We start from the raw sequence: 111,570 nt of genomic DNA on the forward strand, positions 1-111,570 counted from the left end.
ATATATATATATATATATATCGTCATGGGAACCAAAACCTATATAATTCAAAGGAAGTGAGGACATTTTGTCTGATCCTCACAACTTTAAAGGGCTTTTTTGGAGTCAAGCCTGGTTTTAGGGTTAGATATGTGTTAAGGGTTAAGAGTTAAGGGTTAGATTTAGTTGTGATGGTTAAGATAAGGGAATACATTATGTCTCTGAGTTTCCTCAGAACACTAGAGAATGCATGTTTGGTCTTGTATGTGTTACCTCTTCAGGACATCGTCTGTCACAAATACGGACCTTGTCAGGACCAGTCGTCCTCATGGAGACCAGAACCTGGTCCTAACGAGGTAGAACCTCTTTTTGAGGGAACTAGTTACATTTAAGCATTTCTTTGTGATGGTTAAGGTTAGGAAATACATTCTGTCTATGAATAATGTGTGTTCCTGTATTTGTTACCTATTCAGGACCAGTCGTCCACATGGAGACCAAAACCTGGTCCTAAAGAGGCACAACCTCATTTCTAAAGGAACTGGTTAAATTTGGAGCTTATTATAGTTGAGGTTAGGTTTAGTCATTAACTGGTTATGGTTAAGGTTAGTGATAAGGCTTTGTCCAAATGAATGGGAGTCAATGCAGAGTCCTGAGAAAAACAGCTGTGTAAACATGTGTGTGTGTGTGTTTATCTTAAGTAGAAGGCGAGACACACACACACACACACACTCTTCATATAGAACATAGGTGCAGCAGCAGATTAAAGGTGGATTGAAGAAGATTCCATTGAGGCTCAGGTTTGATCGACGGTTCTAGATTCAAAAGAACCAAACACCGTCCTCACAGATGTGTGTGTGTGTGTGTGTGTGTGTCATGTCTTACCTCTGCTGGTTCTGATGCTGTCTGTCGCTCTCTCTCTCTCTCTCTCTCTCTCTCTGCTGTGCACCTGACGGTCACAGCTCCTTCAGTGTTCAGTGTCTCTTCAGAAAAACCTACAAAAAAAATCAGCAGTCAAATGAATAAATCCTCAAATGTTTCCTCAGAGGCAACAATGACGCGGCTCCGCTTTCATACACCGCCGGTTTGGTTTGGTTCGGTTCGGATGATCCGGATCTGCTGCTGCCGCGTCGTCGTTCGCACTGGCGGAAAAATGCTTCAGAAATGAGGTGAAACGTCTGCGTTCCGCGGCGGCGCGCGGAGAACGTCTTTACGCAGATACGGTGAAGGTGGAGCGATGTTTGCACAGGCGTCTGCTGCCTGTCACCTTCTCCTCCTCCTCCTCCCAAAATAAGCTCCACCAGTTTCTCTGTAAATCTACAGCTTCTCATCCGTTTTTACTCTTTACTTATCTATTTATTTTTCAGGCTGCAGCTCCTGTTCCGCCCTCTCACGCGGCAGATCGCTGCAACGGCAGAGACGGCAGGAGCGGCAGAGGCGGCAGGAGCGGCAGGAGCGGCAGTCAATTGCTCTATGACTCATAACTGAAGCAGTGAGGCGTGTAATTGCTTCAGCATCAGAAGACACAGAGACAGAGACATACACATACACAGAGACGGAGAAAGAGACAGACACATACACAGAGACGGAGACAGAGACAGACATACACAGAGACAGACACATACACAGAGACGGAGACAGAGACAGACACATACACAGAGGCGGAGACAGAGACAGACATACACAGAGACAGACACATACACAGAGACAGACACAGATACAGAGACAGACACATACACAGAGGGAGACAGACACAGAGACGGAGACAGACATACACAGAGACAGATACAGACAAAGGGACAGAGACAGACACATACACAGAGACAGATACACATACATATACACAGACACAGAGGCAGACAGACACATACACAGAGGCGGAGACAGACACAGAGGCGGGAGACAGACATACACAGAGACAGAGACAGATACAGACAGAGACAGACACATACACAGAGACAGATACACATACATATACATACACAGAGACGAAGACAGACACATACACAGAGACGGAGACAGACACAGAGACGGAGACAGACATACACAGAGACAGATACAGAGACAGACACATACACAGAGACAGATACACATACATATACACATATACAGACACAGAGACAAAGACAGACATACACAGAGTCGGAGACAGAGATGGAGACAGACACATACACAGAGACGGAGACAAACACAGAGACGGAGACAGACATACACAGAGACGGAGACAGACATACACAGAGACAGATACAGACACAGAGACAGATACATATACACATACACATACACATACATATACACATACACATACACAGACACAGACACAGACACAGAGACGGAGACAGAGATGGAGACAGATACAGAGACAGACACAGAGACGGAGACAGACACATACACAGAGACAGACACTTTTAATCCTAACCCTAAACTGAGCCTGGTAAAACCTCATTAGGACCAAGTTTTGGTCTCCATTGTTTGGGTTTGAGTGTTGCGTGACATCATCTACCAGAGCTCCTCCTCTCCCTAAAATACATTTAAGGACATGTATTCTATAATCTATGATTTGATAATATTTACAGTAGATAATCTATGATTAGATAATATTTATAGTAGATAATCTATGATTAGATAATATTTTAACGCCCTCTGAATTATCATATTCTGTATCCAGGCCTCAGAAATACACAACATGTAGTGTCTGGTTTTGTCCAGAAGATGGTGCTGTAATTCCACGATTGTCCCTACCAACTTCCATGTCTTTTAATATTCATGTCCTGTACTTACTTATATTTATATTTATAGATATGTGTGCCAGTAGAACGGCTTAACATCACAGTATGTTGAAGTAAAAAGACAGTTTTGTACTTCAACTGTATGACAGTCAAACATGGACTTTTACTACTCACACTCTCAGAGTGTGCGAAAGACATCATGGTCGCAATGCTCGCAAGCTCGACTCCACCCCTGGCTGATTGTACTCACTCCATTGTAAGTCGCTTTGGATAAAAGCGTCTGCTAAATGACATGTAATGTAATAAGGAAAACTGAGGATGCTGAGTCATGATTATGAGATGCTGAGTCATGATTATGAGGTGTTAAGATACTCATAAATCATGGTTACAATAACTATTACAAAATGTGTTTTTTTTTTACATAAAATACAATTTATTCATATTTTTGGGAGACTTAGTAACAAAGGGTTACAAAGGGAAGCAGGTGGTGAAGCAGTTTGGAGGTGGGGTCGTGGAGGTAGCAGCTGCGTCGGTGAGCCACGGGTGCCGCTTCATTTGCTCCAGAGTCGCTCGATTCTCCGGCTCCAGAGTCAAACACATCTCCAGGAATTCCTGGCAGTGTCTGGACAGACAATAGCTGACTCTGATTTCCTGGTGAATGAAAGCTTCTGTGCTGAAGTTTGAGAATCCTTCCAGCGTTTCATAGAGCAACGCCGCCAACTGCCACACGGTGGTGGGTCCAGCCTTGTATGTCCCATCTCTGAAGAACTCAGGAGGAGCATATGCAGGAGTTCCTGAGAAGCCGCTGTAAGAGGATTTTACATCTCTGAAAATGCGAGCACATCCAAAATCGATGACTCTCACTCGGGGGCCATGGCTGCGATTTTCGATGAGGATGTTTTCGGCCTTGATGTCGCGGTGGAAGACTCGCGCTGCATGCATCTGGATGGCTGCGTCCACCAGCTGCTTCATGATGATCTTCGCCATGTCCTCACCCAGTGGACCATTGCTCTTGAGATACTGTAACAGGTCCACAGCGGTGACTGGTCTCTCCATGACCAGAACAACCTCATGTTCCAGATCATACCAGTTTAATATGGACACAGCTGCAGACTGACCCACCAACTCTGGTCCACCACCCGCTTTCACCATCATCAGCACCTCGAGGGGGATCCTGTACCTCCTTTCATTTAAAATCACTGGGTGCATCTTCACGCATGATTGTGGGATGCGTTTGATCGCCACTGGAAGTTTGTCAGCAAGTCTTCTCCCAGCAAAGACAGAACCAAAACCTCCTTGTCCAAGCATGTAAAATGACTTGTATTTGGTCACAAAGTCCACGTAGCTGGTTCTGAAAAAGATGGAGGTTGTCCCTTCATCCTGCGTGGAAGTCCTCTTCGTCCTGGGTTCCTCAGTTCCTGGCAGGACTTCAACCTCCTTCGACCTTTCAGTCTTTGTGAGATTTGGCTCGTTTCCACGCGTTGGCCATTTTTTCGTTATCTTCTGGATTGTGGAGGTCATTATCTCCATGGTGTCATTGTGTCTGAACCAGTGAAACTGTTGGTGTCCAGACTGAAGAACTTGTGTCTTCTGTCCAAATGACTGGCTCTGAAATATGTATAGTCCCTGGCCTTTGATCCTTTAATGTCCTTTATTGCCCAAACGGCACAGATGACTTTGACTTTGATGCCAGGTGACACGGCTTTGATGACAGGCGTTTTCTTCGACGCACAGAAAAATGAGAAAGATATAAAAGGACGAGTGCTGCACTGAAGAACATTGACCTGTGGAGGGCAGCATTACCTTTCTCACTGTACAGTGTCGCCCATGACCACGTTTACATGAGCAGTGATTAGTTTTCCACAGACGTGTTGGTCAAGTTCAGAGTCAGTGCCAGCACGTAAGCCTTCAAGCTATGTTTAAGTTTATGAAGCAGTGATTTATACATGACGACCTGCCAGGGATTAGAAGAAGGAGAAGAATTAAGATGGTTTAATCCAGACAAAATGACCTATAAATAATTATGTTGTCTAATAAATTTGGAATATAGAATATTTGTAAATATTCTATATGTTCTAGACATTTAATGTGCCAAAGCATTCAAGCGAGCGGACGTTAATCGCTAACGTTATTAGCATACATGACTAGAGTTTAATGAAGTGAAAATTATCGTATTGGCTAACTGACGTTATCTGCAGTTAACTGCAAGCTAGAAGCTAATTTAACGCGTAGAAGTGCACAGCATATTAGCTTTACAAACCATCAACACACACACACACACAGTGGAATTTTTCATTTGCATCTTAGCTAACAGCAGTAATTGACACTAACCACAACATAAAGTCAGATTTTAACATTGTCATGACAGTTTAAACAGCACTTGTAAGCATTTAAGATAATGGACTTTAACCCGCTAATGTTATTAGCATGCACTGTTAGAGTGTTATAAAACAAATATTAATAATATGACATTATCATCTCGGCTAACAGTTAACTGTGAGCTTGAAGCCAATTTAACATTAGCATGACAAACCATCTTAGCTAGCACACAAACACAAACAGAACAAAAAGCCACAATTTCAGCAGGAGAATTTTTATCGCTAATGTTATGAGCAAACATCATGGTCTTGATGTTCCGTCCACATGACTGTGTTTGAATGAAGGACATGAAGGACATGAAGGACATGAAGGACAACGGGACTAAAGGACCAAAGGATCTAAGAATATTAATGTGCATGTATGTGGAAATGCCTGTTAATTGTGTTAAATTGTAAACGCTACAAGTGTTTTTATTTGTGTATTCATTTACAGTGAATATGAAGAAATGAAGTGTCAACTGTAGTGCGTCATTTTTTCTGTAAAAACTGTTTAATAAACTTTGTTTGACTTTAGCTCCAAAATCAATGGCTCCTCCTCCTTTAGATCAATAAAAACATAATAAAAATATAAAACATAAAAGAGTGTGAACTTCACCCTTTTATTCCACACATTCTCTTTTAAAATAAGTCTTTTTATCGTTGTGTTGTTCCATGTTTGCTACTCTGCCAGAACTGAAGTGAACAATGATTTTATTATCACTGCCATAAACTACAGTGTCTCTACTGCCACCATGTGGCCAACAGTGACACCTGCAGTCACAACGCCGTCTCTGTCAAGTCTTTTCGAGGAAAATCCTCAGAATAAAAAACAAAGTGACACGAGAGTTTTTACGAGGACGCGCCTGTTTTTATACAACATTATAAAAGTGAGCGTTCTTAAGAAAAGACTTTGGAAGAAAGTGATAAAACCTCAAAACCTCGTAAAACCTCAGCGAGGTGAGTGGACTCAGCTCTGCTGTGGATTTATGCTGTCATCAACGTGTGTGTGTGTGCGTTTCTGAGTGTGTGTGTGTGTGTGCGTGCGTGTGTGTGTGTGTGTGCGGCTCTCCTCGACACATCTGGATGAATAATTCACCAAACTGCAGCACAGAATAGATGATTAACCTCAAATATACAGCACAGCACGGCACTATCATCCAGAGTGAGTGGGTGAATGAGTGAATGAGTGAATGACTGTCACTGTTTTTATGAAACATTTTATTAAATAGTGACATCAGTTAGTCAGCTGCCAAGTTTGAGGAGTGATTAACAGATTAACAGATTAACAGACAAACAAGCTCAAAAGTTAGAGTTGCCTCTGCACAGACCGGTGCCTGTGGAAGCTTCATTACATTCACTTGCATTCATGATAACAAAACAAACAAGGAAAAAATGACGTCATTTGTTCAGAAAAACATATTTGAAAAAACAAAAATCATGACGAAAGGACTTCATTAAGTCACAAAAACTGAGCTAGAAAAAGCAATCTGGAAAAAATATTTTTCCATCTTTTTAATCCTATAAACTTGACTTTTAGTCATAATTATAGCTTTGTATCTCATTATCTTGCCTTTTCGTGTCTTAATTGTGTCCATCATCTCACAATATCAACCTTTTATCTTATAATTTCGACTTTTTGTTGCATTAAAATGACTTTTGTCACATAATCTTCTATGATTTATGATTTTCTTAATCCAATAAATTGCAATTTATTTTTATACTTCACAGTTATTACATTCTATAACAACCTCTCTCACAACTTTGACTTTTTATCGTTATTATGAATTTATACATTTTACAACCGTATATCTATCTAATGAATTCTACTCTTTATCTCACATTAGTTATATATATATATATATCTTTCTCTCTCTATATATACAGATATATAGATATTTATATGTATGTATAGATTTATCTACATCATCACTACCTTTTGACTTGTTATCTCACACTTAAATACTTCAAAATAATGACTTTTTATCTCCCATTTATTCCATGTTATCTCATAAATTTGACGTTTTATCCCATAATTTTCACTTTCCATGAGAATCTGGATGTTTTAGTTGTGCCGGTGTTTGCCTTCCACGCAGTTCAGAGCAAATATAATGAGCTTATATTAATGAGAGCGCGACTGTTTTTGCCAAATCAGGATTTTGCTCTTGAAAGAATGCAGCGTTCCAGTGACGCAGCCTGCAGATCTGCTCTGATGTGGTCAGGTACTGGTCAAGTTAATGGTCAAGTTAATGGTCAGATCTGGTCCAAACTGTGTGTGTGTGTGTGGATGTGAAAGGTGCAGCAGGTCACGGTGAACAGAAACAGACTGTGCTGTGGTGTCTGAGGCTGAACAAACACTTTACAGTCTCCATGGTGTGAGGCGGCGCTGGCCTCGCGCACACACTTTTATTCTTCCTTTTGTTTTTTTCCTTGCTTTAAAGAGAGAGGACAGGATGTCTCAGGTGTGTCCTTCTGCTTAACCATTAAACCCAGACATGATCCAGTGACGTTCCTCAGCTGACGGCCTCCAACGAGACTTTTTTTCACTTTGATCATTTTGCTTCTTTTTCCTCACTGCAAAAATGTTAGAAAAGATCTTTTTGCTGCTTTGTTTTTCCTCCGCGTTGGCAAACCAACTGTGTAAACCAGGTAAGAATTGTCTTTTATATCACAAACAGTGTCAGTATAAAAGAATGCACTTTGTAATCTCTGAGTCTGGCACAAACACAGACACATGACTCGCATGTTGTTTGCTTTTCATGAAGTGATGTTTTTGTTGGATTTAAGTCTTTGGCAGCAGATTATTGAAGACAGACGGGAGATTTAAACATAATTGTGTCCTTACAGACGCTTCAGACGGATATAAAGTTCGAATCAGCCTCAAAACTGCTCTGGGAGACGACGCTGTACGTACATGTGTCAACTTCATTCTCATAAATGCACATTTTTGATGGCTTTACTTGAACCTGTTGCCCATGTGTGTGTGAGTGTGTGTGTTTGTGTGTGTTTGTGTGAGCTGGTTAATGTGGTGATAAATTAACCCGTGCTCCGTCCACTCCTGCAGTACGTCTGGAATGAAAATGAAATGTTCTTTTTCCGATCCACTCTGGCGTTCGCCATGAGGACTCATGTCAGCGGACAGAGATTTGAGTGCGTAAACGTCTATTTTTATTACTATTATTAGTATTCTTTTTATTATTATTATTAGAATAATAATAACAAATCAATCATTTCAACATTATCACACAGCGTGTGAATCATGTGAAGCTGTGAACACAGAGGAATCAGTGGCTCGTCTTTGTTTGTTTGTCACCAGAGTGTCGAACATTGTCGTGTGTAACGAGACGCCCAGAGTTTCCTTCTGGTTTGTGGTGACGTCGCCGCAGAATCTGTCGCAACTCATCGATAAAGAACACGTGGAGGAGGCCATCAGGTGATCACATGACACAAGAACAATAAAAAAACTCTATTAAATAAAATAAATACATGTTTTTCAAGGTTATTGAAGAATTAAAAAGTGATATGACACTGAGTTAACTTAAGTTTAAATCAACCTGTGGATATTAAACTCTGTTTTAAATGCGTCATTTGTTACATGCGTTTATCTAATATTCTGCTTTTTGGTGACGTCTATAGATCTGTCACTGTTATTGATTCCATACGAGCAGTTACAATAAAAATAAAAAAAATAAAAAGTTTTTCATTATTTCTCCTGAAAATGTGTCATTCTGCTAACGTTAGCCAAACATTAGCTGTCACGGTTTTGTCATATAAAAAGAGTTTAGCAGCAAAACATCGTGATTTCATTGTGATTTAATTTAAGGATGTTTTTGTTAGGAATTTTTCATAAAGACAAAATTTGTTATAATGCTACAGTGCTGCGATGATGCTAACAGCTGTAGCAGTTTAATGTGAATGTGTTCCTTCTGCTAATGTTAGCTTCATTTAGCCACCATAGCTCCCACTAGAACAAATAAAGCCAAATATCTTAGAAGCAAAACATATTAATGTAGGCAAGGATGCGTATTTTAGACAATAATTTAAATTTTATGAACAAAAGATATGCTCATATGCTATGTAACTGTGGTGTTTGGATGACAAGTTGATGCTAACAGCTGTAGCTCTAGGCTTTTTTGTACTGTTAGCTACAGTTAGCCACCATAGCTCATACTAGAACAAATAAAGTTACATTTTTAGCAGCAAACATGGTCATGTGGGCAGGGATGAGGTTTTTTTTAGCTATTAATTAAAATGTTTTGGATGACGTATTAATGCTAACAGTTGTTGTTTTGTTTCTGTGAGCTAATTTTAGCCACCAAAATAAATAAAGCAATGTTTTAGCATTAGCACATGTTAATGTAGGCAAGGATGTCATTTTAAGACATTAATTTAAACGTCTTCTTATGAAAACTATTCATGGGGAAAAACTGAGCAGAAATGTTAAATAAAAAATAAGAAAATGTGTTTTTTCTTTGTGTCTTTGCTCATTAGAAAGTCCAGGAGTCGGATCAACAGCGCTTTCCTACTCACGGATAACACGCTGGAGTTTATCGGGATCCATCCCACGCTGGCCGCTCCAGTCGAGCCGGTCACGCCTCCGTGGCTCATCGTGTTCGGGGTGGTGATGGGCGCTATCGCCGCCGGGATCGTCGTCTACATGGTGTCCACTGTGGTCAGAAAGAAACGGTACAGAAAACCTGATCTTTATTTTTGTATCTATGTCGTAACCGAACCTTGTGCTTCTGGCTTTTTTAAATTATAATTGTTAATATTTTTATTCCAGTAAGAAGAACGAGAAAACAAACGGCGACGACACAGACGGCGAGACGCGAGTGAAGACGATAGAAAGCGGCAGAGCAGCTGACGGCGTTTATAACCTGTCCTTCGCTGATGACGAGAGATTGTAAACTTTTATCTAAAAAACCCACTCCCATATGAACAATAAATCTTAGAATGGAAACATTAGGGTTATTTTATTCAAGGTTTTTAAGTGTGATTGTATGAGGTAATGACATAGCTGTGAGCGCCCCCTGCTGCTGAGAACCAGCCCATCAGGACACAATGAAACACAGATTTTAGCCACTGAGCAAAAGGTTCACCAAATAAAACTAAATCTACGTGGGTTTCTTAAATAATTACAAATAGTCACTCTGACTCACCAGACACTTCATTAGGTGCTGATTCTTCTTCTTCTTTAACGACCTCTCCTGTCCATGATGTTTCATTACTGCCATCTCCTGGAATTAAAAGACTCCTACACTCCACTTTCTTTCTTCTTCTTCTTCTATGAATGCCTCATTTACACAGCTTTGAATGATCCTCGGTAACAAACGGAGCACCGGAACAAGGAAGAAAAGCTGATTTATTTATCAGAGGTCAAGGGTCAGAGGTCAGAGGTCAGAGGGAAATGACCAGACTGGTTCACGATATTAAAAAACTAATGGACTAAAATAACATCAACAACAAAGATCATTTCTGAACAAACAAACATGAGGTTTCCTGTGTTCCCAATAAAGTGAGCAGTCAGCACTCAACTGTAATACACATATGTACCGCTAGGTGGCAGCATTGCACTGTGTTTACAGCGTGTGTATGCGGCTCACTTTAAAGGGTGTTTGGGGGTTAAGACCTGGTTTAAGGGTTAGTGTGAGACATTTATAAGTGAGGCAACAAATACAAGAACTTGTCAGGAACAGTTGTCCTCATAGAGACCAAAACCTGGTCCTAATGAGGCAGAGCTTTGACTCCGTCTTCACCCAAACATCCTGGAATGAACGTGTGACTCGTGTGATAACATGAAGACAACAACTCGTATACAGTTTTATAAAATCAAACAATATATGAAAATATGAACTGAAGTTTGTTGCATTTGAGAAATTTAAGAACGATGAAAAATGATGTGGATCCAAATAAGTTCTTCCTTCTTGTCCATGACCGTATTGAAGATTTTTCACATCTGAAGTGACGCCGATTTTTACTGGACGAAATATTAAAACTAACATTTAAATACAATATTTTTCTTTTCTTTTCAATTAAAATTTGTGTGAAAATAATTAAAGCTGTTAGTGTTTTTGTTTTTTTTGACCCGACAGCAAGTTTTTCATGTACATGAATTAAATATTCATATTAAATATTAAACGTCCTTTTATGAATACATTCTTAAAGTTTAATAATAACAAATAATAATAAAAATTCTCCAATTATATTTAATTGAATGGAGGAAACATTGAAGTGGGAAGCCCATGGACAAGTGGAAGGGAATTGGGCTTGTAACAGAGGGGTTGCTGGTTCAACTCCCTAGAGAGGGAGAAGCTGAAAGAACACAAGAGAAAATCCTCCGCCCTGGTTTATAAAATTAGCCAAAGAAAAACAACCTCTAATGTATAATATATGCAACAGTGACCCCCTGTGTTTAAACCGAGTACTGCAACTCAAAAACAAGGATTCCACTCAAACCCGGTGTCACACTGTGTTCATGTACTTCCTGTCTGCAGGGGTCCCAAACCTTGGTTGACATCAAATTCAAGGACTTTTCAAGGACTTTCCAGGACCTGTTGTCTCAAATTCATGGACTGAATGTACAGACACAGCTTAAAGGTAGATGCCTTGGACATTTTAGAACCGCACGTGGTCTGTGGCTGAAGTCGCTCTGAAAGCACGAGGACTCTTTGTGCGGCTGTTGAATTATCAATAATAAACATCACAATTCCAGTCCATTTTTAATGAGCCCTATTTTTCTAACAATGCAGCTTTCAGGGCTCAGAATCAATATTTCACAGGGAGGGGAAAAAAAAGTTAATTTTTCATCACTTTTGTGTTGAAAGTCCAAATAAATCATTTATATCAGTTACACGAGGGTGAAAAGTCACAGATTCCATATGAAATTTTATATATACTGTATATATATATATATATGTGTATACACATATATTTATATGTATATACATATACATATATACGCGCTGACCGTGCTGAGAGCGCCCCCTGCAGTGCGGGACAAGAGGACAAAGTGATTTCAGCTGCAGATTGACTGCTGCCTCGTGTGGTGAATCTTGGTACTTTTTCATGACACAGTCTTTAGTGTGGTAGAGTGAGCGGTTTACAAAGTCTGTGTAACAGTGAGATAAAGACGTGTCTCAGCAGTAGGGGGCGCTCACAGCACATTTCACATTTCTCTTCTGTTCTGTCTAAAAATCCCATCTCTGCACTTCTTTGTCTTTGTCCTTCATATGTGTATGAGTCCCGCTGGGCGTGGCCTGTTTAGCCCCTCCTCCCTGGCCCGCCTTCCCCCTCTCCCGCTCTCGTACGACCTCCATCAGCCTCTGAAACCTCTGGTTCAGCTCATCCATGTCTCCCCCCCCTCCCCCCTCTCCCTCCTCTCGCCCCTCGTCCTTCTCTCGCTCGCTCTCCAGCGAGCTCAGAGACTCCGCCCTCGAGTCACGGCCCTCAAACTCGTACGTCTGCAGCGAGTCGTACGGCGGCTGGGACAGGTCAAAGGTCACCTGATCCAGGCGGATCTTTAGGAGGTCTTCCATGTGGAGAGGCCGCGGTGGGTTAGAGGTCGTCGCTGCCGCAGGCCCCGCCCTCAGCGGCGTCCAGCCTCTGCTCATGTCATTGTTGTCCATTTTCTGTAGTCTGCACATGCTCAGTAGCTGCGATGGTGCCTGGTACAACCCGCCGTTCACACCTGAGCCTCTGCCGCGATTGAGCGAGCCCACGACGCTGTACGTGTCTCTGCTCAGGTAAACGGGAGGAAAACTTCTCTCTGAAACAGACGGGAAGAAGGAGGAGGAGTCAGTGTCGACGTCGTCCAGCGTGCAGCTGGTGGCGCTGGTGCTGATGTGAGTCTGCGACGACTCCGGCCGTGGCTCGAGCCGGTTCGACAGCGACTCGCTCTGGTCAGCGTACGACGGAGCCACGGAGACGTTGTCGCCGTTCGCCGGTTCAGTCTGAAGAAAAGTGTGGACACAAAGATTTCAATAGAGCGAAAGAAGAAGAAGAAAACAGGAAACGCTGAGTCAGCATTCTCAACCAATCAAGAGAAAGTGTGTGTGTCACAGGTATGTACGTGTGTGTGTGTCACAGGTGTTTCTGACCTTGACCTCCTCCTGACGTTCTTTGACCTCAGCTGTATTTGCTGAGTCACTGTTTTCTTGTCTCTGGGTCAGTGTGTGTGTGTTTGTGTGTTCGGCTCCAGTCGAGCGCAGCATGGACTGGACGATGTGAGCCGGTCCACTGATCCCCCCGGTGGTCAGCTGCGTTAACTGCACACCGGCCTCCAGAGGCCCAGCCGCGAGGTCTGCGAGGACGGGCAGCGCGTGGACGCCATAGTAGAGGCGTCCGTAGAGAGGGGCGGAGCCTGGCCGCTGCTGAGGGTTACGGCTCCAGCTGTACGTCCTGACCCTGTGAGGATTCTGCTGTGTGTACCATCTGTGACGCGCACACACACACACGCACATTTCATTTAAATTATATAAATTACAATAAATTATTTATTCAATTCATAACATATGAATAAAGTTCATATTGTTCTTTTTCAGATTGTAAAATGTGGAGTTTATAGAATTTATTTAATCTATTTGTTTGATTATATGTTTTTAATTTGAAATATGAATTTATATGTAATATTTGTATGTGTTTATTTGCACTGAAGTACTTAAAAACCTACTTTTGAAGTCGACCAGCACTTACAATTCAATCATTTGTATTTATTGTCAAATTATACATATTTAATAGTATTAATAGTCTTTATTTCCTTATCTTGTTTCTACTTTTCAACACTGTTGTGATTGTATGCTGCTGTAAATGTCTCCATGTGAGACGAATAAAGGATTATTTTATTTTATTTCAGGATTAAAATAATCATCTGGACCACTGGTCCTTATTTAATCCCTTCTTAAATTTCTAAATTCTTAATTGGAGAATTAAATACAAAAAAAGAAACCTAATTTCACTTCACATATTTAACTGTAACATAAGCAGTTCACACATTAATCCTAATTTCACCCGAGCACAGGAAAACGAGTCTCTGCCTCATTAGGACCAGGTTTTGGGTCTTACATGTTTCTGTGGTTGGTGTGCTGAATCCTGTGCATGCTCTGCAGCGCCGTGATGTCAAAGGCGCTGGTGTCCGCCTCCCCTCCCCCCTCGTCGTCGTAGGATATGATGTTCTCCCGGACGTCGTCCTCCTCCGAGGCGCAGTGGGCGTCTCGCTTCTGGTGACGCAGCGACAGCGAGAGCGCGCACACCACTAGAGGGCGAAGACGAGACACGTGATCAGACGACAGGAGCTTCACCTGACCCGAGCGCTCACACACACACACACACACACACACACACACGTACCCAGCAGGGTGGTGATGCAGGCCAGCATGGCCAGCAACGTGACCAGGCTGAATATGACCGAGGGCGTGGAAGACGGCACGGGCAGACACACGGCGTGTCTCTCCCACTTCCTGTCCCTCTGTCGCCCCCTGTCCTCCGTCCGCATGCCGCCACGCACGCACGGACAAACGGTCAGGGTGACCGTGCCGGTGTTGGTCAGACCCGAGGCGACGTCGCGGAGCACGACCGGCACCAAGAGCGTGAGCGAGGACGAGGAGAAGCCGGGCACAGGCTCCAGCGCTGACTGTAGCACCAGGTTAGCCGTCGCGCCGGATGACGTCGCTAAAATGAAAACATGCCACAAATGAAACGAGGTCACTGCACAACACGCAGGCCCCAGTTTCAGCCTGTGTTGTGTATTAAAGCTGCAGTAGGCACAAACAGCTGATTATAGAGTTTCTACAGGTTTGTTTACGCCGCCATGTTGGCAGGAAAAGCTTCACTTCACACTTTAAATCCATGGAGAATGAGATACGACCATTATTGCGCCCCCTGGTGTTTGCAAACAAGTGGAAATATAAACATAAATCATTATCTGACACCAAATCCACAGCTAACACTGGCGTGGTCTAACAAAGCCAATGGTAAAATTTGAATGCAGTAGCTGGTGTTTGTCCAGAGAGGGCAGTAGATACAACGATTTATATCACAACATGTATCATTTCAGTACTTTACCCAAATACACCTGAAAAAGGTGAAAGGTTATTTTGGCATCAATGTTTACAACCACACATTTGAAGAACAACAACAGCAACAATCAGAAGAAGAACATAAAGAAGAACAAAGTTACCTCCAGTGTCCCTGATGGTGAGATTGAGTCCAGAGCTGGACTCTGGGGGGACGCTGAAGTGGATCAGAGAGTCCTGACCTCCCTGGTCCCTGTCGATGGCTCGCAGAACCTGAACCACCTGCACGACAGGAAGTTCTCTTTTAACTCTCCATTTATACAAAATAATGAAAATACTCGACTCTGCTTCAGTGAAATCACTGCCATTCACAACATCTTTGAAAGAAATCAGAATAAATGTCTCTGTTTGTTTGTAGAAACACGATTTTAATTGAATCCAACCTCGTTTTCTTTTATTATTGTTGTGGCTTTGTTTCCATCATAACCATTCACAGTTATTTTCATTCTATAATTACCTCAGTGCAGTGGTGATGAAGTCCACCACAGGGGATTTAAAGGGAAACAATGAAACGTGAAATCCAGTTTTGCTGCGGTTTAATTTCACTGTTTACGCTTCACTCTCCTCACACTGCATCACAGCTGCTGCTGCTGCTGCTGATGATGCTACTGCTGATGATGCTGCTGCTGCTGCTGCTGCAGTAAAAGCACCCAGCTGGCAGGAACAGCGGGTGGCAGCACAGAGAAATAACGTGACACATGTGTCACAAAAACACTGACTGCATTTTTAGCTGCATTTGTTGTTTCCAAGGAAAAGAAATGATCCACAAATGAACCCTTTCAATACAGTGATGGTTATAATACAGTGCAGGGACTTGGTTTCTATGGACCGCCATGTTGGCAGGCAAAGATGGAGCAAAAATGAACAGGACCGGTGCTGGATTCAACCTGTCAGAGTTGACTGCCACTTTAAATCCATATAGATCGACCGATATATCGCAAAACTTGACAGACTGACTTCATCCGATCGCCCCAGATGAGTTAGTTAACATTTAGACATCATTGCAGACCTGTAGTAAATGTATATGTAACTCTGGAGTCTACGGGCTGAAGATAGTGTTGGTATCAATGGAAGAGTTAATGTTTCTTTAGCATAACGTCAGCATTAGCAATGAGCAGTGTAATGCAAATGTGTTAACCTCGCTACGCAGACTAGCTCTCGGTAAATCTAGTCTGACTCCATGATTTACCAACAGTTAACCATGAAATAACCGCATTGCTGGTGGGTTCCCATCGCTCTGTTTCTCTGGATCAGTGCAAATCCAGTAAGATGTTCTCTTATGTTTTGTCTAGTGTATACGTCTACAGAGGTGAACAGTTATCTTCATTGTGTAACATCGGCTCAATTTAGAGACGGGGTCTCAAAGTCTCAAATGAGCTTCATGTCTGGTAAGGAGGAGCCAATCAAGTGACGAAAAGTCTAACAATGTGGGTAAAAAGTAGTGACGGGGCGATATTAGCTTAAAATATATCATGTTATTCCCTCATTATATAGCAATAACAACATTTGTGACAATACTGTCCATAATTTTAAAATAAAGGTGCTTGTTTTGATCAATATTGATATATACACAGGCCGCAGGTTTGAGACCTCTGATTTAGAGGTCTCATTGTGAGAGCAACACGGCTAGCCCAGTGGTCCGCCGTGTGGCAATTTAATATCAGGTAAAAAAAGAAAAGAAAGAAAGCTGGAGAGACAGACAGAGTATATAACGGACCTGACCGGGAGCGCTGGAGTCGCACACAGATGTCGAGTACTGCCTGTCCAACTCTGGAGCGTTGTCATTCTGGTCCAGTGTCTCTATGGCAACCACGACCCTAGACACCAGGTTTGGATTGTCTGAAAGAAACAGGAAGTGACACTAATGTGGAGTTTCTATCATTAATGATGATGTGTGTGCATGTGTGTAGCCCCAGGGCGTGCGAGCTGTGACACACCTCTCTGCGTGGCCATGACAGTGATGTTGTGCCACTGCTCCTGCTCACGGTCCAACTCCATCACCGAGCTGATGAAACCCGCGTCTGAGGAGATACGGAAGAGAGCCTGAGGGTCGGACTGAGGGTCGATGGAGAATCTGCAGACCGAGAGAAATTAGTGAGCCGGAGACAGAGACTGAGACAGGGAGGGAGGGAGAGAGAGAGAGAGAGAGAGAGAGGGAGAGAGAGAAACCTTTCAACGCAACTTTTATTTTTACCACTACATGAAATGGGAGCTGCTAGTTTCTTAGCTTCTTAAAAACGAGCAGTCGGCTTATTGTGCTGCGTTCTCTCAACATCAGAAGTGGGAACTGGGAGTGACATCATGTCACATCTTTGCCATTAGTAACTGTAGCATCCACTTTCATTAGAATATTTGGCCAAGAAGTCTGTTGTTGTTTTTGCCAAAGTTAAAGCAACTTTATACAAGTCAAAAACGATGGTTCTAACATTAGCCCTCGGGTTCTGCGTCTAACTGTGTCAGTAATTACAAAAACAAGCCGGCTGTTTAAAAATTACTCCTATTCTTTCTGTTCTAACCTGAAAAGAATAGGATTCTCTGGTCATTTATGAAATACCTCCACAGTATTTGAAGGTTTGCAGTGATAAATGTGGCACATTCTAATTCTAAAAATATATTAGACGGATATAGTAACGGCCACCTGATGAGGGAGCTTTGTCCAGTGTCCGGGTCGACGGCGTGGACTCGTCCCACGGCGCAGACTGGTGGACAGTTCTCCGAAACATTCAGATGGTAGCGTTTCTGTGAGAACTGTGGCGGCTCGTCAGCGTTCAGCACCATGACCCGGACCGTGGCCTGGTCCTTGAAGGGCCCTTTCCTCAGGAACCGGGAGTCCACGACAGGGTTGGCCACTTCCACAGAGAAAGTGTAAGAGCTGCGTGTCTCATAATCCAGGAGCTGAACAACAAACAGATGCAGCTTCAGCCCCTTTATGCTCCAGGCTACACTTTACACACGGCCTTTCATTTATCATTCATTCATATAGGCTTTATATTTCTATATTTCCTCACTCACATGGTGCAGTGCTTCATAATTTATAAACAAGAACGTGCTTTACCTTCCGCTCACCATATAGCTCACATCATCCCCGCTGGACTTACTTTATATCACTAACTTACAGTATTTCTGTGTAGTTAAAGCTAGGCTTTTTCTCTTAAAAAGAAATGTAAAATGAAGCTTTCAACAACATGACTGTGATTTCTTTTATTTTTAATCTGAGGTAAGATTTAGCGCAACAATCAAACATGATGAAATTTACTGGATTTGTTTGTGAGTTTTTTGTGTTAAAGTAGCTCTGATAACGTAAATGTCTCCTATAAAAGATTACCTTTTTTTCATTCATTCTGGGTTTTCACAAAACATTTACTACAGTAAAAGTAAACCAGACACTAAACTAAACTCTCATATTCATGTCCTTCCTTTGAGGAGGCTTCGCAGGAGCTAGCTGCTACTAGTAGTTGCTGTTGCCAGATAACATGGCAGCAGTGTTTGACGTTAGCAGCTAAAACAGAGCCACTAGCTGCTGTTTTGGCAGTAGCTAGCTTGTCGCTTTGGGAGTAGCTAGCTTGCTGTTTTGGCAGTAGCTAGCTTGTTGTTTTGGCAGTAGCTAGCTTGCTGCTTTGGCAGTAGCTAGCTTGCTGTTTTGGCAGTAGCTAGCTCGCTGTTTTGGCAGTAGCTAGCTCGCTGTTTTGGCAGTAGCTAGCTTGCTGTTAAAGCAGCTGTAATTTATCTGCTAGCTGCTAACGTAGCAGCTAGTTGCTGTGGCCAGATGTCATGTCATCAGCTACAGTAGCAGCATGGACATATAATATATGAGTTAAATGCTGTTTTCAGTGAGATAAAACTCATGCGAACATCTACTATAAATAGAAGAATAAACTTTCTGGTTCAACTTTCACTCTCCTTTTCTGTCCTCTGGCTAAAAGCGTAATACAACTATTTTTTTCAAGCAAATTTAGTGGAATATCAAGTTTGTTTGTCTGTAAATCTTGCCTTGAATAAAACATATTTAGTGTTGAGTGTCCTTTGTTTATACTGTATTTTATTGTCAATTATAAAAATGTAATTGAAGCAGTTAAATTACCTGAACCAGTACTTTGTTATACAGGTAACTGTACAAATAAATCCACATAATAGATAAAACCAAACTAAGTTTGAAACTACACTAAATAACAGATACGTAATATAGTTATATTGGAATGAACTTGAAACTTAAGCAGTATTGTTGAATTTTACAGTGTGTTCAGTGACAACACACATTCAAATTAAAAGGCACCTAGCAGAGCGTAAAGTCTCTTTCTTTATTTGCAGTGACCCAGTGATCTGGATTCAATCAAATAAAGACAAGGACATCTACATGCACCACTTGGCAGTAGTGGAGCTTTGTAAGCTTGTGGAAAGACACACATTTCTGTGGGATTTGGCACAGAGCTGCAAAGTGAACAAAGTTTGACTTGTGATACAGTCGAGCAGACACCACTCGTATTGGAACTGGGGTCAATATTTGGTTGCTCAACCCAAGTCACCAATGTTCAGCACTTCAAGTCCACTTTACAAGTAAAAAGGCTAATTACATCAACTGTGCTCAACTGAAACACTGTTGATGATACAGCGAATCATGTTTCAGTCCACAACGTAATCTCTCAGTTCAAGGTTCAACCGCTCTGATCCAGGGTTCCCACACCTTGACTGACATCAAATTAAAGGACATGTCAAGGACCAATTACCTCAAATTCAAGGACTGAATGTGCTTCAGACGTCCACTTTTATTGATGTGCAGCAGCTTTGCATCTGGACAAGTGATTGTCCTCAAAGTCAGTCTTTGTCTTTTGTCGTCATTTTTTCTCTTTCTTAACTTTACTCGCTCATTGTTCTACACAGAATCTCACGTCAGAGAGAGAGACAGTGGACAGTGAGTAATGATGTCTCCTAAATATTAACTTCACTTCTTTCTTGCACAAAATTCAAGTACTTTCAATGACCCATGTCTATTTATGGCGATTTCCAAAAACTTTCAAGGCTTTTAAAGACCCGTGGGAACCCTGATCATAGACTTCAAATAAAAGATTGCAGCGGTGTGTCACTCGCCTTGTTGAGCTCTATGACGCCCTCTTGGTCTCTCCCTGTTATGTTGAATATTTCGGCCTCCTCCGCGTCCAAGATCGTAAACTCCAGCTGTGCGTTTTCTCCCAGGTCGGGATCAGTGGCAGTGAGACGGCCCACTTCCACACCTGGAGCTGCCAGCTCCGACACGGAGAACGACCACGCGCCTGCAGGGATTTCATGTTACAGCAGTGTGAGCAGTGCTTTGATAAAACACACAGGCTCTCAAACTGACATCACAATAGTCCACAACTATATCACACTAATGGTTCCTGTTACAATATTAAATAGGATTGTTTTGATATGGAACAATATATATGTCCACGATCAATGTGTTTGTGATGTAAACGAAACAATCTGACAGAAATAAGTCATTATAACATGATAATTGACTGGAGGGGCTGTATGTGGCCCACGGGCCGCGAGTTTGACACCAGAGATCAAAAGACTTATAATGAAAAAGTAAAAAGAAAACCTCACGCTCTATTACTATAATATTACTATAATATTACTTTACTGTTACTATACTGCGCCGTCTTTTTTTTTCTTCGTTGATGCTGGGGGCGTCTGACTTTCAAAATAAAAGTAATTTTAGCGTGATAAGAGTGATTAATTTTATTATAATACCATGTGCCCTAAAACCCGTGAATGTATTCCGTCTATTTTTTCACCTGCTACAGCAGACTCACACTTAATGGTGAGTGAAGGATTTTAATTTGCTAATAAAATGAAGTAAGGTGCCGAGCAGTGGAAATAAATGAAGGTTCGTCGCTAACAACGTGGGAGATGAAAGCGCGTCTTAATGACAGAATTTGCACGATGAAGCAGACAAAGAAGAAATGAGTGTGTGTTGCCATTACTCTACAGAACAAGAGTGAATAGAACTCTGTGACAGTCCCTAATTAATTCATCTGTGTTTGTCCTGTTCACTTATTTATGAACGAGTGTGTGAGATCGGTGTCACTGTAACGTTGCGTCAGTGCAGCAGGCGTGAAAACCATCCGTGACAGATCACATCATCGTCCACCTGAGGAACAGAAATGACCTCCGCGTGCACGCGCGGTGCACGCTCGCCAACGAGCGGAGAAACACTTTCCCCTCTTCATCAGCGCAGCTCCATCTCACTGATGGTTAATTATTCAGCTGCTGTGTGAGATCACACCCGTCACACATTCAAAGAGCATCCAATATGAGGCTTTTTACTTAAAGTCGAGCATTATTCTCCACATAAGAATAAAGACTGAGGGGGAAAAATGGTATTAGTTGAGATGGAATTGCTTCTATGAAACAATGCGTCATGCTAAGCTTTATTGGCTGACGTCAAATCAAATTTAATTATAAAGCTCATTCAAGAGCAACCAGAGTCGGACAAAGTGCAAACAGAAACATATTTAAAAGAAAAATGGAAATAAAGAGTAAAACAAAGGAGGAAAATAATTCATCGACATGAGCATATTTAAATAATGTAGATTAAACGCACTCAAATGAATACAACGTGACTAAAATGCTAATTAACAAAAAGACAAATAAAATCTACGTCACGTTAAGAACATGATCACGTCTTTATCTCACTGTTAGACAGGAAACTGAAGTTTGTAAAACACTCACTCTCACAAACCAAAGTCCACAGAGAAAATCAGTGATTTTAGCTGCAGGGACAAAGCAGCTGCTGGTCCTCTGCTGCCTCGTGTGGTCACTTTGTGTCACTGAGGTCAATCTGAACAAAGGAGTTCAAAAGACATTAGAACTTAGTGATGGAGGCAGCAGTGGATCAACAACTGAGTGGTTTACAAACGTCCGTTTCCTCACCTGGGCTGAGGTTATGGAAGTAAATACATGTGATTAATGACTGACGCATCATTTAAAACATTTTAAATAGAACTTTTGCTGTGGAGCTTTTGGAGAACACTGGAGAAGGACCTACATGTTTTTGGCCGGAGGCAAAATCAAGACAAGCATGTACACCAACTCTGAAGATCAGTCCTCAAGATGCCACAAATAATCGTCCTTCAACACGTTCCCTTAGAATCAGGAAAACACAAACTCTCTCTGGAATAATCTGCACTCAGCTCCATCACTATCACATGTTTTGGACTCTGATCGGATTAAATGAACACACTTGCTTCTTCTCGCATGGAGCCAACCTTAAAACCATCTCAGTCTATCCAAAATCACGTCCTCCATGTTTAAAATAAACTCCACTCAATAATGTGACTGAGTGCTGATGCATTTCCTTCACAAACAGAGAAGACAGAGAGTGTTGGACACACTCTGCAGTGATTTCAGCCTCTGCTGAGGTGGAAAGCACTGAACTTTAACTGAAATATTAATGGAATGAAACGGAGGGGAACGCTCGCTAGAGAAAGAGCAGCAGACATAATCTGTCGCTCTTCTGCAGCCACAGTCCATTAATGAATGTTAATGCTGCTCGACCCCTTCACTGACAGGCTGCTTAGTGATGAAACATACTTCCATTGTGTTGAGCTATCGATACAGATACTTGTCCACATGCTGATTAACACCAGCAGCCAATAACCATTATTTACATCATCGAGAAGTCGCTTGATCTCAAATGTCTACAAAATAATTCAGTTTGAATGATTTCTGTGTTAATATGAAGCAAACAAAGCAAAAATATTGACTTTCAAGAAGAGGAAGAATCAGTGATTTTAATGACAAAACAACATTCAGGTCACGCTCTTTCTTTCAACTGAATGACTGAACTTTATTGTCATTATACACAGATACAATTACACTGTGTGCGTCCGTGTACACACAATAAACAAGAAAAAGAAAAATATCATATGTGACATGTCACATGTCATTTATGTTCAGCCTTGAATGCCAGAGAAATGTTAGCTAGGCTAAGGCAGTCAAACATGCTAAGCTTGGGCGCGGCGTTCAGCTAACAGTCCTCAGTGCAGGCAGCGCTGGTTCGAATCCCACATCGAGCAGCCCTTTCCTGCATGTCGTTCCCCCTCTCTGCCTCCTCATTTCCTGTCTCTCTCTCCACTGTATTATCGATTAAAGTTTTAAATGAGAGAACAACATGCTGAGCTTGTGTTTATTTTACTTGCTTATTTACTTATTTTACTTTTGCAAAGTGAGCCCTAATTTCAAGCACTGATCCAATGTTACGTCACCTTCACTTGACCTTCACCTGTTTGTCCAAATGCTTATTGATATTTTAACATTGACTGATATCAATTTAAAACCATATTTAAAGCCATAGCCACCGTTAGCCCCTGTACCGTGAAAACATCGATTTTTACCACTTAACAAAATCAACATTAACTTAAGTTTGCAGTATGTTAACAACATGTTCACGTCTTTATTTCACTGTGAGACACACTTTGTAAAGCACTCACTCTCCCACACCAAAGTCCATAGAGAAACTCAGTGATTTTAGCTGCTGGTCCTCTGCTGCCTCGTGTGGTCACTTTGTGAAACTGAGATTAATCTGAATGAAGGATTACCAACACAGAATTTTACTAAATAAGACATTGGAGCAGCAGTGGTTCAACTCCTTCTGTGTGTGTGTGTGTGTGATGTTAAAATCACTGATTTTCTCTATGGACTTTGGTGTGGGAGAGTGAGTGCTTTACAAACAGTCTGTGTAACAGTGAGATATAAAGAATAAAGATAATGATTTTATTATGCGAGTCGTTTGCCATGATTTTATTAAAGGGCCCGTCTGTCTTGTTTCATTTGTATGCGTCAGTGCTTCACACACTCACACTTCAAAAAAACCCTTAACTATCGCTTTAAACCTTATTCTTAAGATGTTGTAGAAGAAAGGAAATCATATATGATTCAGTCTGCCGCCACACATGCACTTTCAGCACGTTTCATCACTTTACTCTTCACTCACACACACACATATCAGCAGCAGCTGACAGTTAAAAGCAGCAGCACTTACTGCGTCTGAAGTGAGGAGGATTGTCGTTGACGTCGCTCAGCTTCACGGTGACGGTCGTCGTCCCCGATAATCCGCCCACATGTCCCCCCATGTCTTTGGCCTGGAGGACGACCAGATACTCGTCCCGCGTCTCTCTGTCCATGTCGGGCACGACTGTCCGCAGGACGCCTGGTGGACAGGATTTTCATCAAAGTCGATGAAATGTCACAAACAAACATAATCTTAAACACTTTATATAGAAAATCAACTTTGTTTCTTTGTTCCATAAAAGAAAGAAATCATTAAAATGGCAATGACAAAAATAAGACATTTGAGAACATCATCATTTCCAGGTTTAACAAACACTGATCAATATTATTCTACATTTTATCAACCAAACGATGACTCGATTAATCGAGAAAATACTCGACAGATGAATGGATTATGAAAGCAAAGGTCAGCTGCAGCTCTGTTTGACCAATTGCATTAATCCCATTTACCCCTAATCCCAAAGAAATTCAATTTAGTACAATTTAAGTCAGAATACATGTGTTTAAAAGTCCAGCTTTAGTCAAACTTATTCAATAATTCATGTGGTAAACAAATGAAGGAGTCAGGACGCTGTGGTGGCAAAGACGCAGCATACGATGTCTGTGTGAGGTTATTATGGGCTGCAGAGCAGATGTGTGTGTGCGCAGACCTGTCTGCGCGTCCACAGAGAAGAAGTCCTGTCCCTGCATGACGGCGTACACCAGCCGCGCGCTGTTCCCGTACGTAGGGTCGTCGGCATCCCTGGCCGTCACCTGGATGATGGAGGTTCCTGTGGGAGGAGCATGGAAGCACTTACACCACGTTCATGAGCTACCCACCTATCTATCTATCTATCTATCTATCTATCTATCTATCTATCTATCTACCTACCTACCTCTCTACCTATCTATCTATCTATCTATCTATCTACTATCTATCTATCTATCTATCTACCTACACTCATCTATCTATCTATCTATCTATCTATCTATATCTATCTATCTATCTATCTATCTACCTATCTATGTATCTATCTATCTATCTATGCTATCTATCATCTATCCTATCTATCTACCTACCTATCTATCTATCTATCTATCTATCTATCTATCTATCTATCTATCTATCTATCTACCCACCTATCTATCTACCCACCTATCTATCTATCTATCTATCTATCTATCTATCTACCCACCTATCTATCTATCTATCTATCTATCTATCTATCTATCTATCTATCTATCTACCTATCTATCTATCTATTTATCTATGTGTGTTGATGAATTTTCTTCAGGAGAAATACTAAATCCTGGAAATAATCTCATGTGGGGACAACAAGAAAAATTGATTTAGTCTATTTATCTCAAGTCTACAATATCTTCATATCTTTATTTCAATGTTACACAGACTTTTCCAACAGGAAACTGAAGTCTGTTAACCACTCACGCCCCCACACCAAAGTCCAGAGAGAAAATGAGTGATTTTACATCACAGCTCACAGGAGTTATTTCATTTCCTGCTGCCTTCATCATTCGGCTTTTGAAATCCTTTGTTCAGATTGACCTCAGTGACACAAAGTGACCACACGAGGCAGCAGAGGACCAGCAGCTAAAATCTTTCTCTCTGGACTTTGGTGTGGGATGATGAAGTTGTTTTTCAGGACCGACATTTTACACCTGTCCCTTTTATTGTACCGATGTTGGCCATCTCTGGCACCGTGGCGACGTAGACTTCCTTGGGGAAGACGGGCGGGTTGTCGTTGATGTCCTGCACTCGGATGATGAACGCGGACGACGGCTCCAGGGCTCGGCCCGTCTGGCGGTCAGTTGCAGTCGCGATGAGACGGTACTGGTCCTTCTCCTCGCGGTCCAGAGACTTGGTGACGTGAATGTTTCCCGTGTTGCTGTCGATGACGAACACGGAGCCCACGCCCTCGCCCTCCAGCGTGTACTTAGTGTGACCGTCTCCTCGGTCCATGTCTGTGTGCAGCTGCAGACACAAAGACAAGGAAAGATTATTTATTATACTTTTTTCAAATAGAATTTGAGTTGCGAATACATAGGTGGCTGTCAGTCATTTTCAGTCATAGGAGTCTGGTGACCTCTGACCTCTTGTTTTCATGATGAAAGGACGTTCAGTTTAGAAACTAAAACACAAACAATGACACAAATCTTTTCAGAACAAAGTTGCTTTTAAAGGCAAAAGTCAGTGATCTTCACTGAACCATCATCATTACTATTATTATCATTATTATTATTATCATTATTAATAAACCATCATCATTACTATTATTATTATTATTATTGTTATAATGAATTATTCAGTCACTCTGGAGCTCCACGGACGCGAGGAGTCACTGTGTTGCTGAAGTGACGGAATATTGACGACTCTAATCATGCGCTGCAATCCTGCGTCCTCCACCGCGACATAAGGCTGCACGTCTGTCACTAGAAACACCCACCCTCCACTTTACTTATGACCTTTGACCTGTCGGACTTTCTCATGCTGCAATGCTTTTTATGTCTCCAATAAAGTTCATTTGACTTGATTATAATGTTGTTACTGTAATTTCCATCTTATCTCAGATCACAGTGTTCAACCAGAACAGAAGCTTTTATTCAAAAACACATTTCACTCGACAACCAACGACAATTATGCATTTAAATCATTACAAAACAAAACAAGGACGTGTTTACATATAAAAATAATATATATATATCTATATATAGATATATATATGCTTTAAAGTGCTTTGGTGATAATATTTGTAACTGTACAGTGTGTAGTGTAGTTATAATCTGAGTGTGTGTATATTACATTATATATGAGAGTGTGTTTGTGTGTGTATAATTATATAAGGGTGTGTGTGTGTGTGTGTGAGCGCTTCACAGTATTTACATATTAAGAGGTAAAATATGGCAACAACATATGTTAACGCTCGAGTGGATCACCGCACGGACATAATATGAGATTAGCACACACACATCAGGAGGATGAAGTTAGGGATTATAGAAACTCCTGGTAGTATGTATATATACACACACACACACACACACATATATATATGTACACCCTACAAATTGCAAGATAAGGGACTCAGGGTTTTATTCATCTCAACACCCACTCACTCTTTTTTTCCTTGATGCTAACACACACACACACACACACTCTTAATGAGGACGTTCATAGACAGAACAACTAAACTAAATGACTAACCCTTATTCGGCTGCAACGATTCATTGATTAGTTGATTATTAATCAATTCCTAATAAATAAAAACAGGTTTCTGTGATTTTGTGTCGTTTGAAAACATGGACACAAATGTAATTCCTCTAATATGTGAGTCAGTAGAGTTTGTGTTGAGAACAGAACATTGACTTGGTTGTTGAGGTGTGGGCGGAGCCCGATGACCAGGTAACGACGACACCAAGAACATCGAACACACCGCGACAGAGAAACAGGAGGACGTCCAGCTGCTTGGTTTGTGGCTGTTTGTCACAGTTCCAGCTCAGTTTGGTTAAGTACAGAACCTTTTTTTAGCATTTCCATTCGTAATAGAACCAAAATAACCAGCATCAACCGTTCTTTATATTCTGATAACCAGAGATGCCACGACTTAAGATAATAAGAAACTAACTCGGCACATTTTTAAGGTTGATTGTCTACAATAAAAAAATGTTCATCGTAGCACTTCAGACACTGAAAGTAAAAAGGTACAGTCTCAGAAGTCGAGCGACAGAAAAACGTCTAAAAGCCTCAAACTGAGCTGCTGGACAGCTGCACACACCTGTGTGACGACACCATCGGGCACCGCCCACACCTCGCAAGCCTGACCCAGGACTTTACCATTCCAGACTGAACCATGATGGAAACACAGCATTAGTCTCAACAAGATGTGCAGATGTTTGTTTGCCTCGACTTCCGTGGGATATTTACACCAATCGCTAGCTCCGCCCTGAGGGTCCCGTACCATTTTACTCTGGTACCCCAAAAGAATGGAATGGTTAGAGGTGGTTATTTTTGCTTCTATTCCTAATGGAAGCACTAAAAACTACACTCACAGGAAACACGGCTTAAGCTTTATAGAGAAAACAAAATCCAGATCCCTGTGTTTGTGTAAAGTGTAAAGAAGGAAACACACACACACACACACACACACACACACACATCTAATTGCTGCCTCAGTCCTGCTGTGCTTCAGTCACCATGGAAAAACAATCTCGCGGTGGGAAAGAAATGTATTCACCCGCACAAACAGAAGCCGTTCCTTTGTCAGTGTGCCGTGAACGTTCCCTCCTCTCATGTTCACGTACGTTCACCTACAGCTTTTCATCTGCTCGTCCTCGGCAGCCAAAACTCTTCCCCCTCTCGTGATCCAGGTTTGAAGCAGCTGGGATTTCAACAGTTGATGGTTTGCCCTCAAACCTCGCGCAGTTAATGGGTTTCATCTCGCCTCTCTCTCTATTTCTGCTCCTGCTCAGAGGAAACATTGTGTTTCTAACCCGCTTTAGCGATAGATTTAAGCTTTTATTATAAGAATCAAAGCTTCAGAAAACCATGGATTTACATTTGAAACCTCGCAGATGAGAAAAAGCTTGTAAATAAATAACACAACAAAGCAAAGGTAAAATAAAACTGCTTTACTATTATATACAACCAGCAGGAGGAGCTCTACTAGAGACAAGCTTACTGTTAATGTTTTTAAACTCTTAAAATTAAATGATACTGGGGGAAAAACAAGTTTGCAATTATTGTTAGGAAAGTACGTCATCTGCATAGAAAAGAACACAAATGCTAAGGTGGTAAAAAGAGTGTAAACCATCCTTCTGTTGACCTATAGGGGGCAGCAGAGCATTAAACTAAATAGTCTTAAATATCCAGTCTGTAACATTGAAGAGGGTTTACTCCATAAATTATGTTATATTCCACATATTACTGTGTCGTGTCTGTAATAGACGACATGACATTTGGAACATTTTATTCTGACCAAAAATGGATTTTTCCAAACACACAGTATATTCTACAGGAGACCAGTGAAGCCTACAGTGAGTTTAGATAAGTGGATTTTATTGAACCTAAACCAGGGATTTTATACTAGCTTAGTTTTTAAATATAAGAAACTATGAGAAAAAGGCAAAAATAAAAACATAAAGTAAAATAAACTAAAGCTAAAATTGTAAAAACTAAGTATCAGAATGTAAATTAATAAATCATTACAACTTCCAGCAATTATACTTTTTTCCAAATAGGTGAAGCTACTGAACACATACAATTTATTTATCTTTTATACCAAATACAATAACTTTTTTTCAAAATCTGTAATTATGAATTCAGAACCATGACCTGTGTGTGTAGATGATAAAGATCGGGACTAATGATGATTAAAAACAAGGTTGTAGCTGATTGTCGACGTCACAAACAGTAAAATATAACAGTGGCGTTATTCCTGCGTCTCTGTAGAAAACAACAAATGCTCCACGAGGAACATGATGGACGTCTGCTTTCACGACCTCCGCTCACTGTGTCAATAACAACGGGGCAGATGAAGCATTTATGAGGTGCACGCTGCACTGGCACCATTCCAATCAACACTGTCAAGTGTAAAGTATGACACGAGCTATAAAGCGGCAGGAAACACTCAGAGTAATCCTGCGCTGAGTGGAGCCGAGCTGCTGCATTAGTGCCCAGCGTCTGACTGTGAAATGTTAGAGGGTTTAATCAGCACAAACGCGTCTTCGTGGTGCGACAGGACGACGTAACTGCGGTTCACTCGCGTTCACGTCTCCTTCCTCAGGGCAGGACGACAAATGAGTCTTCTATCCAAGATCAGCTCGAGCAGAGAGACACAGACTTGTCCTTCCCTGGACACGTCGTCCTACTCTGACTGGAGATATAATCTCTCCACCTGGACCCTGGTCTGTCTGAGGTGTCCTCCCTGTTGGACGTACCAGGAACAGGAACACCTCCCTAGAGAGGAGACCTGGTGTCACCCTTACCAGGTGTCCCTCCCTCATGAGCTCTAACGCTGAGTTCAAGATCATTTTGTACATTTTTGTGCATCTCTCAATTCTGTAAGTCAGCGCCTTTTGACCGTAAACAAAGACAGAAGTAACGAGCATTTCTTTTCACCAATGACCACAGGATGATTACACTGTGACAGTGTAATCATCCTAAAACTGTTCAAACCAGTTCCTCAAAAATGTTGTTTTGCCTGATTAGGACCAGGTTTTGGTCTCCATGAGGACTAGAGATGTCCAGATACAACTTTTTCACTTCCGATACGATACCAATATTGCAGCCTTGAGAATTGGCCAATACCGATATATATCTGATACGATATCAGCACGAATCATACATACTTTATTGACTTATTTGTGGAATGATAGAATAGGCTTGATATTGAGAAGTGATATTACTTAAAGTCAGCAACAGTAGGTATGAGAAAAACTGACCCATTCATTATTAACCAATGGTTACATCAATTTTAACCTTCAACATAAGAATATTGGATTTTTTGCCATGTTAATTTCAGTCAGTGTATGGTTAATTTCATCAGGAGGAAAGTACCAAGTGCTCATGGGGGTGTTTTCAGAGCACCCGTGTTTCACAGGTAACAGCGTGTCTTCAGTGAACCCCCCCTCCCCTTGTTTTCACTATTTTGGATCAGCCCAACCCACACAGGGTGAGTGACTCGTCCCGCAGGTAAACCCGGAGCCTGGAGCCCGGGGACCGGCCCCGCAGACGTACTTAGCTCCGTGTTTAACACACACAAAGCTTTTATATATAAATATGTATATATAATTAACAAACGGAGGCTGTTAAAAGTCGACAGGTGGTGCTGGTTTATGAAATAATGTTGTTTTAGCAGCTCGCCACAGGATGAGCTAGCATGGTGCTAATGGCTAACTCGCGCTCGCTGTGCGGCTTCGTAGCCTCTGATTTCAGATGTTAAAGAAAAATGTTAAACCTCTGAAATAGCAGTAGCACACACACACTGTTGTTGTGATCGCGTAGGCTCTACATGCATCCAACACGCAGAGCCCACGTGATCATAACAGGCGCTGCTGGAGCAGAATGGACTGTTATATCGGAGCGCTTATATCGGAGATGTTAGAGGCACTACAATATAATCCGATATTCGTTTTTTGGCTGATATCGGACTGATATCCGATCTCAATATCGGATCGGGACATCCCTAATGAGGACTACTGGTCCTCAGAAAACAAAAACAAGAACATTGTATCTGTATGTGTTTACGTGTCTAAAGATTAAAAAAATGAATGAATGAAAAGAATTAGTTTTACTCGCTCACCCGTCCGATGAGGACCGGCTCAGGTCCTCTGTACTCCTCGATGACGAAGAACTGGTTCCAAAGCCAACTCCTCCTCTGGCGACGAGAGCGAGGCTCCGCCCATCTTCTGGCTCCTCCTCCTCCATCCTCGTCATCTGAACCAGGAGCCAGACCTTCTGTGTGAGTCACAGAGAGTCTGAACTCCCGGTCCTCTGACCGACCTGCGGCCGCTGCGAGGCGACACCGCTCTGCTTCACTCAGTAAAAGCAGAAGGACAAACATGTGCGCTGCCATCGTTGAATTCACTGACGGTTCGTTTCAGACGCAGATGTTTCACGCGTCGTCCGCTGTTTCCTCTTCTTCTTCAGCTCGGGCTGAGGCGTCGTTTCACTTTCTCCTCTCCTCATTGTTCTGCTCACACACACACACACACACACAGAGTACACAAAATGACTGTGATTTTCACTGTAGTCATTAACATGTCTTTACATGAGAGTCGGACATTTTGAACTTGTAATTTCCGCGGTCGCAGAGAATCTTTCCTTCATCTGATTTAAAAATATACTGTTAATGTGTGTGTGTGTGTTCAGTTTCAGTCTGTTAATATAACCATCAACATCTTTTCTGTCACACACACGTAAACGCGTGAAAAAACAGGCGAGGCGTTGAAGCGCAGAAATAAGAATAATCGCACTGTTCGACGGGAAAACTGGAATTGCCTTTAAGAAACTGATACCAGATACCAACATGGCGCCCTCTGTGGCTGACGTGTTTGCGTCGTCTCCACGACAACTACTTTGTTTTGTCTATATTGTTATCTGTGTTTGCACCCTAAATGCTAAGTCTGGCAACGCTCTAGTTAGATACAGCAGAGAGGCACTTTTGGATATCTATTTAGCTCACCATGAGCTCACTTTTAGCCTGACGGACTTTAACTTTCTGTTACGCCGAGACCCCGCTAACCACAGTCAGAGAGGCCCAACAGCACCGGCCGTGGGTAACCAGCGCAGCCGCCGGAGAGAGTGGACAAGGCAGCTACGTGGCAAGAGAGGGGGGCTACATGCTAGGCTAAAGGCTAGGGCTACAAGCCCACCGCTATCTAGCCTGCTGCTAGCTAACGTTCGCTCCCTTGACAACAAGATGGATGAGCTGAGATCCAGGAATACAACCCAGTGTGAGAGAAGACAATGCTGTGCTTTTATTTTCACGGAAACTTGGCTTTCGGACAGCATCCCAGACTCTGCCATGCGTCTCACAACGCACTCTGTCCACTGCAGAGAAGGAAGAGAGGCGACGACGTCTGTGTTTGTGTAAACAACAGCTGGTGTTCAGACGTACAGGTAGTTAAAAGACACTGCTCAACGGATATCGAACTTTTAATGGTGAAATGCAGACCCTTCTACCTGCCTAGGGAGTTCAGTGCTGTGTTTTTACTGTGTGTTTACATCGCGCTGCGGGCGGACACTGCCACGGCACTGAGGCTGCTGCGTGACGTCATTAACAAACACGAGACCGCACACCCGGCGATTTCAACCACCGTAACCTCAAGTGTGTTCTCCCCAAACAACACCAACACTCTGGACCAGGTCTGCTGCAACGTAAGGGGAGCCTACAAGGCTGTGCCCCGGCCTCACTTTGGTCAGTCCGACCAAATCTCAGCTTTCCTCTACCCTGCATACAGACAACGCCTCAAGCGAGGCCCCCCAGTAAGTACTACTGTTAAAGTGTGGAATGAAGAGACTGAACTGGTGCAGAACTGATCACTGGTGGGTCGGAGACGGCACAGAAGAGAGGTGGCTGAACTTGTGGCCTAGTGTCAGGAAAACAATCTCTCCTTGAACGCAGAAAAGACCAACAAGATGATCACTGACCCAAGGAGGAAGAGTGTACACCACCGTTCACTGTGCATATGTAAGACAGAAGTGGACAGGGTGGAAACCTTTAAATTCCTCTGGACTTACATCAGCGAGGACCTCACCTGGTCTCAAAATGCACAGCAGAGGATTAAAAAAGCTCAGCAGAGACTGTACTTCCTAAGGAGGCTAAGAAAATTTAGGATGTGATCCAAAAAGATGCACGGTCAATGCATCCTCACCAGCTCCATCACAGTCTGGTATGGAAACTGCACTGCCCAGACAGGAAGGCCCTCCAGCATGTGATCACAACTGCACAGTCCATCTCTGGAGCTTTATTGGATGATGGTTAAATCACATTTAATTTTAAAGCTCATTCAAGAACAACCAGGGTCGAACGCAGTGCTCTAAGGATAATAAAATCTTTGTCACGATATCTTCAGAACATGTTCACGTCTTTGTAAACCACTCACTCTCCCACGCACACACTCACGCTCCCAAACCAAAGTCCAGAGAGAAAACACAGGAGCTGCTGCTCCTCTGCTGCCTCGTGTGGTCACTTTGTGTCACTGAGGTCAATCTGAACGTTGGATTTCAAACACTGAAGAGACAAAATAAGACATTCGAACTTAGTGATGGAGGCAGCAGTGTGTGTGTGTGTGTGTGTGTGTGTGTGTGTGAGTGATGTTAAAATCACTGATTTTCTCCTGGACTCCTGGAATTCGGTTTTGTTATGTCACTTCCTGTTTTATTTTGGTGATGGGTTTCCACTGTCACTGTGTTCACTGTCTCTGTCTTCACCACGCCCCGTTGATTAGTAACCACTTGCACCTGGTGACAATTACCCCTGCACCTTTAAAAGCTTCACCCTCCCGTTGTCAGTGCGTCACAGATGAGTATTCAGAGACGACCAAGTTATCGATTCAAGTTTGTAGCTCGTAGTTTCCCCGTTCAAGTCTGTAGTTTTATTTTCTAGTTTTCGCAGCTTGGCTGTAGATTTATTTTCTGGGTTTTTGAGGAGTCTTTTGAGCCTGTTTGCTCCCTCCATGAGTTTTGGTTTGACCTCTGGTCACCTTTTCGTTTTTGCTTATTCAAGCAAATAAACCTTTTTGAAACCTGCTTTCTGTTCTCCTGCAATTGAGTCCAAGATCTTGACTCCCGCCTTGACAGTTAATCAGGAACGCTGACCCTGCGAGGCATCAGTGCTCTCCACTTCACCACCATGAAGCTCGTCTCTCATGAGTCTCATGGCTGCTGTGACTGAGTGATCGCCGTCTCCCGCTCTCTCAGAGACTCGAGTGAGGTCTTAACCAATTTCAATGAACTGCCTCGGGTCCTGGCGAGGAGGCGGAGTTACTCGGCTACTTTACCGTTCTTTGTCAAACACGATTGCCGGGATGCGAGGTGATTGATGGTATCTGCACGCCTCGACGCCCACCGGACAAAGAAGTTCCACTCAGGAGATTAATTACACTCGTGAATGACTCGTCCTCATTTAGCTAGAGTTTAACGGCCGAGCGTTGGTTTGTGTTTGATCTCTGAGAGTCGATGAGCTGAAAAGTGTTTTTCTGTCCACATCCACCTGTGACCATCAATCTGACACTAACTCCTGCTTGAATGTGAATTTTCACCTTCATGCATGAATGCATTAACACACACACACACAGAGGTTTGAGCAGCTGTTCTTCTGAGGACTTTCTTTCATGTGTTCATTCTAAACAAAGCCTTATCCATAACTTTAACCATAACCAGCTAATGATGAACAACAACCTCAACCACAGTTCAAGTCTCTTCCTGCTTCTCCACTGAACAGGTCATCATTAAACACTTCTACTTTATTAGACGGTGGGAAAAAAAAAATGGAATTTCTGAGCCCCGATTTGTAAAAGTGATCAAGTTAAATGTGCTGCGACGCTGCAGGCGATAAATGTGCGGTCGAACACGCGCCTTCAAACGACGACGCACAAGCCTTTGACGGCGAGAGCAGAATATGAAGAAGAACATTTTCTGATAGTCTTCAAATGAAAGAAAGGAAACAGATGAAACTCCAGACTCTTCTGACCTACTTTCAGGCCTGAGAATCCTGAGAATCCGATTTTAGGGAGAAATGAAGTCTTTCCTCTCATTGTGCTTAGACCACGTCTGAACCTGAGGCTGTTTAGTTCATTAAAACATTAGAAGAGGATCCTCCACACTCGTGTGTTTCGCCGCCGCTGCAGCTTTGCTTCAAACCGTGGTTCCCGGCGCCGCGCGTCACTCACGGGCGTTTGAAGTCTTTGGGCGTTGAGTGTGAGTGAAAACGCGAGGCGGGGAAGGAGGATGAAAGCGTGAGGACTCTGAGCGCAGTGATGAGTGGTGACATGGCTCCAAATTGCAAATCGCTGTTTCAGTCTCACTTTACTCTCCTGCAACAAGACTATTTCATTTTTATTAAAAATAGCCCTTGCATGTCAGGCTTTTTACACGGGACAAAAAAAGTGTGATGGAGGCAGAGGAGGTGAAGGGGTGTGTGTGTGTGTGTGTGGCTCTAATGACCACACCGTGGACAGATTCTGCTTCACTTCCACCTCTTTATCCTTCTCTGCATCTCCTGTTCATTTGAATGCCTCCACTCTCCTCCTACGGAGTTAAACCCGAGTACTGTAAAAAAAAACATGATTTTAAAAAATCCAGGCCAGTAAACTTTGGAACGAGTTATTCACTTTTAAAAACGACCTCTTGTCTTTGGCTTTCATGCTTTTCTTTTATGTTTTTATTGATTGTATCTGTTTTATAGCTTTTATGCTGCTGTGACTTCACCTCTTTAAACTTTGCTCAGCGTTGGTTGTTTTTAAATTTGCTCTCAAATAAATTTGACTTTCTGCAGAAAAGTTGGGACGCATTCTACAAAAGACTTTCAAGTGTTTTCACAAAGGAATCCAATGATATTTTTGTGAAACTAGAACTGCATGCAGCACAGAATGAGCTGGAGTGACTGAAATGACCACTGTGAGGCGCTAGAGAGAGAGAGAGCTCTGCCAACAGTGATTGGTCCTGTAAATCAAACAGTTTGTTACTTCCTAAAAAGAAGCGTGCTGTGGGCTATTCCTGCAAACAGACCATCATGGTTGCCCCGGTAACCTGCATACAGATCAAAGGAAGGCGAGGGCGGAGTCTGAACACATGTTTCCCACTGCGAAATTCATCGGAAAACCAGCGATTGAAAGATTGGTGAGTTTTCGCTTGGACGGAAGAGAAAGATGTCATTTCCTTTCCTTGGTTGCCATGGATACAGTGGTTTCATGAATTCACACAATTTCGTCTTCAAAATCACCAAAAATCATTGGGAGCCTTGGCCTGTAGGGGGCAGTGTTGTACCTGCCAGAAATTCTCCTTCTTCTTATTATTATCATCATTGTTATTTTTATCATTATTATCATCATCAGAAGAAGAAAAAGACAAACACATTTTTCTTTCTGAATTTCGTCACTCTATGAACAAATTCCAGTGGCTGACTATGGGGGCGCTGTTGAGCTGACAAGAAATCCATCATCTATCCATCTATCTGTCTATCCACCCATTCATCATCCATTCATCCGTCTACAACAGGTTATTTGTTTGGTAAAAGCAGAACCTCCTGAACTCATGGATCCAAATATAAGAGCTGACTTTTATTCTACACTTAACTCCAGTGTGAATGTTGCTAAAGTGCTTGTGTGGCCCCGCCCACGTCCCTCCCTCACTGCTGCGGGGACGAGCGACTGTACTCAGCTCATCATTAATGTCAACGCTTTACAATCAGCTGAAGTGATGGTCCACGCTCACAGCAGGAGGAGGAGGAGGAGGAGGAGGAGGAGGAGCTGAGCAGGTCCAGATCTCTCCTTGTGTCTCTGTCTCTCTCACACACACACACACACAAACACACAGGGTGACCTTGTCTCGTTAAGCGCACACACACACACACACACACACAGTGACCTCAGTGATGCACATTAATGTGATTTACACACTTTGTGATAATGAATGTAACGTAATGTCACAAACATTATTATTATTATTGTTATTATTATTTGTATTATTATTATTATTATTATTAATAATAATAATAATAATAATAATAATAATACTAATAATAATACTAGTAATAACTGTCTGCTGCGTTCAGGTCCATGAGGTCAAACTGAAGCACAACAGCAGCATCAGTCACTTTATGTGGATCCATTCAAACTTAGGGGGCAAAGTTTGAACATTAAAAACTGTTGAAAATAAAGTCTGTGGGAAGTCATGTGAGCACAGCTGTGTCTAAGATCCTCGTTGAACGCACTAGTGATGTTTTGTTAATTTGCTGTAAAAGTTGAGGAAAATGCACGATACGATGATCTGGAGCAAAATAACTGCGATTTACGAGATTATTGCGATGATTGAAAGAAACGTGTTTTAATATTTGAGGCACAAACTGGAACTCAAATCAGAGGTGAAAAACAAAATTGCTCAGTGGCGCCCCCCACAGGTGAAGCCCAGTACGACAAAGCCAAAATTAAGTTGCACCAAATTTTACGAAACTTTGTGGAAACATGTCACAGCCCAAGACGAACAAAAAAGTCTCTTGGGAGTAGGGGTGCAACGGATCAAAAAACTCACGGATCGGATCGTTCCGCTGATCAGAGTCACGGATCAGATCATTTTTCGGATCAGCAAAAAAAGTCTGGCACAATCTTTTCGCTGAAGTGGGCGCGTGACGGCGCACCGTCGTAACGTGGCTCAAGCACTTTCAGTGTGTGTTTAAAGCCCTCGTTCTGCACAACCGAATATGGCCTCATGTCTGCACCTATAAACACACCGATAGCGTTTGTGATGGCTTTAACCCAGTTTTGATTTTGCAACAAGGGGCTGCTTAAATGCCGCGGTGATAAGCGGTTGTTGAGCAGCCTTCGTTTTCACTCCTGTCAGTGAAACACCGGGGTGATGTCGCTTCAAATGCGTGGCCATGCTTGATGTGTTTCCACTGTCATGTGGTTTTCTTGTGCCACAGTGCCGACACACCGTCACGGTTATAACCACTAACCTCTTTCCTTCGTCATTATATTTGACAGGGAAGCCAAAATGCTCCCATACAGGGGATTTAAATGACGCGGGGCGTTCAAGCTCCTCCGTTCCTCCGCTTGCTCGTGTGCGCACAACTTTTTTTTTTTCATAAATCAATCCGTGGATCACGTGTGTGCCGAACCGAAGATATTGATCCAAACGGATCACGGATCAATGATGATCCGTTGCACCACTACTTGGGAGCATGGCGTCAACTCAACAGGAAGTCGGCCATTTTTAATTTAGCGTCGTTCTTGGTGATTTACGCGTTACGTAAATGAACAAACTCGTCTGAACACGTTAATCATAGCAACATAAGAAAAGCTGATGTCAATTTGTGCTAAAAACATCAAAGATGAGGGGCGTGGCCACGGTAACCTTAGGTAGTTTGGCAAATTTCAACCATTCGCCATGAAACAGGAAGTGGGCTGTTACTGTGCCACACGTCGACCGATCAGCTCGGAACTCCATACGTGACACAAGAGACGGACCCTGAACGCATCAACGAACATGAACTTCACTCAACAGGAAGTTGGCCATTTTGAATTTCGCTGCTGTTTCACCACAAAACAGGAAGTGCATGGTAACTTTGTCGTACATGAACCAAATCTGCACTAAACTTCACATGTGAGACAAAGACACCATCAGCACATGAAAACTGAATCAAGAGCATAGCGCCACCTACTGGCAGGGCAGTGGCTGCGAGGGCTCACACAATGCTGCTCTGTTTTTACATTCTAAACTTAAACAGTATGCAGAAACATCACACATGTTTATTTTGTCATTTTTGTGTGAAATATAATGTGATGATAATAAGTCATCATGAAAGATGCAGCTCCCCCTTGTGGCACAGAAATTCATCACAATTAACTTCCTGTCTGTGCTTTTCATCGCAATAAGCGGAAATATCATATTGTCAGTGACATCACTACACTAACTAAACCGTCCTCCTTAGCAGAAAATCATCACAACACTGTTCTACACCATCGAGGACAAAATAAGGAACAAATGTCTTCATTTATTTACTCATGTTATCCAGAAGATTCTTTAAAATACAACAGTCACGATGAAGAACTCGAGGAGGCCTCCTCCTCCTCTTCTTCTTCTACACTGCCACGCAATTTCAGACGCCATCATTAATAAATTGCTGCATTCTGCATGGAATCAGATTACATTGGACATTCCCCTGAAATAACGAAAATAATGAACTGTTTTCTGATTTCATGAAACACTTGAGTGCTCGACTGGAAGCAAACGTGTTCCAGTCGCTCGCTTTAATCCAGTTTTACTTTGAGACATTTGGAGATTTTAAGATCTGTTCAGGTAGAATTGACTTTGTGCAGGAACATCAGGACGTTCAGATCTACAATGTTTCTCCAGTATCAGTTAAATAAATATGGCAAGCTTCATGAATTTAAGACGAGGCACTTGAAATTAATTATTTCAGAAAAACAGAACAGAATTTTAGTTTTTCCAGAAAAATTGTCTCATAAAAACAGAGCAGAATGTTTATGTTTTAATGAAAATGTGTCTCATAAACTCATAAAAACAGCCAAATATTCTTTTTCAAGTGATTACAATATGCCTGTAGGTCCGTTCTCTAATCCCAATTAAAAAATGCTAAACATTCATTGTGAAATAATTCATCCCTGCATTAGAAGAACAGTTTCATCACATACGAGAGAACAGTGTAATCAGGTCGTTGAGCTTCAGTAGTTGCTGGTAACACGTGCACATGATTCAAAAGAAACATCATCCAATCACCAAACAAACAAAACAACAGCACAGTGGAAACAAGTTCTTCATGAATGAATGATGATGATGATGATGATGATGATGATGATGAAACAGAAAGAAGAAGAAGAGAGAATGAAAAGGATCTTACCGCAGTGAGTCCACTGCTCTGAGGTTTAACAGAGCTGAAGTGATTCAACGTGGGAGAAAACGTCGAGTTTCATCTGACACAGAGAGAGAGAGAGACACAGAGAGAGAGAGACACAGAGAGAGAGAGAGACAGAGAGAGAGAGAGACAGCGAGAGAGCGAGAGACAGCGAGAGATAGAGAGCGACAGAGAGAGAGCGAGCTCTGCTCAGCTGCTCATAAACACACACACACACACACACAGTGAGGTTTTGCATTTCCCATTTCAAACATGTCAGTGAAAGATAAAAATTAATCCCAACAAGACAGGTACATGAAACTGAATGTAGGGAAATAAATAAACACAGAGCGACATCAACGCTGATTTGACTGCATTCCGGTAGAGAAGTGGAGAAAAAAAGAAAGAAAAACACGGACACAAATGTCTCTCGAGGTCGTGGTCGTTCCACATAAAACGCATAACAACAAGTACAGCACTGTGTGGACGACTGATTTACTAATTCTTGGAATCCTACCTCGGGGTCGATGACGTTGCTCTGTGTTGGAAATTCCGAGTTGTGACTACAAATGGAACGCACCATTATATTAGAAGTGGGAGGTCGGGTTAGTCGACACATTTCACGTACACTAACAACATAACGACTGATTTCCTTACTGAAATCCTACGTCGAAAATGTGAGATGACCTCGGAAATTTCAAGTTCCGACAACAAATGGAATGCACCATTACAATGGAAGTCGGAACTGGGAGCTCCGTGTTGACCGCGTTTGAGTTGAGAAGTCATGGACGCAAAGATATCTCAGGTGAGTCGAGTCCACGGATAATATTTAACTTTAACTTTTATGTGTACGACTGATTTAGTGACTACAAATGAAATGCAGCCTTAGTAGTTAAGTGATGTTACAATTGCGATATTTAAGAGATATGATATGATCGCAATATTTAAGTGATGATACGATACGATTGCGATATTATAGTCACAATACGATATGATAGCAATATTTAAGTCACAATACGATATGATCGCGATATTTTAGTCACGACACGGTATGATCACAATATTTAAGTGACATATGATCACGATATTTAAGTGATGATACAATATGATCGCGATATTTTAGTCACGATACTATATGATAGCGATATTTTAGTCACGATACGATCGTGATATTTAAGTCATGATACGATATGATCACGATATTTTAGTCACGATATGATATGATAGCGATATTTTAGTCACGATACGATCGTGATATTTAAGTCATGATACAATATGATCGAAATATTTAAGTAATGGTACGATATGATCGCGATATTTAAGTCATGATACGATATGATCGCGACATTTATGTGACGATACGATACTATCACAAAATCTCAAAATGCTATTTAAAAATAGTTTTTGTGGAATCATATTTTGTGATAAACTCATACAATAGCTCTAGTGAGTGTGAGCACTTGGCACCATCTAGTGGACTGAAACGGGAAATGATTTTTTAATGCTAATCCATAAAATGTTTAAAGTTTATTTGTAACAGCCGTTAATAATTATATACAAAAATAAATCGATACTTGGTGTCTGAAAGTGTTGTGCTTTTGTTATTTTGAGGGAATGTGAGAAATGATAAAATAAAACAGGTTAGGAAAAACGGAGTACATAAAAACACATCAGATTATATTAATAACACTGAAATAATCCATGACAACGCGATGGATGTTTCACTAACACTTCACTTCTGTTCCTTACAAAACCTAATTACAGGGAGCAGCTTTAGTCGAGGCTGAACTTTGTGGATAAGAAAAAAAAAAGCCCCCGAATATTTAACATCCTTCAAAGAGTCACTCCAACAATTACAAGTATTTTTAATTTACTACCACACTGCTCACACTGAATGAACAAGCAAGGTCAGCAAAAATTCATTAACTTTGTGAAGTGTCAAAGAAACTTCAGATGTATTCTGACAGCACACACAAATCACAAGTCAGCTCTTCGCTGGCTGTTGCCATAGTTACACGTGTTCCTCCCTCACACGGCGACACTTTATGGACACCAGACTCCAGATGTTTAATCGGTCTTTCACGACCCTCGTCTCATTTCTGAGTGAAATGATTCATAAATTCTGAATCCAAATGTCAGACATTTACTTGTTTGGCAGAAGCTTTTATCGAAAGCAACTTTGTAAAAGGAGATAAAAACATGCTGGTTGAACAGGATGAGACAGAAACTGGGTCAGATGTTTTTTGTGTGAAAGAAATTTGCTTAAACCTCTTACTTAATATTTATATCTGCAGTTCACTTCAAAGCCAAATGACAAGCACCACAGTCACAGTGAGTGCCAAAATAATAATAATCCACGACTCAGCAGATACAGACTCACGAAATGAGATGTTTGGCTCATTAAAGAAAAAACTAAGATAAAGAACAACGCAGTCAATGAAACAAAAGTTAAATAAAGTCTGTCAAAGTTTTACCTGTGAGGAAACGAGCATAGACAGAAACAGAAAGAAAAAAGTTTCAAAACTGCTGCTAAAGCTACATGACAATGGATATATTACATGACTCGACTACTGCTTTGTTAATAAAACACAAAACGTTCACATTAATGAAAAATAAGACAAACTATTACCTGTGCTGTAAGCTAGCATATTATAATGTTTGCTAATGACACAGAAAGGTTCAAATTAGAGAACAGAATGCAGCTAAAGTTATGGGGACATGAGCTGACTCTTTGTCTTACTTACTTTGTCAGTAAAACAAATATTGGTGCACAGCTAAAGGACAAACTGATGCTAAGTTAGCCATGCTATCACCAATGAGCTAAGATAATAGACAAGAATCAACTAGCTAAACTAAGCCAAACTATTAGCTGGTAGTTAAGCTATGTCACTGCAAAACAAAAGAAGCCAAATATTCTCAAATTCATTTAGATGTTCTTGTTTTAAGAAGTCAAATGTACTTCGCTAGAATTCTTAAAACAAGTGTGTAAATTTACATTTTAATGTTCCTCAAAATGAGAAAATGAACTGAACACAGTCAAAATAGAAATGCTATTTAAAATGAATCTTCCTTTACTTGTTTTAGCCATTTTTGAGAATTTATACCGTCAAACTTTTTATATTTGCACATTTGCATATTGAGACAGGGTTTGATGTGTTTTTTTTTTTTAAATTTAAAATGATTTCTCTTGTGCATTTTTTTTTATCTTTTCAGGCAAAACATTAGAAAACAAAGCCAGAAACGAGGCTTATTTTACTTTCTTGAAAATAAATGTCTGCAGTGCTTGAGGACACGCTTTAACTGACCTGTGCTTTGTTAATAAAACAAAATAATATCCAAAGTTAAATAACAGCTTATCTATGTCATCTATGTGAAATAAATATTAATTGTTTAAAGGCACCGGGGAAACAAACACAAAGATAATCAGAGCAGGATGGTGTTGTTTGGTTCAGAGGGCAGTGATCCACAGGGAGGAGCTCAGAGGAAGTGTTCTCTCATTTATACAGTATTTATGTGTTTTATAAATACTTAACAGTTTTAATAGTAAATGCTTAAAATGAAGTGGAACTTCAGTGGATGAATAAGATGAAGTAAAAATGGACATCTTTGACATCTCTCTTGTTTTTGTATTTACTGATTATTCACGTGTTCAGCCGTGTTTTTATATTATTATGTTTAATAATCTGAATCAGCTGTTCAGATTATTACAGGGAACAGCGCTCACGCCCTAACAAATACACAACTGCATGTCCCGTTCATTAATTGAGTATCTGCCACAGAAACAGCATCATGTCACTTCAGCCTTTTCTTCTTCTTCTGTCCACACAGGTCCGTGCTGTTCACTTCATCACTGAGCTCAAGTTTTGGATTTTCCTCAGACAGAAGTGGCGTCCCTTCTCAACCGTCTCTCTCGTCTCTCCCGTTCTCTGTAATATTCCTCTTTCAGGTCCTCCCTGTCCCTGCGAGTCCATCCAGTGGAGGTGATATGATAGATGTCGACATGGTTGCCCGAGTACGCGTCCCTGTGTGTGGCTCGGTACACGGCCTCTCTGGCGATGGCCGTGGCCTCCTGCAGCGTCAGTTCCCATCTAACCTCCTGGTCCAAAATGGAGTATGCGTAAGGCGACCCAGAGCCCACAGAGAAGAGCGTCCCCTGCAGGCGAGTGCCATCGCTGCACACGTAAACCAAACTGGGTCCAGAGGAACTTGAGTTGGCAGCGTTTGGTTGAGTGGAAGAAGAACTTTGGGTCTTTTCGAGACGAGTGTCCTCAGGTTTCTCTACATTCTCTGTTCTTACCATGCAGCCGTCGTCATCATGGCGTCCATCCACTTCTCCTCCGTCCCATCCACACAGCGTGGCCGCCACACACAGCTCGGTGCCCTTAAACGGATGAAGCATGTGTGAAAGCAGTTTGGCGGCTCCTCGTGTGGACAGACTACGTCCGTGGCGGAGCTGGTAGAGCCGCAGCTCTCGTGACAGGATCCGTTTCCAGAGAGCGCAGTCGGCCGAGGTGCCTGAGGTGGTTCCTACCATGTGGCTGTGGATGGGCAGGATCTTCTGAGATGACGGACACGCCACCAGCCCGGAGCAGCTGGAGCGGGTGTCTGCTGCCGCCAGCACGCCGCCCTGGAACATGAACGCCAGCGTCGTGGTTCCATGAGAATGTGGAAAAGGCAACGGGACGGACTGAGAGGACGCGGCAGCAGACAGAGGACGTGGATCTCCAGGCACAGAGAAGCTCGTCAGGATGGAGTCCTGCGAGAAGACAGAGCTGCAGCTCTGCGCGGCGCTGATTTGTCCAAACTGAACTGGACTTTCATCGAGGTAATCGGCAACTGGGATATAAAAGTGAAACAGACATCTGCTGCTGCTAAAGGAGGAATCACTTTGATAGTTTGACCCAAACATATTCCCTGAAGACCATCGGGTTCTTCCCTGGTCCTGAGAGCAGAGTTCCTGTAAAGCCATTCTCAAATCAAACAAACATACCCACTGTTGTCAGACAGCGGCTTCTTGTGTCGTCTAACGTTGTCGCTCATCTGCAGTTTATATATCTTCACGGTGACAAACGGCCCCTCAGCTGTTCACCATCAGCGGCTCACGGGCGATTAATTTTTGTCACTTCACACACTCACATTTCTTCAAAGGCTTACGTGGGCGTCGGCCAAAGAGGACGCGCTACGGCATGATGGCAAAGCCGTGGGTCAAGTTCATCGAGTCGAGTCAGACTCTGTGATTTGATGCATCACTGCCACGGTGAAGTGAAATAATCTGACAACAGGAGACTGTTAGCTAATCCACTTAAAGGGACAGTTCAGGCTTTTTTGACTGTTTTTTTGTTTGCTTGAATGAGTCGGTGCCGACGGCAAAGTCGAGCTGGACTGAGTCAGATAATCGGACAACTTAGAGTTTACAAGCGGAGGAGAAATTCAATTTATTGACCGTGTACCTCTGACTCCACCTCCATAGGTGGCGCTGTATCTCTCTATAAGCTTGTGCTACTGAACCAGTTTCCTGTTGAATTCTTTTCACAGAAAACAGTGAACGTAACGGTCATGGTGCATGCACAGAACGCAAAGTCCGACTCCGGTCCATTTAAGCGTGTTCATGCAGGAGTAATCGGACTTGGAATCAAGTTAGTCTTTGGTTAAGTTCGGTCCAGTTTGGTTCTGTTCGGTCCAGTTCAGTTAAGTTTGGTTAAGTTCGGTCCAGTTTGGTTCAGGATTCGGTCCAGTTTGGTCCAGTTCGGTCCTGTTCAGTTAAGTTTGGTTAAGTTCGGTCCAGTTTGGTTCTGTTCGGTCCAGTTTGGTTCAGTTTGGTTAGGTTCGGTCCAGTTCCATTGGGGTTGGTTCGGTTCGGTCCAGTTTAGTTCAGTTTGTTCTTTTGTTCGGTTTGGTTGGTTTGGTTCAGTTTGGTTCGGTTCAGTTCGGTCTGGTCCGGTTCCGTTGGGGTCGGTTCGGTCCAGTTTAGTTCAGTTCGGTTTGGTTCAGTGCGGTCCAGTTCGGTTCAGTTCGGTGCGGTAAAGGCGGTCTAACTTTGAAGTAAAGCAAGAAACATGTTCTTAAAATGTTGTAGACTTAATCTTGTTTCAGTGTTTTTGTCTCTGACAGTTTTCACTTTACTGTAAATGTGACTCATGCAAACACTGTAGCTCAACCTGCCACACCGGAATATCCGGTAATCCATCATTACACTGGGTGTATCCACACACACACACACACACTGAACTGTCAACGACTGACACAATAGGATTTCACTCAAAATGCACTTTATTTATTGAATGTTTCAGCGTTTTCTTCTATTTAAAGACAAAAAAATGAACGTTTTTCATGTCATCGTTGTTGCACACGCTTTCACTGCTGCTGTTTTAAAGGTAAAAATCTCTTAATATTACACTTAACACATGTTTACAGTGTTGTTACAAGGACGTGCACTTCAACCAAAAATGACTTAGAATTTATGGAAATACAGAAGTTTGTGTCTGTGTTTATTCGACGTACTTGGAAATACTGAAAGTAAAAGTGTTATGGTGAATATGTGAAACTACAGTCTATGCGGTTATTGAGTTGTTTCCTCTGCAGTGTATTATCACCTCGGCTCAGCTTCAGTGTGTTTTAAAGCACGTCTCAGATCATAAAGCTGCTGGACTTCAAACCTTATTGTTCAGGTTCACGCCAACGACGCCACTGCCTCAGCGAGCGGGCAGACACTGTGTTCTTCCATCCAGAAAAACAATCCATAAATCAACCCCAGAGCACAGTGGTGGACAGAGTGAGAAAGTGAAGCTTTTAGCAGACACAGGACTCAGGAGTAAGAAAGTAAAAGGACAGACAAAGAAAATCAACATGTTGTCTTTGCTGTGTGAAGAACAGTTGCTGTATCTGTGTTTGCTATCATGTTATAGTTCACCTACAGTTTTTGTACCATTTAGGGTCAGGATTCAACTTAAATTCGTGTATTTGGATTGTGAGCAATTAGACTTTAAACACAGACTTGGATTCAATGACTCGGTGGCTGAGTACATGTATGTGCTGTATGTGCACATGCAAAGAGTTCAACTTTAGGGCAAAAAAACCTGTGCGTCCAAACTAAGAATGCTATAAAAAACAAAGACTTTAGCCACTTAACAAGAAGTTAAACTAATAAACTTTATCTACGTTATATGATCATGACAGACTTTTCCAACAGGAAAAGCAGTGATTTTTGGGAGCTGCTGCTCCTCTGCTGCTTCCTGTGGTCACTTTGTGTCACTGAGGTCAATCTGAACGATGGATTTCAAACACTGAAGAGACAAAATAAGACATTAGAACTTAGTGATGGAGGCAGCAGTGTGTGTGTGTGTGTGTGTGTGTGATGTTAAAATCACGGATTTTCTCTCTGGACTTTGGTGTGGGAGAGTGAGTGGTTTACTAACTTCAGTTAGCAGATTAAAAACACTGTCCAAAGGTGAGATAAAGCAGTTTTAAGCAAGTGTTTTGTCTTTTGATGAGTGTCAAAAACCAGCTCTGCTCCGTGTTTCCTCTTTAATTTAGTTTCAATGAAACAGATTTGATTGATGTTCTCTTCACACAGGGAGAAAGTGTTTCACAGAGTGGTCAGAGTCTGCGCGGCGATTTCCTCGAGTTCACCGCGGCTGCTGACAGAGTGCCGGATGACTCCGTCGTCCATGTGCGCTATCGGTGCTCCAGGCCGTGTGGGCTCACAGTGGAGGCTGTGGTGTCCACGTTAAGGAAGAAAGATGTGGTCATCTTCAGGAGGACATGGATCAGCAGCACACCCGCCGTGGACCGGACCCAGCGGGTGGCGCTCCCGAGGCCTCCTTCCATTTCAGACACTCACGGCTTGTTCAACGGGACGGTCACAGACGTTGGATTTGTGACAGTTCGTGCTTGGCTGGACCATCTGAGAGAGGGCGGTGAAGCCGGGACATACCAACGGTCCATGTGGAGGATTTATAGAGTTCTGACCATGATGGCGACGAAACCTCCCACCGAGTGTCCTTCATGGTTTACCCAACTGAAGCGGCAGATAACCAGAGACGGAATCAGCCAGTGTCCTCACGAGTCAGGTCAGGCCTTTGGCTTTCCCAGTGAATGATTCAAGTTCTACATCATAGCAGGACCTGCTTTACTCCTGCTTCAGGTTTAGGACTTAATCGCTCATTGTCTACCGCGTTATCCTCCACGTGAGGGTTGAAGGAGGGCGAGGCCAATCTCAGCTAACAGAGTCAAAAAGAGGTAGACGGGTCAATAGACGGTCAATGTTTGGACTTTGGGAAGTTAATAGGACTCAAAGACGAGGAGAACCCGCGCTCACGCGGGGAGAACCTGCAAACCAAAGGCTCTCAGTCAAACCAGGATCACTGCTGTGTGGCCTGAGGCCTACGTTAAGGGCTTTGTGAGCTAATGAGAACCGAGAGGAAGGCAGATCGAGGTCGATCGGTGACTGTAGGACGAGACACTGTGAGGATCTGCTGCTGTTCTCGTTTGTGTCGTGCAAAAATATTCATACAGTTGAGCAGTTTCAGTCACATGAAGAAAAACAGAAATGTTAAATATTTCTGTAATAAAACATGTTTTGTTTGGTGTAGATCAGAGAATGTACACATTAATTACAACAACTTTCTTTTTTACACCAAAATGTAATTTCGTGTGAATAATTTTACTTAATTTTTGTAGAGTCAGGGTTAAATTCAAAATGGCTATGGCATGTTCTTAACCCTAAACTCACAAAAGGTCCAAAGACTATGATGAAAGCACGTCTTTAGGGGGCGCTTTCAGGTCACTGGAAAATGAGAATACAGAATACGAAATCAAAGTAGTTTTGAATTTGAGTTAAGTTTCGAGTGTTTTCGAGCACTTTTGTATCATTTTATCCACTTTTGCCCAAATTTTCCTGCGTTTTTAATTTCTTTTTTATAGATCGCACCAGACTCCACTGTCCAGGCCAAACTAAACGGTTCATTTGAACAGATATTCGTACGACGTGTCTTCTCGAGGGGGCGGGGCATCAGAACCGTGAATATATGAATGCTTGGTTTTTTTCTCAGTGTCCGATCACCGTGACGCTGAGATCAGAGAGATGATTTGGACACCATCACTGTTTTTTTTACGTGGATTTTTAATGTGTCGTCTTCATGAGGTTCTGATGTTCTGCTCGGTCACAGATGTTATCGACATGCTCGACTTCCCTCTGGCGAGCACGGGTGAAAACTTTGGAGCGATCCGCAGGTTCAAGCCTTTTATCGACGAATCCCTGGAGAGAGTTCGTCGTCAAGCTGTGACTGAGCCCAGGTTAGACTGTGTGTGTGTGTGTGTGTGTGTGTGTGTCTGTGTGTGTGTGTGTGTGTGTGTGTGCGTGTGTGTTTGAGCAGCATCATGTGAAACACTCGAGGTCTCAAACTCAAATAACCTGAGCCACTGAGCATTTACTGGTCAGGGGACAATTGAATGTTGAATAAAAAGTCCCACTTTTCTGTAGGGTAGATAAAATGATATCAAGATTTCAAAATAAAAGTCTTTGTTTGTGTTCACAATGAAAACAACTGCAGTGATGTGATGCAAAATTCATCTGTAAATAACCGAAACTGACGGAAATAACTCATGATGTCACGTCACGTGAATTCAATTGGAGGGCCATATTTGGTCCACAGGCCACGAGTTTGAGACCTCAGGTTTACATGCGAGAAAAAACTCAGAAAAGGGTTACGGCCGACTGCCTTTATCCTCGTTTTCCATTGTGAAAGGAAGCTGCACAACAGCGACCTGTAGTGTTTGAAAGTGTAACTGCAGTCTTAACAAAAATCAAACTCGGCTCCATCACATTGTTTGGGGTTCTTTTTTGGCAGAGACTGAAATATTTGTATGTTTTTCCATTTGTCGTCTGCTTTTGTTTGTCTGCCACTGAAGCTCAAAGGAATCAAACATGAAGGGAACAATTCCCACAATCCCCTGCTGCGTCACAACATCAAACTAAGGCATTTGTAATTGTTTCAATTGAGAGACTCCTAGTGGCAGAAATGACAAACTGTGCATTTAACTATATATCGTAATTATGTCATGTGGACTTTGGTGTGGGAGAGTGAGTGGTTTACAAACTTGAGTTTTGAGTCAGACCAGAACGACACGTCGCACTAAAGCAGCATATGTTTCTCTTCTTTTAGGTTTGTTAGGAGTTTAATAACAAAGCTGAGGTTCATGAATGTTTTAGATTACTCACGAGAGGCTGAAGAACAGCTGATGTTTCATGACGATTGGCTGAGTCGGTGGTTTATGTGTTGGTCTCAGCAGATCCACAGGTCACAGGTCACAGGTCACGAGCAGCTTTCACTTTCACCACTTCACAAGCATCATGAAGCCTCTTCAGCAGAGCATGTGATATCACATCTTTGTCTCGCCGCGTGACAAACGGCGAGGTCCGTGACTCTGAGCAGAGAGAAGACTGATCTGTCGCGTGTGCTTGGGTTTTTCAGCGTCACCATATCTGTGTGGATCTATGTTGTGGAGCGCTGTCAGGAGGAGATGTGTGGGATCATCCATCATGTGGACCGTGCCAACTCATACGGCTCAGTAATGATGCAGCTCACACACTCAGGTAAACCTGAGGCCAGTGTGTGTGTGTGTGTGTGTGGAACAAACCATGTCATGTATTAATAAAGAGCTTCTGGAACTCACGTGGTGAAAAATGTGACGTCACATGTGCCGTGTAGGAGACGTCATCATTCAGGCTCGTCTGACCACAGGAGAGGATGAAGCGTTCCGCGCCCGTGCCGCGCTGCCGCTGTGGAAGTGGATTCGATTAGACTGTTCTGTGCAGGACTCAAAGGTACGTGGGGGGTGGAAGGGGGGGGGTCATCCTTTCTCTGACCACTTTCATTTGATGCCACGGCTTTGCAGCGTTTCATTTCCTTTTGGAACAGCTGTGAGACTCGGAGCGATGCTTCCTCTCCAGCTGGGGAACTCCAGGCAGTTCTCACTCTTCACGCTTCACTTGGTTTTTCACTCTTTCTGTTTCTTTTTTTACTCTGAGTGTCAAGAACCTGTGATGATGGTGATGATGATGATGATGGTGATGATGGTGATGATGATGATGATGATGATGACGATGACGTCTGCTTTTCAGGTGCTGCTCGACACAACATGGGAGGAAGAAACCATCAGACACATTTTCCAGTAAGATGTTTTTTCTATGATTATATAAACAGGTGATGACTTCATGCAGCCCAGCTAACAATGTTTTGGTTCCCTGAAGGTTCCCCCTAGGTTCTCCTGTGGTTGACACAGAAAGTTTCCTTAACGTTCCTGTAACGTTAGTTTTTGGTTGCAAATTTAGTTCCCAGGACGTTCCTTTGTTAGAACCTTCATACAACCTTCAGAGAACGTTCTCTAAAGGTTCCCAGAATGTTCCCCTCACGTTACTTTGTTGTGACAACATTCTATTTCAGTTGCAAACAAAAATACCAAAAAACAACCAAACGGGAACGTTACGTGGACACCACGGGGCAACCACGGGAGACAGTTTCAGTTTTTGATTCTCTCAACGTTTAGGGAACATTAGGCTCCTCCTCTAACCCTCAGGGAACGTTCTGTAAATGTTAGTTTTTGGTTTGGTTGTAACTAACCTCAGGAGAACCTTAGGGGAACGTTGTGTGTTAGTTGTTACTCGTGGAAGAGTCTGTGTTCTGTGTTGTTACTAAGCAACAGAAACCTGGAGCTGCTGTTTCACTGCTTTTCCACGATGAGTCCTCGTGTTCAACTCAAACTCTCACAGTTTGTTCTTCTGGACGCAGCAGACGTCACCAGCAACATTAGCAACAATAGCAACTTTAGCAACATTAGCAACATTAGCCACCTCCAACAACAAATGTCGAGCTACAAACTAAACTTTTGCGTCAATTTGTAAAGCACTCACTCTCCCATTGGGGGGTCAGTTTAGGGCCCCTGGCTCCTCCTGCTTTGTAACGGCCCTGGTGATGATGATAGCTTGTTTTGAGTGGCGTCATAAATGTCTTACAGATTCCAGGACAGCATCTATTACGACGACACTGACGGATACTTCGTGGTGGGAGGAGGCAAATACATGCCAGGCATCCACGGGTATTTTGGGCCCGTCAGATTTTATCGCCTCGGAGCCGAGGAGGTAGCGTCCCTGCCCACACACACACACACACACGTATGTGTTTTCTTGTTTATATTGCAGTGTGAACGTCAGTGTTATTCATGTCACAGATAAATAATCCACTTCACCCGGAGACAACGTTAAAGGAGCTGGATAGAACTCACCACGAGTGTCGGGAAATGAAAGCGTTCACTGAAGCTTTTCTAAAACAAGTCACCAACAGAGGAGGTGAGAGATTGTTCTAGAACTTTAAAACACGCTTGTCATCGTTTTCACAACCACAACAACAACAACAACAACAACAACAACAACAACATAAGATGCTTTGTTTATTTCAGACGCGTCCACGTCTCACTTCAGAGCGCTGTGGGGTCAGTTTGATAAAAACACCTGCACACAAACATGGAGCTGGGAAACGACACAAAAGTACAACACACTCTTCCAGTTACTGCAGACACAAGAAGAGAAGCTGAGGACAGGTGTGCGTTTGTGATCGTCCTGTGTGTAAAGTGTGCTGCTGACTAATCTCTGCCAGTTTAACAAGGCTTTATCTCACTGTTAGACAGCGTGACACACACACACACACAGGGGCTGCTGGTCCTCTGCTGCCTCGTGTGGTCACTTTGTGTGGATTAGTGATGGAGGCAGCAGTGTGTGTGTGTGTGTGTGTGTGTGTGATAGTGAACATAATCTGGATTAAAGTGTCATATATGTACATTTTCAGAAGAACGTTGTGATGGTTGAAGTGAAGTGAACGTCTCTGCTCACACAGCTCACACATGTGTCCTCCTGCAGGGAGCCTCAGGACAACGTTGTTCCAGGAGGCTCTTGATTCCATGTTCTCCGCGGATCAGACGCAGATGAACGTCACGACGCGATCGGCGTCTCTGCTTCAGGCCGCCTCCTGCTTCGGAAACCACAGAGCGACGCTCCTGCTCGCGTCCGTCCACCTCGCCGGGTTAGGACGCGGTGTCGATCACACACAGGTAACCGACGCTCCTGCAGGACAGGACACGTATGTAAGTCAGAGAGTGGTTCCCAAAGACTGGGTCAGGACCCACAGATGGGTCACGGGAGAGTTGAAGAATATTTTTGATCTTTAAGTTAAAGATTTATAAAATAATCTTTTTGAAGTGATTTATTTACAAATTCAAGTTTTACATACACGGCTGTAAATGAGTGTGGTTTCCTGTGTTTAGTGGGAAACTCTGCTTTATGATATAATATCTGCAATAAAACACTGAAAAACAGCCAGTGAAAGTTGTGCACTGCACCTTTAAAAGTCTCCACCATCTTAAAAACGATATTTGTTTCATACGTTTATGAACCACTCGCTCTCCCACACCAAAGATGCCTCGTGTGGTCACTTTGTGTCACTGACGTTAATCTGAACCAAGGTTTTCACAAAATAATCAGACACGTGAACTTAGTGATGGAGGCAGCTCCTGTGTGTGTGTGTGTGTGTGTGTGTGCGCGTGTGTGTGTGTGTGTGTGTGTGTGAGGTTAAACACTCCCTCTTTACCTTAAACGACGCCTGAGAATAATAAATAAACCTTGGTGTGTTTCAGGGTCACGTCTATAGTTTGATTGGCGCGTCGGCTGACGACCGCTTCGCCCTGATGCATGCTGGGTACAAACACTCACAAGGACTGGACGGCTTTCCTAAACGTCTGGACATGGCTTACAGCTACTACTCCAACGCTGGAGCTCAGAGCAGCGTCGACGCCGCCAACATACACGACACCCAGGTCAGCTCAGGTGTCTTCATTTATTCTTTCATTCTTAAACAGTGTTGCTGCGTTAACGCTTCAGGTCCAGACACAGAGTAACACAAAGTAACCGCTAACGTTTGTGTTTGTCTCTCTCAGCAATACACACCTGAACACATCTATCTGAGCAACACAGAGGATTTGAACACCCTGATGCGCGAGACCAGCGACACGTTTCACTACCTGACATTTAAAGCAGAGCGAGGAGATGCAGACGCTCAGGTACTAACGCTGAGCTGCACTCAGAATACAAGCTTCAGTGTATTCTGAAGTCTGTGAACCACTCACTCTCCCACACCAAAGTCCAGAGAGAAATTCTGTGATTTTAACTTCTAATGTCTGATTTTAAGGATTCAGCTTTTGAAATATTTGATTTCGAAATTCCTCAGTGACACAAAGTGACCACACGAGGCAGCAGAGGACCAGCAGCTCAAATCACTGACTTTCTCTATGGACTTTGGTGTGGGAGAGTGAGTGGTTCACAGACTTCTAACAGCTAACAGTGATATTTGTATATATATATATGTATATATACATATATATGTATATGTATATATATATGTATGTATATATATATATATACGTGTATGTTTATATATATGTATATATATAGATAGATATATATATATGTATATGTATATACACATATATATGTGTATATATATATACGTGTATGTTTATATATGTATATATATAGATATATATATATATATGTATATATATATACACATATATATGTGTATATATATACATATATATATATACATATACATATACATATATATACACGTATATATATATATATATACTGTGTGTTTAGAGACGCCTGGGTGCGATGCTTTACTGGGGACAAACTGGAATCTCTAAAGACATCGAGAGCGCAGTGAAGTGGTTTGCGAGGAGTTCTATGCAAATGAAGGATCCCTCAGCGATGTACGACTACTCCATCCTCCTCATGAAGGTGCTATAACATTATAAAGACCTGTTTTATGACTCAACACAGGGTATTTTATGTTTGTTTTCCCGCTCTCTCTCTCTGTGTGTGTGTGACAGTTATTGACTCTCTGATTGATGCTGATTCCCTCAGGGTGAAGGCGTGAAGAGAAACAAAACCCGGGGTTTTCAGCTGCTGAAGAAAGCGGCGGCGATGGTTTGTGTGTCATCACATCCGTGTGTGTGTGTGTGTGTTTGTGTGTGTGTGTTCCCTCTCAACATGACTGTCCAGGTATTACTAATGTTGTGGGGACCTAAACCTGTTTACACAGTCACATTATGGGGACTTGTCCTCCTTGTGGGGACAAAAAGCAAGTCCCCATAACGTAAATTACTACATTTTAAGGTGAAGATATGTTTTAAGGTTAGGTTAGGGTTAGGATTAGGATTAGGCCAGTAGTAATTGTGGTTAAGGTTAGAGTAAGTCTCCAAGAAATGAATGTAAATCAATGCAATGTCCCCGCAAGTCATGAATGTCGAACATCTGTGTGTGTGTGTGTGTGTGTGTGTGTGTGTGTGTCCTCACTGCAGGGCTCAGTCACGGCCTTGAACGCGTTGGGTTGGTACCACGGCATCGAGCTGAATGACCACGAACAGGCCGTGAAGTACTTTGAGCAGGCGGCGCGGAGCGGCAGCGCAGACGCCATGTTTAACCTGGGACTTTATCACCTGAGCGGGACGAACCCGCGCAGCCTGCACAGGGACGAGGTCCACACACACACACACACACGATAAAACAAGATTTCCACATACACACGAATGGGAAACTGATCCGAACCCAGCCCACGTTAGAGCGTCCCAGTGACACGTGGTTCAAACTTTAAACACATCACAAGACTTGAGACTTTTCTCACCTAAGTCAAAGCTTTTGCACATATTATAGACTTTTTCATTCCATTTAAAAATGATGAAATAAAGTTGCTATAAAATCAGTGCATTTGTGAGTAACTGTTAAAAAAGGGAGCGTTGGAATCTTCACATCTGTGTGATCTGTGTTTTAAACACCACAGAAAGCCGCGTTCCGGCAGTTCCTGAACGCGTCGCGCAGCGGTCACGTGGGCGCGGCGGTGGAGGCGGCGTGGTTCCTCTCGTCAGGGTGCCTGGAGGGCGTGTCTCAGGATGTGGAGCGGGCCGTGATGTAAGTACGCTCTGTTGTGACTCACGACAGCAGCAAGGTCACGACCGAGCATTTGCATGTCTAAAAATAAAAGCGTGTTCCGCTCGCTGATGAATTTAAAACAGCTCCTGCTGCTTGTGAACACGCTTTGTTTTTCTTTTACAATGACCTCAACGTATCAGACACTATTTTAAGATAATGAAAGACTTCCTGAGTGAATGATATTCCATAATTCATCATCTCTGCACCTGCTCACAGAATGCTGAAGAAGGTCTGCGACGTGAACGGACACCTCGGGTTTATGATCAGAGAGGCTCTGCAGGCGTTCCTGCACGGCTCCTGGTAAACACCTGGTCCACATTTAATCTCCCTCTCTCCTCTCACTGCTGCTCTCTGGTGTGTTACTGTGTGTTATTGTGTGTTATTGTGTCGCCTGCAGGCGCGAGGCCTTCGTCAGGTATGTGCTGGCAGCTGAAACAGGTCTGGGTTTGGCTCAGAGTAACGCGGCACACCTGTGTGAGGTAAACGCTGATGCGACCCTTCGCGTCTAAACCTTTCATATTAAGACTTGAAAAGGATTAGTGAACTGTGGATGTGGTTTTAGTCAACACTGACCAAATAAACCACTCAGTGATGCCTCGTGTGGTCACTTTGTGTCACTGAGGTTAATCTGAACTAGGATTTTCTCTCTGGGCTTTGGTGTGGGAGAGTGAGTGGTTTACAACCTTCAGTCTAACAGTGAGATGAAGACGTGATCAGCTGCAGCGTTCCTTCATTAAATAAACACATCCTGACTTTTATGCTCTGAAAACTGAGTTACGTTTGGATCTGTTGCGCCACCTACTGCCACCCAACCAGTAATGCAGCAGGGTGAGGAAGTGACATGTGATTTAGAAGCAGTTATGACTGAATGATTCATGTTCATTTCACTGAAGACACTTTAGTTCTTATGTTGTATGAAATGAACGTGGTGATGGTCTGAGTCATGTTTTAAATGTCTGCAGGAGCTGAATCTGCACGGTCACTGTCAGTGGAGATATCACAACTACTCTGTGTTCAACTACGACCCTCATCCGTCTGGTGAGACAGTCTCCGTCTGTCTCTCTGTCTGTCTGTCTGTCTGTCTGTCTGTCTCTGGAAGTACGTAATCCTTTGTAATTCCCCTGCAGCTCTGCTGAGAATGGGCGACTTCTACTTCCACCAGAAACACTTATTATGGTCTGTTGCTGGTGCGGCGTGGATGTACAGCAGAGCCGCTGCGGCAGGAAGTCCTCAGGTGACACATTTACTCAGATTAACTTAATGAAACGTCCACGAGCTCCGGCCCTGCAGCCAGAAAACCCACAAACAGAGTCACTGCGCGTTGTTGTTGTTGTTGTTATAATGTTATCATCATCATCATCATCATCACAGCTTCTGCTTCACTCAGGGAATCTTCAACCTGGTCACGTTGGCACAACAGGGACACGCTTTACCACCGGGTGTCTACGCCGCGTTTAACACGACATGTGACGACGACGTCGACGTCGCGGTGGAGAAGATGCTGAAAAGGTGCTTTTTTTTTAAAGAAAAATCAGTAAACGAACAATAACGAGTATCAAGATTTAAATAAAAACTCAAAGTTTTGTGGTTAGGGTTAGATATGGATTGTTTTTAAGTGAAAAGTCAGTGTTTGTTTTTGTAATATTGAATTTGGCCATTAGGGGGTGCTGTGCCCACACTATCCCTCTCTAACTGTGTGTTTTGATGAGCAAAAATACTCACTCATTATTTATGTTTATACTAAAGAGAGAAAATCCCTGCCTTCAAAAAAACAAACAAAAGAGAACAATTGTCTTTGTATGACCATGAATAATAAAAACAGAAGATTTTTTTTAGATGAACAGTAGACGTTGATGTTTGTCGTCTGTTGTCACTAACTCAGTTTTCCCTAACTCAGGTGTGTGGAGGCGGAGTCTGACGACGCTGCCACGCCCTGTTCTTTAGCTCTGCTTCAGCTGCAGGTGAAAACAGCTCTGAGGAGAATGCACTTCATCCTGGTGAGTGTGAGCAAGTTATACTTTCATTATTAATTATTAATTATAGACTTTAAAGCAGTTTTATTCTGATTTCTCTGCAGGTGAACGTTTCTCTGCTCTCTGTCTGTGTCCTCGTCGTCTTCATGCCTTTACAGAGCTGGCTCGGTAAGCACACACACACACACACACACATTCAAAGAAACTTGTAAATTCCAATACTTTTACAAACAACTGATGCTGATGGTGTGTTCAAAAAAACTTGTAAATTCTAGACCTGCAACTAACAATTATTTTCATAATCAATTAATCTGTTAATTATTTTTTTGATTAATTGATTAATCTTTTGGTCCATAAAATCTCAGAAAACCTTAACAAATGTTGATCAGTGTTCGTCAAACCTGGAAATGATGATGTTCATCTTGTTTCGTGATGACTGATGAAAATGATTCACTTTTAATGATTTCTTTGTTGAAATGAAAACAATATTCACATTTAAGAAGCTGAAACAATCAGAAATCTTGTTTTAATCATGAAAAAAGCTTCAAACCGATTAATCGATTATCAAAATAGTTGTCAATTAATTTAGTAATTGATTAATAATCGATTAATTAATTCAGATCTAGTAAATTCCAGTACTTTTACAAGCTATTGATGCTGATAATGTGTTTAAAGAAACTAGTAAATTCCAGTACTTTTGCAACAACTGATGATATGTTCAAAGAAACTAGTAAATTACAGCACTTTTACAAAAAACTGAGGCTGATAATGCATTCAGAGAAACTAGTAAATTCCAACTTATGATGATGCGTTCAAGGAAACTATAGTGAATTCCAGTACTTTTGCAATAACTGATGATGATGCGTTCAAGGAAACTAGTGAATCCCAGTACTTTAACAAACAACTGATGCTGATGATGCGTTCAAAGAAACTTTTAAATTCCAGTACTTAAACAAACAACTGATGCTGAGAAACTTGTAAATTCCAGTACTTTTACATACAACTGATATGATGACACATTCAAGGAAAATAGTAAATTCTAGTACTTTTACAAACAACTAATGTTGATGATGCATTCAAGGAAGCTAGTAAATTCCAGTACTTTTGCAACAACTGATGATGCGTTCAACGAAACTAGTGAATCCCAGTACTTTTACAAACAACTGATGCTGATGATGCGTTCATAGAAACTTGTAAATTCCAGTAGTTAAACAAACAACTGATGCTGATGACACATTCAAGGAAACTAGGGAATTCCAATACTTTTACAAACTACTGATGTTGATGACACATTCAAAGAAACTTGTAAATTCCAATACTTTTAAAAACTATTGATGCTGATGATGCGTTCAAAGAAACTTGAAAATTACAGTACTTTTGCAACAACTGATAATTCGTTCAAAGAAACCTGTAAATTACAGTACTTTTATAAACTATTGATGCTAGTGATGTGTTCAAGGAAACTTGAACATTTCAGTAATCTTACAAACTATTGATCCTGATGTGTTCAAAGAAACTAGTGAATCCCAGTACCTTCACAAACAACTGATGCTGATGATGCATTCAAAGAAACTAGTGAATCCCAGTACTTAAATAAACAACTGATGCTGATGATGTGTTCAAAGAAACTAGTAAATTCCAGTACTTTTGCAACAACTGATGATGATGCGTTCAAAGAAACCTGTAAATTCCAGTACTTTTACAAACTATTGATGCTGGTGATGTGTTCAAGGAAACTTGAAAATTCCAGTCATCTTACAAACTATTGATGCTGATGTGTTCAAAGAAACTAGTGAATCCCAGTACCTTCACAAACAACTGATGCTGATGATGCATTCAAAGAAACTTGTAAATTCCAATACTTTTACAAACTATTGATGCTGATGATGCATTCAAAGAAACTTGTAAATTCCAGTACTTAAATAAACAACTGATGCTGATGATGTGTTCAAAGAAACTAGTAAATTCCAGTACTTTTGCAACAACTGATGATGATGCGTTCAAAGAAACCTGTAAATTCCAGTACTTTTACAAACTATTGATGCTGGTGATGTGTTCAAGGAAACTTGAAAATTCCAGTCATCTTACAAACTATTGATGCTGATGTGTTCAAAGAAACTAGTGAATCCCAGTACCTTCACAAACAACTGATGCTGATGATGCATTCAAAGAAACTTGTAAATTCCAATACTTTTACAAACTATTGATGCTGATGATGCATTCAAAGAAACTTGTAAATTCCAATACTTTTACAAACTATTGATGCTGATGATGCGTTCAAAGAAACTAGTAAATTACAGTACTTTCACAACAACTGATGATGCGTTCAAAGAAACCTGTAAATTCCAGTACTTTTACAAACTATTGATGCTGGTGATGTGTTCATGGAAACTTGAAAATTCCAGTAATCTTACAAACTATTGATGCTGATGTGTTCAAAGAATCTAGTGAATCCCAGTACTTTCACAAACAACTGATGCTGATGATGCATTCAAATACACTTGTAAATTCCAGTACTGATGCTGATGATGTGTTCCTTGAAACTAGTAAATCCCAGTATTTTTGCGACAACTGATGATGATGCGTTCAAAGAAACTTGTAAATTCTAGTACTTTTACAAACTATTGATGCTGATGATGCTTTCAAAGAAACTTGAAAATTCCAATACTTCTACAAACAACTGATGCTGATGCGTTGAAAGAAACTTGAAAATTCCAATAAGTTAACAAACTATTGATGCTGATGATGCGTTCATGAAACTAGTGAATCCCAGAACTTTTGCAACAACTGATGATGATGCGTTCAAAGAAACCTGTCAATTTCAGTATTTTTACAAACACACATGCAGTCCACTTAAATGCTTGCTGCTGCTGTGGTAATAAAAGCACTTCTAATTAGGTCATCATTCGTAAAGAAAGTATAGAAATTTTTTTTTCGTTGATAAAACACTGTTCAGTTTTGGATCTTTTCAATATTGTTATGAATATACACATATATATATATATATATATATATATATATATATATATATATATATATATATATATATATATATATATATATATATATATATATTTTCCTCTTTGCTAATTGACCTAATTTATTGGATTGTGTCTCAAAGCTTTAATAAAACTGCACAACCATCACATATAATTTGAAAGAACAGAGGAAAACCATGTGTGATCGTGTTGGTTTACCATGAAAAGTGATTTTAACATTTTCTCCTCCTGCATGTGAACATAGAACAAAGAGTCTCTAGTCGTCGAGCAGCTGAACTGAGGGCGAGGACGACGTCGGGCAGAGGGGAGGAGCGAGGCATCATGGGAGTTTCCCACAGAGTGGTGGAGAATCAAAGACTAAACATGGTGAACGGAGAGCGGTGGCTGCGACAGACCAGTGATTTTGCCGTGACGCTGTCGGGCGTCTGTGTGTTTGTTTTCTGCACCGCGTTCCTCACTCACTTCCTCTGAACAACCACACAAAAAGTAGAATAAGGGCAAAGAAATGTAAATTATTAAAGATAAATTATAATTAGGGCCCGAGCCATGAATGGCAGGGGCCGAAACGGCTCTATAGCGCCCCCCTAAGGTGGAAACAGAGGCAAAATTGAGTTCCACTGAATTTCCTGAAACTTGGTGGAAAGATGTTATCGACCAAGATGCACAAAAAGGTCGAATGTAACCATGGCCTCAACTCAACAGGAAGTCAGACAATTGGAATCTTGGTGTTCATTTTAGCGATTTGCACTGTAGATAAAAAGGTTTTGTGGATTCAAAAGTGAGGTCAGGGAACTGCTGCACTCCCTGACTTATGTGGGACTCCAGGGCCCCATCATGACTGTGTGCTGTCCTAGTTATTATAACATTTATATTTTTCGGGGGTTTGTGGTGTCGACAAAGTCTGTTTGTGATGTTTTAAGGCCAATAAAACATTTCCAAGTGTTTTATGTTGTTGATGTTGGTCGTCATTTAACATTGAACACATTGATGGTAGAAATTAACATAAAATAATAATAAATAAATATTAAAATAAACATATTACCCATTAATCTGTTTGTCCAATTGTGTAAAATATTAATTGTTTTAATCTGGCCAGTAGGAGGCAGTCAAGTGAAAAATGTAGGGGTTGAAATTATATCACAGTATTCTGTCATGACATAAAAAAAATAATAAAGTTTTTTTTTTTTTTAGAATTTCAAAATAAAAGTATCTGTATTCATGCGGAACAAAATAGTTCACAATAAAATGTATTTAAAAAAAACATAACTTCATATTAAATGGCGGGGCACATGACATCGATTGGACACCGTAAGAGGCCTGCGCCCCGCGAGTTTGAGACCTCTGATACAGAGGTAAAGACATATTTTCCCTCTCTGAAAAAACAACATTATAAATGACAAATTATTCACACGTTGCTGAACTTAAATCCTCATTTAATGAACACATGGTCTGTGCATGGAGGATATTTTAACTGTAGTTTCCGAGACCAGGCCACACGGTGGAGCAGTGGATAACATTACTGCCTCATTGCAAGATTGTTGGCCCCATGTCAGCTGGGATTAGATCCAGTCTCCTGCAACCCTCATGTGCAGGATAAAGCAGAAGAGAATGAGTGAATGTGTGTAAACTTACATCATAAACATAAGTCATAATAATTGATTCATAATGGATGAATAATTGATTCGTGATCCGTCTACCTCTATCATAATCTCTGGGTAATTTCTTTATTTCTGCTCTGTTTCTGTCTCTTGGAACTAAAACCACTGGTGAAGAGCAGTGAACGGGGAAATCCATAGAATTCGCTGAAAGACATGAAATGATGTCTTTGCACAACTAAAACAGAAACCATGTTGAGGTGATAATTCTGTCCGTTTTATGAAGCACACTCTCAGGAATAATCTTGCTTTGACGTCTCAGTCGATCTCTCCACACATCATTATACACCAAGCTTCAATAAAACTTATTTTTATTGGTCATAAAAAGCAGAGTCATAACATAAACTAATAAACGGCGCTCTAGACCTGCACAGGTGCTTTTATTGTGTTTGATTGTAGCTGGGTGGAGCCGTGCAGGGATGACACGAGGACAAATGATAAAGACGTTCCAAAACAAACACAGCTGAAGGTGCTCTCCAATGCCACAGTATCAGTGTTCTTCAGCTTAAACATAGAATATCTCCATCTTACAAACCACTCACTCTCTCACACCAAAGTCCAGAGAGAAAACACAGGAGCTGCTGCTCCTCTGCTGCCTCGTGTGGTCACTTTGTGTCACTGTGAGAAATCTGACTGCTGGATTTCAAGTGACAAAATCAGACATTTGAACACAGCAGTGTGTGTGTGTGATGTTAAAATCACTGCTTTTCTCTGTGGACTTTGGTGCAGGAGAGTGAAACCTGTTGAAAGACTCTGTCCAACAGTGAGATAAAGACGTGATATTCATATTTTTAAGATATCATAGACTAAAGCAAGTTAAATAGAGACAGCCTCAGTGTCTCAGCAGCACAGTCAGTGGTTCCAGTAAACATCCTCCCACTGACAGTGTCAATAAAATCACTTTTCAGATCAGAGTTTCTGTGTTTCTGTCCAAGCAAAGTGAGTTTCACTCACACACACACACACACACACGTCAGTTTAAACAAATAAAACAGCAGAATCAGGAATTCTGATAACATTCCTAACACACACACACAATTTAGATTGATGAAGTTCATGCCTGTGGCGAGCAGCTGCACGCACACACACACACACACACACACTGCCCAAACATCTGAAAACAACACTGAGACATGAACACACTCTCGTCTGTGATTGGACGCTGAGGTTCTACCGTAATGACAAGTATATGCTTTCCTGTATCCATCCATCTTAATGTGTTAATGCCGTTAATCTCAGCTGGCATAGGGCGAGAGGCGGAGTCACAGATGACAGTGACAGTGACAGATCGGCAGTCCATATCAATTTTCTAGATATCACAAACGGTTAGGAGTCTAGGAGTTACGGTGGTGAGACGGCAACAGTCTGAATATACATGCGGAGGCCAAAATAGATTTATTAGCCGTGTAAGTCTGACTGTGCCTCTGTAGGTGGCGCTGTATCGCTCTATAACCTGGTGAGTATTGAATCACAGTGAGCGGTCAGACGGATCGGGCTGGTTCTGTAGATTTCGTACAGTAATCGCACTGCAGTTTATACGTCGTCAAAGACCGGGGGAGGCCAAGTCCGACTCCAGTCCGACTCCAGTCCGACTCCAGTCCGACTAAGCACATACATGCAGGAGTAATCAGACTATGTCCAGGTATGTTAGTCTGACTAAGACTACCTCGGTCGCTCATGTTTACGCGACAATAAAAACACTGAATTGTCGGACTTTTAACCTGAATGTAAACACACTGATGTCACATCACAACTTCCTGTAGTGGAAGATTTGCTGCTCTTTTCTTTGACTGAATGGTCTCGGTTAACAAAGCTTTGGTTTTGGACAAAAATTAGTCACCCTCCAGTAAATCATTAAATCTTTCTGTGAAGACTCGACTTAAAATACTCTCCAGGGAATAAGCCAGTGTAGTGTAGTGTTGTGTGTGTGTGTGTAGTTTATTTAATTTTTGCCAATAAACCCTGCTAAATATTACACTCTGGACCTTTGAACCTAAATAATATTCCATCACTGTGTTTACAAACTGTCTCCTGAACATGTAGCATATGTTTCAAGAGGATTTATAACACACTGCACATTTTAATTGAGGTTTATTTAAAGTATCTCCTCTAATCTCAGACCTATAATCAAAATAACAATAACAATGAAAATAATAATAAAATAATATAAATAATAATGAATTGCTTCTGAGAAAACTCAGGGCTTGGCATCACTAAGAATTCTGATAAGCTTCACTCCACACGTCTTTCTGGCGTATCAACCTCACAGATAACCAGGGGTGATTTCAAGTTGAACGCTTTTCTAAAGGCTGTGCAGTAAAGTTGTTGGAACATGAAAACGCTCCAGTGTGTGAGACAAAGGTTTCCTTGTCGTTGTCGTAGATAATTCGGTGCTAAAATACACTCGCGACGCAGATTCTTTCACGTGCATCGGTTTGCTCCGTCTAATCAGAACAAACTGAAACCCAGTGAAACCTTTGTGGACGCTCCTGTTGCAAAATGTCAATGTTGTGATAGTGAACGCAACACGATAACGTTACTGGCAGGTTTTTCTGGTGAAACTGAATTTCATATAACAAATAAACTCCCAATTCACATGTGAAAGCTGTTAAAGTCACAGTTCAGGGTTTCTGAAGTCGTATGAGCTGCCGTCGCAAATTGTTATTGAACTTTTAGGTAAATACAATAAAAGAAAATGCGCATATTTGTCGTTTTCATCAACTTGCTGTAAAGCAAATATTGGCAGTTCACTAAGATGAGCAGTAGGTGGCGCACAGAGGGATAAGAACGAGCATCTTGATAAATGTTTGGTGGTATTTTGTTGCAGCTTCAATTCATTTTTGTAGTAATATTATTTTCTTGTACGTTAACCATCCACTTTAGCGTAAACACCCACTGTTTACGCTAAATTCCTGGTACAGTAAAATGTGGAGGACGGGACATAAACAGGCTGATGAATAAAAACATGTCAGTCAGAAAAGACCCACCTCACAGAATCTATGCCAGATTATGTCTTAGAAACATGCCCACTGCTTTATCTCACTGAGTCGCTTCACAATTACGCGTGCGAGGAAAACGAGGGTCAGCGTCAGACAGGCAATCCACGTATTCTTACTCAATCCCGTTATTTTCTGTCTCTACGAAATCACCAACTGGACAGCACTGTGCGACAAGGAGCATGTGCAATCCATGAAGTCGCACAATGTAGACGCGCTCGTGTACGTCCACGAGAGTCTGCAAAAATGGCAAATAACACCATTTACTCAACACGGACCACACTAACGCGTATTACCCTTGAAAAACTGCTTACTCTTCTGCACCAATCTGTGATTTTTGAAATTCTCAAGCTGCTTCCCTGCTGTACTTCACTGTTAGACAGACATTTCAAGAATCTTCTGAGCTTGATAAAAGATGAAATTCTTTTAACAATGCACTTACAAAAAGTTGGGTTTGTACATTGTCCTGACGCCTGCGTCGCTTATTATTTATTATATAATCAATAAAATAAAATCATAAACGATGTGGTTAAAGTTTGCCTTTGATCGGAGAGTTCATGGTTTCTCCTGGACCTCATAAACACAGGCAGGGCAGCGTCCAGGCACAGCAGCGTGGGTGGAGATGGTGGAAGTAGTGATGGGAGGAGCAGATAGTCTGATTAGACTGACAAGTTCAGAGACGACATGTCACCACTGTCTGTTTTACAATCTGCAAATGACTTGGTCTTAACTGGTCAACAAAGTGTTAGTTTAAGATTTCTTGACTCAAGAGCTGCCTGGATTGTGTTGTGCACAGAGGCGCCACCAACAGGTGCATTACAAACATGACAAACATCACATACGCACAAATCTGCACTACATTTGTTCAGTCTTTGCAACCAAAACTTATATCTGCAGACCGTAAACACAAATCATGACAGCTCAGCTGTATACATACATACATACATACATACATACATACATACATACATACATACATACATACATACATATATATATATATATATATATATATATATATATATATATATATATATGTATGTATATATACACACATTCCATTCATTTTGTTTTTTTCTGTTAAATAAGGAAAATAAATAGAAGAATATGTATTGTCTTTACCCCCAATGTTCATTCCAGGTTTGTGCCAATGACATAGCAGTTAAACCTTTGTTGGCATCTCAGTAAAGTCATAAAGTTGCTGTTTCAAAGGCCAATAAGATAAAAAAAAGCTGGAATCCACTGGCTCCTGGAATAGTTTGTTCTTAATAAACTGAATCTTCTCATCAGTCATATGAAATTCATACATGATCTGAGCTGAAAATCAAAAGGATCTGAGGAAAATAATGTATAAATTATACCAACTGCAAAGTCTATACTGTGACAAAAATGAAAAAGAATGGAGAAAGAAATATGACAAAAATGTAACTAAATACGTATAAGCAGTTATCTTAATCACAAATATTTTATCATCGTGAAAAATATTTAAATGCTACATCAAACCTCACAAAACATACTAAAACAGTAGCATAAACACATAAACAGAATTTTAAATGGATCCAAAGACTTCTTCATAAAAAAATAAAAATAAGTCTTAAAACACAGAACCACCCACAGTTCAATTACAGACAGTGACGCTCAACAACCCAGAAACAGCAACACTTCATATTCTCAGGTGGCCAAATTTCATCCACATCCTCTGATACGTGACAATAATTTGGCCTTTATTCGTCAACAACTGGACATGTTTTTTGTAGCTTAAACCTGAGACATCAACACCCACTCAGCATGTGTCATTATTTACCACCAGGAAGCAGCAGTTAGCAGTATGTTGCTAGTATGATAGCTCACCAAAAGACCTCATGCTCAAGGCTGAAATCGTTGAGCTAAATAAATCAGGGTTTCGTAGTCAACAGTAAAATCATTCAATGTCTTCACATTACAACCATGTGAGTTCACACATTGTCATTTCAAAAATGTGTTTCAACAAATCACAAACTCTGAAACTGACACAGGAACACAAATCTATAGTTCACCTATGCAAACCACGCTAGCTAAAAAGTACAAACATTTACCATAAACAATGTTTGTGGTACCAATGTCTGCAAAATCAACTCTCTCAACACTGTTTTATCGTTTATCGTTTAAGTTCATTTCATTCATAACTTTATTAAGTATAAGTAAAGTTAAACGCTTGTTCTGACCTGGTTTTCCTGATCCAAACTGGAAAGTTTGGAGTAACACAAAGCTGTGAGGGAGGTGGTGTGTGGGGTTTTCAAAGCAATTTTGCAGGGGCTTTGGCTGTGTGGGGTTTCCACTGCATTTTTGCAGGGGCCACACACAAATGAACTGAGAAATGTACGTTTTTATATCTTAATGGAGTTAAAAGAAAATGTGGGAGACCTCAAACAAAATAAAAGAGGTTAATAATTTTTTTAATTTTAATCAGGACACAGGACCACACACTTGATAATTTTACCAAACTATTTCAACTATCTTGGATCTGACAGAGACAAACAAACGTAGAGTGGGACTGTTTGCGACATCGCAGAGACTGAAAAACACCAAAAAGTGGACCAACGTGGCTTAAGGTGGAGCTACAAGCTACAAGAAAAAAGGGTTTATTGTTAGTCTCTAACTAACGCAGCATGTAGCTGGTGTAGCATCACAGTTAGCTCACTCTCACTGATTAATAACACGTTTCTGCTCACACACCCACTCATAGTTTCTCCTATTGTGAAGTGTAAATATCAAATGTTTGTTATCTATGATTACGATCGACTTTTTAGATCGACGTTGAGACTTAAAAAGTCAACTCAGCAGTATCAGCATCATTAGCTGTAGCTTAAACTCAGGTTGGAATAAAAGTGCCACAAACTGCAATTTAAAAACAAGGAATTATTTTATTCACAAACACTTGATCATCTTAAATAGAGAAGGAAAACAAAAACATTTGAAAGTTTAGAGTTGAACATCCACCCAAAGGCCTCGTGCATACTGTATGTCATAAAAAATATAAAAATAAGTCTTAACATTCATAACCAACCATAGATAAAGTCCTAGCAGACAGTGAGTCTCAACAATAAATTTCAAATAAACACCATTAAATAAGTCATGTGCCCACAAACAGCAGGTTCATGGAAAAATATCCTCCAGTGTTGAGAGCACCAGATATCACCCAGAACAAGCAAATCATCGACAAACCACAACCTGAGAAGTGTGTTACAAATACATTATTGCATTGAAAAACAGTGACACTAACAGTGATATTAAAGGTGTGTCCCTTTATACGGCACCCTCACGTCTTCGTCCGTGGACATGGCGGGGTTATCGTACATCTCCAGGCTCTTTGTGCTGTTCCTCCTGATCATCTTGTCCTCGTCTTTCCTGCAGCAGCGCTTGCAGCAGCAGCAGCAGTGTTTGCCGCAGAAGCCCAGCGACGACGTCACCACGGCGTCCCACGGCTCCAGGGAGTGCAGGGGGCGCGGCAAGAACTCCCAGTCCTGGAGGAACTTGGGCAGGAAGCGGGGGCATCGAGACTGCATCACGTTGATTATGATCACAAAGATAACCAACACGACGAAGGGGACGCCAACGCCAACTAGGACCTGCCAGCCGGCCAGCGACAGGCCGAGGACTCCCAGAGGGAAAACCAGGAAGCACAGGACGAGGTAGAGGACGGCGAACCAGCGGTATCTTGCTGTATGGTTCCCCAAACCTCTCGCTAACCTGATGGGCACTCGTGTGAAGGGGATGGGATACCACAGTAAGATACCCATGATGTTGAAGAAGAAATGGCAAAGCGCAATCTAGAGAGAAGAAGAAGAAGACGTTTATCAGTGTTACAGAAAAACAGCTATATTGTTTACCGTGGTCACCATTTATTTGACATTATTCTGGTATATTTATACAGTATCTGTGATCTACTGAGTGGCCGTAATCTGGTGATGTGAGATTGATTGCTTTTGTCTTCACAAACACACCTGAGGCAATTGTCTGAAAATACTGACTCACTTCCCCCTATTTTTGGGGATGGAACGTGTGGATCGAACCAAAAATGGTGGACAAGATCAAAATGGCAACAGGACTAAAATGGTGGACTGAACCAAAAAATTGACTCGACCAAAAATGGTGGATGGAATCAAAATAATGGACTGGACCAAAATGGTGGACTCAACCAAAATACTGGACTGGACCAAAATAATGGACTGGACCAAAAATGGACTGGACCAAAATGGTGGATCAAAATGGGACGGGACAAAATGGTGGACTGAACCAAAATGGACTGGACCAAATGGTGGACTAGATCAAAATGGTGGACTGGATCAAAATAATGGACTGGATCCAGTCCAAATAATGGACTGGACCAAAATGGTGGACTCAACAAAATAATGGACTGGACCAAAATAATGGACTGGACCAAAATGGTGGACAGGATCAAAATGGGACCAGGAGTAAAATGGTAGACTGAACCAAAAACTGGACTGGACCAAAATGGTGGACAAGATCAAAATGGGACCAGGAGTAAAATGGTGGACTGAACCAAAAAATGGACTGGACTAAAATGGTGGACTGGATCAAAATAATTGACTGGATCCAGTCCAAATAATGGACTGGATCAAAAATGGTGGACTGGATCAAAATAATGGATTGAACCAAAATAATGGATTGAACCAAAATAATGGATTGAACCAAAATAATGGACAGGACCAAGTGTCACCCTGCTATTAGCAGTCAAACTTGAATGTGTATCTGACCTGCAGTGAGTTTGCGAGTGTTTCTCCAGGACTGGCCATAGCAGCAAGTATAGCCGTGGTTGTTGTGCCGATGTTTGACCCCAGGGTCAGAGGGTAAGCTCGCTCCAGGCTAATGACACCGATACCTGGTGAGAGAGCGACAAAGTTTAAATCCTGGAATGATTACTTTGAAATGATATACATATGTATACAAACTGAGTTATTTATCTTACCAACGAGAGGAGTTATAGCTGAAGTGAAAACTGAACTGCTCTGAACGATGAAGGTCATCCCTGCTCCCACAAAAATTGCAATGTAGCCAGTAACCCAGGCGAAGGGGAAGGGGAAATCTGTGTGGTCAAACAAAAACACAGGAGGTGAGCAATAAACCTGACGGCTGACTGCGCACACTATGACTACATGAGTTTGTTCATCACACAGCAGGACGGTGACGCTGAAGCCACAGATCGGGCATCACCGTCACAGCTGACGTGCCGACTGTCAAACAGGTGTTCCGCCCCTCGCGTACCTGTGTTGAGCACTTTCTTGATGATCACGGCCACCTGGCCCTTCAGCATGGAGTTGAGCAGCTTGACGATGAGGATGAGGCAGGTGCAGAGGACGAGCAGGGACATGGCGAGGAGGATGAGGCCCACCGCCAGGTCCGGCAAATTAGAGTTGGCGAAGATGTGGTGGCCTGAAAGTGACGTGCAGAAGACAGAGTCAACACTTTTATTGGCAGCTAAGAATAGCCTCGTGTGTGTGAGTCACTTCACTTCAGTAGATTCAAAATGTGCCATGCAGCAGGGGGCAGCACCCTGATACATTCATCTCATTAAGAGGCAGCATCCCATCCAGTTTGGGTAAATGTGTAACTATGATTACAGATGATGGAGAATCTAAAATAATAGAGAGGAATGTTCGCAAAGCACTCTACCTGTGTGATGTAGAATTGCTGATGTTGAGTAAACGTCAGTTTCCCGATGGAAACGACAAGAAAACAGAGCAATTTCATTTATTTTTTGCCATCAATTTATTAGGCGAGTCTTTTGAGGAGTGGCTGAAGTCTATTTCTTGACACAAATACCCCAAAAACTTTGGTTTAAACAAAAACTCGTCGGCAAACGCTCACAGCAAGAAAAGAATAATAATAAAAACCTTTTTTTTGGTCACGTTAAGTGTCTTTTAAATCTCAGCACCAGGCGCTCACCTTTATTTAGGGAGAGCAGAATTCTTTGAGGAAATAAAACATTTTATGTTGCACTGCGACGCTTCAGCGAGCCTCGTCAATGGAGCCATTGAGCAGGAACTCCGGGGTCAGACGAAGGCATTCGCTGAGTCACCGTAAAAGATTGAGGGGAGTGATTGTCGGGATGAATGAAGGAGGTCGTTGTTGTGAGGAGACTCGCTCATGTTTCACTCTGCAGGTATTTTTCTTCTTTGGACACACTTACATTTCTGTTGGTAATCGATCCAGGTCGTGTTCTTCTCGGTCCAGGTCTGGTTTCCTTCCTCCCAGCAGACGGCTCCGGCAGTGCAGTTCTCCACCGTCACATTGTAGAAATTCTGAGGCAAAAAAAAATAGAAGAAGAAGAAGCTCAGATTTGGGGGTGGGGAGGTGGGCGGAGCTTTGAACAGGACAAACCTAGCTTCATATTTAATATTTAATGTCACGATTATCCGAAACCAAAGGCTCGCGATTTATTTAATTGTAAGAATTGAGGAAACTGTCAAAAGGAGTTGCTTAAAATTCTAACGGTAAACTCTCTTTGAAACGCACTCAAATCAAAGTACGTTAGAGAAGAAAAGTTGTTTTGCATCGTTCGAGAGAATCTGCGAGTCTCAATTTCTGGGACATTTCAAAACTAATCTAAAGAAATGAGATAAATATGGAGCGAGAGATAGAGTGACATAAAGCCTTAAAGAAGTCAGACCGTGATAGTTTTCTTCTTGCACCAAATTTTGATCAGACTCATGTTTTTGGCTGCTGGGTCGCCCGTGGCGATGCCGGTGATCACAGATTTGTCCAGCTGAGAGGCGAGAAGATGGAAATACAATGATATATACAGTATAGATAAATATAGATGTAGATCAGAATGACATTGAGGTTATTGTACCTGGATGATGGACTTTGTGAGCGGGTCTGTGATGACTTTGAGAAGGGCGGGCGCGTCTTCGCCGCTCTGGATGTTGAAGGATTTGATGATGAGCTGCGTGAGTTTGTATAAAACGCCCGTGGCCACTTCCAGAGGGAGAAGAACGATCACCGAGAGCCAGTTGAAGAAGTCGTGAACCGTCGCTCCGGCAAAAGCCCTGGACGTCAAGTTTTAATGATTCATACTTTTTACTTTTATTCATTTTTCTGTTTGTTTGTGACAGAAAAAACAACTTGCTTGCAACTTGAAATTTACCTGCGGAACTCATTGCGATCTCCCGCCTGCATCATTGCGACAATCGTGTTGGTGACAGACGTTCCGATATTGGCTCCCATGATGATAGGAACTGCAGACTGAACATCCAGCACTGAAAATAAAGACGTGCATCACACACACACACACAAGTGTTTCAGATAAACGTCAAAAACCTGAAGAAAAAGTTGAATTCTAAACATTTCTAAACATTAAACATCAGTTTCTGGAGTAAATAAACGACGTTTAGATGAAGTCCAGGAATTCTCTGAATATTTCTTTTGATAACACAGTTATAGAATAGTAAATAGTTTGAACACCTGATAACAAACTAACCCTCAGGGATAATAAAGATAACTTTGAACAATGAACTTTGTAATCTGGGTTGTGTTTGCTCGTGCTAGTAATTTAACAAATGTGCTCTCTGCTTTTTCTCACTGTTAAACCGTTAGAGCTACCACTCACTCTCCTGCACCAAAGTCCATAGAGAAAATCACTGAGTTTAACATCACACACACACACACACACAGGAGCAGTGGTGTCTGGCCGAGCCCCACCAGGGGGCGCTGCTGTGCAGGGGAGGATTATAAGCTTTTATGTTTTCCTGTGTCAAAAATGTAATAAATTCAACGTTGTCCCCAATGAAATGTCCACAGTTTCTTCTCTGTGGACACATGGTGTCGTTGTATGTGAATAACTGGTTGTGTCTGTAATGCGTGACTGGCGATACGTGTGTGTGTGTGTGTTTGTGTGTGTGGTGGCTTTGTATACGGGGTGTGCGTCGTTCATGCCATGAGTCGTGCGTTGTTGTTATTGTTGTCATGTTGTTGTTTCGATCTTGAGTATTTGATACTGTGAGATTTTGAACTGTGCCATTGATATGATAATCTATGTCATCAGATTGGCAGTGTGTGTCTGTGTTGTGTGAGTTGTGTCGGAGGTGCTGTGGGTCTCTCTCTCACTGGCTGCTGTGTGTCTGTTGTGAGGGGATGAGAGTAATAAAAGACCAAAATCATGTGCTCCACTGCTGCCTCCATCACTCACTTCAAATGTCTTATTTTGTCACTTCAGTGTTTTCAAGTTCAACATTCAGATTGACCTCAGTGACACAAAGTGACCACACGAGGCAGCAAAGGAGCAGCAGCTAAAATCACTGCTTTTCTCTCTGGACTTTGGTGTGGGAGAGTGAGTGGTTTACAGACGTCCGTGTGACAGTGAGATGACAGACAGACATCGCAGACTTAAACTGACGTGGATTTTATTCGTTGAGTCTTTTGATTTTAAGAAGATGAAATCAGGCAGACATGTTTTTCACTATGCTTCAGTACCTTCACCAAAGTTAAACAATCACTTAAATGACATTCCTGTGTCATTATCGTGCTTATGACCCTCACTCACACCTTGGCTCAGGTGAAACTAACTAGGTCAGGGAGTGAATGACCTGGATTGATTCACTTATCAACTAGACAGATATGCTACTTGCAGAGGGCAAATAGCTACTTTACCAGATCATAGGTATCATCATCATCATCAACATCATTATTGTTAGGAGTAGTACTGTTGTGAATTAAAGGGTGAATTAAAAAGTATTTCCAGAAAGGGAGGGAACTGCTGCTGAATGTGTGTGAGCATCACGTCCTCTATAAGAGAAACATCTTTGTCCTTTTTGTCTGTTGAATAAATGTCTTTTGTCCTTTCACCACAACCGGCCGAGGCAGATCTTTGAGTCTGGTTCTGTCAGAGATTGATTACGCTTTTCTTTCTCTGTGCTGACAAAGTGTTTCTGTGACACTTTTCAAAATAAACTGTTGGTTTGATTTGAAAGATTCAAGAATTGTGTGTCTGTGTGTGTGTGTGTGTGTCTACCTACATACATACTCACATAGATATATATATATATATATATATAAATACTTACGTCCAGAGGATACCATGCTGACCACAATAGAGGAGGAGGTACTGGAGCTCTGCACCAGCACGGTGACTAACACACCGATCACCAGTCCGGCCACAGGGTTCGACAACACCACATTGTCCTGGAAGATGTCACCTGCAGCTTTACCTACACACACACACACACACACATACACACCAGGTTAAAAACACACCATCATACACATTGCAGCACTTTGTAACAGGTAAAAATAGTTCCTCTTCACCTCCGACGAGCTGGAACGCTGAGCTGAGGATGTCGAGGGAGCAGATGAACAGGTAGAGGAGCCCGAGCAGCAGAATCAGCTTCACGATGGCTGTGAGCACTCGCATGATCTTTCCCTTTGTGTCCAGATCTGTGAACACGGTCACAACATCACATTTCATGTTACGGTGATTTATTGTATTGTTTTGTCACATCATTGTTTTTGAACGTACCACAGAAATAAACTTTAGTATTTTAGATTCGTACACATGAACAAGCGAGACTTTATGAGCCTATTTTACCCTCATTTTGTCCATGTCTGGAAACCTTTGGAAAAAGTGTGTGATTTTTGCTGTTTTTCTAAAATTTTTGAGAAAAAGTTGATCTTATTTGAATAAAAACTGAAATTTTACAAAAATGTGTCTAAGAAAACATATTGTAAGTTTAGGTTAAGGCATTTTGAGCTGCATTATTTCTACATCTAATCTGACACTGTGTTCCATTTGCAGTCGAAACTCGGAATTTCCGAGGTCAGGGAGCGTTCTTTGCCCCCTGAACTTGGAAAGTCGGAGCAATCTCGCGTACGTGGAGTTAGGATTCCAAGAGTGCTGTCACTGTAAGAACTCTGGAAAACTACTTTTAACGCTAACATCACTTCTGTCAAACATGTTTAACAGTAAAATTAAAATGTTTATTTTTAAACGTGTTGCTACACCGTCTGTGTGAGTACAGTGTTAATACTAACCATGGCAAGCCTCAGATATGTTTGTCTTTGTGACCCAGTCCCGACTTCCGATGTAAATGGAACACAGTGTAAATAAGTTCATTATAAATCGCAGGCTCCCCCTTGTGTAAAAAATAAAAAGATTGTAATAATATTCTCCCGCTCACACAGTTGCCTCACCTGACCACTTGACCCCAGTGTCTTTGAGCTCGGGAATAGTCCATGGATCTGCATCCGGATCATCGTGCACCAGGTCCACGGTGGAGTATGCCGGCGGGATTTCCTTGTGCTCTTTATCTCTGTTGTCTAACGTAGAAAAAGACGATGGAGAAGTTAGGAAAGAGTCTGAAACAGTTTGATAACAGATAGAGGCACATGAGCCGTAATGCAAGTAACGCGACACAAAAACCCCACAACATTAGAGAGAAAATATTTACCTGTATTATGGGAGGAGCCAGTGTTCACCTCTGGTCTTGGAGCCATGGTTCACTGCAAAAGAGAAAATCTATCAGAATAAAAAATAGACTTTTTAAAATGAGACGTAAACAGGAGAGAAAAACTAAATGTGGTGAGGAAAATTATTGATGTTTTAATAAAATTTTCCAATTTCCACAAAATTCACACAAAAAATAATAAAGTATAGAAAATTAAAAAAAAAAAATTGATTTTCACAATTCTTGGTGACTTCATTTTTTAAATAATTTTATTGTTCTTACTGTTTTCTGTCCCTTTAATGGCAATTTTTATGCAATCTTGAAATCTGACTGTGGTTGTTTTAAGTCAAGTTTGCTTGTCTTTATTTACTGATTCTTTAATTATTTTCAGCTCATTTCCTCGACAGCACTGATTTCGGTTTCCCAACGTTTTCTTAACAGGGACTCAATATTTTAATGCTATTTATAAACAAATCATTTCCAAGTGATGAATTACAACCTTATTTAACTTATACTTATAAGTTAACCTTATACTTTTAAATCTCAACTAAAAGTTTGGATTTTTTTCGTTTTTGAGGGACCCAAAAAACAGTGCCCACTGTGGGTCCCGACCCAAACTTTTGGGAACTGCTGCTCTAGAGAGACAATCGGTGTCTAAATTTGTACAAGATAAAAGTAGACACTAATAACACAAAGAAAAACATCAATAATAATCTACAGTGCAAAAATATTTTAATTGACAGATGTTTAATTGTATCCCACATATTACTGTGATTTTGCAGTATATTTTCTGTACAAATGCAGTATAATTACTCAAAATTAAACCACTTTAGAGGAGTTCTCTGTGTTAGTTATTCACCTGTAATCATCTCACAATAAAACACGGGAAAATACGAAAATACGTCATATTATCAATGAATTCAGTTTAAAATGAAATAAAAACCTAAAGTGTTTGTTTTCCGGGTTTCACCGTGATGACCGCGAACGCACCTGCAGCACCGGAGCGCGAGGACGGACTCACCTGTTGCTGCTTCACCTGCTGCTGCTGCTGAGAGAGAGAGAGAGCTGCTGCTTTTATAACGCGCGAGGACACACACACACACACACACACACACACAGGACAAAGGTCGTGTTCACATGTGCAGATCACAGAGTGACTGCAGTGAACCTGTCACCATCATCATCATCATCATCATCATCGATGGAGTTATTGTTATCATTATTATTGTTATTATTATTGTTGTTGTTACTATTATTGTTGTTGTTTTTTTACAACAACAACAATAATAATAACAATAATTGATAGATTATTTAAATGAGATTAGATTAGATTAGACTAAAAGTAAACTTTTCTTCTTTGTTTATTAACATTATATTATATTATATTATATCATAATAACCATAAATTAATGACACATTATTGACTGTAGAGGGATCATAAATAAAAGGTGATTAAACACTTGAGTCTCAACCACACAAACAGTATCACACACAAAAGAGTCGCAGGTAGAATCAAAGCTGCTGCCCCCTGGTGGCTGAAGATGAAACTTTTTTCTTTTTTCTTTTTTTTCTTCATGTGGAAAAACAATGTGACATCATTTATACACACACACACACACTGTATACAACAGTCCTACAGGGAATAAATCAAATAATATTTCATACGTTCTTTAGAAAAAAAACAACTTAAAAAAGGTAAAAATTAGTAAAGTCCGTCGATCAATCGTCCAAAATCAGGCAACAGATATGATTTGAAGTTGAATTTATAATAATTTGCTAAATAAAACATGTGTACATTTTCTTATGCAGTTTTTATTTATTACTATTGTGGGGATTAGGTAAATTGGACACTCTAAATTGACCATAGGAGTGAGTGTGAGAGTGAATGGTTGTTTGTCTCTATCTGTGTGTGGCCCTGCGATGGACTAGTGAACTGTCCAGGGTGTACCCCGCCTATCGCCTGATGGAGCTGGGATTGGCACCCCCCGGACCCCCCTCTGGTGGAGGATAAAGCAGTAGATGATGACTGACTGACTGATGTATATATATATATATGTGTATATATATATATATATATATTTAACAATAACACACAGAATTTTTTTCCTTATTTATTTGAAACATTCATGGAAAATTAATACAAAAAGTGAAGAATCATTTAACAAAATAAAAGTTTACAAAAAAATTCGATTCAAAAAATATTTTGTGAGCACAAAAAATAAATAAATGATAACAGTTAAATTAAAAACTTATCACAGTTCCTCAGAACAGAGGTTAGGACCAGGTTTTGGTCTCCATGAGGATTTCTGCTCACTACAGTGTTTATTCCAGAACACACACACACACACACACACACACACACACACACACACAGATTTACAGTTTGTCAGATTATTCATCCACACAAACATGTATCTCTTATTTAGTTTTACTTTTACAAGAGCGAGATTTCACTGAACTACGACTCTGACAGCACATCACCATTATACTGTGTGTGTGTGTGTGTGTGTGTGTGTGTGAGAGAGTGAATGATTAATCCAGGATTGTGTTGCAGTGACTGCAGTAAAATAATCACAACACATTTAATGTTGTACTTATGACAGAGAGTTCACAGAGTTGCTGTTGGCACAAAACCAGCTGTGAAGCCTTAAAGCAAAAGTGACTCAAACACTTTTAAAATCTATCATTAAATAATTTAAATGGTTCAGGGGAACCTGGTTCTGCTGCTGTAGACCCGAACCACTGAGGGAACTCATGAGTTCACTCACACTCACTCCCTCACAATCTTTGAATGCAGGTCACATTATGACATGTGACTTCATCTTTCTCTGTCCTACTTTTTCCTCTCGCTCTCTCTCTCACTCTCTCTCTCTCTGTCTCTCTCTGTCTCAATTCTGCAGCTCCAAGACAACAGGATCCAGATCCAGACCTTTGAAAGCCGAACTTTAACTCTGGTTGCCTTTTAGCCTTCTGCTCCCCCTACAGTTCGGGAGTACTGTTGTAAAAACTAACCACTGACACTCCGCCCTTCCCCAGCAAACACAACTCCTGGAGCCATGTCCAAGTCCATGTCCATATCCATGTCCATGTCCAAGTCCAAGTCTAAGGCCAAGTCCATTTCATTTGAATTCCCATCAGTGGTAAACAGCTGTTCTGATGTTTACTTTATTGAATCATCCCAATGACTGAAGCTGTTAAATTAGGGTAAAATTCTGCATACAACTAATACTAATAACCCTTCTACCCTGGTTCTGCAGGTACCTGTGACTCCAGGATCCAGATCCAGTCCTAATGTTACTATGTTCCATTCAGCCATCGATTTGCTGAAGCCAATCCATCATCGCTCGGTCGCGTTCCGCGGTCGGCGAGCGATGACATCGGAGGACAATGGAGGAAGTCCATTCTCGGTTTGTGTCCGTTTGTCTCAACAAGACTTTGTATGAGAATAGAGTAAAGATCAGTTTTGCACATTAGTGATGGTGAATTTGTCCTCTGCACACAAGTCAGGCGCAGGAGCAGCGGGGGATTGGGTGCCTTGCTCAGAAGCACCCAGCCCTTGGCCCATCCTGGAATTGAACCAGTGACCTTCCAGTTATGGGCTATCCTACTGCGTGCGTGCAACTTAGTAAAGCATGTGCACGCTTTATAACTTGCACATACGCTTTAGTCAAGCGCACGCGCAAGATAATTAGTCCCGCTCACGCTTTACTAAGTCGTGCATGCGAGATAGTAAAGTGCGTGCGACGCATGCAACCTATTATCTCACACGAACAAGATACTAAAGCGTGCGTTCGACTTAGTAAAGCGTGTGCACGCTTTATAACTCACATATACGCTTAACTTAAGCGCACGCATGAGATAATAAGTCACGCTTTACTAAGTCGTGCAATGCGAGATAATAAAGTGCGTGTGACGCATGCGACCTATTATCTCGAATGCACAAGATACTAAAGTGTGCTACAACTTAGTAAAGCGTGTGCACGCTATATAACTCGCACTTACGCTATAGTTAAGCACACGCACAAGATAATAAGTCACGCTTTACTAAGTCGTGCATGCGAGATAGTAAAGTGCGTGTGACGCGTGCAACCTATTATCTCGCACGCACAAGATACTAAAGTTTGCGTGCAACTTAGTAAAGCGTGTGCACGCTTTATAACTCGCACGTACGCTTTAGTTAAGCGCACGCACAAGATAATAAGTCACGCTCACGCTTTACTTAGTCATGCATGCGAGATAATAAAGTGCGTGTGACGCATGCGACCTATTATCTCGCAAGCACAAGATACTATGTGCGTGCAACTTAGTAAAGCGTGTGCACGCTTTATAACTGGCACATACGCTTTAGTTAAGCGCACGCACAAGATAATAAGTCACGCTTTACTAAGTCGTGCAATGCGAGATAGTAAAGTGCGTGTGACGCGTGCAACCTATTATCTCGCACACACAAGATACCAAAGTGTGCGTGCAACTTAGTAAAGCGTGTGCACGCTTTATAACTCGCACATACGCTTTAGTTAAGCGCACGCGCGAGATAATAAGTCACGCTCACGCTTTACTTAGTCATGCATGCGAGATAGTAAAGTGCGTGTGACGCATGCGACCTATTATCACGCAAGCACAAGATACTAAAGTGTGCGTGCAACTTAGTAAAGCGTGTGCACGCTTTATAACTCGCACATACGCTTTAGGTAAGCGCACGCGCGAGATAATAAGTCACACTTTACTAAGTCGTGCAATGCGAGATAGTAAAGTACATGTGATGCACACGACCTATTATCTCGCACGCAGAAGATACTAAAGCCAAAGAATAGAACAGTTGGGGGTGGTTATGTTGGTACGATACTGAACCAAACTGAACCATCACCTGGTCAAACAACCATTCATTCCTGAGTGTCCAGTTGACCTGAATCTTAGTCAAACCTGGATCCTCTTTGCTGTGTTTGATAGTATCTATAATAACAAGGAATGTAGAACAAGAGTGTGAACGCTGACTCAGCATTCCCACGAATAAATCACTATTAGCGTTTGATGTGTGACAAGGTGTAATATTGATGGTTAGCAATGATGATGTTGGCAGATAAAAAGTTGCTGGTTATTGATTCAAAGTGTTTAGACACTGATAATTTGGGCTGTTATTGCTCGTGCCCACGTGCTCGGCTCCTGTGCAGTAACTTTATGACTTTCGTGTGATATAATTGGTTCCAACAATCTACCCGGCTTTGACCTTGACCCTCGGATCTTTACGACGAGCTCCAGCGCAGACTTAAAGCGTGGCACGGCGAAGGCGCCCACAAAGATGCACTTTTTTTTACGATTGACCCGGTTAATTATTGACTAGCCCCATTTGGTTTGATGCAGTACTCTCACCCCGTGTGACTTCAGGAGACCCACACAGTGTGGAAAAATCAGCCTTACCTTTGACCTTTGGATCACTGTGTTTCAACGTGACCTCGCCCACACACACCAATCAAAATACTTTTGATTACTTACTTGCGATAGTTTAGGCGACACATTGTTGCTCATGAACAGCGTCTCTCTGCTCTCCATCATGTTGTCTGATTGTATTTGTATAATGTATACAAATACATCAAATTGAATTGAATTGGAAGTTTCTTTTATGAGATTTTTTCCTGATGTCACATGACAGTCATCGGCTGCAGGGGGCGCCGAGTGGATGCTATCCACCTGCCTGCCATGTTGGCACAGTCGCTAGAAGGTCACAGTTTCTTGTTGCCAGGGGCGTTCACTGCAGATTTTCTTTTTTCTTTTACGCTGAGCTGTGACCCATAAAACCATAAAACTCAGCTGTTACTCATCCAAACTGGTTCTGTCTCTCGAAGGCGGCGAGACTGTCCCGCCCCCGCGGCGGTGTCAAGGTTACGTGAAACAACGAGATGTGATGAAACGTTTGTCTTCTTTGATCCTTGCAGTGTCAAGGTGCAGTTTAAAGGGACTTCAGGGATTTGAAGTATGTCTGTGCAGCAAAAATGGATTCTCAAGAAGGTGACATAATACTCATTTCATAAACTCATTTAAATGTGTGTTCACCACTGGTGTGTATGAATTATGTGTTGAAAACAGATCACTGATAAACGTGTGTGCAAACAATTTAGCAAAATATGCAAAATTCTAATGTATAAATTCTTCATTTTGGTTTTTTCCCCAGTTTTCCTCGTCATCTTAGCCTGTAAGTGGCTACATTTACAAGCTAGGTCTAGCTAAAGAAAATTTGTTTACCCCACTGGCAGATTATTTTTTTGAAACAAGAGGATTTAAATCAATTTTAAAAAAATAGTTGGCTGTTTTTGCTGTGTGCAGACTGTAGACTGTAGATAAAAAATAAAAAAAATGAATGTTTCCTTAATCTGCCAGTGATACGTCTAGCATGGACGCCATTTTGGCCAACCAATCACCAACTAGAGGCGGACTTAACACGATGACAACAGAGAAGCGACAGCAGCAGCTGTCTTTTTGAAACTCTTCTGTTTTGTTTGCCTGGAACTTTTTTCCACTTTGCTACATTATACGATTACGTTTTTAAAAAAATATTTGACTTGTGTATATTAAACTTAGCTGAACAAACATGCTAACAGCTTAGCCGTTAGCTCCACCTGCTGAGTCAGCAGATTTGTTTGAGAACCTGAAACATGAGATGGCTCACGTGTGTCTTCAGTCGTATGTTAGATCGCGTGTGTCTTCAGTCGTACGTTAGCTCTCGTGTGTCTTCAGTCGTATGTTAGCGTGTGTCTTCATTAGCATTGGCTTCGCGTGTGTCTTCAGTATGTAGCTCGTGGTCTTCAGTCGTATGTTAGCTCCGTGTGTCTTCATTGTATGTTAGCTCCGTGTGTCTTTAGTCCTGCGTGTGTCTTCATGCGTATGTTAGCTCCGTGTGTCTTCAGTCTCAGTGTCTTCAGTCGTATGTTAGCTTGCGTATGTCTTCAATCGTATGTTGGCTCGTGTGTCTTCCGTCCGCGTGTGTCTTCCGTCGTATGTTAGCATGTTAGCTTGCTTCATGTTATAGCTTGTGTCTTCAGTCGTATGTTAGCTCGTGTGTCTTCAGCTCGTCTTCACTTGTGTCTCCTTTGTCTTTCGCTAGCTCGCGTGTGTCTTCAGTCGTATGTTAGCTTGCGTGTGTCTTCAGTCGTATGCTAGCTCGCGTGTGTCTCAAAGTCTTTGGTCAAAGTGACTAATGACGAGATACATGAAGTGTTTAACATTATACATATTTATATATTTGTTTATGTATAATTTACAAACATACACAACACCTGTGTGACCCTGTGAGTCGAGGTTTATATTTATATATAAGGTTTAAAGTCTTTCAGAAGTGTATTCTCACAGTATAATATACACAATCCGTATTTCAGAAAGGATGTGACAACAGCAAAACCACTAACATGTATAAAGGTTTACTCTTTTGTTTCTGGATGTGATGAATCATTTATTAGTTTGTTTGATTAGAGTCTGTGTCCTGTTTTCTGAACCAATAATAATGAGATTTTATATTTATTTTACTGTAATTGGAAAAATCAACACATCTGTCATAACAGTAAATGTTATGGTTGATTGGTGTATAATTGGACTTGTGTTATGTTGCTATAGAAAAAGACATTTTATATTGTGATAATGATCATTATTGTTTTATTGCCTGGTACTACCATCTTGACCTTTGATAGTGTGGAAAACCCTTATTTTTTCTTAGCTCCAGGGTAAAGTTCACTTTCAAAAAGACATTTAATATTTGGAGACACAATAACAGAATCTTCTGAGATGAAATGTTCCTGTTGAGTGAGATTCTGCTTCCGCCAAATGGTAAAAATACAGAATACAGAATAAAAAAAAAAATGATTTCACACGGTTTAAAGATCCACGTCGTCGGACACAGAGCAATGACCTGTGCGTTAACTTTATTGTGCACTGAAGAGCAGAGGTTATGCTCATAGTATCAGCCGGGGTCTCGTGACCTGAGACACAGAGCCACCGACGGAATAATCATTAACAAAAAGTTTGTTGCTTTATAACATTTTTAGGTGTTAAAAATAATTAATTACGTTGGTATTTGTGCTTATGTATGAGGTACTGTGAAAATATGACTTTACAAAAGATTAATTGGAGGAAATCTACATTCGTTTAAGTCTACAATATCTTAAGAACATGTTCACATCTTTATCTCATTGTTTAACCGACAGGAAAGTGAAGTTTGAAAACCATTAAGTAACATTAAGTAAAATATATTTAAAAGTCTCTTACCTTATTTTATTTCCACATTACATTCACGTGTCTTACATGCTTGTGTTCAGTAATGAGTGTCCTGCTTCTGCTGAGAGAAAGAAAAATAAAACTATTTGATAAAATGCAGTTGTGTATGACAACAGAACAATAGAATGACTCAGCACAAAAGGTTTCCAAACCTGAAGATCATTTTTTGTTTGTTTGAGGGCTTCATCAGTGAGCTCTCGCAGGTGTTTGAGATCACTTCATTAACAACACACGCACGCACACACACACACACACACACTACACTTATTTAACTAATTTAAGTCTTAACCCTCAAAAAACTCTTTAAAGTTGTGAGGACCAATCAAAATGTCCTCACAACGTCAACTGTCCTCATCAAGATAGTGTGATATCAAAAATGTGTCCACACACACACTCTCTGCCTGAGCAGTTCTCCATGTTCACCAGCAGGTGGAGACAAATGAACACATAATGGTTTGTGCTGCTGGTTTATTTCCTGTCCTCATGAGAAGGAATCTGAATGTTCTTTATTCTTTTTTACTAAATAAACCCGCGTTTATTTGAATAAATAAACGCCTTATTTTGTTTTATTGTTATCAGACAAGACAGTTAACACTGAACATGAGGTTATTTTATCTCGTACAGCTTGGTTTGCTAATGCTAACCAAGCTAATTTAGCTAATTTGACAAACTCATGAATGAAGTGTGTTACATACATAAATACAGTCACTGGTCCACAGACACCACTAGGGGGCAGTACTTAGTGTATGATACGAATAGAGAAGTACAGTGCTGTCATTATTGTTGACGTTTGGAGCAGTCCTGAATATTATCTAAATATTGAACTTCAAGCACTTTCAATGACCCATGTCTATTTAGGGCAATTTTCAAAAACCTTCATTGGGTTGAACTTTTTTTTTTAAGGATTTCAAGGACCTATGGGAATCCTGGAGGGCACATTGGTGAAGGGAGATGTTTCTGTTGAGGGTGATTTTCATTTTAAAATTCCAAAACTTTCAAGGATTTTAAGGACCCCTGGGAAACCTCCTTGAAATCCCTGAAAGTTTGTGAATTTGAAAAAAGAATTATTCAATGCCCATGAAAGTTTTTGTAAATTACCCTAGAAAGACATGGGTCCTTGAAAGTGCTTGAGTTTTGTGCAAGAAAGAAGTGAAGTTGTTATTGAACAACATTTCTCTGCGGGAAACATTTGAAACATTTTTTCAATTTCACAAACTTTCAAGGATTTTAAGGACCTATGGAAAATGCGTTTTCTGATTCCCAACCATTTTTAAATGAAGCTCTAAAAATGTTTTTAGAGCCTGGCACTGAATGAACCGTACACGTTATCACACACACACACATTAAATCTCTTTCTCCAGGCTCCTGATGCAGCAGATACAGTTGATGCCGTGAATCAAGGTAAACGGTCGCTGATGTTTCCAGCTCATGTGCATCAAACACTTGTGTTCACTCCGGCCGTCGACACTTAGCCGACCTTGGCCGTGATGGATAGGAAACGCTGAGTCGTAACTCCTGGACACGTGGTGATGGGCGGCCGTTCGTCACTCTGCTCATCACACAGCAGGAGGAGTCTGAAACACAGCAAACACAGCAAACCCAGCTCCACCAGAGACCAAATATTCTTACGTTTACTTTAAATGTCCATGTTTTAAGAGTTCTTAAAAAGTGGCTTGTTAATGTAACCACTTTCAGACTGTGGTGTTTCCTTAAAACAAGGAAAAACTGGACAAAAAAGAGACAAAATGAATCAAATTGAACCCTTTAACAGCGAGTGTATCGCTGACCACGCGTTGTCAGAAGCGCAATTTGTATTACTGTAACTGTGCAAACGTTTGTGCTATCGTAAAATTCTAACGATTTCTGAAAGCTGACACGTTGTGGTTATTACGGTAATTTCACTCTGAGAGACAAAGAAAATTCTGTATTGTAAATATGTTTTACACTGTTCAAATTTTAAATTGAACATCTGTTATTCATTTACAACTGCAGTGTTTTTCTAAATAAAAACATTTCAATTCTTAAAAGTTTTTCTTCATTTTAAATTGTTAAAACAGTATTTTAACATGCAGTAAATGACTTCCAGATATTGGAAATACAATAATAGCCTTTTTAAGTTCCAAACTATTTATTTATTGATTGACTTGATTTACCACTGTCCATAATCCATTAATCTGCTGTGTTTAATCTACATTATCACATGAGAAAATGTGCTCATTAAAGCAGGCGTCCCACAGGGAACAATACTGGGTCCTCTTCTGTTTATCATTTACATCTTTAAATACTTTTTCATTCAAAAAATATTACTATAGTTTGAATTAACTTAAGAAATATTTTTAAGTTTTTCAACCATTTTCTTTCAGTGTAAAAAGTTTTCTGATCATTTGAGCATGTGAACCTTCAAGTAGTGACCAAAATTAAACGTGTAAACCTTTAAAATGAAGATATTAAAATCTTAAACACAAATTTAGTTTGTTACAAATGTGGAAAGAAGAGCAGCTGTACTGAAGCCGAGGAGAAACCAGAGCAGAGAAACTGAGACGAGGGTTTGAACCGGGATAAATCTCCCTCCTGAGAGCACATGAGTGGATATCTTTGGGTTTCCTTCAAGAACAACAGTCCCTGTAACAACTTTCTCTGCTTTAATAACACGCTGTAGATCCACAGAGGACCTGGAGCTCCTGCCTGGACCTGGACCTGGTTCTCCACGCCTCACACTCAGACTGGATCCTGACACTGAAATCGCTCTCCAGAGAAAAGACGAACGAACGCGGCTGTAAATTTTCTCTGTTTCAGGAAACAAATCAAACTAATATTTCCTCTGTAACTGCGACGAGGCTTCGCCTGCTGACAGCATTTCATTCCCCAGTGACATGCGATTTATGAGCGGCGTGTTTGTATAACACAGCAGTGACACATGTGAACGAGTGAGTGAGTGAGTGAGTGAGTGAGTTTGTGGACGACAGTAAACTCTGTTATGAAATGTAATTGAGTGGAAAAACAATGTTTAATTGTTCAATAACTAACATTTCTTTCTTCCAAAAATGACTCTAATGTGAAGGATAAAGAGGTATGAATGAACGAATGAATGAATGAATGAAACTGAGGAAATATTTCATGTTTTTTCCTCTTACATCCCATAATATTGTGCACAGTAAATCAAATCATGTTGATTTATCGCTGCTTTTTTCACTGTAGGAAATGACTGAGTGAGACTTTATTATGTTCACCCTGAAGGTGAAGCTGGTTTCACCTTCACCTACAATGTAAACATTGTAATATCTTTCAAAATAATGTTTTATATTCGGTTCCTTTATTTCTGTTTTTATTCTTAATTTTATTTGAATTTATTCTTTTTTATCTTATTAAGTATTGTAATACTTTTTGTGACCCTTTTTCGGTCTATCTAATCTAATTTAATCTAATCTAATCTTATATAATTTCATTTAATCAATGAAGAAGAAAAACTGGCAGAATTGAAAGTGAACAAATAAAGGACAATTTCTTTTTATTTCTTTTTCTTTACTTTCTTCCTGTTTTTGAGCGTGGATTATAACTGTAACTGTAAAACAATGACCATTATTTTATTCCATATTTTTGTTCATTCATTTTTTATTATTTGTTGTTAAATTCATAATCACTGTATAAATGAAGCCTGAGTTTGTTGAAAAATGTTTGGATTTATTCCTACAATTCTTTGACGATTCAGTGTGAATTCTTTCTCATGTGTTTTTCATGATTTTCTTCCATATTTGGTCAGAATTTATCGAGTGATGACAAAACTTCACCAAACTTTCCACAAACCCCACTCTCTTGGAAATGTAAAACATATCTCGATATCTCTGTCGGTGAAATTTGATACGTCTTTGCAGGATCAGACGCTCTACCAGGAGATTAAGTTTCTGCCGGATTACAGATTTGGCGGCAATTTGTAACAAAGTTCACATGTGCATTTTGTCATGTTTGTGTGAGATGATGAACAGAGCCAGAAAGTTCTTGTGGATCCAGTGGATTTTAAACTCTAGTTTTTCTATTACAAGAATAAAAAACAACATGTGTTAAATTACAGCTCATAATTTCACTTTTTATGATTTTAGAATGAAATGATGGAGAAAAAGGCGTTTGTTTGTTCTTAAATTGTCTGCATCCATTATATTCTTACACTCTTCTGTTTTTTTGTTTTAAATCTCCGTGGTAGATGTCGTTCAGCTGAAAGCAGGGCTGCACAGATCTGGATCACATACAGATCTGGATCACATACAGATCTGGATCACACACAGATAAACCACCAGAGGATTTTTAGAAACAAAAACACGGCGCAGACGCAGGAATTTAGCTGCCAATTAGAGCTTTAAACATAACTCACATTTTATTACTCTGTCACAACCAGCAGCTGATATTCAGTTTCAGGAGGAGGAGGAGCAGGAGCAAGAGGGAGGAGGAGCAGAGGGAGGAGGAGGAGAATATCAGTCATTAGTACAGAACCCAGCCTTTTCTCACTTTCACCCTCTCACTCACTCACTCACTCTTCAATTCACCTTGAGAGAAAGAGAGAGAAATGAAACAATGAGTCTGCGACTTCCTGTCGTGTTGTTACTGTTGCCGAGCAACAAAGTTACAGCTGATCATTTATTCAAATTTGACTCATATTTAAACATAGAAACATAAACATGAACATACTGAATGTTTCTGCTCTGGCTTCTATCACAGCGCTGTGGTCATGTGACACAGAGGCAGCGTTTTTAAATGTGGTCACATGACACGTTTCTATCATGACTCCAGTTTTGTTTTAAAGCGCGCAGTGATGCTGTGAATCATAAACTTCGAATCTGCTGCTTTTTAAAACTGTTTGTTGTTTAGTTTTGAGGAAACGTAGCATTTTTGTTTCCACTCGCGTGTGAGACGTGGTCGCTCCTCTCTGACCTCTGACCTCTGGGCGGTTCCTCGCAGCGCCACCTGGTTTTTGTGAGATTAAATTCAAACGAACACTTGGGGTAATTCAGGATGTGAGACATGAGAGGGAGTTTGACGTAATGAGCTTTAATCGCTGACGTTCCCGAGGCCTAATGAACCCAAACTGACCGAGTGTCATCCTCGATTACAACAAAAAACACACGCACACACACACACACGCGCACACACACACACAGCCACAGTCACTGCGGTCAGATCTGTGGAATTTTATTATTGGACGACAAAATGAAACACACATGACATGAAACCACACTTCTGCTCCACACACACACACACATTTTTCTATAAAAAAAATCTTTGTTTCGATGGTCGTTGTGCAGTTTAATCACAGCTCAAACCTCATTTCAGGAAATTTAGATTTGAACACTTCACTTCAGGTTCACGCCACGACCTCTGACCTCAACTGGAGTTCAGCTCACACCCTCACTGACACCTGCAACACCCTGAAAATGAGCTTTAATGTAGTGAGCTGACAAAACATTCAGAGAGACAGACAGACAGTCAGAGACAGACAGACAGACAGAGAGACAGAGAGAGATAAACCAGAGTTTAAACTGAACTTTGTAAAGCTCACTCACTCTCCCACACCAAACCTCATAGAGAAAATCAGTGATTTTATCTGCAGGGACACAGGAGCTGCTGGTCCTCTGCTGCCTCGTGTGGTCACTTTGTGTCACTGAGTTAAATCTAAAAGAAATATTTCAAATGCTGAAGTGACAAAATAAGACATTTGAACTTAGTGATGGAGGCAGCAGTGGATCAACAACTCCTGTGTGTGTGATGTTAAAATCACTCTTTTTTCTATGAGGTTTGGTGTGGGAGGAAAAACTTGATTTTCCTGTTAGAAACATCTAACAGTGAGAAATGTTTTATTTCTATATGTAAATTAAACGATTTACTAAAGAGAATTCTCATGAAACTATATTCTGTGTTGTCAAATTAGACACTAGATGTCACTGTTGTCCACACTCTGACCTGCAGCAGTTCAGTCAGACATTATTTACACCGAGACGGGAAAATAAACAACAGTGAGATTAAATGAATAATCCTAATTTATGGACTTTTTAATTTAATCTCACATTTTTTTACTTTATAACTCACAATTTTGAAGTTTCAACCTTTCATCTAATTTATGTCTTTCTTACGTAAAAAATGTGACTTTCTTTCTCCTGATTGTATTTTTATTCCATACGTTGCATTTATTAGATTTATTATTATTATTATTATATATTAGAACAACAAAACATTGTTATCTATAGTTATCTTAAAATATTGATTTTTTGTATCTCATTATTCTGTTGAGAAATGGTCATTTTATGTCATTATATCAACTTTTGTCACATCATTGTGACGTCTTTAAGATGAAGTTTTACTTCTTATCTCTGCTTTTCAAACTTTTTATCACATAATCTCAATTCATATCAGATTATGACATTGTATCCCATAATACCTTATTTTATGTCACACTAACAACAGTTTTATTTGTATTATATTCACTGTTATGATCAGAGACAAAGGTGTGGGTTAAATAGTGTTAAAGGGACAGTTTGTACTTGTGCATACTTACACACTGTTTTAGAGACGTGTGTGTGTGTGTGTGTGTGTGTTCCTGCTGCTGTGGATGGAACAGGTGGAGCAGCAGCAGCAGCTTCTTCATCTTCATCTTCAGCAGCAGCAGCAGCTTCTTCAGCTTCAGCAGCAGCAACATCAGCATCAGCCTCTTCAGGTTCAGCTTCCTCAGCAGCAGCAGCAGCAGCAGCAGCAGCTTCTTCATCTTCAGCTTCAGCTTCATCAGCAGCAGCATCATCAGCAGCAGCAGCCTGTGATCACACTTGTCTCCAGCCTGAGGCCTGGCTGCTCGGTTGCGTGACTGTTGCCCAAAGTAATAATTTCCAGGAGCATCAGGAGGAAGGGAAACCCCGCAGCACACACACACACACACACACAGACACACACACACATCTGCTGCTTTATTGTTCCTGCAGAAACTATGATTTTCAACATCTTTCACTCACTGAGACACTTTTTCTTCTTCTCTGGGTTTCAGAGCTGCAGCAGAGACTCTGCCTGTCTCTCTGTCCCTCCGTCCCCCTGTCTCCTCCTCCTTGTCCTCGTGCAGCTGGAGCAGCAGTAGTGGGCTGGTTCAGTCCTTCAGACCCACAGACTCAAACTCTGTCTCCACTTCAGTCCTGCGGAGGTTTCAATAGCAGCAGCGCGCGCGGCAGGGGAGGGACGCACTGCCAGGATAACCACACACACATTTACACACAGAGTCCTTCACTCTCTCACTCTCTCACTCACTCACTCACTCATTCACAGCCTGCCCACAGCACAGAAGAGCAGTTAAATCCGCAGGAAAAGTGCAAACACGCACCAGAGCAGTGTCCTCGTCTGAGCTGAGGGACACACGGAGGACACAGACAGTCAGACAGACAGACAGGGGACACGTTTATTTCTCCTTTGTTGAAGACATTTTCCTGGTGGTGATTACGGCGTCGTTCTCTCACTGTGAGGTAAGATTCTCTCTCGTTTTCTTTGCTCATTCAAAGTTTCCACAAATGAAAGAGGAACTTTTCTTCCGCGCGGTCACGCGTTTATACATCAAACATGTTTATTTAGTTTATTCTTAACAAACAGGAAGAATGAAGAAGTGTTGGAAAACAAAGAGGACACAAAGGTTCCGCGAAAAAAGTTGATTTCAACTTTTAAACGCGTTTTCAAACAGACACAAAAAAACACACACATGCGCCTTTAATTCTGCTTCTTGTCTTTTTTATTCTTGTGGTCTGTTCCACACACGCGCGCACACACACACACACACACATGCGTCAGTGCAGATCAAAGGATCGGTACAGTTAAAAAGTGGTGAAACTGTCGCTTTTGTGCTTCCAGAGGTTCCCATGCTCCCGGCCGTGACACACACACACACACGCACACGCACGCTGAAGAGGATTTCTCAGCACAGCATCAGTGTGTGTGTGTGTGCGTGTAATTCCGTTACAAATGTTTGGTTCTTTGCGCTTTTACGCACGCGTAAAGGAGCTTCACGCTGTTGTTTTTGAGCGCGCGTGACGTAAAAATGAAGAAAGAAACGAAAGTGTCACGTGTTTAATGGAAGTGCTTTCACGCACACTGATGTTTCCTGCGTGGTTTTTCTTTCACGAGCTGCAGAGAAACGTTCAGGAGTTCAGCGGCTGAAGCTGACTCCTCTCTACTTTCTCATGAACAACAACACGGAGACACACACACACACACGCACACGGAGACACACACACGGAGACACACAGGGACAAAAACTCTCTAAAAATGGGACGGTCTCTGTCACATACCGTAACTAAACCGTGATTTGCATATGAAAACTGTGAGCGTGAAAGAATTTCACCAGTGTCTCTGACTGTTACTGCTGCTGCTGTTTCTGCTGCTGCTGTTACTGCTGCTGCTGCTGCTGCAGTCAGGAGAAGAGACTTCAGCTGCAGAGACAGTGAGACAGTGAGAAGGAGATGTGAAGACATAGAAACAGATTTAAGATCAACTTTTGACTCCTGAGTCAATAAGAGTTCATTGAGGTTTTAAGATTGTTTATTAAATCTGAGACAAAACCATGAATCAAATGAAAGTGTTGTGTTTATACAGTCAATAAACACAAAGAGGATCAATTAACACAATGATGGAATGACTTTCTCATGTAGCCGTTACTGTAGTCGTCTGTAGAGCCACAACCATCAGAACCTCCACCATTAGAAACACCAGCAGCACCATCAGAACCTCCACCAACATCATTACAACTATTAGAACCATCAGCTTCAGCTCTCCATGCCGACACAGAACCGTCACAGTGCTAAATGTAGGACGTGTAGATGAACCGTAAAGAAGCCGAAGGAGGAGGAGGAGAAGGAAACTGGGCTCTGTTTTCCCATCATGCACCAGTGCCAGCGTTTTTGGTGGTTTTGATGATGTGGAGAGTTCTGAAAGTCAAACTGTGAGCGATGTTGTGGATGGCCAGGAGACAGGTCCTGAGTGATGGTTTAGACTCGTACTCAGAGCGGAGAGAAGGAATGTGACGGTTTGGGCCCGTGCTCACACACACACACACACACACACACACACACACACACACACAGATAAAAATCTCCACTCTTGCATCGGAGCCTTCACCACAGTCTGTACCAATTCATTAATGAGCTGTTACATCGTCCAAGAGCACCAGACCTGCTTTGGTTTGGCCCGACTGTAGAACAGGTCCAGGTCCTGTGTGGTTCCATCCCTGGCTCCTACACACACACACACACACACACACACACACACACACACACACTCTTGTCTCAATCCAATCTGCACGTTGGCCCTGAAGTGACAAGCAGTGATGGAGTTCACTACGGATGGACCAACATAAATCTGCCTTCAAACCTCCTGAAAGAAAACACACACACACACACACACTGCTGCCAGACGTCTCGTTGGGTCTGAAAATGTCTCTTTTATTTGTGTTGAAAATAAAGCATCTTTTATTTCCCTCCTGTTCTGTTAATGAGCTCCATGTGGAGGCGAGCACGGCCGCGCGGGGGAGAAGCGGGGCTCTTATCTGAGCTGCAGGTCAGGGGCAGCTTGGTGCACGTGCACGAGCACGTGCGTGCACACTCGCCAGGGAAGCATAAGAGATCAGGATGATGAAAAGTTGTCTGTGGTCAAAGATTGTCCCTGAAAACGTTTCCTGCCTGTATTTGGTCGCCGTCCTTTAACGACCTTCAAATGAATGAAGGTCACTCCTCCGTGCCATTTTTCTCCCACTTATGAGATTCTTTTCTGACTGAAAAGAACTCCCTTTAACAGCACATCATAAAAAACTAATGAAAAAAACGACAGCAAAACAAAGTTGACAAGATCGCGGTCGACTTTGCCTTAAAATTACACATTCCTCAAATTGTGCATTTTTTTCCCCCTCATTTTAATTAAATGTTAGTCTTTATTTTTTCCAGATGTCACGTCTTCTTCTTCTTCTTCCTCTTCTTTTTTGATGTTTATTTTATTTTGGAATGGAACTCTGCGGCGTCACAATGTTCCCTTCAGGAACGTGGTCTTGGTGACGCCCGCAGCAGCAGGAACTCTAACTGCACTTTTATTGGTCGGGACATTAAAACTCAACACATCCAACGGTCTCATTAAAATAAACACCTTCAAACAACAGCGACTGTGTTTGTTTCACAGTTTAATGACAGCACAATCTTTAAAGGCTCAGTCGTGTTTGTTTCACAGTCGTAAACATTGTACTTTTAAACGTAAACATGAGTAAAACACCATGTAGGACGCTGTATTGCTAATAGTGAGTATGCTAACAGTGAGTATTGCAAACAGTGAGTATTGCAAACAGTGAGTATGCTAACAGTGAGTATGCTAACAGTGAGTATGCTAACAGTAAGTATTGCTAACAGTGAGTATGCTAACAGACAGTAGCCCCAAGATACGTTTGAATCTTTGAATCGCTAAACTTGGCGTCCGAGTTCCGATGTAAAAGGAATGCAACATTAAACCCGACTTTTATCTCGATATCTTCTGTCTTACGTCCAAACAGAATGACTCTTAGATACTTTTGGTACATAAACTTATATAAATAGATATAGATGCTGTAGATTGGAGAAGCAGACAGTATGCAGCCGTACTTATATTATTATATATATTATATACTTGTACTCCACTACATTTCCTCTGACTCTTTGCTACTTGTTACTACCAAATAAATATAAGAGTTGGTATTATGGTCTGTATTTATGGTCTTGATGAGCTGCTTTACACCAGCATATTTTGTGCCACAGACCAGTTTTATGTCAGACAATATTTTCCCGGACTGGCCTTTAAGGTGTGGCGGATAAATACAACAAAATAAAATGATATGACCGGATGAAAAAGTGGTATTTTCTAAATATAATGATACACGTGAATCCACAGGAATTGAACCCACAACCTTCCAGTTGAAAGACAACTCACCACTGAGTTTGTACTGAGTAAAAATGTCTTGCTACATAAACTTTTCAGACTGAAGTAATATTATCAAACATTCTGGTCACATGCTTGTAATTGTACTCTGTTGTGACCTGCAGCTGCTGCTGTGACACTGCCATGTCTTCAGTCAGTGGATCCACATGTGAACGTGCTAATGACAGCGCTGATAAAACACTTCCTGCGTGAGTGAGAGCAGACGGCACCAGTGCGGTGGTCGAGGACGCGCGCACGTGTGTGTGTGTGTGTGTGGCGTTTGAGGACGGTTCACCTCAGAGTATTAATAGACACATCTTTGTTCCGACTGAGTGAGACAAGCTGAGGCGATAAGGATCTCCTCTCTGTGTGAGTCAAACCTCAAAGTGCCACTTAGACGCTTCTTTCCTCTGCTCTCTGAGAGTTTGGCAGGAGAACAAGAGGCCGCGCTCAGACGGAAGCACAGACGCAGACACTGACAGCTGTCAGGGGCTTTTTTACCCTCAAACTGTGGAGAAAATAACACCAATTCGGTTATAACCAATGTGTTATAAACCAAATCTACACACATTTAGGTTTAAAATCCTAAAATAATGTAGAATTCAGCGACATTTTCCTCTTTGAAATGCTGAAGAACTGGAGTGTGAGCTACTCTGAGCTGAGATCACACAAAAGCTGGTTTTCTGTGGGTTTGTGGAATTTTTGTGGAAAAAAAAATGTGAAATGTGACCACACGAGGCAGCGGTAGACCAAATCACTGATTTTCTCTATGGACTTTGGTGAATTCCATATTTTCTTGCATCACTGCTGGCAGCCATTTCCTCTCTTAGAGGAATCCTTTAAGTCATCACACTCTAGACAGTAACGCTGTTGTTTACACACACTCTCTGCTACATATCTCATGCTATTATTGTTAGCCATCGGTAGACATACCAGTCGATAACAACGCTCGGCGTGATATTTTACGCACACTAAGAGTGTAGTAACACGTCTACGGTTCATAAATGGAACGCACCATCAGGCCCACACAAGTAACTTGACTGAATGATAAGTCACTCCACAAATCAGTAATCCCTAATACGTGATTGGACGTCTACATTTAAAAGAAATGCAGATGTTTTCTGCTGTGAATGTTTGTCCTCCGGTTGTCTGTTTACAAAGAGAAGAGAAAATCTATGTGTATATATATATATATATATATATGTATATACAGTACATATATGTATATACATATATGTACTGTATATACATATATGTATATACAGTACATATATGTATATATGTATATACAGTACATATATGTATATACATATATGTGTATATATGTACATACAGTACATATATGTATATACAGTACATATATACATATATACACATACATATGTAAGTGTATATATGTATAATCAGTACATTTACATATATACATATATGTATATGTGTAGATATGTATATACAGTACATATACATATCTACACATATACATATATACACATGTATATATGTATATACAGTACATATATATGTGTTTGTATGTGTGAAAGACGAAGGGATTATTTGTTGATGAAAAAAAAACCAAGATCAAAGGAAAGAGCGAGAGACAAGGGAGGGCGAGCAGAGAATGAGAGAAGGGTCATTAAAAGGACACCACCTCGCTTGCAGTAAATGGCAGTAAAGTATCTGGCTAATCTGCCGTCATTACGCTGATTAAATCACCGGGGATTTGGCGTTCCCATCAGCTGCGATCAATGGGGCACAAATCAATAGACAGGGCGATACACGAGAGGCTCTGAGCCGCGGTCAGCTGCACCTCGTCCTCTCCGCCTCCACCGCCAAACACTTTCTTTATATTAGCCGCAGTAAAAGTTAAACGACAGGGATTTGAGGGGTTTTTAGGTTAAGGGTTTTATGAAACAGTGTGGTTTCAATGTCTTTTCCTTCATGTGCCTGTGTTCAAAGTGGACCCGCCCCCTTCCTCTGACATGGTCTGGACGTGCCTTCACTCTGCCTTTACTGTCTCATCCATAAAGTAGACTTATTTTTCCAAAACATGTTTATGTTCTGATGCCAGAATGAGGCAAAGCCAAATAAAAGTCATTACGTGCAATTTGTGCGATAATCGAGCGATAAGAAAACCGTGTTACGTGACATGAATTACCTCATAGTGTTCTTTAATCGTTTGAGAAATACCAAGAGCTTCAAGACTGATAAATAAAAGCTAATTAGCTTGGCTGTGTCCAAATAAGGAAAAAGAAAATAAATACTTGTTATTCGCCATGAGCAACAGAAATGCTAATAGCTAGCTAACTACCTTTTCCACACATCATTTGAGTCACCAGAGACTAAAATATGCATCAAGCGATATTTATGCGACATATTACCGTGTTGTGACCCTGGACAACGCGACATTAGCTCAAACACGGAATTGACCACAGAAGCTCAGAAAGTCGGCTTTTTTTCAGCCCCTTAAAGGTCACTGTAGTTTCTCGGTTTGAATGAAAATAACTGAATTTAAATGTCATCACTATTTAATGCTCAAAGCGTTTTACCCCAATTATCTTTAATACCTCGTTAACGACACATGTGCTGTTAGACTGAACCCCGGACTGAGCCGGGTTAAACGTTTCCAGGCTTAACGCTAAGATAAACCAACCGACTGATTATTGTACCATCATATTTAGGAGCATATTAATCCTCTCATCTAACTCTTGGCCAGGAAATAAGCTATTTTCCTGTGGATGTGGATCTTTTCCCAGAAAATCAAAACATAACTCAAAGAATTATGACTGAAAACAAAGTGAGTGCTAGTTCAGCGGCTGCATCTGCGTTTTCACTGAAGTCGTTTGTCTCCGTCTTTCAGAATGAGGCAGTGTAAAAGCTGGAGTGCGGTGCTGCTGCTGCTTTTGGGACTCGGAGCCGTGTCCCAGAAACTACCCACGCGAGACGAGGGGCTCTTCCAGATGCAGATCAGAGACAAGACGCTGTTCCACGACTCCTCCGTCATCCCGGACGGAGCGGAGATCAGTGGCTACCTCTTCAGGGACACGCCCAAAAGGTGAGTGCTCTCCAAACAAACACTGGCTGAACACAAAAAGTGACTGAAGCAGAGCCACAACAATGGCTTAAAGACTTCATGATGGCCACTTAGTGTAAGCGGATCGGGAACACTGGATGTTGATCCGTAAAATGATCTATTATGTTGATGTGAAAACTGAATAATGGATGAGAAAGTAATTGTGTGTCTGAGCTCAGAGGGAGAGAGAGACAAAGGTCAGTGGAACAACATCACAGAGTGCTACAGTCTCTGAGGACATGTTCAAAACCTGTGAGCGGATCTCACTTCACTTAAGAGAGGACGTGGAAACATGCGTGACTGCCGCATCCACACGGTTATGTTTTCATTTCAGCTTCAGTAATCCATACTAACACACCTGGAAACATACGTATATCAACACGAGGAACACCAGGCATGTTCACAAATGGAAATAAACGTTTCCTTTGTCGCGTTGACAAAGTCTTTCTCCACACTGGACCCCGAGAACGACACTGTGGTACATACACCAGGCCTGTATGTCAATGACAATAAAAGTTATCATGAAGCCAATCCAAATATGAGAAGACCACTATGACATCATCGTCGACACCAAAACACAAAGATGGCACTTTGAGATTTTCACACTTTGGTACCTGTTGTGAAAAAAGTAGTGTTTCAGGGTTGTGTGTGGATGAAACGCTGATACGACAGTGTGGACGCTCTGAATAACGTTGGAGAAACATAAACCCAAGGATTTCACACTTCTCGGTTTTTGGTGGCCCACACTCAGGTGGAAGTAGCATCGTGGACGAGACTGTTTCTGCTCAGTCAAAGATGCAGAGATGTTCTACAGTCGCTGAAGTTAGTGACCACGTCACCATCTCAGCAACATTAGCACGTCTATTTCTAGTTCCCTAAAGCCAGGCTTCAGTGTCAGGACTCGGACGTCTGAGTGCAGATTTACTCCACACATTGTTTAGAACAATGTCAAACCAGGACGAAACATGATCAGGCCTTTCATTTTTTTATTTACAGGTACTACTTTGTGGTGGAAGAAGACAACACACCCCTGTCTGTGACGGTGACACCTTGTGACGCGCCTCTGGAGTGGAAACTCACGCTGCAGGAGCTGCCGGAGGAGGCCAGTGGAGAGGGATCAGGTACAGCAGTGCGAGAGCTTAATGACGGGCTTTGAGGGGAATATCACTATCCACCACACACAATTAACTCACACCGTGATGTTAGGCTCTGTGTTTTGGTGAGTTTTAATTAAGTCACAGTCGTGGTGTCTCGTCTGACCACTTATGGTGTCTGACTCGACCCAGGCTGACGTCTATAATTTCAGAGCAGACTGAATCAAAGCCGTTATGTCCCTTTATTTAAGCAGTCCTGGTCTTCTTAAGGTAAATCCTGCTGCTCGCTGCCTGCCTTCCTCTGTTCCTTCCTTCCTTCCTTCCTTTCTTTCTTTCTTTCTTTCTTTCTCCTGCCTCACATTAAAACTTTCTCCATCTGTCGGCTCTTTAAACATCAGAGAAACTGCCAGATGACTGAATCTTTTCTTTCTTTGTATCATGTGTAGCATATATTTGAATGTCAACACACAAGCACCTGTGTGTGTGTGTGTGTGTGTGTGTGATCCTGTCAAATCAAACATTGCACAGTGATTTATTGGGTAGTCACGCTGTTACAGACGTGCACTTTGTGAGTGAGTGGAAGTGTGACTCCACGAGACGAGTTCAGCCTCTTTTCTGCTGAGTGTGTTTGGTGGTCTGTGAGCGCTGACACCGCTCTCTGGCTGAAGCCGGAGTGAGAGTTCCTCTCAGGTAGGAGCTATAATGCGGCTCTTTCTTGTGTAGCTTCCTCCACTGGCTAAGTGAACGCTGGCCTGTGATCTTTGGCCATGTGTTCAGTGAAAACATGGCTGCCATGTGAGGTGCTAATCGTGCACATGGATTGCAGAGCTACATAACCTCACAGCATCAACTGTTCAGAAGTACAACCCATTTCACCCTACAACTTAGTCCTACTGAGTGGTGTGTTTTGATTCTTGACACAAAAGATGAGTGATGCAGGAGCTAAGAGGCCTTGCAAATGTAGATTAGCTTAGCTAAAGCTAAGATTGGTTGGCATGTTTACAGTTATACATGTTCACAGGTGTGGGGGACATTTTCTGTCTCTGTCTCTTTGCTGCAGAAAAGTGCAAAAGAATTATTTATTAATTCGTAACACACACACACACACTAGTTAGTGATAGTGAATTTCACCTCTGCATTGAACCCATTGTTAAACACCAGTTGTAAGTCGGGTAGCACTTATCTGCACCCGGGGATCAGTGGGGAACTGGGTGTCTTGCTTAGTGCTACCCCAGTCTTTGGCCACTCCCGGGATTGAACCAGCGACTTTCCAGTTATGAGCCAAGTTTCTTTCCTCTTGTGCAAGCGCAGAGCTAAAGAATATGTAGCCCACATGAGCGATATCATGACAGCCAACTACAACATGGTTTGGTTTGGTTTTTGTGGCACCAGCATGTTGAATATTTAGCAAAACACGTTGTGTCTGCTGAAGTGATATGTCAGGCTCTTAAAAGGGGCGTCCCATTGTGTAGCTAGAGATTTGAACCATTACCCTTGTAAAGGTCAGGCCAAAACATGTCCTTCAAACAGCTCTGTCAGCGTGTTCAGAAATGAGTTTGCCTTGTTAGATGTGATGTCAAGCAAAGACCTCATATGGCGCGTGTTTGTTTTTGTTTTCCAGGAGAGCCTGAACCTCTGGACCAGCAGAAGCAGCAGGTGACTGTAGATGAAGGAACTGAGCTGTTCACCTACAAGGGCAACGATGTGGAGTCCTACGTGGCCACCAGCACGCCCTCTGGCCTCTACCAGCTGGAGCTGCTGTCCACAGAGAAAGACAGCAACTTCAAGGTGTACGCCACCACGACTCCAGAGTCTGACCAGCCTTACCCGGAGCTGCCCTACGACCCTCGCGTGGATGTGACCGCCCTGGGCCGTACCACTGTCACTCTGGCTTGGAAACCTACTCCCACAGGCTTTCTGATGGGCCAGCCTGTGCAGTACTGTGTAGTCATCAACAAGGAACACAATTTCAAGAGCATGTGTGCTGCTGAAGCTAAGATCAGCACCGACGATGCCTTCATGACGGCTCCAAAGCCCGGCAGAGACTTCAGCCCTTTCGACTTCATGCACTTTGGCTTTGTTCCCTCCGACAATGGTTTTGGCAAAGATCGAGGCCTCAGCAGTAACAAGATCTCACGGGCGTTCACAGCCAAACCCAAAACAGCAGATATTCAGAAGGTGTGCATTGGCAATAAAAACATTTTCACTATATCAGATCTCAAACCCGACACGCAGTACTACTTTGATGTGTTTGCTGTGAACTCTGCCACCAACACCAGCACAGCATACGTGGGAACTTTCGCCCGCACTAAAGAGGAGGCTCGTCAGAAGACGGTGGAACTGAAAGACGGCAAAGTGTCGGACATCTTCATCAAGAGGAAAGGCAGCAAGTTTTTGCGCTTCGCTCCGGTGTCTTCCCACCAGAGGGTTACTCTGTTTGTCCACGCGTGTCTCGACGCCGTGCAGGTGCAGGTGCGGCGCGATGGTAAACTGCTGCTCTCCCAGAATGTGGAAGGTGTACGGCAGTTCCAGTTGCGGGGTAAGCCAAAAGCCAAGTACTTGATCCGCTTGCGGGGCAGCAGGAAAGGAGCCTCCACGCTGAAGGTGCTAGCCACCACACGACCCAGCAGCAAGCAGCCCTTCCCTTCACTCCCAGAGGATACTCGCATCAAGGCATTCGACAAGCTGCGCACCTGCTCCTCCGTCACAGTGGCCTGGCTGGGAACGCAGGACCGCAATAAATACTGCATTTACCGCAAGGAGGTGGCTGATAATTACGGCGAGGAGCAGCGGCGGCGGGAGCAGAACCAGTGCGCTGGACCAGAGACCCGCAGGAAGTCAGAAAAGGTCTTGTGCAAGTACTTCCACAGCCCGAACCTGCAGAAAGCTGTGACTACAGAGACCATCACAGGTATGGAACCAGGGAAGACCTACCTGCTGGACGTTTACGTGGTGGGACATAGTGGTCACTCAGTGAAATACCAGAGCAAACTGGTGAAAACAAGGAAGTACTGCTAAATGACTCTGCAAAGAATAAATCTATTATAAATATATATATTAAATAAGTTTATTTAACTCTAAGTGATATTCTACTAAGGAGTGTATACAGACTGACTACTCACACAGCTGAAGGGCCTGTGGCAGAACTGTTTCCAGAAAGAGAGCGATATCAACCTGTATATTTATGTTTACATGTCATGGTTTGTGTGGCCCATAGTGTGAGCTGCTTTGTTCCCAGGTTTGTCGTCTTGACATCACGCTGCCTCCGGGGAGGCACAACTACAAAGAGGATAATCTTTCACGCTGTATGTTTCTTTGCTGCTGCATGACACTCGCTTTTGTCCGTCATATTTGTCTGTTCTTTCAGTTTCAAGTCACGTTGACCAGAGGAGACACAGTGGCTGCCTGTATCGTGTAAATCTCTCACTGCATATCCAGTATATATGTTTTTAGAAAGAATTTAAATTATTTTATACTTTTTTTGTCTTCTTTTTGATCATTATTGTTTTTTTTTTTTATTGATGACAATAATAACTGTAATGAGGAAGTTCCAGTTGTATGAGGAGGTTGTCGTTGTTCAGACATTCCCTTGTGTATCTCTGCCAGTGTTTGCTTCAGAGCCCACCTTGTAAATGTGTTCTGTACTGGAGATCTGTGTTACTATCACTGTATCCCTGTGTGTGTAAGCGTGTGTGTGTGTGTGTGTGTGTGTGTGTGTGTCTCACATGTACAGAGTTGTCCTGCCAATATTCATGTACATAAACACTAAATATAGAACAAGTAATCCCTGTGTCACCCTGGGTGTCATGTTCTTTTGCCAAGCTGTTAACATCACAATTATGGCTCCGACATGAAAGAGGACACCAAGTGTTTATGGACTCAGGCATCTATATCAGGGTTACATATAACTTGATCCTAAAGAAATGTTTGTGCCAGGAAAAGACACAGAGGACCAATTATTCGCTTTACTTCTTTTCCAGACTTGACTAAGTCAGCAAACTGTTACCGTGGCACCATCGCTTACAGTCAAATCAGTGTCTGGTTGATGTAAATTCTCGTACTGTAATAAATCAGTTAATCTTATTGGCTTGAAAACAATTTAATATTTCTTATGGGGACGATTTATCTGTTTAAAGGCTAAAGAAAAGTGGTAGTACATTAACATTTTGTTTTTGTTTCCATCACATAGTTAAATGATGCCACTCCTACTTTTAATCTCCTCAAATAAAGTACAAATATTACCACACAGAATTTTTTTGATTTGGAAATTAGCATTAGCATGTTTTTGTAAGTATATTGAATTTCGGGGGTTTGGTTTGTGCCAAATATAAAACATTAGTTGTGATTAGCATCGTTTTATTAGATATAACTATGTTATACTGTGAGAGAAGATAAAGCTAATCAAACACTTTGCTAATGTCAGTACCTTCAATGGTTTTGCCGCCGCAGCCCATAATCTGCTTAGTCTTCAGTTTAGTCGAGGTAGCTAATGTTAACACCACACAAATATATCATTGTACTGGCAAACTATGTAGTCTGGTTAGCTGAATTCAGCTAACGTTAACACCATAAAAATATAGCATTTTACAGACAACACACTTTGGTTAGCCTAAGGTAGCTAACATTCGCAAACCTGGTTGAAAATCTTTATGTTGTATAATGCTAATGTCCTCTATACTGTACAACCTACTTTGTCTCTACAGTCGCCCTAGGTAGCATATGTTTGTTAAACTTTGCAAAACGTGATGTTGTGTAACTGATGCTAATAACACACAGACATTTTACAGACAAAAGTTTCAAACTATTAAAAAAATCCATTGCAATTCAGTTTCAAACATGGTAACACATTGGTAAAGACATTTTTATCTTAAAAACTATAATATCAATAAAATGTTAACTATCACTAACTAGACATTAGCCAGAGTAAGATATCTAGTGCAGTTTATTTCATATTTTCCAAATGTTTTCCATCTTTTCAATTTCTTTTCTTCTACAGTTAGCATGCTAAGCAAATATCAATTTGAAATAGCTTTATTGTTATGACCAAAAATATTTAGTTTCCAAAGCAGTTTAGAATGTATTATCAATTATTTATTACACATTACATTTTAAATACTACATACAATATAAAAGAAATGTTGCCATGGTTAAATGTAGAGTTGACAGAAAACAAAGTGCTTCTGGAAGAATTTGACTTGTACAAACAAAGGCTCTCTAATAAAAGTATTTCTTTAAGGTATCATGTGAATTCGTAAGACGGAGCCTCCAGAAACTTTCCAGAGTTTCAGTGCTCTGACCTCCAAGTACAGACTATACCTTTCACACTTACTTTTATTAGTCGATGGCCTACAACTCTGGAAAGTTATGTTGCCCTGATGCAAAAAGCTTTGCCCTCTTTGGTTTTCAAGCGAGCCGCTGGAACAGCCATGAGGCCTCTGACCATAAGGATCTCAAAGTACTTACTGTTGCATAAGGTACAAGAAATCTCGAGGAGCCTTAAAAGCAAATGAGAAAATCCTCAGATCTTCTTTAAATAGACCAGGAGCCAGTGTACAGAAGCCAACAGGGGTGATGGTCTCTGGTTTATTCATAGATTTCTTTGATTCAGGCGAGTAGAGGAGATGATCTCCTGGCACTACCAACCACTCTGCAAGAAACCACATCCATCATCAATCAGTCAAAGTTCAGGAGAACTTTATAAATGACAACCTTTCAAACTGGAAAAAAAGGAGAAAAGAAAAACAGGTGATACTGAACAGGCCACTCTCCAGTGATTGTTGCGTTTGCCGACCCCGTGTTGTTCTAAGTGTATTGCCCTTTTTAAAAAACCAGGCACCAAATTTGGGAGAATTGGGTGACTTGCAATACTATTTAACCATTAGACACAGTTAACCACAAACAAGTCAAGAGAAAAGCCAGACACACATCGGCGCACATATCCACACGTTCTAATTAAGAATCGTCTCAGGTGGATGGAAATGCTGTCTTTGTTGTGGTCGAGAGAAGCAGATGTTGCTCATGAATCGCCGTGTTTCCACGCCGACCTTGATTCTGTGGGTAGCTGCACTCCCATTCATCGCCACAACTCACTGTCAATCAAGCGTTCCTGGTCCGAGGAAATGCAGGGAGGCTCCACCTGGCTTCCATTAACCTGTCGCTGCCCTGAAATAATGCGGTGGAGCTGCCAGAGAGTTCTGCAAGCGAGGTGTAGATACGGTACATCCCTGTTAAGTGCTAATAAAGCTCTGTTGGACAATTTTGTCCTGCACACACATGTGAAGAAGCTCTGCCATGAGGCTGTGAGCTTTTTTAAAAAGAATCTCCTGCTCTTTGGTCAACTCCAGTGGTTCAAGAGGGGGAAAAAGTCTACAGACGTGTGTATTTTGCCAGCGTGCTCCAGGAGATTGCCTCACAAACATACATTTACAGAGAAACCCTTGTATCCTAGAGCTAACATCTGCAGGGTTCTCCATGTGTTTATCTTAGCGTGGTAATGAGTGCAGAGCTTTGATGTATGAGTTTTGTTTACATGTGTGCACATGGAGGAGTGGAGACAGACATGTAGTGCTCGGGTAAGTGGTGCAAAATCAAGAGAAGAGCTGGTCCTGCTTCCAGGTTCGGTCCATTTGACTCAAAACTGTGGGGATCACATTCAGATTCAGCCAAAGTACATGGAAATAAACGATGATGGTAATAACAACTGCATTATGAAGCGATTTAGATTATTTATTTGGCTGGTAAAATACTCTTTAGTTGTTGTCAGACAGGTCCATGGCAGAGGAGGGTGACCACTGGGTCTGTGGGCTGTTTTTGAAAGAGCCTTTAAAAAGGGACGTCCAAGTCACAGCATTGTGATGCTTTAAACACTATCAAAAATTATACCATCATCTGTAAACATGTAAGTAACTATTATCTTAAGAGACGTAAAAGTTAACACGGTAATCATTTTGGACCACTGTCCTCTCTTTTATAACTGAGGCTGTTTTGGTCAGCTGACATGTAAACGGTGGAGTCGTCGACAGAAACCAAGGTTTGGTTAAAAGACTGGTGAGGACGCTTTAGGTATGGCCCTAAAAAAATAAATCTACTGATAATAAAATGACTGATAAGTGATCACACTTCTAATTTACAATCAGCAGCATCAAAACAAGAGCACATATCTCACATTTAACGAGGTTAACAAGTGTCACTTACTTATAAAATAACATGCTTGAAGGGAAAAATGTGATGTGTAATACAAAACAAATTATGATTTCAATTCACCAGATGCACGCAGCGTCACTGACAACTTCCGCCCCCTAACTTCCAGTCAGTTGTCACTACGGGGACACTGGAACTTTTTAAGGCAACGTTAGCGAATAAAACATTGACGTTATCTTTTAGTAGTTGTTTTAGTAGTTAGCCCTGACAGATTCAACACAGCCTACAATGAAAAAGATGTTTAAAGCCCACATAGACCGGAAGCTCCAATTAACGCTGCGTTTGTGTGTGTATCTGCGTCATTACCTCGTTTATGAAACCCTAAAGTTTCAGAACAAACAGTTCAGCCACTGCTGAGAAAATAGTGTTGTATTGTTTTCCTGGGCTCTGCGAAGCGGATCGGCACTTCCTTAATTTGATGTCGTCATCAAAAATCCTCACCACTCCTCTCACCACCGTAGCGCCTCCTGGTGCGGGCACTAGTCCGGGCACATCCGGTTGCGTACATTCAACCGCAGAAGAAGAAGAACTACTCTCGTTGTAGCTGCTGAGATGCAGAGCATCCACCATGCCAGAGGGGGAGCTGTGTATCTGAGAGCTGGCCTATCTATTACGTCACTTCCAGGTACCTGGCCAATCACAGGACAGTGGGAAAGCTCTCGTTGGCTGGCCAATCACAACACAGTCCACATTCTGGGGGTGTGGTTTTGGTCTGAAACAGCGCGGCTGACGAGAGCGTCAGTGAGGAGATATTTTGATCGGCTCGTTTGCAGCGATTAGGAGGTTTTTAACCATGAAAACAAGTTCATATATGTAAGTAGACCTCCATAACTAACATATATGTGTGATACAAGCATTCTATGTCACCTTTAAATTTCAGTGTTGGGTCGATTTGATGCTAAATATTCTTGGTAACTTCTGCACACACCAACTGTAGAACATTCTTGACAAGTCAGGCTTGTTTATTCAAAACCAAGAAGTGTTGTATAGCATATAGTTAATTAAAACACGTTATGCAAACATAACTATACGGGTGCTGCCCAATCCAATCACATCTATGGATGTAGCTCAAACACTACGAGCTCTCAGACAAGGGTGTTCTCCACGGTGCTGCTGGCTTTTGTTGACTAAAGTGAACCAACAATGGCGGAGATCGTGGAAAAGAAGTGGCGAGTCAAACAGAACCCTAACACAGATGGACGACAGACAGGACAATGTTGTGTAAAAAGCTCAGGACTCTTGCCATTGAAGGATGAAATGGTGGGGCTGAGGTTGGATATGTGATGCAGTCGTACACTGGTGGCACTGCATGCCTCACAAATCTCCAGTGTAAACAGTGTGAAATTAAATTATGGCGCTTTGAAATCTCACACAAGCACAAAGAGAATGGGAGTCCCGGCTCAAGGGGAGTAAACCGCGATGAAAACGATTCCACTTAAGCGACTCCGGGGACGCGTCACTGTGGAGGCTTTGGTCCAAACCAGCTCCACATAACTCTGATTTTTAGCAGAGGCAGAAATCAGAGGCTTCCTTCTAAAGCCATCCTGACCAAAAGCCCATTCCCAGGAAGGGTGGAGAGGGACCAGCGGCCCTCGGGCATTGCCCGTCTCAGCCGATCTCCATTAGGATAACTCAAGCAGTAAAACACACACACACACACACACACATATAATGACTGGCTCCTGGATATGGCTTCCATTTAACCTTCCTCAAGAGTTCCTTGAACCCTTCCTTATTTTATATGTACTGATATTAACCTTTTTAAACTATGAAACAAGGAGTTATACCATATTATGTTGAACATATTTAACTGCAAGGGACATAGAAGGTATTATATATGGATTCTATAAGTTTCATCAAAGGCTGTGGTTCACAGAGTGAATGGGTAAATACACATGAGAAACAGGTACGTTCTCGTATCTACCAACTGTTTAATGTCAGATTTGTGTATATATATATACATATATATATATATATATATATATATACACATATATACATATATATATATATATATATAAATATTTACATATATATATCATATTATAAGTGGAGAGGGTGAGGTTTAAGAAAAATGTATAAAATTCTCGAAAACATGTGGCTCACATGGGGGCATGGACACCTAAGCACGAGGACGGGATGTAGAAGGGTTGTGGCTGTGGGTGGTTGTGTGTGTGTGTGTGTGTGTGTGTGTGTGATGGGAATGTTTTCCCTCAGTTAGATTAACATGAAATAGTCTTACACAATTCATTCACTATGGCGGATGTTTTTGAAGTTATACTATTATACTACTAACTCTAACCCTACTATAATACTAATAATACTACTAAGTTTAACCCTACTATTATACTAATAATACTACTAACTTTTACCCTATTATTATACTAATAATACTACTAACTTTAACCTTACTATTATACTAATAATACTACTAACTTTAACCCTACTGTTATACTAATACTACTAACACTAACCCTACCACTATACTACAAACCCTACTATTATACTACTAATAATACTAACTCTAACTTTGTTATATTACTAATATTACTAACTAACAAGTTGTGTACTTGTGTAGTGTAGTTGTGTAGTATACTTGTGTAGTGTAGTGTACTAGTGTAGTGTAATTGTGTGTTGTACTTGTGTAGTGCACTTGTGCAGTGTATTTGTGTTGTGTAGTGTACTTGTGTAGTGTAGTGTACTTGTGTTGTGTAGTGTACTTGTGTAGTGTATTTGTGTAGTGTAGTACTTGTGTAGTGTAGTGTACAGTGTAGTACTCTGTGTAGAGTAGTGTACTTATGTATGTAGTGTAGTGTACTTGTGTAGTGTATTTGTAGTGTACTGTACTAGTGTAGTGTACTTGTGTAGTGTATTTGTGTAGTGTACTGTACTAGTGTAGTGTACTTGTGTAGTGTACTTGTGTAGTGTACTTATGTAGTGTATGTGTGTAGTGTACTGTACTAGTGTAGTGTACTTGTGTAGTGTACTTGTGTAGTGTACTTATGTAGTGTATGTGTGTAGTGTACTGTACTAGTGTAGTGTACTTGTGTAGTGTATTTGTGTAGTGTAGTGTACTTGTGTGTGGTCGCTGAAATCGCCTCTAAGTGGCAGTAATTTCTCACGCTTCATCAGTACAGTCATTTCAAAAGGTTCCCCTCTGAAGCCCCTCCTCCAGCGGCGACCCCGGCCTCATCAAGTGAAAACATCATTTATCCAGTGACCTCGCAGCTTCAGGAAATGGTTTGCCGGCTACTCGGCAGTGACAGCCTTGAAATAGGGAGCTGTGGTGAGGGACAGCGGGGGTTTGTGAAACATGAAACAAAAGGTGGTCTGGACCCCTCAATCTACAGTATCCAGTTTGGGAGATTTGAGAAAAATGCACACATCCATTTGGAAAATCTTGTATGGAATCAATTGTGTGTTTGCCAAACTGAGGTTTTCCTCCAGTGAAAATATTTACTCAGAGAGAAGAAACTCTGAAAGTATTTATTTCACTGCGATCTCTTCCTTCACCATGTCCTAAATGTGGTTTGTGTAGTTTTTGGCCCGCAGAGACTCCACTGGCAGTGGTTACGCTCACTTCCATCACTGAGTTCTTTCAGGTTCAAAGTCACAGTGTGATCATCCCAATGTCTTCATTTAGTGATTATTATAGAAACATCAATGCATCATTGTCTTCTGGAGCAGGTTTGTGCATGTCAACGTCTTTGTCATCACTTAATAAGACGAGTCATGGAAATCTGCAGTCATTAGTTACTGTTCAAAAATACCATTCATTCATTCATTCATTCATTCATTCATTGTCTACCAATTTGTCCTCCACCTGAGGGTCAAGGGGAGCTGGAGTGTTTGGACTGTGAGTGGAAACCAGAGAGTCAGTGAGGGTGTGTGATATGAGCCTTAAAATAAATCAAACAAACCATTTTAAAGGTTTATTAAAACCAAGTTCAAAATGTCTGATGAGACTCTGTGATTCAGAGAAGTCCAGTACAACTGAGATCATCAGGGATTTTATACCAGAACCTCCTGTGCACGACCAATCAGCTCCCAGGATCCACCTGGACTCACACATTCACACCTGCACCTCATCTCACACTCAAACACACATACACACACACGTTTACACAGCTATTCTTCTCAGGACTTCCATTCATTAGTACAGTCTAAATAAAGCCTTATCACTAACCTTAACCATAACTAGTTAAGGCCTAACCCTAACCTTAACTAAACCACAATTCAAATTTAACCACTACATTAAACATTAAAGTTCATACAGAAATGCGGTTCTGACTCATTGGGACCAGGTTTTGGTCTCCATGCAAGATGAGGATGCCGGGTCCTGACGAGGACGTGTCTGAGCGCGGTCCTGCAGAGGTAACAAAGACAAACACACGAGGTCTGTGTAATCATTGTGTTTGTGTTTATTCTTCACCTCTTTAAAAAAGTCTTCCCTCTTTCATGCTGAAACTGCTGCTGCTGAAGCTGCTGCTGCTGAAACTGCTGCTGCTTTTTGCGTAATATCGACCTTTTGTGTAATATTGACTGTTTGTGTAATATTGACTTTTTTGCATAATATTGTGATGTTGCGCAATTTTGGGACTTTTTGTGTAATATTATGATTTTTTTTGTGTAATAGTATGATTTTTTTTAAGTAA

General features: G+C 41.5%; 8 protein-coding genes and 1 long non-coding RNA gene across 9 annotated transcripts in view; 4 read left to right on the top strand and 5 right to left on the bottom strand.

The window, feature by feature from the left end:
* rab3b (RAB3B, member RAS oncogene family) overlaps window positions 1–1,410 on the bottom strand; it is a 10,480-nt gene extending 9,070 nt beyond the window's left edge. The window contains exon 1 of the mRNA XM_044044775.1: window positions 862–1,410. The gene's annotated coding sequence lies outside the window, so the exon portion shown is untranslated. The remainder of the gene's footprint in view (window positions 1–861) is intronic.
* A 1,763-nt stretch (window positions 1,411–3,173) lies between these two features.
* LOC122781047 (serine/threonine-protein kinase pim-1-like) lies at window positions 3,174–4,302 on the bottom strand. Its single transcript, XM_044044541.1, has one exon. The coding sequence runs from the start codon at window positions 4,233–4,235 to the stop codon at window positions 3,174–3,176; it is 1,062 nt and encodes a 353-aa protein (XP_043900476.1). The 5' UTR covers window positions 4,236–4,302.
* A 3,096-nt stretch (window positions 4,303–7,398) lies between these two features.
* On the top strand, window positions 7,399–10,323 carry cltrn (collectrin, amino acid transport regulator). The gene is made up of 6 exons (XM_044044952.1): window positions 7,399–7,708; window positions 7,907–7,965; window positions 8,124–8,209; window positions 8,376–8,492; window positions 9,551–9,745; window positions 9,843–10,323. The coding sequence occupies exons 1-6, from the start codon at window positions 7,642–7,644 to the stop codon at window positions 9,964–9,966; spliced, it is 648 nt and encodes a 215-aa protein (XP_043900887.1). The 5' UTR covers window positions 7,399–7,641; the 3' UTR covers window positions 9,967–10,323.
* Window positions 10,324–12,194: 1,871 nt separating this feature from the next.
* Window positions 12,195–31,776, bottom strand: LOC122781305 (cadherin-24-like). The gene is made up of 13 exons (XM_044044950.1): window positions 31,470–31,776; window positions 25,852–26,146; window positions 24,828–24,947; window positions 24,149–24,316; window positions 20,215–20,396; window positions 17,768–18,024; window positions 17,067–17,203; window positions 16,847–16,968; window positions 15,234–15,351; window positions 14,405–14,725; window positions 14,120–14,309; window positions 13,156–13,489; window positions 12,195–13,008 (listed from the first exon to the last, which is right to left on the bottom strand). The coding sequence occupies exons 1-13, from the start codon at window positions 31,740–31,742 to the stop codon at window positions 12,247–12,249; spliced, it is 3,279 nt and encodes a 1,092-aa protein (XP_043900885.1). The 5' UTR covers window positions 31,743–31,776; the 3' UTR covers window positions 12,195–12,246.
* Window positions 31,777–43,967: 12,191 nt separating this feature from the next.
* On the bottom strand, window positions 43,968–45,213 carry LOC122781048 (proteasome subunit beta type-11-like). The gene has a single exon (XM_044044542.1). The coding sequence runs from the start codon at window positions 45,211–45,213 to the stop codon at window positions 44,119–44,121; it is 1,095 nt and encodes a 364-aa protein (XP_043900477.1). The 3' UTR covers window positions 43,968–44,118.
* Window positions 45,214–46,455: 1,242 nt separating this feature from the next.
* On the top strand, window positions 46,456–62,199 carry LOC122781231 (protein sel-1 homolog 3). Its single transcript, XM_044044828.1, has 24 exons — window positions 46,456–46,618; window positions 47,818–48,313; window positions 49,412–49,538; window positions 50,717–50,838; window positions 50,954–51,069; window positions 51,367–51,416; window positions 52,260–52,383; window positions 52,473–52,590; window positions 52,701–52,841; window positions 53,158–53,348; window positions 53,931–54,110; window positions 54,231–54,353; window positions 54,952–55,092; window positions 55,219–55,281; window positions 55,656–55,832; window positions 56,135–56,262; window positions 56,500–56,583; window positions 56,681–56,762; window positions 57,246–57,321; window positions 57,411–57,517; window positions 57,671–57,792; window positions 58,181–58,280; window positions 58,361–58,424; window positions 61,500–62,199. Exons 1-24 carry the CDS (start codon window positions 46,526–46,528, stop codon window positions 61,724–61,726), a joined length of 3,252 nt encoding a protein of 1,083 aa, XP_043900763.1. The 5' UTR covers window positions 46,456–46,525; the 3' UTR covers window positions 61,727–62,199.
* Window positions 62,200–68,403: 6,204 nt separating this feature from the next.
* On the bottom strand, window positions 68,404–77,398 carry slc34a2b (solute carrier family 34 member 2b). The gene is made up of 13 exons (XM_044043182.1): window positions 77,367–77,398; window positions 76,349–76,400; window positions 76,092–76,217; window positions 75,210–75,338; window positions 74,969–75,112; window positions 73,054–73,165; window positions 72,760–72,955; window positions 72,577–72,672; window positions 72,097–72,208; window positions 71,172–71,339; window positions 70,876–70,992; window positions 70,664–70,788; window positions 68,404–69,715 (listed from the first exon to the last, which is right to left on the bottom strand). Exons 2-13 carry the CDS (start codon window positions 76,392–76,394, stop codon window positions 69,176–69,178), a joined length of 1,911 nt encoding a protein of 636 aa, XP_043899117.1. The 5' UTR covers window positions 76,395–76,400; window positions 77,367–77,398; the 3' UTR covers window positions 68,404–69,175.
* Window positions 77,399–82,193: 4,795 nt separating this feature from the next.
* Window positions 82,194–87,286, top strand: LOC122781109. Its single transcript, XR_006361758.1, has 3 exons — window positions 82,194–82,351; window positions 85,969–86,008; window positions 87,267–87,286. It is a non-coding gene; the product is annotated as an uncharacterized LOC122781109 (long non-coding RNA).
* A 4,444-nt stretch (window positions 87,287–91,730) lies between these two features.
* On the top strand, window positions 91,731–103,499 carry ndnf (neuron-derived neurotrophic factor). The gene is made up of 4 exons (XM_044044903.1): window positions 91,731–92,094; window positions 98,409–98,603; window positions 99,618–99,742; window positions 101,337–103,499. Exons 2-4 carry the CDS (start codon window positions 98,410–98,412, stop codon window positions 102,731–102,733), a joined length of 1,716 nt encoding a protein of 571 aa, XP_043900838.1. The 5' UTR covers window positions 91,731–92,094; window position 98,409; the 3' UTR covers window positions 102,734–103,499.
* The last annotated feature ends 8,071 nt before the right edge of the window (window positions 103,500–111,570 follow it).

This window comes from Solea senegalensis, linkage group LG14 (genome assembly GCF_019176455.1).
Source record: "Solea senegalensis isolate Sse05_10M linkage group LG14, IFAPA_SoseM_1, whole genome shotgun sequence".
NCBI lineage: Eukaryota > Metazoa > Chordata > Actinopteri > Pleuronectiformes > Soleidae > Solea > Solea senegalensis.

Bases quoted from the DNA above. Each gene is read 5' to 3' on its own strand.
- LOC122781047 (XM_044044541.1), bottom strand. From the start codon at position 4,235: ATGGAGATAATGACCTCCACAATCCAGAAGATAACGAAAAAATGGCCA.
- cltrn (XM_044044952.1), top strand. From the start codon at position 7,642: ATGTTAGAAAAGATCTTTTTGCTGCTTTGTTTTTCCTCCGCGTTGGCA. The intron at 7,966-8,123 runs GTACGTACATGT...CCACTCCTGCAG, and splicing joins CTGCTCTGGGAGACGACGCT to TACGTCTGGAATGAAAATGA. The intron at 9,746-9,842 runs GTACAGAAAACC...TTTTTATTCCAG, and splicing joins ACTGTGGTCAGAAAGAAACG to TAAGAAGAACGAGAAAACAA.
- LOC122781305 (XM_044044950.1), bottom strand. From the start codon at position 31,742: ATGGCAGCGCACATGTTTGTCCTTCTGCTTTTACTGAGTGAAGCAGAG. The intron at 18,025-20,214 runs GCGAGTGACACA...TTTGTTGTTCAG, and splicing joins GCGTCATAGAGCTCAACAAG to CTCCTGGATTATGAGACACG. The intron at 13,490-14,119 runs GTAAGACCCAAA...TGCGCGTCACAG, and splicing joins CACACCAACCACAGAAACAT to ATGGTACACACAGCAGAATC.
- LOC122781048 (XM_044044542.1), bottom strand. From the start codon at position 45,213: ATGGCTTTACAGGAACTCTGCTCTCAGGACCAGGGAAGAACCCGATGG.
- LOC122781231 (XM_044044828.1), top strand. From the start codon at position 46,526: ATGTTTCAGCGTTTTCTTCTATTTAAAGACAAAAAAATGAACGTTTTT. The intron at 52,384-52,472 runs GTAGCGTCCCTG...TTCATGTCACAG, and splicing joins ATCGCCTCGGAGCCGAGGAG to ATAAATAATCCACTTCACCC. The intron at 57,322-57,410 runs GTGAGACAGTCT...ATTCCCCTGCAG, and splicing joins CTACGACCCTCATCCGTCTG to CTCTGCTGAGAATGGGCGAC.
- slc34a2b (XM_044043182.1), bottom strand. From the start codon at position 76,394: ATGGCTCCAAGACCAGAGGTGAACACTGGCTCCTCCCATAATACAG. The intron at 70,789-70,875 runs GTAAGATAAATA...CTCTCTCACCAG, and splicing joins AGCTATAACTCCTCTCGTTG to GTATCGGTGTCATTAGCCTG. The intron at 69,716-70,663 runs GTCAGATACACA...TCTTCTCTCTAG, and splicing joins CACTCGCAAACTCACTGCAG to ATTGCGCTTTGCCATTTCTT.
- ndnf (XM_044044903.1), top strand. From the start codon at position 98,410: ATGAGGCAGTGTAAAAGCTGGAGTGCGGTGCTGCTGCTGCTTTTGGGA. The intron at 98,604-99,617 runs GTGAGTGCTCTC...TTTTATTTACAG, and splicing joins TTCAGGGACACGCCCAAAAG to GTACTACTTTGTGGTGGAAG. The intron at 99,743-101,336 runs GTACAGCAGTGC...TTTGTTTTCCAG, and splicing joins GGCCAGTGGAGAGGGATCAG to GAGAGCCTGAACCTCTGGAC.